The sequence below is a fragment of the Pipistrellus hanaki genome (genome assembly GCF_964339955.1).
Source record: "Pipistrellus hanaki genome assembly, chromosome: 2".
NCBI lineage: Eukaryota > Metazoa > Chordata > Mammalia > Chiroptera > Vespertilionidae > Pipistrellus > Pipistrellus hanaki.
This window is the reverse complement of record NC_140504.1, coordinates 71789035-71933213: the sequence shown is the minus strand read 5'-3', so window position 1 is coordinate 71933213 and position 144179 is coordinate 71789035. Positions and strand designations below refer to the sequence as shown.

Genomic DNA, 144179 nt, shown 5'->3' with positions numbered 1-144179 from the left:
ATTTTCTAGGCTACCCAGTTTTCTAAACATTTCACTAACCACCCAGAATACTCTCTTAAAGATCTTGACCCTTTTTCTTTTGAAATTTTAATACTTGGGTCTTTTCAGTCCAAAGACTTTGTTTCTCATTCTTCCTAGAAGACTAAACTGTTCTTTTTTAAATCCTGAAGAAGAAGAAGAAGGAAATCAACATATATTGAATGTTTAATCCTTGCTAAGTACTGTGTGTTTATTAAGTGTCTATTATTTGCCAGGTACTTTGCATATATTTATGTTATTTTATTCCACAATAATACTATAAGAAATTTATTTTCATACCAATTTACAGATGAGGCCTAGAAAAATAAACATGCTCACTCTTAACTGCACCTAAATAGAAGCACAAAACGTTTTTGTTTAATTCCAAAGAATGCATGTTTTCTTTGGTTTCTTACTCACTATGAAGATGTAGGTGCTTGCACACTCCTTATAGATAAAATACTGAATCACCTAATAATTTATCTAGCCCAACATCACTAAAGCAAAAACATCCACTATGAAAGATTTTTTTTCTACTCTTCTTTCCAGATATAAAACGCTGCACTTTTAATTCCATTCAGGAAAATTCTCAGTTCAGCCCTCACTGGTGTGGCTCAGTGAATAGAGCGTTGGTCTGTGGATTCAAGGTTCCCGGGTTAAATTCTGGTTAAGGGCATGTACCTTGGTTGCAGACACATCCCCAGTGGTGGTGTGCAGGAGGCAGCTAATCAATGTTTCTCTCTCATCAATGTTTCTAGCTCTCGTCTCTCTTCCTTCCTCTGTAAAAAATCAATAAAATATATTTAAAAAAATTTTTTTAAATCTCAGTACAAACTAAGAAAGCAATATACTCAGACACAGATGTGAGCACTATTCCCACTTTAGTAGCACATGAGAACACATTTTTGAAGCTCACCCGAAAAATATTTGAACTCAGTTGTCCTGATCTATAAGTTAATTGTGCTAAGAGTTAATTGCAAAATCAAGTTCTTATGTCTTATCATTGACCTTACCTCTAATCTATAGTCCCAATGCTTAATTACATCTATTTCTAATTATCACCAAAAACTTCCCACTTCATGTTGCTTGTGAGTCTACTGGAATTTCTGCGGAAAGAATGAGTAAAGTATATGGTAATAATTTACAGGTATGCACTCAAGTTTGAATAACATAGGTCACTGGAAGACAAGTATCAGAAGACTCTAAAAAATTAAGATGTAATTACTTTTCTTCCATATTTACATCTTTTAAAATCAAGTATTTTAGCTTACTTTATTTATTAAATTGTTGACACTATGACAGATGTCCCCCATTTCCTCCTCTTTGTCTACCTCCACCCAGCCCCTCTTCCTCCCTGCATCCCTACAATCTAATTTTCATCACATTGTTTCTGTGTACATGGGCTATGCATATTTTCATATGTGTTCTTTGGTTAATCTCTTCCATATTTCATATTCCCATGACTATTCTGTAACTATCAATTTGTATTTCTAAATCCCTTCACCCTTTTCACCCATTTCCCCAACTCCCCTTCCATCTTGCTTATTGCCATTTTGTTTATTTTATTTTTTAATATATTTTTATTGATTTTAGAGAGGAAGGAAGAGAGAGAGAGAGAGAAATCAATGATAAGAGGGCATCATTGTTTGGCTGCCTCCTGCATGCCCCATTCTGGGGATCAAGCCCAGAATTTAGGAATGTGCCCTGACTAGGAATCAAACTGTGACACTGAACTATTGAGCCATGCCAGCTGGATTATTGCCATTTTATTGTTCACATTTTTAAAATATATTTTTGTCTTTTCTTCTAATTTTTATTTATTTATTTATTTATTTTTACTTTTTTAAATTTTTTTATTAAATTATTATCTTTGTACATATACCATTTCCCTCCCTTCCATACATGCCCTCCCTCCCCAGAGTTTTGTGTCCATTGGTTGTACTTATATGCATATATACAAGTCCTTCAGTTGATCTCTTATCTCCCCCAGATCTCCCTACCCTCCCCGCTGTAATTTGACAGTCTGCTTGTTGCTTTACTGTCTCTATATCTATCTTTTGGTTCATCAGTTTATAATGTTCTTTATCATCCATAAATGAGTGAGGTCATGTGGTATTTCTCTTTCATTGACTGGCTTATTTCACTCAGCATGATGTTCTCCAATTCCATCCAGGGTATTGCAAATGATGAGAATTCCTTCTTTTTTATGGCAGCATAGTATCCATTGTGTAGATGTACCATTGTTTTTGGATCCAATCATCTGCTGATGGGTATCTAGGCTGTTTCCAAATCCTAGCTATTGTAAATTGTGCTGCTATGAACATAGGAGTGCATATATTCTTTCTGATTGGTGTTTCTAGCTTCTTGGGATATATTTCTAGGAGTAGGAATACTGAGTCAAATGGGAGTTCCATTTTCAGTTTTTTGAGGAAACTCCATACTGTTCTCCACAGTGGGTGCACCAGTCTGCATTCCCACCAGCAGTGCACGAGGGTTCCTTTTTCTCCGCAACCTCGCCAACACTTGTCGTTTGTTGATTTGTTGATGTTGGCCATTCTGATAGGTAGGAGATGGTAGCACATTGTTATTTTGACTTGCATCTCTAGGATAATTAGTGACTTTGAGCATGTTTTCATGTGCCTTCCTTCAGTCTTCTTTTGAGAAGATTCTATTTAGATCCATTGCCCATTTTTGAATTGGATCATTTTTAAGTTGTATAAGCTGTGTGTAGATGTTGGAGATTAAACCTTTAACAGTGGTAACATTTGCAAATATGTTCTCCCATACAGTGGGCTTTCTTGTTGTTTTGTTGATGGTTTCTTTTGCTGTAAAAGAAGCTTTTTATTGTGATATAGTCCCATTTGTTTATTTTCTCTTTAGCTTCCATTGCCCAAGGGGCAGTATCCGTGAAGAAGTTCTTTTGGCATATGTCTGAGATTTTGCTGCTTGTGGATACCTCTAGTATTTTTATGGTTTCCCATCTTATGTTTAAGTACTGAATCCATTTTGAGTTTATTTTTGTGTATGGTGTAAGTTGGTAATCTAGTTTCATTCTTTTGCATATATCTGTCCAATTTTCCCAGCACCATTTATTGAAGAGACTGTCTTGACTCCATTGTATTGTATGTTCGTGCCTCCTTTGCCAAATATTAATTGAGCATAGTGATTTGGGTTGATATCTGGGTTCTCGATTCTATTCCATTGATCTATATGTCTGTTCTTGTGCCAGTACCAGGCTGTTTTGAGAACAGTGGCTTTGTAATATAGCTTGAAATCTTTACTCTTCTTTCTCAGGATTGCTATGGCTATTCGTGGTCTTTTATTGTTCCAAATGAACTTTTGGAGAGTTCTTTCTAGGTCAGGGAAATATGCCATTAGTATTTTAATGGGGAGTGCATTGAACCTATAAATTGCTTTGGGAAGTATGGACATTTTAATTATGTTGATTCTACCAATCCATGAACATGGTATGTTCTTCCATCTGTTTATATCTTCCTCTATCTCTTTTTTCAGTGTCGTGTAGTTTTCCGCGTATAGGTCTTTTACCTCCTTAGTTAAGTTTATTCTTAGGTATCTTAATTTTTTTGGTGCAATGGTAAATGGGATTGCCGTTTTAGTCTCTGTTTCTGCAAGTTCACTATTGGTGTATAGAAATTCCATAGATTTCTTGGCATTAATTTTGTATCCTGCTACATTGCCAAATTCATTTATTAAGTTTATTAGTTTTTTGATGGAGTCTTTTGGTTTTTTTTTATGTATAATATGTCATCTGCAAATAAGTATAACTTTACTTCTTCTTTTCCAATTTGGATGCCTTTTATTTCCTCTTCTTGTCTAATTGCAATGGCTAGTACTTCCAGTACTATGTAAAACAGGAGTGGTGAGAGTGGGCATCCCTGTCTTGTTCCTTTTCTTAGAGAAAATGGTTTTAGTTTTTGCCCATTGAGTATGATGTTGGCTCTGGGTTTATCATATATACCTTTTATTATGTTGAGGTATGATCCTTGTACTCCCACCTTGTTGAGAGTTTTTATCAGGAAAGGGTGTTGGATTTTATCAAATGCTTTTTCTGCATCAATTGATATGACTATGATTTTTATCTTTCAATTTGTTTATGTGATGTATCATGTTTATTGATTTGTGGATATTGTACCATCCTTGCATTCCTGGAATAAATTTTACTTGGTCGTTGTGTATGATCTTTTTGATGTTCTGCTGGAGCCCATTTGCTAGAATTTTGTTGAGGATTTTGGCATTTAAGTTCATGAGGGATATTGGCCTGTAATTCTCTTTCATTGAGTTGTCTTTATCTCATTTTGGTATTAGCGTGATGCTGGCTTTATAGGAGTTTGGAAGTGTTCCTTCCTCTTGAATTTTTTGGAATAGTCTGAAGACGATAGGCTTTAGTTCTTCCTTGAATGTTTGGTAAAACTCTCCTGTGAAGCCATCTGGCCCTGGGCTTTTGTTTGCTGGAAATTTTTTGATGACTCTTTCAATTTCTTCCCAAGTCACTGGTCTATTAAGGTTTTTAGATTCTTCCTGATTGAGTTTTGGAAGGTTGTATTTTTCTATGAATCTGTCCATTTCCTCCAGGTTGTCCAGTTTGTTGGATTAGAGTTGTTCATAGTATTTTATTACAATCCTTTGTATTTTGGCGGGGTTTGTTGTTATTTCACCTCTTTGGTTTCTGATTTTATTTATTTGGGTCCTCTCTCTTTGTTTCTTGGTTAGCCTGGCTAGAGGTTCATCAATCTTGTTTATCCTTTCAAAGAACCAGCTCTTGGTTTTGTTGATCTTATGTATTGTTTCTTTGGTCTCTATGTCGTTTATCTCTGCTCTGATTTTTATTATTTCCTTCCTTATGCTTACACTGGGCTTTTCTTGTTGCTCTTTTTCTATCTTTCAGTTGTAGAGTTAGATAATTTGTTACCATTTTTTCTTGTTTTTTGCAATAGGCTTGTAGAGATATGAACTTCCCTCTCAAAATTGCTTTTGCTGTGTCCCATAGATTTTGGATTGTTGTGTTTTCATTGTCATTTGTTGCCAGGATGTTTTTAATTTCTTCCTTGATTTCTCTGGTAACACAGTCCTTGTTTAATAGTATGCTGTTTAATCTCCATGTGATTGATTTCTTTGGATTATTTTTATTGTAGTTAATTTCCAGTTTTATGCCACTATGATCTGAGAAGATGCTTGATATGATTTCTATCTTCTTGAATTTGAAGAGACTTTGCCTATGTCCCAACATGTGGTCTATCTTTGAGAATGACCCATGTGCACTTGAGAAGAATGTAAATTCTGTGGCTTTGGGGTGGAATGTTCTGAAGATGTTGATTAATTCCATCTGGTCTAGTGAGTCATTTAGGATTGATATTTCTTTGCTGATTTTTTGTTTGGATGATTTGTCGAAGGGTGACAGTGGGGTATTAAAATCTCCTACTATGATTGTATTGCTATTAATCTCTCCCTTAGTGTCCTCCAGCAGTTTTTTTTGTTTTGTTTTGTTTTGTTTTTTTATTTTTTTTAATATATTTATGTGCTCCTTTTTGGGTGCATATATGTTTACCAGGGTTATTTCTTCTTGTTGGATTGCTCCCTTTAGTATTATGAAGTGGCCTTCATTATCTCTTGTTATGTCCTTCACTTTGAGGTCTAATTTGTCAGATATAAGTATTGCTACCCCAGCTTTTTTTTCATTTCCATTCACCTGGATAACCTTTTTCCATCCCTTCACCCTCAGTTTGTTTGCATCTTTTTTTCTGAAGTGGATTTCTTGTAGACAACACATATATGGGTCTTGTTTTCTTATCCAATCTGTTACCCTATGTCTTTTGATTGGAGCATTTAATCCATTTACATTTACAGTTATTATTGATAGGTATTTATTTGACGCCATTTTTATTCTATACCCCTGTGTTCCTTCTTTGCTTTCTATTTCTTTATTTTTACAGTAGACCCTTTAGCATTTCTTGCATTGCTGGTTTGGTGGAGATAAATTCATTTAGTCTTTTTTTTTGTCTGTGAAGCTCTTGGTTTCACCTTCAATTTTGATTGATAGCCTTGCTGGGTACAGTATTCTTGGATTCAGACCCTTCCTTTGCATGACTTTGTATATTTCATCCCGTTCCCTTCTGGCCTGATGAGTTTCTGTGGAGAAATCAGTTGCTAGTCTGATGGGGGTTCCTTTATATGTAACTTTCTGTCTCTCTCTGGCTGCTTTTAAGATTCTTATTTTGTCGTTGGTGTTTGCCAGTTTCATTATAATGTGCCTTGGCGTTGGTCTTCTGGGGTTCATTTTGCTTGGGACTCTGTGAGCATCTTGGATTTGTGTGGGGTTTTTTCTTCTCTATTTCAGGAAAGTTTTCTGTCATTATTTCTTGAAATACATTTTCCATGCCTTCCTCAATTTCCTTTCCTTCTGGAACCCCTATTATTCTAATATTGTTTTGTTTTGTATTATCCCAAAGTTCCCTTAGGCTCTCCTCTTGCTTTAAAAAAATTTTTTTTTCTAGAAGCTGCTCTAATTGGATATTTTTTTCCATCTTGTCTTCTAGCTCACTGATGTGGTCCTCTGCTTTTTCTAGTCTGCTCTTGATACTTTATTGAGTTCTTCATAGTAGCGATGTAATTTTTCATTTCTTCTTGAGTCATCTTCATTTCCTCTTGGTTCTTCTTCATTTCCTCTTGGGTCTTACTGATATTGTCAAATTTGTCTTCCATTCTTTTTATCCATCTTATGATCATTATTCTGAATTCTTGCTCTGGTAGGTTGCTTGCCTCTAACTCGTTAACTTCCTTTTCTAGTGATGCCTGCTTTTCTTTCATTTGTGGGCTGTTTCTTTGTCTCCCCATGGTCTCTCTTTTCAGGATGTCTGGTTATGTAGATCTCTCTCCCTACTTGAAAGCTTGCGGGTATGGCTCAACGATAATATGAAAACAGGTACTATATTTTTACTCCACTACATACACTAAATTCTTCCATCTATCCTCCTTTTCATTCATGCAGTGAATACTGAGATATTAATTATGTTCTGGACATAGTAGCCATATGCTCGCCCCTTATCCGGTGTTCCAGTTTCAGACTGTGACACCTGATAAGTGCATGTCATAGTCCAAGGTGACCTTGAAAGCCACTTTATAGTAGTCATTTTTATAGTTTTCTTTACAGAGTATAACACTTTTCTTGTTAAATTTATTTCCAGGAGCTCTATATGTTTTACTGCTTTTATGAATATAGTATCTGATATTTTTATAAAATAATTAATTTTCTTCTAGAACTTATAAACTACATCTCAAAGAAAACTCCAAATAGAGTTTTCCAAATATTTTGGGACAAATATTTAACCTCCTATGTTCCTTGAAAGGAAAACAAAAATACATTTACCACAATAATAACAGTTGAAATAAATAATAACTTACTCTTTAAAAAAACATTTTCATAATTTTATAGCCATAACTTTTGAAACTTATAAAACAAGAGATGTTAAATGAAAAGGCATTAGAAGAACTGGGTTTGTTTAGTCAGTGGGGGAGAATTATGAGTTGTTATTCTCCATCTTCACTAAGCTAAAAAAAAAAAAGATTTAGTAAATTTATATTATTAAACACATACCTGCATGGAACCTACATATTATTAATATATATAATCTCAAAGGATTCACTGGAGTATATTTGCTGAAAATGAACTACGAGAATGTTAAAGAGATGTCTTTTCTTTTTCCAAAGTGGAGATTTTGTCCTGAATAAAGTGGCCTTACTTTCTTTACAGTCCAAACCATCAAATAATAGATATTCCTAATTTCACTGAATGAATTCAGTATAATTAAGCTAAGAAGTAGTTAGCTTTGGGAATTGTTTTCCTTAAGACTAATATGAAAGAAATATTAGGTTAAAGTAAAGGAAATGGTACTAACTATATATTATATATTACATATTTATAAATAAGGATTATGTTATTGAATTTAGCCTTTATTCTCATGGTAAAAGTTATGTATTATAGATAGCCACTAAACTCAAAGGCTAGGATTATATCTATTCTTCAAAATTACAAATAAAGTAGATACAAGCTGCATAGCTGTCTCAATTCTAAACTATCTACATTAAAATAAAATAAAAATGTAAAGCTGTTAAATCATTCTTTTTTCATTGCATAAAGTTTTACATGTGTAAAACTTTTTCCCAATCATTCTTATTGTGATTAATTTTTTCCATTTATTTAATTCTTCTATCTAAGTTTATTATTCATGAAATTCTGTGATAAATGTCTCATTTAAAGTATGCCAGGCTCCTCCCATCTGTCTAGATTTTGGTGGCTGGCTGAGGAAAAAATCTCAATGCCTTACTGGAATTTTAACTTCTTACATAAAAACCTTACACAGATATTTTATTACACCTAAAAACAAATTGCAAGACTCTTGAGTCATAGAAAATGTAGAAATCACTGCACTCTTTGCCAGTTCCTGAAAAACACTGGAAAATTGGAAGTGATAGTTTTTCTGAATTAGCATTACTGGCACACTTAAATTCATCACTCTACAATGAATGGAGATAATATCTATTTCCGAACCTGCTCTATAAAAACAAAGGTATAGGAAAGAAAGATATTCCCTCTACACTTCCAAAGAATTCCCTGTAGGATAAAGTCAAATTTGTTCGACTGGGGCTTGTGGGAAGCCTTAACATGGCCCGCGTGATTCAGGACCTACTCAGGGTCCGGTTTCTGGAGGAGGCTGCACACTAAAATGAAGAGAGAGACTGGGAAAGAGTTAATTTGGGAAAATGGGGGGCCAGACGGGAGTCAACCTCTAGTGGGAAGATCTAATTGAGACAATGATTGGTTTCCAGCATGGACTTTGTGAGTTAGTCATGATTCACCTCCATAACTAGCTGTAACAATTACAATAAAAACTATATGATTCACAGGGATTATTGTGGGAATATCTACAGAACATCCATAAACAAGTTTAGGAAATATTTCCTTTCTCTTGTGTGTTTTTTTAAATGATGTCATCAATCAAATACCTACTTTACATATTCCTTTGGAAGTTTCAAAGTAACCTTAGAGTCACCATATCCAAATTTAAAGTTAGGATCTTCAGTTGTCCTCTGGGACAGGATAGTAAGAAACTAGGAAAATTCCTGGGCAAGTGGAAGGAGAAACTGAGACAAGAAAATTAAACAAGGCCAAAGAGTTTGGGCAGCTTGCAGCTAACTTGTAAATTTCAAGATCTTATCTTCCCCCACAAAAAGAACAATCCAAAGGAGATAGTAACTATCCTTTCTAACCAGAGAATACATCATTTTAATCACCATGGCCTGGGAAAATTGAGAACAAAGACCCTAGCTAAACCCAAAGGTAAATATCATTTTGGGGATGCCAAGACAGGAAAGGGGAGAAAGAATAGGAGTTTTATTTCACTCACTAAACAAAGAAGTCAGCAGTCTTGGAACTTGCCAAGGTAAAAATTGCCAGATGTTTTCATAAATTCTGAAGAGTCCCAACAAAGTGAAAAGGGGGACGTTGAAATCCAATCTATTGCCCAAGATATCTGGCAGAGGAACCTTGAAACCTGTAGACAGAAAAGTATAAAATCTCTAGACCTCCACCATGCAGTGCACTCAAACTAGCTGGGTGCCCACTTGTGCTATGTGCCAAGTGTATTTTTAATATATATTTGCTTGCCTTCTAATAAATTCACATGCTTTGCCATAACACTGTCACTCATCTGAAATCTTTCTTATGAGGTTGACAAGCACCAAGGAGACCCTCCCTCTCTGACTCAGGGCAGTAACACTACCCCCAGACCTTCCAATGTTCTCTATCTTGAGAAATGATAACACTAAACAGTTTTTCAAGCCATAAAACAAGGAGATGGCCTTGACACTGAATGCTCCCTCGGATTCCATAGCTCAACCATTGCCAAGTTGTAAGATTTACCTCCTAAACTAAAGTCCTCATATCTGTCTATTTCTCACACTCTCTCTAGGCACAACCAAATTCTAGCTACACTCACCTCTTGCCTGGACTGCTAAAATAACCTTCTAACTCATCTATTTGAACCTATTAATACTCCAGTCTATTTCATTCTCCACATTACCCTCAAAAACAATATTATAAAATATAAAACTTGTTATGTCATTACCCAAACTCCACTCTTACCCATTGTTAAGAGCTGAATTCTGTGCCTCCAAAATTCCTGTGTAAAAAGCCCTAACCTCCAGTAAGTCAGAATGTGGCCGAATTTGTAGACAGGGCTTTTAAAGAAGTAAGTTAAAATAAGGCTGTTAGGGTGGTTCCTAATTCATCTGACTCATGTCTTTATAAGAAGAGGAAATTAAAGATACAAGAGACACTAGCTATGCCCACATGGAGGAACTATCATATGAGGACATACTGAGAAGGCAAGCCAAAGAAAGAGAGATTTTAGGGGGGGGGGGGGTGGGAATCTCTACTGGTACCTTGATCTTGGACTTTCAGCCTCCAAAATTAATTTCTATTGTTTAAACCATTCAGCCTGTGTTATTAGCTATGGCATCCCTTATAATCTAATACTCTACCCATCCCATCTCCACTTAAAACTTGTAATTTTTTTCCAAGGCATATAAGTCAAGAACCAAAATCCTTAAGCTTAGTTTTCCATAATCCATATTACAAAACAGATTCAATATTTAACTACCTACACTGTTTTTCCTTTTGCATTGAGTAGATGTATTAGTTACAACAACCTTAGCTGCTTTAAGAAATAGACTTCAATATCTTAGTGAGTTAAAAGCAAGTTTCTTTCTTTCTCAAATAAGACATAAACACATTTCTTAGTTGACTCTATTCAAATTGGATGGACCCTTTCATCTTGTCTCTCTGCCACTCCAATGTATGACTTCCATGTTTGCTGTGCTCATCTCATCTAGATCAATGATATTTAAAATTTTAACTTGTTGAAGAGAATGAGCCAGAATATCCTGCTGTATAGATCTGTCTTGTAAATAATGAGACATATTGGATTTCTTTTTTTTTTAATTTATTGTTGACAGTATTAGGGGTGTTCTTCATTTCCCCCTCATTTGCCTCCCTTCATCCAGCTCTTGCCCCATGCCAGATCTTTTCCACACTATTGTCTGTGTCCAAGGGCTGTGCCTATATGCATATATGTTCTTTGGTTAATCTTTTCCATCCCCTCCACATCCCTCCCCCTCTGAGATCTATCATTCTATTCCATGCATCCAAGTCTCTGGACCTTGTTTTGTCTGTCAGTTTTTGTTCATTAGATTCCATATACAAGTAAAGTCATATGATATTTACCTTTCTCTAACTGGCTTATTTTTCTTAGCATCATAATTTCCAGGTCCTTTCATGCTGTCACAAAAGGTAAGAGACCTTTTTTAAAAGCTACATAGTATTCCATTGTGTAAATGTATCAGAACTTTAAAAAACAAGCAAACATTTTTATTGATTTCAGAGAGGAAGGGAGAGGAGAGAGAAATAGGAATATCAATGATGAGAGAGAACCATTGATTGGCTTCCTCACACTGGGATGGAGCCCGCAACCCAGGCATGTACCCTGACCAAGAATTGAACCAGTGACCTCTCGGTTCCTGGGTTGACACTCAGCCTCTGAGCCACACCAGCTGGGCTTGTACCAGAACTTTTTTATCCACTCACCTACTGATGGTCACTTTGGCTGTTTCCAGATCTTCACTATTATAAATAGTGCTGCTACAAACAGGGGTGCATGTATTCTCTCTGACTGGTGTTTCAGAATTCTTAGGATATTATCCTAGAAGTGGGATCACTGGGTCAAATGGAAGTCCCATTTTTTATTTTTTGAAGAAACTTTATAATGTTTTCCATAGTGGTTGCAACAATCTGCATTCCCACCAGCAGATACTAGGGTTTCCTTCTCTCTACATCCTCACCAGCACTGGTTTGTTGATTTATCCATGATAGCCATTCTGACAGGTATGAGGTGATACCTCCTTGTAGTTTTAATTTGCATCTCTGATGATTAGTGACCTTGGGCATTTTTTTACATGTCCATTGGCCATCTCTATGTCCTCTTTGGAGAAGTGTCTATTCAAGTCCATTTCCTATTTTTTAATTGGATTGTTTGTTTCCTGGTGTTGAGTTGTATGGGTTCTTTGTATATTTTGGAAATTAACCCCTTATTAGATGTATCATTGGTAAGAATATGTTCTTCTATACAGGGGGGTTCCCTTTTCATTTTGTTGCTGGTGGGTTTTTTGTTTTTTGTTTTGGTTGTTTTGTTTTTGTTTTGTTTTGTTTTGTTTTGCTGTGCAGAAGATTTTTTGTTTGATGTAGTCACATTTGTTTATTTTTTCTTTTGTTTCTCCTGTCTAAGAGATGTATTGGATAAAATCCTGCAATGGATGATATCTGAAATTATACTGCCTATGTTTTCTTCTGGGATTTTTATGATTTTACAACTTACATTTCAGTCTTTTATCCATTTTGAGTTTGTTCTTGTATATGATGTAGGTTGGTGGTCTAGTTTCATTTTTTTTTTTGCATATCCCTGACCAATTTTTCCAACACTATATATTGAAGATTCTATCTTGACTCTATTGTATGCTCTTGCCTCCTTTGTCAAATATTAATTGGCCATAAAGACATGGGTTGATTTCTGGGCTCTCTGTTCTGTTTCATTTCTCTGCCTGTTCTTATCCATATTTTCTTACCTGAGGAACATGCCCATTGATTGTAGAGAGGAAGGGATAGAGAAACATCTATGTGATGTTTTTATTGGTAGTTAATCTAAAATTTTTATTGGTAGTTCATCTCATGGTAAAATTGCATAGCATGCAATAAACCTAAAGCAGTCATATTTTAGTGCAAAAAATTAAAATTTAAAAGCTATCAAAACTACATTATAAAATTTCCCAAAAGCCTCCTAAGATTTAAATAAAAAAGGGGGAGTAGTAGAAGAATATCATGTAAGAAAAAATATCCTTTAAATAAATTACATCTATAAAATTTTTACTTTAGAAAACTAACTTTCATTTGTAATGCTAACAACAAGACACCCATGAAAAACACACATGGTGTCAAAACAAGCCAGAGGAAAATTGTTCGGGCAAAAATGAAAAAGGATCCCAAGTCAAATTTATAGAAAATATTCCTTTATTAACTTTTTGTCTAGAATATGTTTGTATATTTTCAGAAAACAAGACCATGTGGATTCCTGCAACAGAGAGGAATTGACAGTTCTGCTCCAGCCATGAAGACAGAAGAGAAACAGTCCAGAGATGGAAGACGCTGATGATGCCTTGCCATACTGGCAGTCAGCAACTGTGAGTCACTGCAGGTTACCCAGGACCAAACCAGAAAGGGTCGGACCTGCATTACCACCATTTGTCCACCATCCAGAACTGAAATATCATTGCTGACATGTACACATAAGGAACTGTTTGACATTGAAATTGGGACTCAAAAGAACTGTTGGTCCAGAAAGAAACTCACTACAGACTGATTCATTTGACTCTCAGCATAACCATTATTGCTTGTCTCATTTTTGGTTCTTATATGTGTATTTCTTATATCACATTATCTCAGTCATCTAGGGGGAATAATGAACAGTATAAACTGATGAACAAAAACAGCCCTGGAGACAGGGAAGCATTGATCAGACTGTCAAACCTCAGAGGGAAAGTAGGGGAAGGTGGGGGGAAGAGGGAAAGATCAACAAAAGGACTTGTATGCATTAATATAAGCCTATATTGGTCACAGACAACAAGGAGGTGGGGTCACAGACAACAAGGAGGTGGGGACATGCATGGGGATGGGTTTGTCCTCATCCCCCTATACCTGGAATAGGGGGATGAGGACAAATATATGATACTTTAATCAATAAAGAAATTAAAAATAAAAAATAAAAAAATCTATGTGAGAAAGAAACATTGATTAGCTGCCTCCAATTCACACCCCAATATGAGATTGAACCCACAAACCAGGTATGTGCCCTGATGGGGAATTGAACCTGTGAACTTTCAGTGTATGGGATGATGCTCCAACCAATTGAGCCACAGTGGCCAGGGCACATTCCATATTTTTTGTAAGGTATGTGATTGTCTAATCAATATGCTGTACACCTGAAACTAATACAAAATAATATTAAATAGAAATCATAATTGAAAATTTTACTAAATTAAAAAACAGTCCAGTAAATTCTTATAAAGTTTCCATAAAGTAATTGTTATGAAGTAATCTTATAAATAATTTTAGCACTATACTTATTCCAATCAAACATTTTATTCAGTTTATGAAAGGAGGAAAGGAATGCAAAAAGAATGCATAAATAATTTCCCAGACTTCATTAAATAGTCATTTCATTTATGCCATTTTTTCACTCTACTAATAATATTGCCAATACTAATAATTATAGTTAGAGCAACAAAGTACCTTGATGATTGGAAGTATGCATACTCATGCCATAAATAATTTAGAATAAATCTTTAAGTCTATTTCCTTTTAAAATATATATTTTATTGATTTTTTACAGAGAGGAAGAGAGAGGGAAAGAGAGCTAGAAATATCGATGAGAGAGAAACATTGATCAGCTGCCTCCTGCACACCTCCTACTGGGGATGTGCCCACAACCAAGGTACATGCTCTTGACCAGAATCGAACCTAGGACCCTTTAGTCCACAAGCTGATGCTCTTATCCACCAAGCCAAACCAGTCAGGGCAAGTTTATTTCTTTTTAGAGTTCTGGGATTTATACTTTCTGGGGAGAGAGCTTACTATGCTGGGTGTTAATAGAACCTAAAAAAAAAAAAAATTACTGAGGATTTCAAGACTAATAATCCCCTTCTTTGTATTTATTGGAGCCAGAGGTACTGGGCAGTGCTATATGTCTTATGCCTGGCATAGTTCAATATAGATGTCTATTGGGACTGAAAAAATAACTCTGAACCCTGGAACAGATTGGGTTCCAATGGTTCTATTCAAGAAAAAGAAACTGAAAGAAAAAGGTCCTGATTTCTAAATGAAATGTTTCACTATACAGCTGTTTAGAATAAAGGTCTTTTCGAAGCCATCTGCACAATTGGTCACTTAACTGGGAATATGTCCCCTCCAAATGCATTAAATCATCTTGGTGTATTGCATTGGTGTTTACACTGATTAAAAAGTATTTGAAATTTGAAATAGGATAAGTAACTTGTATAGAACAATATTTATCTCGAATGGAAAAGGTTTTAAAAAATGCTGGAGACTAAAATTTTACAAAAGAAAAAAAGAAGAAGAAGAAGAAAAGAAGAAGAAGAAGAAGAAGAAGAAGAAGAAGAAGAAGAAGAAGAAGAAGAAGAAGAAGAAGAAGAAGAAGAAGAAGGAATAAATGGAAAGTACAGCCGAAACTGGTTTGTCTCAGTGGATAGAGTATCAGCCTGCAGACTGAAAGGTCCCAGGTTCGATTCTGGTCAAGGGCATGTGCATTGGTTGCGGGCAAATCCCCAGTGGGAGGTGTGCAGAAGGCAGCTGGTTGATGTTTCTCTCTCATCGATGTTTCTAGCTCTCTGTCCCTCTCTGTAAAAAATCAATAAAATATATATTTTTAAAAAGAAAGTACACTGCATCGGCATGGCCAGTGGTAATTTGAGGAGGGTCAGAGAAGGATTAAAGAAAACAGACAAGAGAATGTAGCTGTAACTAGGTGGAACATGGAGAAATAATGCCACAGCCTGCAAGCCATGTCTTTATTTTACAGTCACATCTCACAAGGCAAAGCAAGGGCATGGTCAAAATGTTTACAATGTTCTCACAAGTTTCAAATCTACTTAAGTACATGCACTTGAGAACTCTATCAAGCTTTGTTTTGGCAGCACTTGCTGTACCTCCCACAGCCTACATCACTCAGCCACCTGAGACCACAGGTTCAGACCATAAGGTCAAGCTTACAACCATAATCTTTGGCTATAATTGTGACCTGCACGTGGCTTTGCCATGAGAGGACCGTGCCCTCTCATTAGTTTGAGGCTTGAACCTGTCCAAACACTGTAGCTGCTCTCCACAGAAAGCAAGAAATATAGATTAGAGCAGTGTTTCCCAACCTTCTCTCATGATGAGAATCACCTGGTGGAGTTGTTAAAACACAGATTCCTGAATCCCAACTAAGAAGTGCTAAACTAGAATTTTTGAGAACATATAGGTAAAATTGCATACCTAACTTAGTGCTCTGTATATTAAATCTGTCTTAGAGCACTAGTTAAGTATACAATTTTACCTATATGTTCCCAAAAATTCTAGTTTAGCACTTCTTAGTTGGGATTCAGGAATCTGTGTTTTAACAACTCCACCAGGTGATTCTCATCATGAGAGAAGGTTGGGAAACACTGGATTAGAGAATGAAAGGATTAAGACAGCAAAATTTATATAGAATGGTAAGAAGCCACTAGAAGATAATAAGGAAAATTTTATGGCAGAATAAATTAGACAAACATCTCTGGAGGCAGGAGGATGGCTGTAGGTGTTTTATAAAGGAAATAAGATAACTAGTTGCCTAAAATGGAGGTGAGAAGGTTTGGGCACATCCCCGGTAGGGGGTGTACAAGAGGCAGCTGGTCTATCTCATCGATGTTTCTAACTCTCTCTCCCTCTCCCTTCCTCTCTGTAAAAAATTAATAAAATATTAAAAAAAAAAGAAAGTTGCAAAAGTTAAGATAAATACATTATAATAATTTCTCTTTGAGTTCGACAGACCAAAGTATAGCTATATCCATTTTAAGCCTAGTTTTGCTTTCTTGTTTTCCAGAGTTACCTTCCAAAGAGGTTCATTTTTGGAATTTTAGAGGAAATCACACTGGTGATCTAAAGCAGTGTTTCCCAACCTTCTCTTATGATGAGAATCACCTGGTGGAGTTGTTAAAACACAGATTCCTGAATCCCAACTAAGAAGTGCCAAACTAGGATTTTTGGGAACATATAGGTAAAATTGTATACTTAACTAGTGCTCTAAGACAGATGTTATATACAGAGCACTAAGTTAGGTATGCAATTTTACCTATATGTATACTTAACTAGTGCTCTAAGACAGATGTTATATACAGAGCACTAAGTTAGGTATGCAATTTTACCTATATGTTCTCAAAAATTCTAGTTTGGCACTTCTTAGTTGGGATTCAGGAATCTGTGTTTTAACAACTCCACCAGGTGATTCTCATCATGAGAGAAGGTTGGGAAACACTGATCTAAAGGATGAAGAAAGTTTCTGAAGTCAACAATAAGAATTTAATAGCATGTGCATTGTACAGATTGAGAACTGATCATTTCCAAATACATTTTAAGAGTCAGTCAACTGCCGAAACCGGTTTGGCTCAGTGGATAGAGTGTCGGCCTGCGGACTGAAAGGTCCCAGGTTCGATTCCGGTCAAGGGCATGTACATTGGTTGTGGGTACATCCCTGGTAGGAGGTGTGCAAGAGGCAGCTGGTCGATGTTTCTCTCTCATTGACATTTCTAGCTCTCTATCTCTCTCCCTTCCTCCTCTCTATTAAATATCAATAAAATATATTTTTAAAAAAAAGAGTCACTTCCATCAAGTTATACTACAATTGAATTGTAAAGAGCCAGAAATCCTGACAATGATAGTCCTTAGGAAGGAAGAAATAAATGAGAATCCCCAGCTGACAAGGACTTGATTTTAAATCAGAATTAATAAGGGTTGCAATTAAGACGGGTTTTATTAATCAATACCCTATCTAATTTGAATCTCATCTTCAAGTTTCTCATTATCAACCCAGCACTCAGTTAGAGATGTTTTGGGGACTGATGGAAATGTCTACTAATAATGCTCATATGAGAATTGGAAAATTATTTAGTGAACTTATCTACTTAGCTACTTTTCTGTTACCAAACTTTTATAAATTTCCCTTGGGTAGCTTCTCATTATCTCAAATGATTATCTTTCTCATGACACCTTGTTAAGTTTTTGGTTTGCTTTTTTCTCCACAAGAGCAAAGATGATGACTCTCAAGGCTGGTATAACAACAGGGCTGGAATACAGTCTAATTCAGTCATTATAGTTGGCTTCCTCCTTGGTCTTCTAAAAGTTCTAAATGAATTAAGATTGAAAAAGAAAAAAAAGCACTCCTCTGTGCCAGTATCTCTCCAAGTCAGGAACCAAGTGACTTTTTTTTTTCTAGCCAGTCTCTTCCCACTAATTACTCACCTGGTTATTAACATAATAAGGCTGCCTCTTCCGTAGGACCTAAGTATCACAAAAGTCTTGTGACATTTCAGATAGTTAAAAATATGTTTAAAAATCCAGCAGGTAGTTCACCGAACTAGGACACAGAAAGTTTTTACCTTTTTTTAATCTCCCCAATTTATTCTGACTCCCTTTATTGGGCACATGATAGTTTACTGTACAGTCTTCAATGCTTGACTAATTCATTAATAAAGATAAGAGTACGTGCCCTGGCCAGTTGGCTCAGTTGATTGGAGCTTCATCCTGTGCACCTTTGGCAGGTTTGATTCCCAATCAGGGCACGTATCTAGGTTTCGGGTTTGATCCCCAATTAAGGTGCATATAGGAAGCAACCGATTGATATTTCTCTCTCTCTCTCTCTCTCTCCCTCTCTCTCTCTCTCTCTCAACTGATTGATATTTCTCTCTCTCTCTCTCTCTCTCTCTCTCTCTCTCTCTCTCTCTCTCTCTCTCCTTCTCTCTCTCTACAAATCAGTTTTTAAAAAACCAACATATCCTTGGGTAAAGATAGAGGGAGGGGGGGGGAAAGAGTACGTATAGTATTGATCACTAAACAATAACTATGAAATCTGTAGTAATTTGTCCTAAGGAAATATTTACTTTTGCAAAACTTCAAATATTTTATTTGTCCTCCCTGCCTTTATTTAACACCCTCTTCAGGTTATCCTATATAGCAGTGTTTCCCAACCTTCTCTCATGATGAGAATCACCTGGTGGAGTTGTTAAAACACAGATTCCTGAATCCCAACTAAGAAGTGCTAAACTAGAATTTTTGGGAACATATAGGTAAAATTGCATACCTAACTTAGTGCTCTGTATATTAAATCTGTCTTAGAGCACTAGTTAAGTATACAATTTTACCTATATGTTCCCAAAAATTCTAGTTTAGCACTTCTTAGTTGGGATTCAGGAATCTGTGTTTTAACAACTCCACCAGGTGATTCTCATCATGAGAGAAGGTTGGGAAACATATAGCACTGGTTCTCAACCTTTCTAATGCCATGACCCTTTAATACAGTTCCTCAACACACAGGTTGAGAACCGCTAGCAGCGTCGCCTAAGACCATCAGAAAACACAGGTATTTACATTATGATTCATAACAGTAGCAAAATTGCAGTTATGAAGTAGCAAGGAAAATAATGTTATGGTTGGGGGTCACCACAACATGAGGAACAAACACCACAACATTAGAAAGGTCACGGCATTAGAAAGGTTGAGAGCCATTGGTATATAGGAACATTATTTTTTTATATTGACCAGTCTTCCAGTTGCAAAGTGATAACCAACAAAAACATGTTTGCAGGCTAGTGCTATCCCTATATGTTATTAACTTTCATATATACTACTAATAAAAGCCTAATATGCTAAGTCATCTGGTCAACCAATCAAAGTGTAATATTAATGATAGGCTAAGGCTGCTCACCCGCTTGCTATGATGTGCACTCTCCACCAGGAGGAAGACACTTGGACTAATAGGTCAGTTTGCTGCTGGAGTCCGGCCGATCGGAACTAAGCAAGATGGGCCAGACTCACCCTAGAGCCCTTCCACAGTCCCTCCATGGCTGGCCAACTTCCCATGTCCCTTCTAATTATCTATCTTGGGATATTTTTCCATTGATTTTTAGAGAGCATGGAAGAGAGAGGGAAAGACAAAGAGAAACATCAATGTGAGAGGGACACATCGATTGATTGCCTCCTGCATGAGCCCTGACTTGGGCCCACAGCACAGTAGCCCCTGTGGCCACTGCCAGTCTGGCCCTGCCTCACCCCCTGGACCCCACAGCCTGCTGGTCCGGCCCTGCCTCGCTCCCCGGGCCATAAAAGCAGCAGCCATGGCCACTGCTGGTCCAGCCCTGCCTCCTTCTCCTGCTCTTGAAGCAGCTGCAGCCCCTGCTGATCAAGCCCTCCCCCAGTGCAGGCGCAGGGAAGCTCATGCCACCCGCCCCAGAAGCTGCACATGTAACCTCCTCCTGTTCTGTGGACCTGTTATGGCATCCCAGCCTAATGTGCATATTATCTCTTCTTATATAGATATATATAGATTGTTATATGTTTTCAGTTTGTGGTTATCATCAGCTTCATGTATAGCAATCTATGTTTCTAGCAGTTTAAGTTGATGGTTACTTAAGTTTGATTGCACTCTAAAAGCACTGCAGTTTTACTCACCCCTTCCTCATGTTTTATGTTTTTGACACATTTTACAACTTTGGGTGAGGGGAGAGAGAGAGAGAGAGAGAGAGAGAGAGAGAGAGAGAGAGAGAGAGAGGGAATTTTAAACACACATGATTGTACTAAGAACAAGATCTCCCTTGGAAATCCCACGCCACTGGGGGCAGTTGACAACTCCCGCTCCCCGACCTCCAGGATGCCACTCACATGCCCACTTGGGCCTGAGTTCCAAGATGTTTCTTGGTGTTCCCCCAGTGATTGTCCGCCTGTGGCTGTCAGTTGAAATGAGTGGAAGAGTGAAATACCTGGTCGAGGAAAATTATTTAATACTCACCCTCATTCGTCCCATCACCAAAGTGTCCACCAATAACACAACCTCAGAAGGTGCAGGGAATGAAAAGAGTAGCTTCACAAATGCCCCACCACCTCCAAGCACCCTTGGTCTGCCCTGTTCCTGGCTCCCAGGTGGTACCTGATCTGAAGACCTTTGGTCTGGAACCAACTTTCATCTGATGTCTTGCAGGTATATCATCTAGGGCAGTGGCCGGCAAACTCATTAGTTAACAGAGTCAAATATCAAAAGTACAACGATTGAAATTTCTTTTGAGAGCCAAATTTTTTAAACTTAAACTTCTTCTAATGCTACTTCTTCAAAATAGACTCTCCCAGGCTGAGGTATTTTGTGGAAGAGCCACATTCAAGGGGCCAAAGAGCCACATGTGGCTCGCGAGCCGCAGTTTGCCAACCACAGATCTAGGACAGTGGTTCTCAACCCTTGTAATGCTGTGACCCTTTAATACAGTTCCTCATGTTGTGGTGACCCCCAACCATAAAAATTATTTTCGTTGCTACTTCATAACTGTAATTTTGCTACTGTTATGAATCATAATGTAAATACCTGTGTTTTCCGATGGTCTTAGGCGACCCTGCTAGCGATTCTCAACCTGTGGGCTCTTGCAGGGCCGTGGTGATGTCCCCGTGCACACCCACCCAGACAGACTAGAAGGGAGTTGGGATGGAATATGAGTCACCTCCTGAGGTGGAGGTGATGTGAGCTTCATGATGTATAGGACTTTTAAATAAATAATGGTGTTAGAATGCCAAAGAAGTGTGCCTGCGTGGGTGTGCTGTACGAGTCATTGCACTCTCCAGCTGGTTGGGTCTCCACAGGGCCACGGACTAATTTGACCCTCAGAACAGTGCTGTGAGGTGGGCAGGGGTCTCCAAGGCTGTGAGAAAGTGGTGGTGAACTACATAGAGCTGACACTAAGCACCACCTGCTCATCCCCCAGAAACACTTTTCAGACACCATGGCCTCACCATGCTGACAATTTCTCCCTCATCCCTAAAAGCACACAGTGCTCCTCACAGGCACTATTCAATGGGAAGCGAACACCAAGTCCTGACAGGTCTGAGTCCTGTGGCCCAGCATCTTTGTTCCCTGCTATTGACCAAACCTCAGCATGTGGAATGCAGGAACCCCTGGGCAGGCTCTGGGTCAGCTGGGCTTCCCTCTCTGTGGTTGATATCATCATATCCTCTTTTTAGCTCCAGTACACCCTCAACCCTTGGAATGCCTAGACCCCACATGATTCACTCTATAGGCCTGGACAGCCTGTACCCACGGCAAACCCCGGCACTTACTGGTCTTGGCTTAGCCATAACAGGGACTGGCTGGAGCACTGAAATGGTGCAGGGCCTAGGGCAATCAGTTATTGTACCTGGATCCAGGATGGGGGGATCAAGCTGCAGGTGGAAGGCAGAGTGGTGCTGCCAGCTTCGGAGAGAGGGCAGGGAGAGGCAGAGGCTGGCATCAGTAGACTGTGGACCCCTGATTCTTTAAGACCTGCCCTAGAGAGTGAGGAGGCCCCAGGAAGTGGGCCCACCTGGGAGCTGAGGCTCTAAGTCCCAAGTATGTGCTCTACTTTATACTACTGAAGTACATTATACTTCACTTACAAAATACAAATTCAAAGGTACAATTATTAAGACTTTCAAGACAGCGACTGCAGAGTATTAAACCTCAAGCATGGGGAGCTCCTGAGAGCATGGCCCTGTGTGAAGACACTGGTTGCACATCTAACTCTGCCTATAGATGAAAAGAAATTCAAGTGGCTCCTCAACCAATGATGATGTGTGGATCTTATTTGAGGCACGATTTGAACAAACCAGCTGGACAGGCAATGAAGTAATTTCAAAACAGACTGGACTTTTGACAATATTAACATGTATTCTTAATCCTTTAGGTGTTATAATTGAACTTTCATTATGTTTAATTTTTAATAGTTTACCTTACCAGATACATACAAAACAGATGAAAAAGCAGTGTGGCTGGGATTTATCTTAAAATCATATGAGGGATGGTTCAGTAGGTAAGGGCCTGGATGAAAAGAGATTGACCAGCAGCAGATAATGGTTGAAGCTGGATGTTGGGTGGGGGAATAGTCTCCATATTGTGATATATACTCTTAATTACTTTTCCATGGTCAAAAGTTTCAAACACTGACAATCTGCTTTGGGTGAAAGATTTAAGTCCACAACTTATTCCTGAAATATAGGAAAAGTAAGCATCACCTGTAGAATTTTGTAATTTAAAAGATTAAAACAAAAGAAAACTCCATACAGGAATGTATATAGCACCTTTATTCATAATACACACAGGACACAGTCTAGGTGCCCCATCAATAGGTGGTTAGAAAAGCAAACTGCAATATTTATACTTATACTATGGACTACTACTCAGAAATAAAATGGAATAAAGTATCAATTTTACATATCAACATGAGTTCCAAAACCATTATGCTAAGTGAAAGAAGTCTTTTAAAGTAAGTATTGTATCACTTTGTATATATGAAGTGCTATGCGATGCAAAACTAATCTGTAGTGAGAAAGGAAAATCAGAACTTTGGTTGCTTCTGGGAAAGGGAGGAAGAATTGAATGGGGAGGGGTACACTGGAACTTTCTGTGTTAATGGTAATGTTCTGTATTTTTATGGGTATAGGATTAACTTCACAATATGTAAAAATTCATAAAATGTTCATATAAGATTTGATTATTTCACTGTTTGTATATTTTACTTTAAAAGAAAAGAAAGTGTGGTGATAGACAGAGATTTGACTCACGTGAGATGGTGAACACACAATACAGTGTACAGATGATGTGTTATAGAATTGTGCACCTGAAACCTGTATAATGTTGTTAACCAGTGTCACCCCAATAAATAAATAAATGGAAATTGTAAGTAAATATTGAATACTAGTTAATGAAATATTTGCCAAGTATATAGGGGGAGGGGTACTAATATATCAGAAAGCAAGATGGGTAGAAGATTAGATTGATAGATAAGAGATAAAACAAGCATAAAAATGTTGATAAGAGAATCTAAGAGTTTGGGGTGTTTACTCTAATATTTCAAATTTTCTGTATGTTAGAAATTTCATAACAAAATTTTGGGAAAATAAAGGGAGCCATCTTCTGGAAGAAATTGGTATTACTGATGGTTCAAAAGGTAAGCAGAAGGAAACATGTTTATATGATTTGGTGTTGATAACTATTTTTCACATATTCTATTGGTTGTCATTCAGATGTCCAAGGTGTCTTCTTTGGCTGGAATATTTCTTCCCTTCCACTGACTCGCTTCCCACTCTGATTTTACTTCCTCCAGAAGAGAGGTCTGCAAATAGTATCAATACATATTTTAAGCTTTGTGGGCTAAGAAGCAAAAATTGATTATATAGGTATTTATAATGCAAGACAGAAAATGAATTTCCAAATTTTCAGTGGATGAAATTTAAAACATAATAATATTGTGTACAAATTTTTGTAGAACAGGTTTACTAAAGAGAATGAAATTCGTTTTTGGAAAGGTGGATAACATTTCTCTTAATTAGAGTTCAAAGTTATTTCCTATCATCAAAATCAATTGCAAATGTTCATCTGATAATGCTGATCTGTAATGTGATTTTAAACATTTAATCTTTTACCCCAATTTAGTCTTTTTATCTAAATAAACACTGTCCAATACTGAGATCAATCAACGGGCATGTGACTTAAGTTGAGCATATTAATCTCTTGGAAGGCAGTTATAGAGTTATATTAGATTATTATCTGGACATTTTTCTTTTAGTGTGTGAGATGCAATCATTTCTCATTTAAAGTTAAGTGAAAGCTGCTCAATGGCACAAGTAAATGGGTCTTAAAATATAAAAATTTCCTTTGCATTGAGGTCTCTATACTATACTGCTAAAACTGTAGTTTGAGAATGAAAAGTAAAACTTAAAATCTGTGTGGGAATGGAGATCTTGCTTTTATTGTCAAAATGCCTTTACCACAGAGTAAGTTATGCATGTCAGGGCTTTGTTGTCTTACAAGGTTAGTTGAATTCATTAAGAAATATCATTGAGCCGAAACTGGTTTGGCTCAGTGGTAGAGCGTCGGTCTGTGGACTGAAAGGTCCCGGGTTCGATTCCGATCAAGGGCATGTACCTTGGTTGCGGGCACATCTCCAGTAGGGGGTGTGCAAGAGGCAGCCAATCGATGTTCATCTCTCATCGATGTTTCTAACTCTCTATCCCTCTCTCTTCCTCTCTGTAAAAAGTCAATAAAATATATTTTTAAAAAAGAAATATCATTGAATGATCACAATAAGCAAAAAATGAATTCTAAAGCCAGTGTTCCATAATATAGGTGAAAGGAGGTTCCTCTCACTTAGAAAAAATTTCAATCCTGGCCCTGAGCTAAAAAACAAAACTCACAAGACAATGTTACCACTGGCAAGCCATCAAATGCTGTGTGTTAGAGCAAGTCAGGGTATTTAGCTGCTGATTGTGACAAAATATATGGAATGACAACAGTTAAGTCCATGAGAGCAAATGAAGTTTATTGTTGAAACTACTGGTTCAGTGATCCATGGAAAATTAAAACGTTTTCCATAAAATACATGTTGATTGATAATGTGGTACAATGATGTTATAACCATAGGATTTAAACTCCTTACATTTTCACAAGTGGAAATCTGTCAAAATAAGCCTATTTCTGCTTACATAAACTGTAACACATCATAGCTGACTTCACCTTAGGTGTATTAATTAGTTTTCTCAATTTTTAAAAAAAATATTTTCGCTGGTTGCAGGCAGCTGATTCACAGAGGCTAATTATTTAGTCACTCCAATCATTGATTCATTGAATAAACAAGCACAAATGAGCATTATCAGTAACACCTATCAACTTATTAAGAGCCCAGAAAACCATTCAAAATAACTTGCCTTCACTAAATAATTTAAATTAACTATTGATGTTGTTCCCAGTGGCCTCAACACTTTAAGCAGCTGTTCTCAACCAAAGGTTAATGGTCTTAATAAGGTTTATTTTTTCTGATTACTGTACATTTCTTCAGCTGCTACAATGAATTACCATTTAATCCATGTGCCATATGTAAATACCAATACTGCATGGCTAACAAGCCAGTTGGAAACTTACTATGGCTGCAGCCTCATTTATTTATTTCCTTCCTTCCTACCATCCTTCCTTTCTTTTTCTTCTTTTTGATGAAGAAATTTCACTATGATGAGATATTCCAGTTAATTTTTATAAATTTTCTGACCGTTTTCTTTGATTTGGGGATACTTGAAAACTTCTTGGTCTGGTAATGTCGACATATGTTGTATTCTTGTAGCACAGATATAGGTCCATTGCCTTTAAAAAAAATTGCTTTGGCATTGGATTTGATAGCATTTAAATAAACCACACTTCATTGTACTTACTTCTTTCAAATATAAGTTCTCATCCCAATTAGAAAACTTCCTTTGTTTTATGGAGAAAAGTTTAGCTATCCACAAATACTGTTTCCTTTCAACCTAGTCTCTTAACTTTGTGTTATCTACTCTTGTATATAATACTCTCCTAAAACTGCTCTGTTAAAGGTTACCATCCACTATACAATAGTCTCCTTCCTGCCACTATTCTACTTTTCAATTCATCCTTGTTATCCGAGCAGCTTAACCTTTCTAAAGCATGTTTCATTTTTCAATCCCTAACTCAGAAACACTAAGGAGAAACTACTGGAATGAATGGAGGCCAGATTCTGGTGGCCCTTGAAAGCTCAATTTCAAGAGAGAAGTTTTTGAGAAGGGGATTAACACAATAAAAAGTGTTGTTTTACTTAGATCCTGCCAGTAGTAGTGGGCAGATGAGAGATGGGGAAGATGAGTCTGAGTGATCAACTGCCACATAGATCAGGTATACTGTGCAAATGGGAAGGACAGACTGTTTTGTGGGCTTGGGCCTGCCAAAAATGCTTGTTGAGTTAACAGTATTGGTTAGAAGCAGCTTGCAAACTAATGTGAGCTTGTGTAACATATATACAAGATGAGGCAATTCAGTTAAAGATTAGCGATTTGATTTTAGATGCAAAAGCCGTAGTATATTATTTCACTTGGGCATGTAGGACTATGCCCAGGAACATCCAGCGATTCTATTTCTCTCTCTCTCTCTCTCTCTCTCTCTCTCTCTCTCTCTCTCTCTCTCTCTCTCTCTCTCCCTCTCTTAATATATTTTATTGATATTTTACAGAGAGGAGGAAGGGAGAGAGATAGAGAGCTAGAAACGTCGATGAGAAAGAAACATCGACCAGCTGCCTCTTGCACACTCCCTACCAGGGATGTGCCCGCAACCAATGTACATGTCCTTGACCAGGATCGAACCTGGGACCTTTCAGTCCGCAGACCGACGCTCCACCAGAGCCAAACCGGTTTCGGCCAGCGATTCTCTTTTTAAGAACCATGACTATACTTAGCTAACCTCACAAAATAAACCCTTTGTCCCTTTTCTCAGGATTCCAGATCAGATGAACCAGACAAAATAATCTGGTTCTGCTATTGCTGTACACTTGTAGGAACCTGTGCTCCTCAAGTACCCTCCGGGCTTCCAGGATCCCTCTCCCAGGTCATTCATTACCCTGCTACCTTGGAGAAAAGTTTCTATCCCAGCACGCTTTCACTAAATGTATCAGATGAAATGTATCCATTTTGATGGTCTCAACAAGACTGCCCAACTCATACCCAGAGCAGAGTTGGAAACTTTCAATTTATACACAATTGTCCAAAGAACGGAGAGCCAATAAAAGACTCCTAGCAAATGAGCTCTCAAATTCGGTCTTCATTAAGTAGCGATCATTTTCTAATCAGCCCGACAGTAAAAGTGTCAAATTTCGCAAATACTTACAAAAGGGAGTAAAAGGATCACCTAAGGATAAAGTTTGCTCACCTGAATAAGGTAATTGACCAGCGTTCCTAAACTCTCTGCAGCTCGGATTCTAATCCGGGGTTTTCAGCATCAGGTGTAGGCAGCCAATTGCGTCGTCTGAGCGCCGTGCATCCTGGGAGCTGTAGTTTCCCGCCCCTCAGCCCTACTACAAGTGGAGCCGCCGGTGGACGGTTGCTTGGGGTTATTAGCAAGCGGGAAGTATGGCGGTAGTGCGTGAGGACGCGGCTTTGCCTCCTGGAGAAGGTAAGGCGGTCCTCACCCCTGAATCCTAAGCCTTCCTCTATGGAACTGAAGTAAATAATTACCTGGTGGAGAAAAGAAGCCTGGATTTAAGGGGGTCCAGTTCTGGACCAGTCCTTTTGATGGGAGCCTGTGGTCCTCGCGGAGGCGCGCTGCCCTCTGGGAGTTGTAGTCCCCGTGCTCTGCCTCGCTCTGCAGCGTGGTGGCTAGGCCCGGGCGGGGGAACTACAGCCCCCAAGGCTCTTTGCGCGCCGGCATCCCGGATCCCGCGCTCCTTAGTCTACTTGAGTGGTGGGTTTCGGACGGTGGTGACCTTTCTAGGGTGTTTACTTTGAGTTCTGGGTACCCGAGTGGAAACTGCAGGATCTCCCGCTCTTACTTTACTGCCCCCCTTTCCCTCGGTTCCTGGGACATTCGGGACACCCTCTAGCAAGCGCAGCTCCCTAGCCTGACGCCGAACCCTTTCTTGGAAGTGTCCGGTGGCTCTGATAAAATCTGGGGGTGACCCAGAGCCTGCAGTCCGGCTCCCCTGCTCCTGCAGCGGGGTCCGCGGGCCGGTTTGGTCGCCGCCCCGCGGGGCGCGGGGCGCGGGGTGCGGGTGCGTCTGTGACCCGGAGCCGCGGGAACCGAGCGCCTTTGTTTTGGTTACAGCTCTGCCAGCTCCGAGGCGCGGCTGCGCCGTCAGTTTGAGGGCCCGGCCGTGGAGTGGAGCCTTCTCCACGGCTTAGAACTGGGGTTCAGTGTATTTGGGGGACACTGGGCAATCTGTGGTTCTAAGACGAAGCCTGTCGACTCCTTGGAATGGTGTGCAAACGCTGTGCGTTTTCCTGGGACACAGTACACAGCTTGCACCAAATCCTCAAAATCCCGTGACTCCCTCCAGCCCCCGACCCCAAATGCTAGAAGCCATGAAATAATGGGAAAATGTCGAATCTCTTAAGGAGAGCATTCTCGAATAACTATTATATTTCCCTCAGTAGTCTTAGTTTGGGTATGACTGTGACATTGGCCGTTTCTCAGGGCCCCGCCTCCTCCCACTGATAGCTGCTGCTCACAAACTCCACTTCCCCAGCCCTCCAAGGGCAACTTAGAGGAGGAACAATTATTATAACATTCATAGAGCACATTTTATAGGAGCTAGAGGACGTTTCAAGTGCTTTTATTTTAAATTTTACATCATTTCATTTTCTCTGTATTCACCAAGGCAGGTATTATTATCAAATCTGCCTTACAGATTAGAAAAGTGAGCCCCAAAGAGATCAGTAACTTGCCCAAGACACCACAATGGTGAACTAGTGGAGCCAGAATCTAAACGCCTTTTGTGCTGAATTACTTTAGTGGGTGCTGTGTGCTAGGGATGGGGCTCAGTGCTCTCTTTTCACCACCTCCCCCTATCAATTTAATGAATTAGGTGCATTATTCCCATTTTGTGGATAAATTAAATGTATATATTTTGATTTGGGGCACTATAGGATATACTAGTAGTTAGACTGTATGCAGGTTAATCTCTAGCAAAAGATGAATTCCACTTAAAAAACACTATCATTACTTAGCCACAGAATGTGAAAATACTAGTTTATATTTAAATGTGAAGAATTCATAAGTATTTCATTATAGAACTTGAGTAGAATATCACACATCTTGGTATAATTTGATATTTCTGAGGACAAGTGAATAATTGCAATCTGTGGTCCTTTAAAACTTGATTGCTTTCATTTTAAAATCTTGATAATTATTGTGCTACAGTGTTTTGTAATTCTGAATGGGATTTTATTAGTATAACTAGAGGCCTGGTGCACAAACTCATGCACAGGTGGGGTCTGTAGGCCTGGCTGGTGATGGGGGCAATAGGGGTGGGGGGGCGGACCCTGGGGGGAGGGGAGAGACCACAGGAGGTTGGCTGTGAGAGCGCACAGACCACCAGGGGCCAGCTCCTGTGTTGAGCATCATAACAACCAATGGACTGATTGTTCAATCACTTAAGCTTTTTTTTTTTTTTATTTTTTATTTTATTGAGTTTTTACAGAGAGGAAGAGAGAGGGATAGAAAGCTAGAAACATCGATGAGAGAGAAACATCGACCAGCTGCCTCTTGCACACTCCCTACTGGGGATGTGCCCACAACCAATGTACATGCCCCTGACCGGAATCGAACCTGGGACCTTTCAGTCCGAAGGCCGATGCTCTATCCGCTGAGCCTAACCAGTTTCGGCTTAAGCTTTTATTTATATAGATTTCATCCCTGTGTAGTATTTGTGTTTTCTAATAATTTCCTTTCTCTTTTCTAGGATTAGTGGTGAATTGGTCAGGGAAGGGGCTACAGAAATTAAGTCCAAACTTACCCTGTGAAGCTGACATTCATACTTTGATTTTGGATAAAAATCAGATTATCAAATTGGAAAATCTTGAGAAATGCAGACGATTAATACAGGTAAGTATTACATATCTGGGGAAATAGTTATATTAGAACCAGTTTATTATATCTAATAAAATAAACCAAGCAAAAAGTAACTACGCAGGCCTGGAAAGTAGTAAATGCTGCCTTAAATCTTTACATGACAGTTTCTCCTGAAGATGAACACATATGTGCTGCATTTAGAGTGGACTAGAAAAAGAGGCATTCGTTTTTAAAAAAACAACATTTTATGTTAGCAAAATATTGTGTTACGATAGCCTTTTATCCCATGATAGGGGTAAACAGTTCATTCATTCAACAAATGTAATTGGGTGCTCCATATATGTCTGGCACTGTTCTAGACTTTGACCGAGATAGTTAAGGACTGCATTCTGTGGAGCTTATATTCTCAGGTAGTTGCTGTGTTAACAATGTTTTCCCTTTAGTAACTGGAGGAGATCTTATTACTGAGGGTAATATGTATTTTCCATTGTTTATGAGTAGTAGCAGCAGCACCAACAAACTACTAGTTATTCTAGAACAGTGGTCGGCAAACTCATTAGTCAACAGAGCCAAATATCAACAGTACAATGATTGAAATTTCTTTTGAGAGCCAAATATTTTGAACTTAAACTTCTTCTAACGCCACTTCTAAATAGACTCACCTAGGCCGTGGTATTCTGTGGAAGAGCCACACTCAAGGGGCCAAAGAGCCGCATGTGGCTCGCGAGCCAGTTTGCCGACCACTGCTCTAGAATATATACCTAAACAACATATGTGAAAAGTACAGATTGGGTTTATATATTTGGACATGTTTGTCCATATAAACAAATCTTTTTAAGCACCCTAATGTGAAAATAATCTATATATTTTATTCCAAAGAGTAATGATATATTTCCTTTCCACAGTTGTCAGTGGCTAATAATCGGCTGGTGCGGATGATGGGTGTGGCCAAACTGACCCAACTCCGGGTGTTAAATTTGCCTCATAATAGCATTGGCTATGTGGAAGGGCTAAAGGAACTCATACATTTGGAATGGCTGAATTTGGCAGGAAATAATCTCAAGGTGAACTGGGTGTTTTTTGTTTTTTTTTTTGTGGGGGAATTTTTTAATAGTTATGTTTGGGGTTTTTTTCAATTTATAAAAGTATTCACTGTAAAAAATAAATTTAAGCAGTTTAGAAATTAATAGAGTAAAAAAATAAAAAATGAAAGTACCCACTCACACTGTGCAGGGATAATTTCAGTTAACATAAACTAAGAAAATCTCATTTTGAAACGCATAACACAGTATATTATTTTTTTAAATGTGAACAAAGAACCTATTTTGCACTTAGAAAAATGGGTCAAACAGAATGAAATGTTAGGAGAAAGACTAAATCATGCTTCATTAAGCTTTAAGTAAATGTTTAATGGTAAAGTGGAGAATATACTATTTTAAAAGTGGGGGGTTCTGGATTCTAGTCTTGTTTCCACCACTTAGGAGCTCTATAATTTTGGGCAAGTTAATAAATATCTCTGTGTCTTTTCGATATGCTAGATGAGGGGACTGGATTAAATGATATTATTGACAGCTGACTTTCATTGAACAATTAATTTAGCCTAGGTACTATTCTAAGCAGCTTAATTGTATTAACTCAATCTCATGACCGCCTATGAGGTAGGTAGTGTCATTATGCCCATTATATAGATGAGGAAACCAAAGAGGAGAGAAGTGAAGTAACTTGCCTGAGGTCACACAGCCAGGATCACAGAGTCAGGATTTGAATCCAGGCAGTTTGGCTCCCCTCTTAACTTGTGACGTCCTTGCCCTCCCAGCTGTCATGTGACATCACTATGGTTTCTTCAAGTTCTGAATATCTGGGATGATATGATCCTCTACTCCAGTGTTTCCCAAAGTGTGGTATGTGTACCCCCAGGGGTACGGGAAGAATTTGGTGGGGGTACGCGTTGCACCAGAGTTTGGTGGGGATATTCACTGCACCGTGCTTAGCTGCGCCTAATTCTACGTTCTCATGAGTACGAGGGGTGCTCAGCGTTACGAAAATTATAGAAGGGGTACACATATGTCAAAAGTTTGGGAAACACTGCAGTCTACTCTGAGAGCAATAATGCAGGTGGAAGCTTGCTCCATAACGTTTTCCCAAATTCCATTAGCATTGCTTTCTCTTTTTCTTGTTAAGTACCACTCCTCTGCTTCCAGTAATAATCAGAGGAGCCCTAGCTGGTTTGGCTCAGTGGATAAAACATTGGCCTGCAAACTGGAGGGTCCCAGGTTCAATTCTGGTCAAGGGCATATGCCTTGGTTGTGGGCTTGATTCCCAAGAGGGAGCATGCAGGAGGCAGCTGATTGATGATTCCCTCTTATCATTGATGTTTCTATCTCTCCTTCTCCCTTCCTCTCTGAAATCAATAAAATCATATTTTAAAAAATAAATAAATAAGCAGAGGAAGCAGGAGATTCAGCTATGAGAAACTAGGGAAGACTTTCTTTATTTTTATTTTGTTTGCATGAACTGACATAATAATTTTCTTGTGCTAGGCCATGGAGCAAATCAATAGCTGCACAGCTCTACAGCACCTCGATTTATCAGATAATAACTTATCCCAGATAGGTGATATATCTAAATTGGTATCACTGAAGGTAAGTGTATGTTCTGACTATGTCATTTCTGAAATTTTATACTAAAATACCAATAGAATGTTATCTGATCGACTTTAAAGCAGCCTGCTATATATGAAGAACAGATTGTGTTCATTACAATAAAAAATTTTATTACAGTGTGAAACTTTTTGTTTTTAGTGTCTATAACTGATGTAATTAAAACTGGTAATTGTAATTCAGGTTAATTCTTATTTACCATCCTTGAAACATGAAATTCCCTTCATGTCCAACCAGCCTTCTAGCAGCTTTGCAGTAAGTACATAGCATGTTGGCGAGGTTGAGCATCATTATTCCTGAACATGAACCTGTGTTCCTGACACTTAAGATTGCTGTGGGGTTTTTTCTAGTAACAGGCATTATTAAGTTATCAAAATTAATTTCACTTTAATTTAAAAAATAAACTTGTATCATATAACACATTCTATGGAGGAAAATGTATCATGCAGTCAAATAAGTAACAGTTGAACTCACAGCTTCAAAAGACTTATGTAGGCATTTTCCATATTTTTGCTTCATTGGATATTAATATCAGATGAACTCATTAAGCTTTAGAAGTGCTATTAGCTTAACTTTCCCCACATTCAATGGTTATTTTAAACAATTGGATTTAGACAAATACTAAGAGAATTCAAATGAACTAAAGATGACTAAACTTTTTGTTTTTTCTGGAATGGAGGCATGATTATCTTATTAGAATCTGGGTGTTCAGAGTTTTTGGTTCCTCATTGTTGCTGACCTTGAGTCAGCTTCATCTGTGAGTAGCACATGCTAGCTTGACCAAGTTTTTAGTTTCTAAGAGAATACAGAGACTGTGGGAAAATGCATGCAGAATTCCAGTTTGGAGCTGGTTGGTCCTCCCCTTTTCCTACCTGTGAAGCAGTAGGAATGAGGACTCCCTCATCTCTAGATCATGGATGGTTTTTGCACCTTAGAGTTGGGAATCCCTGCCTGATGGGGTCTTTTGGATGCTGGCACATGATCAGGAGAATTAGAGCAAATTATGGATTGTGGGTTTCCTTCCTCCCTCCCTTTCACCCTTCCTCTTTCTCTTTTGGAAAATTTTCTTTATACATGGTTGTTTTAATGAGTATTTTCTTTCTGTTTCCTCACCCTCTAAATTGATGTTTTTAAAAGCAATGAACTGTTTGATGGAAATTGCTCAAGTTTTAATAAACTAAATCTCACAAAATGCCAGTTGCTACACCTAGCATGTGTTCATGGACAAGTCTTAAAACTTCCTTAGGCTTAGAATGTGGACAAGGAAAGAGAGTGGACCAGAAGATGACCCATGACTCTTCTAGCATTAAGTCTCTGATTTGTGTGCTATGAGATGTATAATAAAATAGGTCCCCTGCTTTCATACATACCATTTTGGTTTTTGTCAAAATAGATCCATTCATTTATAATTTTTTCATTTGTAAGTCCTGTTGTTTTTACTTTTAAGACCCTGCTTTTACATGGAAACATCATCACCTCTCTTAGAATGGTTCCAGCTTATCTACCAAGAAGTCTCGCTATCCTTTCTTTGGCAGAAAATGGAATTCGGGACTTAAATGAGGTAAAATTTGAGAATGTTCTTTGGGAACCAGAAAGCTGCAAAATTGTGGGAAAGGAGGAGAAACACAGGAGGAAGTTGTGAGCTCACTGTTGGACTGTGAGCCTCTTGGAAGAAACTGCATCAAGATGAAACACTGGCTCTAGCTGATCATTATTTTTCTTTCCAGTTTTTTCTTAATGTCAGTGGATCATTAAGGCATAATTTCATATGTAATGTGCAGTTGTTCCATTTGTAAATGATTGGAGGTAAAGGGACATCTACACCAAAGAGATTAAGGCACACTGTGCACCTTCCTCTGGCTGCTGTTAGGTTTTCAATTGTCTTTGCTGGGAAGCAGTGCTGATGTTCTCTAAGCGACATTATGCAGCAAGGAGAGATGGCCGTATCGTTGGAATTTTGGAAGTCGGTGGATAACATGAGTGTTATGTGTCGCTTTTCAGAACAAGAGAGGAACTGTTACATTCTCAAATTGCCAAAGATGTGTAATCACGAAAGCTTTGTGCTTGACGCTGAATAGTCCAGTTTGTTCAACAGACATATCCTTTGTTCCAGATCTCTTTCTTGGCATCCTTAACTGAATTGGAACAGTTGTCGATCATGAGCAATCCTTGTGTGATGGCAACACCTTCCATTCCAGGGTTCGACTACCGACCATACATCGTCAGCTGGTGCTTACACCTCAGAGTCCTGGATGGATATGTGATATCTCAGAAAGAAAGGTGAACATGACTTTTTTACCATCACATTTACTGTGCAAGTTACTAGACCATTTCTAGCTTTTGACAGATGAATAAGCTGAATATTTCTGTAAATGTGCTTTTAAAATGAATCTCCTTAGTGCAGTCATATAGCAGACTTTATGCTGCTCGCTTAGGATTTTCTATCCTTTCTACAAAAGAATTTCAGTTCCAGAGGTTGGGTCTCAGATCAGTCCCACAAAAGCTTATAATTCACTTTTGTAAGGCAGTATTAAGAATAACTTAGGACCCAACTACCCTTTATGACAGAGACTGTGGGAAAATGCATGCAGAGTTCCAGTTTGGAGCTGGTAGCAGTCATGTTGATTGGTCCTACTGTGAAGCAGTAGGAATGAGGACTCCCTCATCTCTAGATCATGGATGGTTTTTGCACCTTGGAGTTGGGACCCTGCCTGGTGGGGTCTTTTGGACGCTGGCACTTGATCAGTGCAATTAGAGCCTTAGGAGAGGTAAGGAACTAGGATGTGGACAAAGGAGTTAGAGGGGATTGTGAGGACTGAAATGAGTTTATTCTCCTCGCTGTGCCTCATTTCACTTCCTCCTCTCAATGCATATGTATATGCATTCATGGACGCAGCACATACATTCTTCCTCACCCTTTTTTGCTCTTCTTTCCTGGAGTCTGGCAGCAGTCCCTTAAGGGGTTTCCTAATGAGGGAATGAGTGGTAGATCACAAGGTTTTCCTTCTCTTCTCCCTGCAGTTTTGTCTAGTTGCTGAATCGGTCGTGGGGCAGTGAGGAATGGCAACCAGGAGCTACACAGTGGTGGTGCTGGTGTGGGGTGGGGGACATATGCCAAGTCTAGTTTGCCTACCAAAAAGTGTGGCTTTTTCCTTTATCCTTCAGTAAGTGTTGCCATGTACTCATGAACCTTTTTTGTTTCAAACTGGTTAGTTCTAAAGCTGGAATATGGATTTCCTTGGGTTATCTTCTTCAGATCTTTCTTTAAGTGAAAGAAGTTGTTGGATTTTTCTGAGGTAGTAGGCAACATTTTCACATGAGGGAGGAGCATGGAGAGATGGTTAGAATTGAGAGTCTGGCATAAAGAGAAACCTGGGAGGGAAGGTGAAAAGAGACAAGAGAAGGCTTCACTCATATTTTTCCCTGATGCCCATTAGCTGTGTGGCCTGGGCAAGGCCCTGGCTTCTCCAAACCTTAGTCCCTCATCTTCAGATGTGGGGAATACTACCTCACTTTCAAAGTAATGAGGATAAAGGATATAAATAGCATAATACTGGTCATACACTAGGGGCTTAATAAATGATAACTGTCATTACTTTTGGATAGGGAATAGGTATTGAAGTGGTTTGAAGAAAGTAAAGCAAGTGTTAAACAAAATATTTGTTGAGTCTGAATAATAATACAAAGGCTATGTTTCTACACTGAAAGTGGTTTTTTACAAGTGACTTTCAGTTAATTTGTACTTCTTTGAACTTCCTATGAAATGTTTTACAAATGTTTAATTTCAGAGACTCCAAGAGGTAGGAAACAGTGCATTCACTTGTGTAGCTTCCCTTCGTGTGAGTGTCTTGCACCAAAGTCTGGAGGGAGGCAGAGGAAGAGGGCAGCACAATAACAACTCTTTCTCAGATGAATTCTTCTTCCCCCCGGATTTAAAAAAAAAAAAAAAAAAAAGTGAAGTTTTATAATTCAGGTATAATCTTAAAAATGATATCTACAGCCAGGACCGGTTTGGCTCAATGGATAGAGCGTCGGCTTGGGGACTGAAGGGTCCCGGGTTCAATTCCGGTCAAGGGCATGTACCTTGGTTGCGGGCATATCCCCGGTAGGGGGTGTGCAAGAGGCAGCTGATTGATGACTCTCTCATCGATGTTTCTAACTCTCTATCTTTCTCCCTTCCTCTCTGTATAAAATCAATAAAATATATTTAAAAAAAAATGATATCTACAAATATCCATATAATCCCCACTGAGAATAAGAATGGGGCATAGCCAGTGATCCTCCAGAGGTCTCCTTTGCCCCACTCCCATCATAAAACTCCCTCCATACTAGAGATAACCATTCTATTGACTTTTGTTGTTGTTGTTAATCCTCACCCAAAGATATTTTTCTATTGATTTTTTTTTTTTTAGAGAAAAAGGAAAATGTCTTTAGAGAGACAGAGAGAAACATTGATTGGTTGCCTCCTGCATGCACACACTCTGACTGGGGCCAGAGATTGAACCTGCAACCGAAATACATGCACTTGACCAGAATCAAACCTGTGACCCTTTAGTCTACAGGCCAACACTTAATCACTGAGCCTAACCAACTAGAGCTATTTTGACTTTTTGATAATTCAGAAAGATTATTATTTTTCCTGGTTATTATGGAGTCTTTAAATCACCAGAGTAGCTGAAATTAAAAGGATGGACAATATTCACAAATAAGTGTTGGTGAGTATGTGGAGCAGTTGGAACTCTCATACACTGTCTAGGAATGTAAGTGGTTCAATCACTTTGAAAAACTGGCAGTATTTACTGAAGCTAAACACACAATACATTCCCTGTAGCCCAACAATTTGACCTCTGGTCTCTACCCTACAAAAAAGGGTGCTCTGTCTACCAAAAGATACATACAAGAGTGTTCATAGCAGCCGATTCATAATAGCTTCAAACATTGGGAGCTATTTGGAACATTTGGGAAATGACCCAACTGTCAGTCCACAGAAGAATGGGTAAATAGAAATATTCAGAGTAAAGAACCTAGATTGTTATTGATGCCACACTAGTGAGAAAAATGCTGTTGCAGGTGATGTCTGAGACAACCCTGGAGTCTACTCTACTGCCAGGTTTTAGAGTATCTCCGGAAATATGCTATTCGGGGAGGAGGAATTATGCTAAGGGAGAGCTATTGTCTTAAAACTCGCTCAGTAGCCTGTGCAGTGTTCAAAACATCCTCCTGGTTAACCTTGGGATTGTCCTGAGGATAGGAAGGACTTTCCAGCTTTCATATGTATTCAGCCTAACTGTTATTTCCTAAAAACTTCCAGGTTACATTTTTCTCCCTCGTGTAAAGTATCCTAGGTACCTGATGGCTTCAGGTAGCCACATCTTAAGTGTGTGTGTCACAGAAAGAGTCACTTGAGCAGCCACCCACCCTGTGGAGCTTTGGCTGTTGCTTTCTGTGGGAGAAGAGCCCCTGAGGGAAGACCGGCACCTTGGTATATAGCACATGAGAATTTGGATTTCTTTCTGAGTTTGTTTCCATCTGTTTTGCCATTTACAGTACATACTGCGCCTCTATTGCTTAGAGATCAGAACTTAGGAAGCAGAACTTTGGAGATGTTTCTTTTTTTTTTCTTTTTCTTTTTTTTTTTTTTTTAATATATTTTATTGATTTTGTACAGAGAGGAAGGGAGAGAGACAGAGAGTTAGGAACATCGATGAGAGAGAGTCATCGATCAGCTGCCTCTTGCACACCCCCCACTGGGGACATGCCCGCAACCAAGGTACATGCCCTTGACGGGAATCGAACCCGGGACCTTTCAGTCCCCAAGCCGATGCTCCATCCATTGAGCCAAACCAGTCCCGGCTCTTTTTCTTTTTTTTTAAAGAATATTCAAATACAGAGAAATAGAGAAAGTAACTAACATAGGGACACCTCAGTACTCACCATACAGCCTCCAGATTGATCAGTATTTTGCTGATCCTGTTTCATCTATCCCCCCACTTTTTTTGTTGGAGTATTTTAAAAGTAAATACCAGTATCATTTTATTCTATACTCTTTTTTGGTGGGGAGGGGTGGAAATAGAGCAGGTTTTCAATTTTCTTTCTTAATAGTTGTTAATTCTGTTATATTATGTAAATCATTCCTTTCATCTCAAGAGAAATATCATATTCCAATGATTTGAAAGTAATGTTATAGCTGAATGAATGTTAGTTTTGTTGGCAATGGTATCTTAATTTTCAGGGAGTTTTTTTACCCAGGAGAAAATTTTATGGATTAATACATTTGTATAGTGTATGTTTTTATTTTATTTTATATTTTATATTTTTTTAATAAATCTTTATTGTTCATATTATTACAAATGTTCCTCATTTTTTTCCCCTCCATTGCACCCCTTCACCAGGTTCCCACCCCACCCTCTACCCTTTCCCCACCCCCCATTGTCCTCATCCATAGGTGCACAGTTTTTGTTCAGGCTCTTCCTGCACCCCCCCATTCCCCCTTTCCCCGAGAATCATCAGTCCACCCCCCTTCCATACCTCTGATTCTATTATATTCACCAGTTAATATTGTTCATCAGGTTTTTTAATTCCCTTGGCTTTTAGTTTCACTTGTTGATAGTTACATATTTGTTGATCATAATTTTTATCTATATCTTCTTCCTCTTCCTAAAGAACCCCTTTCAACAATTCATATAATTCTGGTTTGGTGATGATGAACTCCTTTAGCTTTTTTTTATTAGTGAAGCTCTTTATCTGGCCTTCAATTCTGAGTGATAGCTTTGCTGGGTAGAGTATTTTTGGCTGTAGGTTCTTGCCATTCATCACCTTGACTATTTCTTGCCATTCCCGTCTGGCCTGCATGGTTTCTGTTGAGAAATCAGCTGACAATCGTATGGGTGTTCCTTTATAGGTAACTACCTGCTTTGCTCTTGCTGCTTTTAATATTCTCTCTTTGTCTTTTGCTCTTGGAATTTTAATTATGATGTGTCTTGGTGTGTCCTCTTTGGATTCCTTTTGTTTGGGGTTCTGTGTGCTTCCTGGACTTGTAAGTCTATTTCTTTCCCCAGGTGGGAGAAGTTTTCTGTCACTATTTCTTTCAGTATTCTTTCGGTATCTTGCTCTCTCTCTTCTTCTGGGACCCCCATAATTCTGATGTTGGTTCGTTTGAAATTGTCCCAGAGGTTTCTTACACTATCTTCAACTTTCTGGATTCTCTTATTTTCTTGCTTCTGTGGAGGAGTGTCTTCTGGCTCTTTGTGTTCCAAATCTTTGACTTGATTCTTGTGATCTTCCATTCTGTTTTTAGGACTCTGTATAATATTTTTTATTTCACACAATGTATTCTTTATTTCTAGTTGATCCCTTTTCATATCCTCATGTCTTGTTTATTTTATCGGCCTTTTCTAGGAAATTCTTGAAAAAACCTTATAAGCGTGGTTTTGAACTCTATTCAGTCGCTTCTTTTCCTCCATTTCTTTTGTTTGTGATCTGTTTCCTTGTCTCGGCATTTTCACAGCTTCCCTGAGTTGGTAGGGTGCCTTTGTGTGCTAAGGTGTCCTATATGGTTCAGTGAGTCAGCCTCCCACTTACCTGAGGTGGACAGTCTTGGTGTAGCCCTTTGTGGGCTATGTGTGCAGTCTTGTTGTTAAGCCTTGCTTGTTGTTGGTATCACTAGGAAGCGTTGATCTCCAAGCCACTTGGCTATGAGGATTACTAGTGTATGTTTTTGATGAATGGAAAGCAAAGGCAAGAAGAACATTTACATTCGCTGTTGCTCCACAGTTTATGGTTTTTCTTGCACTCATACTGTGGAGCATTGGAGCCTGAGCCTTCTTTGTCTTTTTATTTTGTTGCTCCTTCTTCCCAAACTACATGCCATCTATAACCTGGAAATGTTGCTTGCTGGTTATGTTCACGTTGACAGTTGCCATTTGCTGTGGACCTTTTTGTGGGGAGAGCTTTTCAAAAAGTGATTTGCTTGGAGAACTTATGGGAACTTAGAGCATATTTCATGAAGATTCTGAATGATCTTTATTTTTAACTGTTTTTATGAAATAAAATAAACTTTTTATTAGACTGAAAATAGGTTATCTGACTTAAGTTAATCTACTTGGCATACTCACTGAAGGAAAGCAGTCTCCTTTCTTATGACCCTGGAAGATCACTAACTAAACTTATATTGTATTGCACCATGATCCTTTTGTATGATTTAATCAGTTATCAAGAGGACAGTTTCTCTTAAGTCTATAATAGGGTGGCTTGACTGTTTTGGACAGTACAGTTTGTATGATGTGGATACCTTGGTATGAAAGTCCAAGAAAATAGTCGTGAATTGGAAGTGATTTTCAAACTATCTGCAGTGCTTAGTTAATTGTATAAAAACAGAGAAACAACGTATATCAAAATGATCTAACCTCAACTTCAAGTTGAGGGCCAAGTTTTAAGAATGGCAAAATTGAGGCAATGGCATGTTAAACAAAAATAAATAAATAAACCAATTCAAACATGTATCTAACTATATAAAAAAAACCTAAGCAACCCTTACAACTTGTTGACTGAACAACCTCTCAATGGGTCGCTATGACACACTTACCACCAGGGGGTAGAAGCTCAATGCAGGAGCTGCCCCCTGGTGGTCAGTGTGCTCCCACAGACAACCACCTGTGTGGTTAGCCAATCTCCCACAGCCGGCCAACCTCTCTCGGTCCCTCCCCCTGGCTGGCCAGACCCAATTGGCCCTGACCACTGGCCAGGTGGAGGGACCCCCACCCATGTACGAATTTGTTCACTGAGCCTCTAGTGGGAAAATAGACAGTAATAGAATGACCTTCCATGAATCCAATATCTAACTTCATTGGTTTCCAACTCATGGCCAACCTTGTTCATTTATACCTTCAACTACTTTCTGTTCTCATGTGTTATTTTTAAGATCTCAGATTACATGTAATTTCATCTGTGAATATTTCAGTATATATCTCTAAAAGATAAGGGCTCTTCAAGAAATAACTATAATACTGTTATCACATCTCATCTGTAATAAATTTGGGTACTTCTGTTTAACAGTGAATGGAAGGAATATGTATTGCTTCTTTGAAAATAATTTTGAAATATTTGGAACCATTAGTACAAATCTGTGAAAATGTCCCTAAACAAACAAACAAAAAAAAAAGGTTTAAGTCATGTTAAGAGTAAGGAGAGTAAACCAGAAGGATCGATTAAAAGTTGAGTGAGTTTTATTTATGAAAAACATCTATCAGTGCTATAAAGGTAATTAAGATGGGAGATCATGGTGCTTAAAATTGCATACTAGTACTGTCTGCCTGGTGTCACCTTCTCTTTATATTCCCCAATTCCAGTTTGAAAGCTGAATGGCTCTATAGTCAAGGCAAGGGGAGAGCATATCGGCCTGGCCAGCATGTCCAGCTTGTCCAGTATCTAGCTCTGGTCTGTCCTCTCACTTCTACACTGGGTCTTCAAACAGCAGAGGATGCCAAGCTAGAGAAGATTCTGAGCAAGCAGAGGTGAGCCTACTTATTTATAGCAGCTGATGAATTCACAGTGAAAATATCTCTGAGTCTTTGCTGCGGGGTCAGTAGGACTGAGGCAAGTGCCGCGGCCCACATTTCTGAGCGTATGGCCCCTTGTCACTGCAGCAGTCGGGCAGGGAACTGAGCCACACAGTGCAGTACAGTTTGCTCCACAGCAGCCGCATTGCTAATCATGCCTGGGGAGAGCCAAGCAGTATGGGAGAATGGACTTTTTAAAAAAATGGATCTTCTCTTATAATGTAGTCGCTCCTTTGGGGTTTTTAAATACTCACATTAAGAAGTATAGCTAACAACAAGTGTTAATGAGGATGTGGAGAAAAGGGAGTGTTTGTGCACTGTTGGTGGGAATGCAGACTGGTGCAGCCCCTGTGGAAGCAGTATAGAATTACCTCAAAAAACTAAAAACGGAACGGCATTATGACCCAGGGATTCCACTTGTGGGAATTTATCCAAAGAAACCCAAAACACCAATTCGAAAGAATATATGTACCTATGTTCATTGCAGCGTTATTTACAATAGCCAAGATTTAAAGCAGCCTAAGTGTCCATCAGTTAACGAGTAGATGAAAAAACTATGGTACAGTTACACAATGTAATACTACTCTGCCATAAAAAGGAAGAACATTTTATCCTTTGCAACAGCATGGATGGTCCTAGAGAACATTATGCTAAGTGAAATAAGCCAGTCAGAGAAAGACAAGTATCATATGATTTCGCTCATATGTAGAATTTAATGTATTAACTGAACTACCAAGCAAAGAAAGCAGGCAGACAGCTCTCGAGGGGGGAGGGAAATTGAACAAAAAAGAAGAAAAGAAGTATAGCTGGAAGCATTTAGTGGTCACTTTTATTTTTTAAACCAGAGATCCTGCCTTAAATGTTTGTACAAGTGTATGCATATGAGTTGTCTGTCTATGCAATTTAAAAATAAGGTCCTTAACCCTTTCTATCCAGTGCTTTCAAATGAGACTTTGTAATTTGGTTGTGATTAGAGGTATCTACTTTGAAGATTTTAAACTTCTACCTTTCTAATAGGAAGCAGAGAAGAGCTTGCTTTTCTGGGTGTGTGTTAAATCACATCCATTGTTATTGGAAGGCAGCTATGCTCACCACTATACCACCAACGCCTTCACATCCAATGTTATTGACTTGTAGGTTTCATCAGAGGCAGTTAATGAACCAAAGCCAAAATGAAGAATTGTCCTGTCTTCCTCCCGCTGAAGCAAAGGCACCAGAGCATTCGAGCCCCCTTCAAGATGGCCAGACAGTCCAGGAGTGTGGTAAGAAAGTAATTACTCTGTTTTCTTCAAGTTGTTGGATCTGTTAAGCATCATAAAACAGAAAAGGTGCATATTTTCATAGATTTATTAGTTTTTTTACTTAAGTGGTCATTTGGATCTTATATTTCATACATATGTGTATACATACTCATACATATATACACGCTCATACATATATATTTTATACATATGTGTATACACATACACATATATTTTTTAAATATTTGTAATTTTTAAAAACTTAGAGCACTGCTACTTTTTGTATTGATCTGCTACTTTGATTATTGAAATAATTTGTTTTCTTAAAAATATTTGGTTTGATGTTTTAGGCTTATTGGAGGAATCAATGAAGGCATTTTATTGCATTTTGCTCTATTTCAGGGATTAGATTTTCTTAAAAAGATATAACTGAAAAATACGTCTTAACTCACACAAATAAGTAAATATGTGAGGTAATTGATATTTTAATTAACCAGATGTCAGGAATCTTTCACAATATATACATATATTAAATCACCACAATATATACTTATAATATCTTATAATTTTGTATGTTAATTACACCTTGAAGAAGCTGAAATTTTAAAAAACTTTACATATGTAGTTGTTTAAATGATACTCTGTTGATTCTTTTAGAACCTGTCATCCAAGTAAATTCTTGGGTTGGGATAAGCAGTAATGATGATCAATCATATGCCGTTAGGAGTAACTTTCCAGCTTCTATACATACTACAAAGTATTCTCGAAATGACCTGCACCTGGAAGACATACAGACAGATGAGGACAAGTTGAACTGTAGTCTTCTCTCTTCAGAGTCTACTTTTATGCCAGTTGCATCAGGACTCTCCCCAGTATCACCTACAGTTGAGCTGCGACTACAAGGCATTGACTTGGGCCTAGAAGATGGTACAAATGACTCTGTGAAAGGGCAGGAAGACCAGGAATTGGATAAAGAAGAGGAAAAAGCTTTGTGGGCTACAAGTGAGAATTCTGCTCAAGTGATAAAAAGTGCAGTTGGTGCAGAGGTCAATGAGAAAGATGGGCAGGTACCTTGCCCTGAGCTAGCAGTAGCCAATGCTCTCTCGAAAGGTGACACGAACAGCCTTCCATCTTATCCTGAGCCAGTGGAACACAGTGTCTTACCTACAAAACCAGACAGAAAAGAAACCACGTTTGAAACTGCTTCAGAAGAACTTCCTTGTGAGGCTTTTCCCCAGAGCTCTGTTGCTTTGGTACAAGATGAAGTTGCCCTTCAGAAACTGAATGAGGCAGCCACCACACTGCAGGCTTGTTGGCGGGGCTTTTATGCCAGGAACTATAGCCCTCAGGCCAAAGGCGTGCGCTATGAGATCCGGCTGCGCAGAATGCAGGAGCACATTGTCTGCCTCACCGATGAAGTAAGGAGGTGAGGCAAAAGTTCTGTCAGGTGCTGTTTTGTTGGTTTGCGTCATTCTTAGAGTTGACTCGGAACACTGCATCAATGCTGTGATGCTCAGGACACATTCATACCACATTGCCACACGTGGCTAACTTGTCTCCTACAATAAATACACTGAAAGCATCTCGAGGGCAGACACCATCCCATGCATCTCCATGTCGGTACATAGATGCAGCTTAGCAATAATGTTGAGTGAATACACGCCTTATAAGGCATCTATAAACCTAAACACACAAAGGTACAGAAAATGTAGAAAAACTGGATAAGTAGAGAAGATGAGAAAGACTACATAGAACTAACTAGGTGACCTGAGAATTAAAGAAAAGAGCAGGAACTTAAAAGGGGTTAAAATACTGGGCAATGGTAGGAATTATGCCTTCATTCTGTGGCTCACTTGTTTTACTGACTGCTGACTCAGAAAAATTAGGATTTCAAAATTTATTTTGAGTATTAATATTCCAGCCACCGATTATCTATTAATAGTATCAAGTGGGAGAGGAGGAGGCAGTAAAAGAGACTGAGAAGGAACAGCCAGAGTGGTAAGAAAACCACTGGAGTGTGTCCCAACTCCAACAGGGAAATGTTTCGGGAGAGAAGAGAGGTGCTGTAGGGAGGATAGAGAAGTGTACATTAGATTGAGAAGCTGGGGTTATTGGTGGCTGTATTGGGGCTTCAAAGCAATTTTCAGGTTTGATGATTTGCTGAAAGAACTCAGAAAAGCTATTCTGTTCATGATTGTGGTTTATTGAAATGAAAGGAGGATAGGAGACACTTTAAAGTCAGCATAGGAGAAAGATGGATGGGGCAGAGCCCAGGAGAAACCTGGCACAAGCTTCTCGGTGTCCTCTCCTGGTGGGTTGTACAGGCAGAGCTTGATTCTCCCAGCAATGATATGTGACAATACCCGGGAAGCATTGCCAACCGGGGAAGTCACTCAAGTCTGACACCCAGGGTTTTTATTAGGGGTCAGTCACATAGACAGTGACTAACCTTCATACAGGGCCCCAGGTGAACAAAAACACTTATTCACCAGCCCTGGCCAGGTAGTTCAGTTGGCTAGAGTGTTGTCCCAGGTTGTGAGTTCAGTCTCCAGACAGGACACATAAAAGAATCAACCAATGAATGCATAAGTAAGTGGAACAACAAACTGATGTTTCTTCTTTCTCTCTCTCTCTCTAAACCCATTAAGTAAAAATTAAAAAACAAAACACTTATTCACTAGAAAGCACAGCATTAGCATAAACTATCTGGTTTAGTTCAAAGTCTTACCAGATGGGATATTCCAAGGGCTTAGGTTCCCAGGGCTTACAGGCTACCTCCTGGGAGCCAATTAAGGGCACTTCTGTCTTTAGAATACATAGAGTTTGAACACCCCAGGCCTGCTGGAATTAACCTTTTCGGTCCCGTGAGTTTCTGAAAAACAGCTTCAGTGGCATTGTGGGTTGGTGGCAGTTTGGAATAGGTTGAGAGTGAATGAGAGGTAGGAAATGAGTGTAGCTAATTCTTTTGGGACGTGTTGCTCTGAGGATGAGAAGAGCTGGAGAATCTGGACTTAAAGAAAAAAAAATTAAAGACAGGCAATAAAGAGCATGTTTATGTATTGATGGAAATGATTCAATAAAGAGGGAAGAACTGATGGTGCAGAGGAAAGAAAGACATGCAGGCTTGAAGTTTTTGAAAAGATTCGAGAAGAAGGTATCCAGTGTGCAAGTATCTTGAGTGGGCTGAGGCAGGAGCAGATATAAGGTGATGGGTTTGATGCTGAGGGGTGGGCAAGTCCTGTGTGATGGATGCCTCTCCTTTTTCCATATGTATAAGATGTGGTCAACATTTGAAAATGAAAAGAGGAGTGTGTGGGAGGTTTATGGAGAGATGTGTGAGTTGCGAGGTGTCCGGTATTCGTTTTAAAAGTGAACTTATAAGGGGAATGGAGGAGGATTGCTGGACAGTGTGAGGAAAACTTAAAGCAGTAGATCAGGTTGTATGGTTTTCATCAGTTCTCGGCTGTTCTATTCTGATGGGGGTGGTTAATTTGGTTCATTCAGGAATGATTTTTCCCAGGTGTGTATGGTGGATCTTGAAATTTAACCGAGGTAAGAGCCCGGCCGGCATGGTTCGGTGGTTGAGCATCGACCTATGAACCAGGTCTACGTCAAGATTAGATGTCTGGATTGTCTCGGTGGGGTGGAAGTGCAGGTGAGCTGGGAAGATGGGAGGTAGTGTCTGTGTGGGCACTTTAGACCATTTTTTAAAAATTGTGTAGTCAAAATAAATGACTGGGACTCCAGTGAGACAATGAGGAGTGACGTGGGTGTATTAATTATTCTTAGATAGAGCATCCATGGGAATGTTGAGGTCTCCAGAAATGGCAGGTATGGGGCAGTGAATGGAGACAGATAATGGGAAAGCAACATTTGAAAAGAGTTTGGGGAGATTTAGTTCCTCAAGAAAGAAGGTAAAGAATATTTGTACACAACAGTGAGAAGTAGACTCCTGACCCTAATGGTTAAGTGAAAAAGGTATCTTCCACTTGAGAGGGCTACAATGCCCTCAAAAGTGTGTCTGATTGGGTTAAGGAAAAGTTCACCTAAGAGGTTGACTATATAGGGTGAGAAAAAGTAGGCTTACAATTGTGAAAATGCAAAAATGTAGAATTTATTATTGTACTAGAGGCCCAGTGCATGAAATTTGTGCACAGAGGTGGAGGGTTCCCTCAGCCCAGCTAAACCACTCCAATCGGGACCCCTCGGCCATTGGATACCCCTCTCACAATCTGGGACCACTAGCTCCTAACCACTCACCTGCCTGCCTGCCTGCCTACCTGCTCCTAACTCCTCTGCCTACCTGTCTGATCACCCCTAACCTCTCTGCCTACCTGCCTGATTGCCCCTAACTGCCCTCCCCTGCTGGCCTGATTGAGCCCCAACTGCTCTCCCCTGCTGGCCTGATCTCACCCCCAACTGCCTCTGCCTCCCTGTCACCCCTAACTGCCCTCCCTTGCTGGCCTGATCTTGCCCTCAACTGCCCTCCTCTGACAGCCTGGTTTCTCCCATCTGCCCTCCCCTGCCAGCCTGATCTTCCCTGCCAGCCTGATTTCCCCTGACTGCCTCTGCCTGCCTGATCAACCCTAACTGCCCTCCCCTGCCAGTCTGATCTCACCCCTAATTGCCTTCCTCTGCTGGCCAATTTGATTTTGATTGGTCAATTTCTATGCCAGTCAGCGTCAAAAGCTCCGCCTCCTAGGCAGCCACTGGCTCCTTACATTCACCCAGATTTGGTTTTGATTGGTCAGTTTCAATGCCAGTCAGCGTCTCTGGGCCTACCAACAGGACCTGATAAGAAAGGCAGGGCTGCCGGGACCGGTTTGGCTCAATGGATAGAGCTTCAGCTTGGGGACTGAAAGGTCCCAGGTTCGATCCCGGTCAAGGGCATGTACCTTGGTTGCGGGCACATCCCCAGTAGGGGGTGTGCAAGAGGCAGCTGATCGATGACTCTCTCTCATCGATGTTTCTAACTCTCTCTCTCTCCCACTTCCTCTCTGTATAAAAATCAATAAAATATATATTTAAAAAAAAAGAAAAAAAAAGAAAGAAAGGCAGGGCTGATCAGCAGCCCCCATGGAGGCCTAGAGAGAAAGGGAGGCATGACTGTTGGCCAGGCTGGGAGATAGAGGCAAGTTCTGATCAACAGCTGCCACAGAGGCTACAGATCAGACCCTGTCTCTCTCTCTGCTGGCCTCTCTCTGGGCCTGATCCACAGCCCCATAGGTAGTCAGTGCTGGGTCAGGGCACCAGCAGCTGCCCCAGTCAATGCTGGGTCGCCATGGCAACCCAGTACTGACTTCAGGTCTGGTTGAGCCTTCGGACATAATGGTCGTTATGACCCTGGCTCTTTATTATATAGATTATTATTGATAATTATTCTATTTTCCACATGAACAACTGTAAGCCTATACTCTGTTTAAGGGACCTGGCTAATTACAATTCAGGAATCTCAGAAGGCACAGAAGAAGAGCTTGTGGGGCTAGAGAATGTGAGGAATTGGGTCAGAGATTCAGAACAAGGTGGTGGTGACAGTCTGGGAGATAATGGACAACTAGGGAGCCTTACATGTGTGATAGGCATAAGTACAGAGGGTGACAGTGAGCCCTTGAAGAGTAAGGGGAAGTGCTGGGATGTGGTGGAGGTGGCTAATTGGTGGGAGGAAGAAGCTCATGAGGAACTGGGGCAAACTGAGGTTTGATGGGGTTAGTCCTGCTAGTCTAGAGGTGTTTCTCACTATTCTTTAACTTTTTGCACCGGATGCCTCTAATGTGTTTGGTGGAAATTGAGGCCAAAAAAAGAGCCATTAAAATTGTATTTTTCATCACTGGCAATACTTTGTGGAACCAATATAATCTAGATTTCAGTCCTATCTCATTTGACTTCTTTGTTTGAAACTTGTTCCAGCTTAGGTATTTTAATAATGGAAAGGTCTGTTATTTGGTTTTTAATGTCTATAATGCATGTGCTTATTAGTTGTTACAAGAAGTGCAAGTCAAAGCACCCTTCCTTATGTCAATAATGGGTTTTGAATTATTATAGATTAAGAAAAGAAAGAGATGAAGAACGAATTAAAAATTTTGTACAAGAAGAGGCTGTCAGATTCCTTTGGAACCAGGTAAACGCCTTCCTGCTGATTTACCTAATGTGTAAACAAAGAAAAATCCTAGATTTATTTAGCTAATCATAGAGTAGTTAGGCATACTAATCACCCTTCATCAAGGTCAAGGATGTAATTTGTGCTCTTTGTCACTAACTTGAAACTAGGAAGAGATCTTTGTCACATTTTACTTAATCTGAAAAAAAATATTATTATTTTGAACAGGAAGATGAAGTATAAAGATGAAGGCAAGTGACTAAATTGAGGGTTGTTGTTATAACTTTTCAATATATAGATATAAAAACCCAATTTGAAGTTTTATGTAATTATTTTGTCTTATCCTTTGGTAATATTTGAATGAAAAGTGACTAAAATGATTTTTGATAGTTACAATATGCATGTCCTAAGTACATGACTTCTTGGGAGATAGAGTTTGAATCTTATAATAGCACACTTTAGGGACAGTTCAGACAGTTGATTTTACTAAAATTATATTTCATTAAATATTTTTTTAAATAATTCCTTGTAAATATTTTATATAAGAATTTCTTGTAATAGGGTCTTAATACTGTAAAATTCAAAAAAACCTTTTTAGCCCTAGTAGTTTTGCTTAGTTGATAGAGCATCGGCCTCTGGACTGAGGCGTCCCAGGTTCAATTCTAGTCAAGAGCACATACCCAGTGTGCTTGATCCCTAATGTGGGGCATGCAGGAGGCAGCCTATCAATGATTCTCTCTCATCATTGATGTTTCTTTTCTTTTCTTTTTTTAATATATATATTTTATTGATTTTGTACAGAGAGGAAGAGAGAGGGATAGAGAGTTAGAAACATCGATGAGAGAGAGTCATCGATCAGCTGCCTCTTGCACACCCCCTACTGGGGATATGCCCGCAACCAAGGTACATGCCCTTGACCGGAATCGAACCCGGGACCTTTCAGTCCCCAAGCCGACGCTCTATCCATTGAGCCAAACCGGTTTCGGCTCATCACTGATGTTTCTATCTCTCCCTCTCCCTTCCTCTCTACAATCAATAAAAATATATTTTAAAATAATTTTTAAAAACACCTTTTTAAGGTTTTATAATTACTGTTACTAAGGATATGCTTAAATAAATTTTATAAATAACAATACTGTTGGATGCTATAGAATAGTTAAAAAGAAGAACTGGACTGACATGGAAAGATCTCCAAGATAACACTGTCCAGTGAAAAACAGCAAATTGCAGAACCTGATGCTCCACTTCATTTTAAAAACTCACTTTGTATTTGGAAATATATAGTAAAAAGTCTGGAAGGATAAATATCAAACTGCTATCAATGATTACCTTGAAGGATAATCAAAGGGAAACTAAAAATTTCTATATATTGCTTTTTTGTTATAGATGTTATAGTAAAATTTTGACTTCTTCATTGTACTTGAAAAATGTAAAGGACATATTACCAAGAACAGGGTGTTTGGGTATATTTTAGTTGTATATATGATATTGTTAGATAATATTAAACTCTTATTCCAAATGGATATCTAAAATGAAATTCTACTTATATTAGAGAACCTACTTATATTAGTAGATTATAATCTGTCTAATTATATGGACCTCAGTGTATATTGAGTACCTTATTGACCCCTTAATCAGCTAGACAAGTGCTGTTGTACTTCTGATTGTTTTTCCAGTAGAAGCAAGAGAATTGCTTTGGGCCAAGGACGTGTACCATTGTGCCAGCCTGGTTTAGACGAAAGGTGCTTTGGAAAGGGTAAGGGAAGTCAGGGTGCTTCTAACTCCAGTTTTGCTGCCTCCCTTTACCAACTTAATGTGTGTTGGGAATAAAACTCAAAGGACAATTATAAAACAGGCATGACTTTTATAATAAAATTACATCCTTTGGTTCATAGGTAAGATCTCTGCAAGCTTGGCAGCAGACTGTGGACCAGCGGCTAAGTTCCTGGCGAACCGATGTTCCTCCTATTTCAAGTACTCTGGTGCCATCTGAACATCCATTATTCCCCCAAAGCCAGGAGCCCTCTTCTGATAAAAATTTGGATTGGTTCGTTGCTCCTGATGAAGCTCCTCAAAAGAAATCCTTGCCGGAATTTCCAGACTCTGGGTTTCATTCCTCCCTAACAGAAGAAGTTCACTGTTTGCAGGATTCTTTGGATTTTGAAAAAAGTTCCGGAGAAAGCACTGAAAGTTCGATAATGGGGAACTCCACTGACACAGTCAGGCATCGCAAAAAGTCAGGTGTAGTGGATGTTAGCGAAGAACATGGTGAGTGGAGTAAGGAAAGCTCAAACAGTGAGCAGGACAATAATCTGCTTGAACAGTACTTAACTTCAGTTCAACAGCTGGAAGATTCAGAGGAGAGGACACATTTTGCTGAAGGGGCAGGAGATAGTATGCTTCACCTAGATCATTCCCCTGAAAAGTTAGATGCCTTGTCTGACAATGCTTCTGTAGATGGTACTCATGTCACATCTCCTGCTTTGCAAGATGCAATCAGCCAGACGCCAGAGGATTGTAAATTAAATGCAGAAATTGAAGGGCAGCAGTCAGAGTGTGATTCTGCATTTCAGGAATTGCATGTTGGTATTGCTGTGTAGCATGTCTGGGTGCTTCAGAAGCAGAATCCACTTAATTTTTCCAGTTGCTTTTTTTTTTAAGGGGAATTTGAATAGACCCCCAATTTTGTTATTATTTATATAGAATGTGTATTCTTATCTCATATTTTCCATTTTCTAGATACTGAAGTCAATCTTCATGTTGATTGGGTTAGCCTTTTTTACTTAGCTGTAATTTATCAAGCAATATTTATATTGGAAGCTATAGGCACTTTATTTCTTAACTGGATTGCATCAGTAGTGTTTCTGCTTTTGTATGTATTCATTTGCTTTCAAAAATAAATTAAAATATCTTAAATAAGATAGAAAAAAATAGCTTAAAGATATAAATAAGAGAAATGACTCCTCTGTGTAAGGAAATTGTTTGGTTAACAATTAATTAAAATAAAAGTAAACAACATAAATGAGGATTGTGAAGTATTAAAATTTGCCAGCCTCCTTCAGGGAAGACCTTGTGTTTTTAAGCCTTTTTCCTCCCTTATGAGTCAAGGAAAACTTTTTCTTATTAGCAAATAGGGAGAGAAGGTAAGATTATAGAATTTTTCAGTAGGGATGATAAACTGTCTCTTGGAAAACTTCAGTTTATATCATGTATTAGTTTTAACATATGAATCCAAATGTTCCATCCATAATTAAAATCAAGCTTATTTAAAGAGGCAATATAAGAATATTTCTCTCAGATATGAAAAAAGTAAATACACTAGGCTCTATTCATTTGGATAATGTCATGACAAACATTTGTTACCTTTCACTTAGTCCTTTTTTTACCTCACAGATAAGTATGCATGTGCCAATATATTGCCAGAAATTCTTGTATATTCATCTTGTATACTGCTTTATATTTGCATATGTATTTCAGCAGAAGATCTGTGTCATTTAGTTCACTTTTGATCTCTGTGTCTTAATGAAGAACATTTAAAATGATACTAGTGGTAGAATATGGTGACTTGGTTTTTTTTTAAGAACAATTTTCTATCTAAATCTCTGAAAAAGGTGCCACATTTGCAAGACAGTTTAACAGTGAATGAGAAGAAATAAGCCTCACTTTTATTTTTACTTGTTAAAAAAGAATATATAACTCTGGGAAGAAATGAAAATATTGTGTTTGACTATTACAGGTACCTGTATATGCAAATCAAGGATAATTTTTTGGAATGTTCTAATACAGTTAAATAATTCATATCTGATTTTCCTCAATCTGTGGACATACAACTATTTGAAATGAAGGCAATACTTATTCTCCAAATTTAGGTGCTAAATATCTATTTATTCTGTGACAGTCAGTAGATACCCTTCTTTAAAGTTATATACAATAAAAACTTCTGATTCTTAAGAATAAGGTCAGGGATCACATGTTATTCTTTTCTAATAGTTAGAAACATTTCTCCAGTATGGGTAAGATGTATTTTCTTGGTTTATAAATATGTAGCACTCAGGTTAAGAAGACTTGAACTTCATTCTCAGAAATCAAAAATCTCTTGAAAAGGAATTATTTTTTGTCTCTTATAAACTGAACAACTGTCCTGTGTTCAAAAGTATTTTTCCTAATGAAGCTTGTGTAATGTTGAAAGCATGTTAAATAAAAATAGAATTTTTTGCTTTTTGAATAATGCTAATTATCTTTTACGAATGATTTTTAATTTCTTCTTAAATAGTCCCTATTTTTCTATTCTACAGTTAAGTGCCTCATTGCTGCCCATTGTTAGACAAAGAAAAATCAACTTGCACTGCACTAATTACAAAAATGCTGCTTCATGGTTCATTAATTTCTCATTACAGCTCCTGAAATGTCCTGGTTCAGTATTGCTTAAGTAGGTTACTGCCGAAATCTTGTCCCTCTTCTCTTTTTTTAAGAAATGGCAAAACGCAACTACATTCATTTGAACATGGGCACTTGTCAGTAAGATTTCCTTTTTATCTTTCCTTTGTATTTCTAGTGTATAAATAGTGTTCAGTGTACTTTTATTTTAAAATTGACAGAATAGCCCAGTCAGTGTTCTCGGTGGTTGAGCATGGAACTATGAACCAAGAGGTCACTGTTCGATTCCCAGTAAGGACACATGCCTGGGTTGCAGGCTCGATCCCTAGAAGGGGATATGCAGGAGGCAGCAATCAAATGTTTCTCTCTCATCATTGATGTTTCTATCTCTCTCCCTCTCCCTTCTTCTCTGAAATCAATAAAAATATACTTAAGATTGACAGAATATGTTATTAATATCCTGCTCTTCATTCTATTTAACTCTTCATTCTATTTAACCACGGGGGCAATTCAAGAATGAGTTATTAACAGTGATTTTTGTTTGCATTTTTTATGGTTCTAGGTGCCTCATATATATATTGTGACATATTTATGCATTTCAATTCTCTATTATGTGTTGAAACTTTGCTATTTTTTCATATCACTTCATATTATATTTTTAAAATATTTCTTAGTGATTTCCTCCTCAGTACTTAAACTGTCCTTTTGTTCTATTGTTTTTCTCTTTCATGAAAACCATGTTCTTTAGAAGCTTGTTTAGACCAAGTTAATGGCCTTTTAGGCTTCCTCCACGTGAATGGGAGTTCAATTTTTGAATAATAAGAATTATGTGTCACGGGGGGCATCAGGATTTTAGAGATGCTTGGGTGGGGCATGGGCAAAAAAAAGTTGGGAACCACTGATTTAACTTTACTAGGGTTTTGAAGTGCAAGAATATTAAGTAGCCCCCTACATTAACTTTACAGATTATCTTGAATGTAGATAGAATGAAAAAAAAATGTAAATTAGAATGCAGGAAAACTGGCATAGAGTTAATATATTTTAAATATTTAATAGGCTTACAATGTAATTTAAAATTATTTATTTAACTAAAGTATTTGGTTTTTAATTCTATGTGCTGTTCATTGGTCTGACTAGAGAGTGAATGAGTCTAATAGAGTTTGGAAAGTTGACCTTTAATACGGTCTTTGTGTTTTTTCTTATAGGAGAAATTTAATTCAGCTGTGTTACTTTAGTTCATATTAGTTCTCTTGATTTATGGAAAAGTCAACAATGTGTTAAGTAGATACTTCTGCAGAAGCACAAAATCATACCATGTGAGAATTGGAAGAACCTTAAGAGATTATTCATACTAATGTTGTAGCTAGTTAGTAGTAAATAAACTGAAAACTTACAAGTTATTGTGTCCCAAAGTTATTATACACTATTAATCTTTATATTTAGTGAGTCAGTAAGAAAATCTCTATGTTTTCCATTCTCTTTGAAAGAGAACAAACATTTCTGAGAGCTAGAACTCTACCCCTCAAGGCAAAGTTTTTTAAAAACAAAAAACAATTCATTCGGAACCATGAGTGAATTTTCTCTAAGAACTTTAATTTGATTAAAATGGTTTTTAAAGAGCAATAGTAGAAACAAAACATTTTAAAGAATAGCTGAATCTTGGAGTTCATTTATTTGATGGCAAGTATAACAGGTTTCTGAGAGATATAAAATTTTCTAGTGAAATGCTGAATTTAATTATATTTCATCTTCAGTTTTACAGAACAACAGATGCTAAAAGTTTTAACTCCTGGTGTACAGAAAGCTCCAATTATAATAGTTGATCCATATCTTCTATAATAATAAAAGCATAATATGCTAATTAGACCAAACATCCTTCTGGATGAAGCCAAGGCTGCAAGGGAAACCCGGGTCCCGAGTGCCAGAGGGAAGCCTGTGCCAGGAGCCAGGGGACGGAAGGCCTGCTCTTGCACGAATTTTGTGCATCGGGCCTCTAGTATAATACAGCTTGGTTTTATAAGTTTAAGGCTCAGATGTTCATGTTTTAGGAAAACCTTATAATTATTTGTATAATTGCAAATAATTATATTTTTGAATGATGAGGATTCCTTTGTATGTATATTTTTCTTTTGTTTTGGATTATTTTAAATATACAAACACCATAATAGTGTATTTTTCAGTTTTCTCCTCAAGACAAGTTTAGTTCCACTTTTATAAATATATTCAAAAACAATATGGATGTAAAAATTATACTATCTCCCTTGTTGCCTTTTTTGATGCAAATTTAGAATTGGATTTATAAAAATAATATGCAATCTTTTTTTTCTGGAGAATTAAGACCTAATAAAAAGGGAAGACATAAAATGTGTCTGATCAATTTTCTATTCATAAATGAAATAAGAGATTTTATTGTTTAATGTATATTTTTATTTTGCCATGCACATTATTAAGAGGTACCTATTATATTGTAATGTTTTAACTTTTAAATATAATATATGACCCCTCTCATTCATGAAATAAAGCAGAAAAAGTCTAAGAAACATTGTAAACATTTTTAATGATACGTTGCTTTTGCTGATCAAATCTATTGTGCCATATTAAAATTAAAAGACAAATAAACAGCCCAGCCGGTGTGGTTCACTGGTTGAGCATCGACCTCTGAACCAGATCACAGTTTTGGACAGGGCACATGCTCTTCTCTACCCAGACCATTTCTTGATCCCGAGTGTAGGGCATGCAGGAAGTAGCCAATCAATGATTCTCATCATTAATGTTTCTATCTCTCACTCTTCCTCTCTGAAATCAATAAAAAGATAGATAGATAGATAGATAAATTTTTAAGTCAAGTAAAGAAGACCTCACAGTCTAGAGAGAAACAAATAATTGTCTTTTTTTTTTTTTAATGAGGTGCTTTTATTTGTGAATATAAATCATACTAAATTTTAATTTAATTCATTTTATCAATAGTGAATAGCAGGAGTATCTCTGCAGTAGCTGTGTTCATTTTCTAATTAAATTTCTTTGAGTGTTTTGTAATAATTTTAATGTTGAAAATAACTTTAAAATACAATACTTTGATTTTGGACACTGGGTTTTAATTTTGTTGTAGAAATAGTAGATGATTTGAAGGGGTTTGGTCTGTTTTTATGAAGGCTTCATATATTGTACTTATTTAATTTGTATTTGAGTAATTCTAAATAAAAAGTTTGTACATTTGTTTGAGTGATTATCTGTTTATTATAATTAGTAGTAAGGATTTTTATTCATGGTGCTTATAATTAATGGTCAATTAAAAATCAGAACAAACTACAAACAGAAGTCTACCAAAGAAAGTTCTGAGTAATGTTATCGTGTAAGTGAATTTACATTAAAATAGTCCTACCTTTAAAAAATTGGATAATGAATATGAAATGGAAAGAATGCTCATTTACTTTCATTTGGTATAGATTTAATTACTTTCAGGATAGTTACTGAATTGGTCTGTGTAGAGAAAAGCAGATGTGGTCCCTCCAAGAGCACAGGTGACACTGTAGAATGCTGTTGAAACAGTAGATGCTGAAAGTATTAGGGGTAAGTGAATAAATTGGGTAAAAGCCCTCTTATTTTACACAGTTAGAATCTATAGTTTGTTCCTGTTATGGACTGATTGTATTCCCTGCCAAATTCATATGTTGAAGGTCTAACCCCAATGTAACTATTTGGAGAGAAGGGCTTGAGGACGTAATTAAGGTTAAAAGAGGTCATAAGGGTGGGACCCTAATCCAATATTTCTGGTGTTCCTATAAGAAGAGGAAGAGATACAAGATATTTTTTTCTCCATGCACATCCAGAGGAAAGAAAGGCCATTAGAGGATACAGTGGGAAAAAAACCCATTCATCTGCAGACCCATGAAGAGTTCTCACCAGAAACCAACCTTGCTGGTACCTTGCTTGATCTTGGACTTGCAGCTTCCAGAAATATGAGAAAATACATTTCTGTTTTTAGCCACTCAATTGTGAGGCCACAGCCCGCGAGGCCTGGGTTCAAAGGACTGGAGGAAGGGCTGACGCACAAATTAATATACAAGACAAGAAATATAAATTTGGAAATTATGGGGGAGGACAGGTTAGTCTAAGCTCCACTGAATCTCTGCACCCATCTTCTTGGAATACACAATTGTCTCTTAGGAATGCAAACAGGCATATCAAAGGTAATGTTTAGTAAACAGTAAAAGGATTATCAGGTTGGGGGGGTGGGGGATGCCTTCAGTCATTGAGTCAACAGCAGGTAATAACAATGCAGACATTCAGCTTTCTGAATATCAAAACCCTATTCAGCCTTCTGCCCTGGACTTCTGGCATTTGTATTAATTACTGTTGATCTTGGCTTCCAGCACTCAATTAGTGGTATTTTGTTATGGCAGCCTGAACAGACTAATATAGTTGGTTGATCAAAGAATTGGTTAGAGTAGGAAATCACACAAAAAATGACATATCTAAACTTGAATTTTAACAAAAATTTTTAATGAAATATAATTGATCTATTGAGAACTGAACTTACTTAAAGTTGACAATTTAGCCTACCCAGCATGGCTCAGTGGTTGAGTGTTGACCTTTTAACCAGGAGGTCACATGCCCGGGTTGTGAGCTTAATCCCCAGTGTAGGGCATGCAGGAGGCAGCCAATCAATAATTCTCATCATTGATATTTCTCCCTCTCCCTTCCTCTCTGAAATCAATAAAAATATTTTTTAAAAATGAAGTGGACAGTTTGATAAAGTCTGACACATATACAATCATCTGCTGCATAATGACATTTTGGTCAACAGTGAACTGCATGCATATACAACAGGGGACCCATTCTATATAATAAAAGGGTAATATGAAAATTGGGTAGAATGACTGGGGAAGACCAGTTGCTATGATGTGCACTGATCACCAGGGGCAGATGCTCAACTCAGGAGTTGCCCCCTGGTGGTCAGTGTGCTTTCACAGGGGGAGCACTGCTCAGCCAGAAGCACTTAGACCCGCTTCCCCCTGAGGGCTCCTTGGCTACCAGAGGGATGTCTGGCTGCCAGTGTAGGCCCAGTTCCCCAGGGTACAGGCCTAAGCCATCAGTCAGGCATCCCAAAAGGGGTTCTGTGCACTGGGCCTCTAGTAAGATTATAATGGAGATGAAAAATTACTATTGCGCCGAAACTGGTCTGGCTCAGTGGAGAGAGCATCGGCCTGCAGACTGAAAGGTCCCAGGTTCGATTCCGGTCAAGGGCAAGTACCTTGATTGCGGGCACATCCCCAGTAGGGAGTGTGCAAGAGGCAGCTGATCAATGCTTCTCATCAATGTTTCTGGCTATCTGTCCCTCTCCCTTCTTCTCGGTAAAAAATCAATAAAATATCTAAAAAAAACCCAAAAGAACTTTTAAGACTTACTTGCAACTTTCAAGGTGTTTTATAGTTTCAGGTTTTATGTTTAAGTCTCTAATCCATTTTGAGTTAATTTTTGTGAGTAGTGCCCCCCTCCCAACTGCTCTCCCTTGCAGGCCTGGTCCCCCAAGCTGTCCTGCCCTGCTGACCATCTTGTGGCAGCCATCTTGTGTCCACATGGGGGTGGCCATCTTTGATCACATGGGGCAGCCATCTTGTGTGTTGGAGTGATGGTCAATTTGCATATTACCCTTTTATTACCCTGTTTTCCCGAAAATAAGACAGTGTCTTATATTAATTTTTGCTCCCAAAGATGCGCTAGGTCTTATTTTCAGGGGATGTCTTATTTTTCCATGAGGAAGAATACAGTACACATTTATTGTTAAATGAAAATAAAGGAAATTTATTATCTGAATATGGTACGGTAGTACGGTAGTTGTCAACACAAACCAGACAAACTGTGAATCCTACAGTATCAAGAATTTACTCATTTATTCAATGACAATGATGTCATCATCTTCTGGAACATCATCATAACAATCCAATTCCTGAATTTCCTGGTGAATTTCTTGTGACTCCATTTCTTTCAGAATCAGTGGACTAAATCTCTCATGTTTAGCCTAGGGGGGGCCTTATTTTCAGGGGATGCCTTATATTTCACTCAGAAGGAAACCTGTAAGTAGGTCTTATTTTTAGAGGATGTCTTATTTTCGGGGAAACACGGTAGATAGGATAAGATAGGATAATTAATACTACATGATGTACAAATCTACAAGTTTAAGTGACTTTTTGGACAATTAAAAATCTACAAAGCTGCATATATATTTTAAATTAGAATATTTAAATTAAAATAGAATATTTAAGAAAAAAATAAAATATAATGTTTTATGCTAAGTGCCAAATGCATTTGCCAGGTGTGCAGTTAATTAATTTAAGACTTAGAATATATATATATATATATATATATATATATATATACACACACACACACACACACACACACACACACACATATATCAATTACAAAATCTGAAAAATGTAGTTTGGTGAAGATCTGATTTGAGTCAAAGATGCATCTCTTAAGTACATTTCTATCATTGCTGCTAAAAGAGAATCCAAACATTCTGTGGCTGTGAAGAAGCTCCATTTCTTGGTGTGTTACAGCAAATCTTATGTTCTTTACACTTGGGGAAATCGCCCATGCAGGAGCTGACCGCTGTATACAGCTTATGGAGGAGGAAGAGTCCAGCCTAGGGAGGTATCCACTGGTCTCAGGTGGAAGCCCAGGTGGGCGGCACAGCTGGCAGCTGGAGAGGCCATGTGGAGATGAGGGAACAGCGCTGCTTTAAGACTCGGGTGCACTCCTGAGGAGGGGACCATCCGGGCTTGGCTCCTGGCATCTGGCAGGTTTGGAAAGTAGCTTTGATGTGGAGATTTTCAAAACCTCTTCTAGGGACCTCAGCATCTTTAGCATTTCTGCCACCTCCTTCTCTTACCTGGAGCATTTGGATCTCTCATCCTTCAGTTCATGAGACAGGGATGTAATTCCCTGCTTCTGCTCCCTGTAGGTCGTGATGACCTCTCTGCAAGCATCGGCAAGGCTGGGTATACTGAATGCCTGTTTCTCACTCCTGCCATCCTCTAAGAATGACTGGTTCTCCATGCACTCCTCGTTAGCTGCGCCCAACTGGTCAATGAGCTGGCATATCTCCTCAACCTGTGCGGCCGGTGCTTTTGCCAGTTGCACTTCACGTCTTACATAAAGTCGACTCCGAACAGACAGAACAAGTCTAACTATAAATACCAGATCCACCAAGAAGCAATGATAGGTGAAAAGGCCAATATCTCCCACTGGAGGACATGGACCGGGAAACGTGGACTCAAGCCATGGGGCAGTAGCTGCACCACCTCCTCACCCAGCTTCCCAAGGATGGGCCCAAAGCCCGGCTCTGCAAGGACCACAGTGCCTCCCTGGACCATCCGCACAGGGACTGCTCGGTCACCGTGGAGCCCTTGGCCATAACAGACCCCATGACACACCTTCCACCTGGAACGAGCCAGCAATGACAACCCTGATTGGTCATCAGTGACATGGTTGTGAGGGGGGAAAGATTTTTAAATAAAATGTTGTTATCTCCATGACTACTGAATGATTCTCCATCCCTGCCTGTATGCTTTTGCATCATTATAAATTAAAATGTAGTGAAAAGAGCAATCGTAAGTGTGCAAGTTGACCAATTTTTCAAATCACCTCCCTGTGGTATGTAGACAGACATACCTCAAAGACAGTGTGTGTTCAGTTCCAGGCGACCTCAGTAAAGCCAGTACCATGATCAAATGTCAGTGACTTTGTATAGTAAAAGTTTACTTTTTATTATTGGGCCCCGTGGATTTAACCCAAATGATGATTTTGAGGTCCAGATTCCTTTCATGCCACCTTAACAGGTGGCTTGGTTCCCTATCTCAAGAGGTTTTTCCACTTGGGATGTTCTATTCAATAAGAGATGTGGCTGCCATATAGTCTTACTTGCAAAGAAAAGGGGAGACAAGGGATTCCCATCCAAAGCCTCTGTCTCTGCCAAGGGAGGCTTAGCCATTGCCTATATAAACTATTCTATTAATTACATGTTGATTTCTTTTATTTATTTGTTTACTTATTTTGCTACACTTATCTGGTTGGGTTCCCAAAAAGCACATGTTTTTTACAGCTCTGTCAACCAAATACTGTGATACATTTTAACCTGCAGCAAGAATAGCATTTTGTAAGAACAGCCCAGTGAGACCCTTGTTCTACCCAATAGCTTTAAGATTCCCTTGGCATCCTGCTAACAAATAGAGAGGAGAGATATTAAGGAGAACCATACAAGATATTTAAGTACTGGAAATGGCACACATTTGTCTCCATAATGCCAGTTCCATTGCTCTGAACTTAGTCACAAGGCCCTACCTAACTGCAGAGGAGGCAGAAAAATATAGTTGAACTGTGTACCCGGGATGACAATAAAAGAAATAGGTAATCACATTGAATCTTGGTTAGCACAGCCCATTAACTTGTGCAGCCCACTCTCTGGACTATTACCCTACTCATGGAATCCTTCAGGTGAAAATTCTAGGAGCACATGTTGGCAAGAATACAGCACATTCTTCCTTCTAGCCACAGATCATCAGACTACATACACAGAGATTCCTACTGTTAAAGTCCCAAGACCCACATTGAGTCTACAATGGTCCTCTGATAATCCTATGCAAATTGACCTTCACTTTGAGATAAAGATGGTGGTGTCCACAGCCAATAAGGAGGGATTATGCAAATTGATACAACAAAGATGGTAGCAGCTGGAGCAAAGTGGGTGGGGGTTGTGGGGAGCTTGGCTTCCTTGGTCGCAGGGACAGCCACCTTGGGGGGCCAGATTGACGTCCTCCTGGCCTCGCCATAGGGGTTTGTGGGTCTGCACAGCTGCAGGCTCCAGTGCACGTATCCTCTCCTCCCTCCATGGCATGCGAACATCCCCTCACATGCTGTCACCCACACATGCCTGTGACAGTCCCGGACGATGGCATGTGCAAGTTCCCCCACCCCTCCGCCGCACTTCCATCAACCCCAGCATGCCCATGTCCCCCGCAGGACGGCACCCGTCCCCTCCAGCACGCTCACGTCCTTTGGAGAGTGTCTGGGTGTTCTGGGCACTGGGGGTGGGCACCTGTGAGATGACAGTGAGAGGGCGGAGTGGTGATGCCCTGTTCCCGCGGAGGCCAGTGCAGCGATGAGATCACCTCGATGGGGCTCATGCAGGTGCTGGGGCGGAAGCAGGTGCAGACAGACACACCTGGTGGGTGCGGGCGGGCCCTCGCTGAGGTGCCTTCTGTCAGTCAGCCTTCAAGACCGGGAACCCAGAGGAGGCAAGGAGGTCTGTCCTCTCAGTGAAATGGTGGGATAGTCGGGGCGACTGCAGAGGAGGAATGTGCACTTTGGGTGCCGGCACCCAGAAATGAAGGCTGCTCTGACTGAGCATCGCTGGCTTGGGGCCTACCGCACTCCTGCCAGGCAGAGGGTGACAGGACGTGCTTTTCCGAGTTAATGAGAGAAAACATTGATTCTCCCGCTGCCCGCGAAGGTGGAAAGTGGAGTGGGAAGACATGCAGGTTCCCCACAGATCACCTTCTGATCACTGGCCAGGCCTAGGGACCCTACCCATGCCCGAATTTCATGCACTGGGCCTCTAGTAGTTCTATAAAGTCTTGTTTGTTGAAATTTTTTAGATGCTTATTTGGTAGTGTATTTTTACAGGGAATATACACAATTTGAGGTAATTTAAATGAATCGCCTATTTTGTTAGAATTTCTAATTCCTATTTAACATTAGTCCTCATCTTTCCCTCTGGGCACTTCAACGTAATTATCATGAACCTTTTAAATCGCACACATCAAAGCCAACCTTATCTTTTCTCACCTAACCTAACTTCTTCATAACTTTTAATATTTTTCAGTGACAAAATCATCAGCTCTTTGGACCAGAGGCTAGTTAACTTTGACTTTTCTTCTTTGGATATATATTTTTGTTTCCCTACATTTCGCTTTTATTTACTAAGCTATACTTCTAGTTCTGATCATTATATCAGTGGAAAATATCACCTACCTCGATGCCTTGCAAATACATTTTTTAAAAATATATTTCTATTTATTTCAGAGAGGAAAGGAGAGGAAGAGAGAGAGATAGAAACATTGATGATGAGAGAATCATTCATTGGCTGCCTCCTGCATGCCCCCTACTGGGGATCGAGCCTGCAACCTGGGCATGTGCCCTTGAGTGGAATCAAACCAGGGACCTTTCAGTCCATAGGCCAACACTCTATAGCCTGAGCCAAAGCAGCTAGGGGTTACAAATCCATTTTACATGACACTAGATCTGACTCTAGCAACATCACTCTCAATTACAAATGTGTTAATTTACTATCCAGTGCTCACCTAAAAAAAACCCATAATAGCTTAAAATTAAGAATTCATCATAAAAAATTTTGACCTATCATTACTATTTTCTTCTTTTCTCTTAAATTGTTTCTATATTCCCTATAAATTGGTATAGGCTTTTGTTAATAGGCATCCTCTTTTAAGCATAAATTATGTATTACCTACTAAAAGGTGATTCTTTCGTTTAACGCTAGCCCAATTTAACATATTGATCCTTTGAAATATTTTAATTTATTTTTGCTTTTACAAAAGCATTTGTGTATATTTATGTACAGAGGTATTTGTGTACATACATAATTTTACTTTCATTTTGACTGGTGCATTAAAAACAGCAATTGCTAAAAATATCAGTTATTACTTTAAATATGTTGAGTGAATGACTGTAATTACTCTGGTGATGAAAGAAATTATTTCAGAAAGAAAAAAGGTATATAATTTTCAATAAATGTTTGCTTGGAACACAGAATTCTCAACTAGATTAATTTCCTCTCAGAATGACATAATTTCTTTCTTCTTGACATATACACATATAACATCTTAACATCTATCATTTATTTCCAACACTTTTAATTATCTCAACCTTTAAACTTTTTTCTTTACATTGAAAATTATGCTAAAATAACCTTAATTATAATTTATATATTAGAAATAATACAGTGTATTATGTCAAATATAAAAATTAGATAAAAAGGGAAATGAGGCATAGTAATACTCCAGGATCCGCCAAAGCCTGTTTGGCTCAGTGGTAGAGCGTCGATCTGTGGACTGAAAGGTCCCAGGTTCGATTCCGGTCAAGGGCATGCACATTGGTTGCTGGCACATCCCCGGTAGGGGGTGTGCAAGAGGCAGCTGGTCGATGTTTCTCTCTCATCGATGTTTCTAGCTCTCTATCTCTCCCTTCCTCTCTGTAAAAAAATCAATAAAATATGTTTTTAAAAAAACACACAAAACAACAACAACAAAAAAAAAACTCCAGGATCCTCAATACCTACATCACTTAAAACAAAACAAACAAAACAAACAAAAAAAATCTCCACCAAAATCACTTTTTCTAGTTATGTTCTCTTTCTTTATACTAGAGGCACAATGCACGAAATTTGTGCACTGGAGGAGAGGTCATTTCCCTCAGCCCGGCCTGCGCCCTCTCACAGTCCAGGGGCCCTCGGAGGATGGCCATCAGCTGGACATGCTGGAGAGCTGCTGTGGAGGAGGGAGAAGCTCCTGCCACCCCTGTGGGAGTGCACTGACCACCAGGGGTCAGCTCCTGCCTTGAGTAGGATCAGGCTGAAACCGGATCTCTGACATCCCCAGAGGGATCCCAGATTGCAAGAGGGCGGCCTAGGGACCCCACTGGTGCACAATCGGGGCTGGGGAGGAACCGTGGGAGGGCCCTGGGGAGTGTCTGGCCTGTCTCACTCAGTCCAATTGGCCAGACCCCAGCAGTTCCATTTTTTATTTTATTTTATTTTATTTTATTTTATTTTATTTTATTTTATTTTATTTTATTTTATTTTATATATTTTTTTATTTTAAGAAACTCCATACTGTTTTCCACAGTGGCTGTACCAATCTGCACTCCTACCTGCAGTGTTCTAGGGTTCCTTTTTCTCCACATTCTCACCAGCACTTGTTTGTTGATTTATTGATTGTAGCCATTCTGGCATGTGTAAGGTGATACCTGATTATTTTAATTTGCATTTAATATTATTGGTAATGTTGAGCATTTTTTCATATGTCTAATAGCAATCTGTATATCCTCGTTGGAATAAAAGTGGTGAAAGCTCTAAAGAGAAAGGCTTTTAGTTTTTGACCATTGACTATGATGTTGACTGCAGGTTTGTTATATATGGCTTTTATTATTAGGTCTAGTAATAATTAATGTCGTTTTCTAATACTTTTTTTAAATCGAATTTATTTAAACAATACAACAAAATTTAATCAACAATATAGTTGCCGTTGTTTTCTACTACTTGTGCCCAACGCTCAGGAAGCATTTTAATCCCTCTGTTGTAAAATTCTTGTGGTTTTGATGCAAAAAATTTGGTCAATGCATTTTTGAGGCATTCTTCATTATTAAATTTTTTTCCAAGAAGAAAGTTTTGCAAAGAACGAAACAAATGGTAATCGGAAGGGGCAATATCAGGAGAATATGCAGGTTGAGGGAGAACTTCCCATTCCAACTGGTGCAGTTTTTCAGCAGTGATTCTTGCAGTATGCGGTCGTGCGTTATCATGGTGAAGAATTACGCCCTTCCGATTAATCAGCGCGGGTTCTTTTTCTCTTAAAGCTTGGGCTAACCTTTCCAATTGGGCACTATACACTGCACTTGAAATGGTTTGGTTAGATGGTAAAAGTTCATAATGAAGAATTCCTTTAAAATTCCACCAAACACACAACATCACTTTTTTCGCATGCAAGTCAGGTTTTGGCGTGGGCTGTGGAGCCTCATTTTTGTCCAACCATTGAGGCCGCCTTTTCAAATTAACATACAGCACCCATTCTTCATCTCCGGTAACAATTTGCTCTAAAAACGGCAAACGGTTTTGACGAGAGAGGAGCGAACTGCAAATTGTGACTCTTTGATTACGGTTGTTGTCGGTCAACTCATGAGGAACCCATTTTCCAAACTTTTGGACTTTGCCAAGTGCACGCAATTGATTGGAAATTGTTTTTTGTGAACAATTTAAAGTTGTCGCAAGCTCTTGTTGGGTAATTTGAGGATTTTGCACCAAAAGAGCTTGAAGAGCTTCTTGATCAAAATTGGACACACGGCCTCGACCACTCTTGTCATCTAACGAAAAATTTCCCTCGCGAAATTTCTCAAACCAACGCTGGCATTTTCTGGCGCTAACTGCATCTTGACCAAGAGCACTACAGATGTTTTTTGCAGCCTCACTTGCTTTTCTTCCTAATTGGAACTCGTAAAGCATGCAGTGCCGAATATGCTCTTCATCCGCCATCTTCTTAGCCCTAGTTTTGCAACAAAAACCAAACCAAACACAAACTTTTTCAAGCAAAACTTGTTAATTGCACTTCACACATTCTGTAGATACCATGTGTTTGAAGGTTATGTCAATACAAGTCAACGCCAAGCAAAATTTTAAACGAATGTTTAAAAACGACATTAATTATTACTAGACCCGATAAGTTGATATATGTTCTCTCTAATCCCACTTTGCTGAGAGCTTTAATAAAAAATGGGTGCTGGATTTGTCAAATGCTTTTTCTGCATCTATTGATACGATCATGTGAGTTTTATCATTCATTTTGTTTATGTGACATAGCAAATTTATTGATTTGCATTTATTGTGCCAGCCTTGCATCCATGGAATAAATCCCACTTGCTCATGCATTGTTGGATCTGATATTTTAAAAAATATATATTTTATTGATTTTTTACAGAAGGAAAGGGAGAGGGATAGAGAGCTAGAAACATCAATGAGAGAGAAACATCAACCAGCTGCCTCCTGCATACCCCCTACCAAGGATGTGCCCACAACCATGGTACATGCTCTTGACTGGAATTGAACCTGGGACCTTTCAGTCCACAGGGCCACGCTCTATCCACTGAGCCAAACCGGTTTTGGCTGGATCTGATATTTGGCTGGATCTGATACTTAACATCTATGTTCATCAGAGATATTGGCCTATAATTTTCTTTCTTTGTAGTGTCTTTATCTGGTTTGGAAATTAGGGTAATGTTGATCTTGTAAAAAGAGCTAGATTTTTAAAAAAATGTTTGAAGAGAATAGGTGTTAATTCTGCTTTGAATGTTTGGTAAAACTTGGTGTGAAGTCATCTGGTCCAGGACCGTTTTTTGCTAAGAGTTTTTTTGTTTTTTTTTTAATATATTTTATTGATTTTTTTACAGAGAGGAAGAGAGAGGGATAAAGAGTTAGAAACATCGATGAGAGAGAATCATGGATCAGCTGCCTCTTGCACACCCCCTTCTGGGGATGTGCCCATACCAAGGTACTTGCCCTTGACCGGAATCAAACCTAGGACCTTTCAGTCCGCAGGCCTCTCTATCCACTGAGCCAAACCGGTTTTGGCTGCTAAGAGTTTTGTTTTATTACTGCTTCAATTTCATTAGTTGTTATCAGCCAATTCAAGTTTTCTGGCTAAATGATCATCAATCTTGTTTTCATTTTCAAAGAATAAGCTCTTGGTTTTATTGATGCTTTGTATTGTTGTTGTTGTTGTTGTTTTTTTTAGTCTCTATGACATTTATTTCTGCTCTGATCTTTATTTCACTTCCTTATTCAAAAGGAAGAAACAAAGGAACCAGATCAGGAACTGAATGAACTCGGTTCTACAAGATTTGCCATCAGATAGGTAGCCAGATTTGCTGGTGAATAGCCTCCAAGCTAGCTGCATCAGAAACAGGTTTAATTTGCTTTTGCTTATCTAATCTTAGGAACTATGCTATGCTTTACTTAAAGAAATAAAGTTTGGTAACATTACCATTTAAACTATTTTTTTTCAGACAAGTCAGAAATGACCAGTTTTTTGTTTTGTTTTATAGCATAGCATACATATATTTATGTATGCTCTCATTTTTTTTTTTATCTCTCTTAATTAGGTTATCATATATGCAACATTTAGAAATTTGTTATGCTGTGTCATAATCTGAGATAGGGAATTCAAGAGGAAGAGATTTGGGACGCCCTGCTGGACCCTTTTCGTTAGTCATCTCATTTATTTCTAAGTACAGATAGTGCAGCCCCTAATTAGTAAATCGTGTTTCCTTGACACACGGAACTATAAAACATTCGGCCACAAATAGGGGCCTTAGGTCTGGTCTTCTCGCAGACAAGAAAAGACTTGAAACGGATCCTTCAGGGGAAACCCTGACTGTCCGGAGGCAGCGAGGAGCTGGGCCCCAGAAGGCCAAGAGGTCAGGCCCCGGGGCAGTAGCCGCCGGACAGGCCGGCGGAGATAACAGCTTCGGGGCTGGGCTCCCGGCTCCCTTCGCGCCCCGCCCCCGCTTGGCGCTGCGGCGGCCTGTGAAGTCCTGGGCCCGCCCCTCCCGGAGCGCGGCCAATCGCAGCCCGGGGCGCGGTGAGACGTAGCGGGTCACGAAGCGGGGCCCAGCGGCCGCATCCCGGTGCGGAGCGCAGCCTCAGTCAGCGCCCCGCGGGGAGCCTGCAGGTGAGTGCGGGCTGCGGGCTGCGTGCGGGCGCCCGGCTGCCTCTGCTGCCCGTTGCCGGCTCCTCGCGTTCGGCTTCCAAGGTCCCCTCTCCGCACGCACCGCCTCTGAGTCCCGGTCCCCCGCCTGCAGCCGAGGTTGTGCAGCTGCAGGAGGCGGGGCTGGGGGCGTGGGCGCCGGAGACGGGAGGCTCCGGCCGGCGGCGGGGGCAGGGGTGGAGTCCCGGGCCGCCCTTGTCCCAGGCTGGGACCGGAGTAGTTGGAGCCGTGGCTGGGAAAGCATCTCCATCCTCCCCGTCCCCGACTCGCTGCACCGCGGGCCCGTGCGGTGCAGCCGCAGCGCGGCGGAGCCGGAGCTGGGGACCGGCGCTGGGCACCCCGCCCCCGCCCTGCAGCTCCATCTCCGGTCTCAGCGCTGCCCTGGGCCCCCGCGGGGACTGTACTGGCCTTGCTGACAGCTGATTCAGGTCGTAGTGGGTAAAACGAGTTTGACTTGACGTGGAGACCGCGTGGCCTGTTGCCCATCTCCGCTCCATCAAAGGCCCGTACGGTGGGAAGAGGGATTCTCAGACGGGGGTTATTGTGGTTTCCATTGTGTGTACTTGCCTGTTTGTAAACTTTTTTATTGCTTTTCATTATTTACGCTAAAGAAAGACCGCTGTCACATTTCCTCAAGATGAGGGAGGAGTCACACTGCTCTGATGAGCCTCCCCTATCCACACTGTAGTTAATTATCTGGAACATTAGAGTGTGCTTGGACGCTGGCAGGATTCCCCGACCCTGATACTTTGTCTGATTCGGTGGCGGAGGTGGTAGCAACACTGTTTTTTCCATAGTGTCGGGTTCTGCTTCTCTTTGATTGTTGAGTATCTTCTCTCCACGTCTTGTTATCTTCACACTCTCTGGGCCTGATAAAGTGCTGTTGTTTGTTACTGAGAATGGAAACAAAGGGGTAGATCTCTAACGTGGCTGTCTGTCCCCTGTGCCTCAGAATTGGGGTGCCCTGAGGATACAATGTAAGCTTCAATTCTAACATTTCAGAAAGGTCATCCCTGACCAAGCGTTCCAAATAACATTCTCTGGCCACCCCGTACTAGTGGTTCTGCTACCGCCCTGCCCATTATAATCATCTCCAGACCTTTATTAAAAGCTGCTTATTGGACCATATTCCCACAGATTGTGTCTTGCTGCTGTGCCCCAAGGTTCAGGATCTGAAGGAGGGGCCGAAGCATAAATGAAAATGCTGCACAAGAAATATGAATTTAGAAGGCTTTGAGGGCCAGGGAGAGCCACTTTCCTAAAGAGAAACACCAACTTCTGGGTCCCATTTGCTTTTTATTCACTTGAAAACGCATTTTTCCTTTAGCAGTGCATACAGGCAGATCAAAGGTAAAGTTTGGTATTCAGTGTAAAGATTATCAGGTTGAAATCGCCTTGAGCCCTTTGTAATCACAGTAGGATTCAGCCCTGCTGAATATCAAAGTCCATTGGCCTTCCAATTTTTTTTTTTATTGATTAAAGTATTACATATGTGTTCTTATCCCCCCACTGTACCCCTCCCATTCATGCTCTCACTCCCCTGGTGTCTGTGTCCATTGGTTATGCTTATATGCATGCATACAAGTCTTGGTTGATCCCTCCCCCTTACTCCTACCCTTCCCTACCTTCCCTTGGAGGTTTGAGCATCTGATCGATGCTTCTCTGTCCTGGGATCTGTTTTTGTTCATCAGTTTACGTAGTTCATTATGTTTCACAAATGAGTGAGATCATGTAATATTTATCTTTCTCAAACTAGAAACACCAATCAGAAAGGCCTTCCAATTTTAACTGTTGTTTGCTTTAGCCCCTGGCAGTGTCTGATACATTTGGTCCTGCATCCTCCAGGCATGGGTATTTTTAAAAGCTTCCAAGATGATATTAATGTGCATTCAAGGTTGAAGATCATTATCTATCAACATGTCCTGTTTTTTCTTAAATCAGTCACTACTCTGTGACTTATTTAACTGATTTGATTACTTCTCTCCTCCCCCACTCCCCACCAATGAAAGCCTGTGAGGTGGGGGTGTGTGAAGGAGAAATTGGATCTGGTAAAACAAGCCCTGCAGGCTTCTGTCCCTGTTTCATCTTTGTCCCAGGATTGGCCCTATTTGGTTGACCCATCAATGTCATGGTCTTGGATGTATTTCTGTTTCTTTAGACCCTGACCTGTTAAGTTTCAAGGTCTTACTCAGTACTTTATGAAAAATACAACTGCTCTTTGAAAAGTCGAGATATAAACATTTAAGTTTTGGTTATTCCATGTAAATCTGTGTTTTTACCTTTTGTGTAGGGGGTCCATGTATTCCAAATTAAAATTGCAATTGCAGTCAGTTGCTCTGACAAGTACAGTTAGTTACAGGTCATAGTATTTAGGATGGGAACTGTTCCAGAAACTGGACATACGGTTGATATTCTTTGTGGAGTGGTTGTCTAAGAACATTAGCTCCCTTGAGGATGAGGTTGCTGCCTAGTTTTCTGTCTAGTACTGAACTCAAGTATCTCATTTTTGTTATTGTCAATTGTAATTCCAAGTGATGTAGCAATCACTTTTTAATTAACTTATGAGATAACTATTTGGTGCACGAATTCATGCATATTGAAAGAAATTAATTATAAGAAATATTTTAATATTGCTATTTGCTCTTTCTCTATAATAGAAGTGTCAACCAAATTCACGATTGACAATGACAGGTTGAAACACATGTGTGCGATTGGCACTAGTGACAGCTTTATATGTATTGTGCATGCTTGAGTTAACTTGGCCTTTTATATATATAGAATAAACTTGTGTAATTAGACCTGCTTTCTGATTTAGCTAAACTTTTTCCAGCCTAGTGAAGTACCCCAATTTCTCTTTCAGGTAATTGTCAGCAACACAGCAGTAAATATCAATACGAAGCAGATAGTTATTGTAGATCACGCAGGAAGAACAAAGGGTAAAATATTTAACTGCAGCAGTGTTTGACTATATTCTGCACAGTGAGGAAACCTGAAGTCATTTTCAAAGTCTACCATTTCTTACTTTTCAGTTGGGTCAAGTTTCTAAGTTTTCTAAATCTCTGTCTTCTGGCTAATGAAAAAAAAAGAAAAAAAAAAAAAAAAAGGATTCTACTGAGTCTCCTATCTACCTACTCCAGGATTTCTGTGAGGATCAAATGAGATGAGGCATGGGAAAACACTTCACAGACATTTGGTTATAAAGCAAGTTGTGCTCCTAGGCTGAAGAAACTGCAAGGAGGCTAGTGGCTGCTAGGGAGAGGAAGCCAGGCATTGCTACGTGATGTCATTACCTGGACGGAATACTTAGCATATTAGCCTTTTAAATATATAAACTAAAAGCCCGGTGCATGAAATTTGTGCACGGGTAGGGTCCCAAGGCCTAGCTGGCGATCAGGGTCAATCAGGGACTTCTGGCTGCCATATGGGGCCTTCCTTCCTTGGCTGTCAGCTATCCCCTGGTGGTCAGCACACGTCATGGGGAGTGATAGAACTCCTGGTCTCCTGGTCGAACTCCTGTGGGGACACTTTGCATATTAGTCTTTTATATATATAACTAGACGCCCGGTGCATGAAATTCCTACAGCCTGTTCCTCTCTCCAATCTGGGACTCCTCAGGGGATGTCTGACTATGGTGGGACATCTCTCTCACAATCTGGGACTGCTGGCTCCCAACCACTCACCTATCTGCCTGCCAGCCTGATCACCCCCTAACCACTCCCATGGCAGCCTGATCGATGCCTAACTGCTCCCTTGCTGGTCCAATCACCCCCAACTCCCCTCCCCTGATGGCCTGGTTGCCCATAACTGCCCTCCCTTGCAGGCCAGTTGCCCCCAACTGCCCTTTCCTGAAGGACTGGTTGCCCCTAACTGCCCTCCCCTGCAGGCCTGTCTCTCCCACCCCCCGCAACTTCCCGCCCTCCTCTGCAGGCCCGGTCACCCCTAACTGCTCTCCCCTGCTGGCTTGATCGCTCACAACTGCCCTCCCCTACCAGCCATCTTGTGATCATCTTATAACAACATGAGGGCGGCCATCTGTGTAAGGGTGTGAAAGTCAATTTGCACATTACTTCTTTATTATATAGGATTAGGAAGACAGGTACCTAATGGCTGTCTAGGGTTGTCACCATAGGCCATAAAGAAGTTAGATTGGCTGGTAAATAGTCTATCAAAATTTGGCAAAGCAGACCAAGTAAACTTTTTGTTTGTCTTTAGAATATAGGTAAATATGAAACATGAATAAGTTTGGATTGACACTTCAGAAACATTTGAGAGCAGGACTGGTCGATTTTAGATTCCTTATGGAGTGATCATAATTTTTAGGTCTGTCTAGATGCCTCTTTTTTTCTGTAGTGGTAGGGTGAACATTTACATGATTATTCTACACCTAAAAAAAAGTCATTATTGTTGAGAGTATCATAGATGTACCTCTTTTTTCTCCCCATTGTCCCTCTTCACCTGGCCCAACCCCACCCCAGGCCTTCACCACTCTTATCATCTGGGTCCATAGGTAATACATATATGCATATAAATTCTTTTGTTATCTCTTCCCTACCCCCTTTGGGATTTGTCAGTGTGTTCCATGTTTCTATGCCTCTGATTCTATTTTATTCATCAGTTTATTTTTGTTCATTAGATTCCTTGTTCATTTCTTTTGATTTTTAGATTTAATTGTTGATAACTATTTATTGCTATTTTATTGTTAATATTTTTTTATTTTCTTCAAGAATACCCTTCAGCATTTCCATGTAATCCTAATTTGGTGGTGGTGAACTCCTTTAGTTTTTTCTTGTCTGTGAAAAAGCTCTTTATCTACCTTCATTTCTAAATGATAGCTTTGCTGAGTAATCTTGGTTGTAGGTCCATGCTGTTCATCACTTTAAATATTTCTTGCCACTCCCTTTTGGCATCCAAATTTCTGTTGAGAAATTAGCTGACCATCATATGGGCATTCCCTTGTAGGTAACTAACTACTGTTCTCTTGTTGGTTTTAAGATTCTCTCGCTGTCTTTAACCTTTGGCATTTTAATTATGATGTGTCTTGGTGTGGGCCACTTTGGATTCCTCTTGTTTGGGACACTTTGTGCTTCCTGGACTTGTAAGTTCATTTCTTTCACCAGACAGGGGAAGTTTTCTGTCATTTTTTTCTTCAAATAGATTTTTAATATCCCACCCTCCTCTGCAGAGCCTCTCTCTTCCCCTTGTGGCATCCCCATAATGCAAGTGTTGGTATACATGAAGTCCCAGAGGCTCCTTACATATCTTCTTTTTTCTCTCTCTTTTGATTGGGTATTTTTTGCTTCCTCTTAATCCAAATCATTGATTTGATTCTCAGAATGCTCTACTTTTGAATCCCTGTAAATTATTATTTATTTCAGCTTAATTTGTGACTGGTCCTTTTTCATGTCTTTGAAATTTCCACTAAGTTCCTTGAAATTCTCACTAAGTCCGTCCAAGCTCTCATTAAAATCCTTAAACATCCTTATAACCATTGTTTTGAACTCTATATCCAGTAGTTTGCTTGCTCCCATTTCATTTAGTTGTTTTTCTGGATATTTCTTCTGTTCTTTCATTTGTTACATGTTCCTTTGTCTCCACATTTTTGCTTCTTTCCTGTGTTTGCTTCTATTTATTAAGTAGAGTTGCTTTGTCTCCTGGAATTGGTAAAGTGGCCATGTGTAGTAGGTGTTCTGTAGGGCCCAGCGATTCAGCTTCCCTAGTCACCTGAGCTGGGCACTCTAGGTGCACCCCTGTGGGGCTGTGTGCACAGTCTTTTTGTAGTTGAGCCTTGATTGCTGTTTGTATCATGCGAGGAGTTGACCTCCAGGTCTCTTGGCTGTGAGGACCAGCTGCGACTACAGTGGAAGAGCTGCTGTGCAGGAGACACCCCTAGAGAGTAGGACTTGCTTTAGTAAGCTTTGGTGCTGACCAAGTCTGCCTCTTGAGTGTGCCACTTGTGGATGTGTAGAGTTGTAATCTGGTGTGGTCTGAAGTTGTCCACGGGGTGCACTGGATCTGGGGACTCCCTGGAGGTACAAAGTCTGTCATTGCCTGGGGCTACCTTGCAGGAGCTACAGAGCAATCTGCTGATGACTGCTACTTGTGTTGGGCTTAGAATTCCCAGGTGAGGTGTGCTGTGAAGCAAGGCAGGCAGGTGCTACTGCTGGATCTTGGGCCTCTTATTAAGAGGATGGGGCATGCTGATGCCAGCTGCCACTTGAGAGAATTTAGAAAGGCTGAAGCCTGAGCCAAGACAGGCCATTCATGTAGAAAAACCACTGCAAATAGTGTGGGTGGGATTGCAAATTGAATGGCGTGTGGTCTCAGGGAGTCACCAGGCTGAGTGAACAGTGTGAATCAGGCTAATGGAAACTCAGATATGGCTGCCGGTCAGCTCTGTGATGGGGGAGGTATCAACATAGGAACAGTGACCCCCTGTGAGTACCCCTGTCTTGGAGAAAGCTGCCCCCAAGTTCTTGCTCCAATGATAATCTGGTTCTCCCCCTTATGTCTCTGAATCCCCCCGACCTATTGCCTCAGAGAGAGTGAATCCAAGTAGGTCCTTGTGTTGGCCCTTTAAGTGGAACTGCCTGGGTCTCCATCAGCCTCTGTGTCACTTAGACACAACTCCTTCTAGTTTTTACAGCCTGATGTTACAGGGACTACTCTTCCATGTTCTGGAACCTAGGGCTGGGGGTCTGGTGTGGGGCTGAGACCTCTTGTTCCTCACGGGAGGCCTCTGCAGTCTAAATATCCCTCCTGATTTAAAAAATGCCACATGTGGTTGTTGGACCAGGCAGTTTTACTCCTCCAATCCTCCTACCAGTCTCAATGTGCTTTCTTCTTTACTTCTCTAGTTGTAGGACTTCATTCTCTAGTTATAGGACTTAATTTCAGGTGGTTCTGGATGGTGATTGTTCTGTATTTTAGTTGTAATTTTGATGTGTTTGTGGGAGGCGGTGCATAATAGTGTTCACCTACACCACCATCTTGGTTCTCCTTCGATCATTCTACACTTTAAGAAAAATGACACATGAAGTTTTTACCTTTGGTTTACATTTAGATTTTTTCATTTATATTGCTATTTGTAAAGTTTTCACCTTCAGCTAAATTCTGCGGGTGATTTGCCATATTTATGTATATAAATAGCCAGTTACTGTTTTTTATTGGTGGGAATGGAAATGTTCCTATCTCCACTCCTCTCACTATCTTGTCCTGAAGTCTGTGTACATGTCTGCTATAAAATTGTACTCTTGATTTCAAATATGTTTTTCTTGACTTCATTTCAATACCTTTAACCTCTACATCATGTGCTTATCTCTGTTGCAGCAAGAAAAATGGTATAAAAATGAAAAAAAAAAACCAACAGCATATGGCAAGATAAGGGCTGCTGTTATGATTGCTTGAGATCAGGACTTTACATTGGAAATAAATTTAGATGTCAATTTTAATTTTTAGTTCTAATAAGCATCTTTTCTTGGGAACTGGAAATTTCAAAAAAAAAGGTAAGATATGTTTATTATATGTTTTTATTTTTTTGGGTGATCTAGGAAACATCATTCTAGAGTCATTCCCATCTAGCATTCTTGTTCTTAATTCTAAGGCAATTTGAGATACTAAAGGATATTCTTCTGCTCTCTTTGCAAATAGCTTTTTGTTATAATGCCTACTTTTAACATTTGTAAGAAAATCACAGAAACCTGTGACATATTTTTTTTTCACTTTGAAACCTTTTCATTATTTATTAACTTAAATTTTATTTTCAATTATAGTTTACATTCATAATTATTTTATATTAGTTTCAGGTGCACAGCATAGTGGTTAAACAGTCATATACTTTACAAAGAGTTTCCCCTGATATTTATAGTAGCCGCTAAGCACTATACAGTCATTGTAATATTATTGTCTATATTTCCTATGCAGTACTCCACATGGCTGTGATTATTTTGTAACTACCAGTTCATACTTCTTAATCTCTCCACTTTTTTCACTCACTCCCCCCAGTCCCCTCTGGCAACCATCAGTTTGTTTTTTCATATCTATGAATCTGTTTCTATTTTGTTTTTTGTTTATTTTGTCCTTTAGATTCCATATATAAATGAAATTATATGGTATTTGTCTTTCTCTTACTGACTTATTTCTCTGAGCATAATACCTTCTTCGTCCGTTGACAGTGTTGCAAATGGTAAGATTTCTTTTTTTTTTCTTTTTTATGGTCAAGTGATAGTCTATTGTATATATGTACCAGAGCTTTTTTTTTTTTTAATCTTCTTTGTAAGGTTTGAGGCACAGGAAACTGATCACCAAGATATATATTTTTTTAAATATATTTTATTGATTTTGTACAGAAAGGAAGGGAGAGAGATAGAGAGTTAGAAACATCGATGAGAGGTAGACATCCATCAGCTGCCTCTTGCACACCCCCTACTGGGGATATGCCCGCAACCAAGGTACATGCCCTTGACCGGAATCGAACCCGGGACCTTTCAGTCCCCAAGCTGACGCTCTATCCATTGAGCCAAACCGATCTTGGCCCACCAAGATATTTTAAAGTAAAGTTTATTTCCCAGTAATGAACGGGATTCATTAAGGAGGTAGAAAAATCAGAATTGAAGGAGTGGGGAGAGGGATGGACCCAGCCAGGCTGCCACCTGGAAATGGAGGATTAGCAGCATGTGGCTGGTCTGAGGGTCTTTTTCAGGGGAGGAACAGGAGAGGGTTGGACCCAGGGCAGAACAGGAAGGGGTGGGCTCCAGAACACTTTGGCATGCACTGATTGGTGGCTCAATGTCTTGGGGATGTCTCTGTGACAGATGCCAGTAATGTCATAACTCCGCCCACCAGTTGGGAGGAGGGAGAACCTTATATTCTTGTCTATTGATAGGTGCTTGGGTTGCTTCCATATCTTGATCTTTGTAAATAATGCTGCAATGAACATAAGGATGCATATATTCTTTCAAGTTAGTATTTTGATTTTTTGCAGATATATACTCAGAAATGGCTTTGCTGGATCATAAAGCAGTTCCAGTTTAAATTTTATGATGACATTTCTGACTTTTGTTCATAATGGCTGCACCAGTTTGTATTTCTGCCAACAGTGTAGGAGGGTTCCATTTTCTCTACATCCTCATCAACACTTGTTTGTTAAGATATTGATGATAGCCATTCTGACAGGTGTGAGGTGATATCTCATTGTGGTTTTAATTTGCATTTCTCTGGTGATTAAAACAGTGAGCCTCTTTTCAGATGTCTGTTGGCCATCTGTATGTCTTCTTTGGAGAAGTATCTTTTTAGGTTCTTGTCCATTTTTTAATTATATTGTTATTTTGTATTTAGTTGTTCTTTATAAATTTTGGATGTTAACCCCTTATCATATGTATCATTGGTGAATATCTTCTTCCATTCAGTAGATTGTCTTTTCTTTTTGTTGATAGTTTTCTTTGCTGTCTAAAAACTTTTTAGTTTGATGTCCTATTTGTTTATTTATTTTTTTGTTTCCCTTGCCTGAGGAGATATGTCAAAAAACTGATTGCTAAGAGAAATGTTCAAAATGCTATTGCTTATGTTTTCTTCTAGGAGTTTTATGGCTTTGAGTCTTTAATTCACTTTGGTTTTATTTTTGTATATAGTGTAAGAGGGTGGTCTAGTTTCATTTTTTTTTTTTTTCATCTATCTGTCCAGTTTCCCCATTATCATTTATTGAATAGACTGTCTTTTTTTTTTTTTTTTTAAATATATTTTATTGATTTTTTACAGAGAGGAAGGGAGAGAGATAGAGAGCTAGAAACGTTGATGAGAGAGAAACATCGGCCAGCTGCCTCCTGCACACACCCACTGGGGATGTGCCCGCAACCAAGGTACATGCTTGACCGGAATCGAACCTGGGACCTTTCAGTCCGCAAGCCGATGCTCTACCACTGAGCCAAACTGGTTTCGGCATTGAATAGACTGTCTTTTTCCCATTGTATGTTTTTGCCTCCTTTGTCATTTATTAATTGACCATAAAGTCATGGGTTTATTTCTTGGCTCTCTGTTCTGTTCCATTGATTTATGTTTTTGTTTTTATGCCAGTATCATGCTGTTTCTTTTTTTTTAATTTATCTTTATTGTTCAAAGTATTACAGATGTCCTCTTTTTCCCCCCACTGACCAATTCTACCCTCCCCCTGTACTCCCCCTTCCCCCAGATTTCATCATACTATTGTCTATGTCCATGGGTTATGCATGTATGCATTTAAGTTATTTGGTTAATCGCCCCCCCCCCCGCCCACTTTCCATCTGACAACCAACATAAAATTCTTGATCTATGATTCTGTTCCTTGTTCATTTTGTTTGTAGTTCAATTGTTGATAGATATATATTTATTGCCATTGTATTATTCACATTTTTTATCTTCTTCAAGAGGACCCTTCAACATTTCATGTAATACTGGTTTGGTGGTGATAAACTCCTTTAGCTTTTTCTTGTCTGGGGAGCCCTTTATATGACTATCAATTCTAAATGATAGCTTTGCAGGATAATCTTGGTTGTAGGACCTTGCTTTTTATCTCTTTGAATATTTCTTGCCACTCCCTTCTGGCCTGCAATGTTTCTGATGAGAAATAAGAGACCTCCCTGGTAGGTAACTTAAACTATCGATATTTTTCTCTTGCTGCTATTAAGATTCTCTCTTTGTCCTTAACTTTTTGCATTTTAATTATGATTTGTCTTGGTGTGGGCCTCTTGGGGTTCATCTTTTTTTTCTTTTTTTCTTTTTTCTTTTGCAGTATAACAATTTTATAAGAAATTAGTGTTTGTTTCCATCACCTATGCAAAACAACAAAGAATTGTGGTTGTATGATACAGAATAAGTTCCCTCATGCCAAGACCTGTGCCATCCATTAGGCAGACTCTGGTCAGATAATAAACTGAATAAAACCTAATACTCATTCATGTCCTTAAGAGCAGGCTTCCAGTCTTTGGAGAAACTGATGAGAAAGTTTGACCTTCACCCACCCACACTTTTTGTTTACTTATTCCCCTGGGCTGCTTAGAGTTGAAAAAATTCATACAACCAAGAGTGCTTTTTGAATGGAGCTAGGACAGTGGTCGGCAAACTCATTAGTCAACAGAGCCAAATAGCAACAGTACAACGGTTGAAATTTCTTTTGAGAGCCAAATTTTTTAAGCTTAAACTTCTTCTAACACCATTTCTTCAAAATAGATTCGCCCAGGCCATGGTATTTTGTGGAAGAGCCACACTCAAGGGGCCAAAGTGCTGCATGTGGCTCAAGAGCCATGGTTTGCCGACTACTGGGAATGCAAAATTCTCTAAGTCCTTACACTGCAAAGTCTGATTTAAAAAAAGTAGGATTACTTCATTGAGCTCAAGGTTAGTATTTTTCTTAAGAATAAGGAAATATTTTCAATCAGGAAAAAGGTGTCTAGCGTGCCAGGAAGAAAGACTAGTCAGATAATTTGACATAATTTGAATGTCAAAGCAGTAAAGAGGCTATAGGAGCTGTGAAGGTCAAAGGACAATCATTAAAATACTTCAGTGGGGAGCTGGGGCTATGAGTATTAAAGGACTTAGGGAGGACAGTTGAGGAAGTAGGCCAGTGGCTTATTATTTTTCCAGGCTCTGTGAGAAAGGCACCAAGCCAAAGCCAGAATCTGGCCAAAGAAATGGATTTCTCTTCATCTTACTACTTCACTGAGGGTTGGAAGAACTATTTAAAGCTGATCATGAGGGTGCCTCACCTGAAAGTCTTTATACATTCAAGACTTACAAGAGTAAAATACCTGATTAGAGTCACATTTCCCTGCCCCATCCTGTCATTTCGACCTTTGTTGCGGTCTGTTAACCCTGGCCTGGCATTTGCCCATAGGCTCTGTGGAATCAGCCATGAACAGCCACTTAAGGGCTTATTGTAAGAGTAGTTGAGAGTTGAACTTGATAGCCGGGATGTCTCTTGACTGGGTGGGTGCTAAGTAGCTACTTTGTTTTTTGTTAGGCTGGCTGAACATTCCCTTCCTGAGGGCATTCCTTTGGAAAAGAACTCAATAAGCAGCCTCCCAAGGGCAGAGCCAAACAGAGTGAAAACCAAAGCCCTGAAAAGGAACTCACATTCTTGCCCAAGAACTGGTGCTAAGTTACCCATCAAGAAAGAAATGAAGAAACCTTTCAAGGGACTTAGGCTACTCACAATATCTTGTGTTTAGAGACTCACCTTGGGAAGAACCCCCATTCCCAGCCAGGACACAAAACCAATAGCATGGGTGGGGGAGAAGGGATGTATGGCCAAGCACATGCCATCCATCTCTGTACAGGGCTGCATAGAATGGCTTCCACAGCCTTCCTGCTGTGGCTCATGCTCCTTGCCCCTAAAATGGCTTTGGCTCTATAGTAAGGACATCATTCCTTGGAGCTGACAGCAAGAGAATAAAAAAGAGCAATCATAGTAAATCCTCGGTGTCAGTTATGTGACTCCAAGATGGGGTAAAGTGTCCTTTTTCATTTTATTAGGACCACAGGTCCCATCTTACACAGCCTTTCTCAGTGCTCTCTGGGTAGGCTGCTTGCCCAGCCTGGCAAAGTGAAAACTGGTCAGTGTTTATTGCTGCTTCTACCTCCTCACTCAGATTGATTCTGCAGGAAAAGGGGATTAGGGTCAGAAAAATACAACATAGGTCAGGAAAGAGTATAAAATCTTTAGGGTTCATCTTGTTTGAGACTCCTCTGTGCTTCCTGGACTTTTATGTCTATTTCCTTCACCAAGTTAGGGAAGTTTTCAGTCATTAGTTTTCAAATACGTTTTTAATTTCTCACTCTGTCTCTTTTTCTTCCAGCTCTTCACATTCCATGATGCAAATGTGGGTACACTTGAAGTTGTCCCAGAGGTTCCTTACACTATTCTCATTTTCTTAGATTCTTGCTGTTGTTAATCCTCACCTGAGGTTATTTTCCCATTGATTTTTAGAAAGAGGGGGAGAGACAAAGAGAAACATTGATATGAGAGAGAAACATCAATTGGTTGCCTCCTGGTTGCCAGGAATTGAGTTTGCAACTGAGGCACATGCCCTTTACCAGAATTGAACCCGGGACCCTTCAGTCCACAGACCGATGCTCTATCCAGTGAGCCAAACCTGTTAGGGCTCTTTTTTCTTTTTGCTGTTCTGATTGGGTGCTTTTGCTTCCTTATATTCCAAATTGATGGTTTGATTCTCAGCTACATTTGCTTTACTGTTGGTTCCCTTTAAATTTTCTTTATTTCATTTAGTGCATCTTTTATTTCTGATTGGTTCTTTTTTTAGGCTCTTGTGGTCCTCACTAAGTTCCTCGAGAATCTTTATAACTAGTGTTTTGAACTCTGCATCTGGTGGATTGTCTCCATTTTGTTCTTTTTCTGGAGTTTTGTCCTGTCCTTTCATTTGAGACATGTTTCTTTGTTTCCTCATTTTGACTGCCTCCCTGTGTTTGTTTCTGTGTATTAAGCTGCTATGCCTCCTAGGCTTCATATTGTGTCCTGATATAGTAGATGTCCTGTAGCTCCAGTGGTATATATAGCCTTCCTAACCACCCCAGTGGGCACTTGAGGTATACACCCCTCTTACGTTGTATATCCCTTTGTTGTAATTGAGTCTAGATTGCTGTTGGCATGTTAATGGGAGGGATTTACTCAGGCTGATCAGCTGCAAGGACTGGCTGTGACCACTGACCCCTGACCTTTAATCCACCTTGGTGGATCAGCTGTGCAGGGGTTTATCACACAGAGCAGGACTTAATTCAGCAGTGCTCTGGTACCCACTGAGTCCACCCTTTGAGTGTGTCACTTGTACAGGTGATTGGTTGGTGGTGCTTTGATGTGGTCTGAAGCTGTCCACTGGGTGTGCTGGCTCTGAGACCTCCCGGGAGGTGCAAGCTAAGGTCAGCCATCACCTGTGTTACAAAGGCATAACTTACAAAGAGATCTTCAGATGGCTGCTTCTTGTGCTGGGATTGGAGGTGCCCAGGTAAGGCCATGCTGTAAGGCTGGCTGCTGCTAGTGCCTAGCCTGGGGCCACTTAGAGATAGGTATGGGGCTCATTAAGACAAGATGGCTGCTTGTTTGAGATATTTTTAGGAAAATCTGAAGCCTGAGCCAAGATAGGCCATTCCTATGGTAAAGCCACTGAAAACAACTAGAATGGACTCAAAAGCTGGGTGGGACAGCATCTCCAGTAATCACCAGGGGGCAGCAAACAGTGGGAGCTAGATGGATGGGCTCTCAAATGTCTATGGCGCCCAAATGCTGGCTCTGCTGGGAAAGGGCTCATCAAAGGAAAAATGGCTTTTGCCAGCATTTCCGTCTCGGAGAAAGCTGTCCCTCCAGCTCTCGCCCCGATGTCACATAATTCAGTTCCTCTGGGTATGTCTCTGGTACTTCTCAAGTTGCTGCCCCTGCGCTGGAGCTTAGAGGGGGTAAGTCTGAGCAAGTCCATGCACAAGCCCTTTTAAGAGGACCTACCTGGGGTTCCAGCAGCCTCAGCCTCCCTCCTCAATCCACACTGGTTTTTAACGCCAGAAGTTATGGGGGCCACTGAAACCTTGAGCTGGGGGACCTGATGTGGGACTGGGACCCCATGCTCCTCAGGGGGGAATATACACAGTTGACATATCTTCCCTGATTTTTATCCACCACATATGGGTGTGGGACCAGCTCTTCCATGTCTCTGCCCCTCCTACCTGATGTGATGTGGCTTCTTTAATTTTGTGCTTGTGGAACTTCCATTCTGCTTGATTTTAAGTGGTTCTGAATGATGGTTATTCTGTAGTTTAGTTGTAGTTTTGATGTGGTTGTGGGAAGAGGTAAATGCTGCGTTTACCTACAATTTTGTTCTCTGATACCTCCAACTTTGTTCTTTTTTCTCAAGATTGCTATGGTTATTCTTGATCTTTTGTGGTTTCATGTAAATTTTTAGGTTATTTATTCTAGTTCTATGAAAAATGCCATTGGCAGTTTGATGGGAATTGTGTTGAATCTGTAGATTGCTTTGGGTGGTATGGGGCATTTTAATTATGTTAATATTTTTATCCATGAACACAGTATTTGCTTCCATTTATTTGTAACTTCTTCAAGGTCTTATAATTTTTTTAGTATAGGTCTTTTTTCCTACTTGGTTAAATTTATTCTTAGTTGTGTTGTTTTATTTTTTATGCAGTTGTAATTGGGAATTTTTTAAAGTTTCTCTTTCTAATAGTTCATTATCTATATAATAAAAGCCCAGTGACCACTATGGTGGAATGACCCGTTGCTATGATGCTGGCTGCAGGGGCCACCACCAGCGTTGCTGAGCCCGAGGGCCCCAGGGCCAGTTGTGCAGCTGCCACCAAGGCACAGGTGGCCAGTGTGAGTGTGCAGCTTGAGATGAAGGCTCTGTGGAATGAATTCAATCAGCTGGGCACTGATATGACTGTCACCAAGGCTGGCAGGTCAGGGTGCCCCTCTTCTCCCCACGACCCTCCCCACGTGGTGCCAGTCTCGGGCAGCGGGCTTTGGATCTGTCCACATGAGCGAGACTGAGTAGCAGGTGGAGGGCGTGGCCTGGCCACCTACAGGTCCCTCTCGGCGTGGGCCAGCTCCTTCGCTCTCTGAGTTCTGGCTCTAGTGACAGCCGCCTGGCACACCGGGCTGGAGGGTACTGCTCGGGCCAGGAAAATGGCAGAGAGAAATACTGTGGACCTTCCCGTCCCTCCCCCATCCCCTCACAACAGGACCAGCAGCCCAGGACCGGCACTGTCAGAAACAGATTGGATCAGAACACACTGAGCTTGGGAGGGAAGGCAGCTGCCTATGAGGGGCCTTGCCACCAGCTGGCTCCCATTGGATCCCACCTCAAAGGAAATTCAGTCTTTCGTTCCCTAGTTCAGTCTATTGCTGCTAAAGAGGAGCAGCTGGGCACATTTTAGGGGAGAATTAAGACTAAAACAGTGTGTTCTGTTCTGTGGAGATTGCTACCCAGTTGCCTTAGGCCTAAATTCCGGGTGATTGTGAGGCCTGGCTCTGCCACTGGGACCTGTGTCTCCCACTTGGCCTGTATTTGTTGTAAGGGCCCAAAGAGAAGAAGGGAACAAGTTTTCGATGCAATGGATTTGAGCAACAGACAAAGGCGAGTGCTGAGCTGTGTCTAAGGTACACACACAGGCACCAGCTCTGAGTCCGCCTGGCCAAAGGGAGCTCAGGGCCTGTTTGCAGAGCCTTCTGGTGGTTTCTGTTTCCTGCTGAGGCTGTCCTCCCTGAGAAGCCTGGGCCCATGCTCAGCCCCAGCTTCTCCAGTTTCCTCTCCTTGCCGGCCCCTCTCCAACCCTGATTAGCCCCCTCACTCCATCAGGGGAGGGGCCTGCTGACCAACTTCCTATGGTCCCTCCCCCCTGCTGGCTAGACCCAATTGGCCCTGATCAGGGTGGGCTGGCTGGACCCCACCTGTGCACGAATTTATGCACTGGGCCTCTAGTTGGTGTATAAAAATGCAACTGATTTCTGAAATATTTATTTTTGTATCCTGTTACTTTACAGAATTCACTTATCAGTTCCGGTTGTATTTTGGTGGGGTATTTATAGTTTTCTATTTACAGTATTATGAGTCATTTGCATATAATGACAGTTTTATTTCTTTCTTTCCAATATGGATGCCTTTTATTTCTTCTTCTTGTCTGATTGCTATGGCTAGGTCTTCCAGTACTATGTTGAATAAGAGTGGTGAAAGTGGACATTACTGTTTTATTCCTGATCTTAAGGGTAACACTTCTAGTTTTCCCCATTGAGTATAATGTCAGATTTTTTTAATATATGGCTTTTATTATATTGAGGTATATTCCCTCCAGTCCTACTTTGCTGAGAGTTTTTATCATAAATGAGATCTGCACTTTTAAAAGTGCTTTTTCTGCATTTTTAGGTTGATAGGATCATATAATTTTTAGTCTTCATTTTGTTTATGTGCTGTTTCACATTACTTTATTTTCAGATTTTGTACAAACATTGAATCCCAGGAATAAATCCAAATTGGAGTGAGGCAATGTACTATGAAATGGTTAAGTGCAAGCCTTTCACAGTATTTGGCCTCCCTCTGGAAGTGGCTATGAGTGCTGATTTATTCCTCTTTATTTTAGGAGGGGAACTACCTCTTGCCTCATATGAGTATAAGCTTTTCCAGGGGAATTTCTGGTACTTAGCACAATGTGCAATACAGAGTAGGCCTCCAGAATTATTTGTTGTGTGGAATGTTGAATCAACTTATATCATGGAAAGAGCTACTAGTAAGTACTGTGAGAGAGTCAAAGAATATGATATACTGTTATCATTAAGTTTTTTTTTTTAAAGTATATATAGTTTTTAATATAACCATAAATGGTATAGTCTAATTGGGGAGACAAGAAATACATAAAAATAGGAAGATCAGCTCAGAAGTGAAAATAGTAAGTGCTATGGTAATTTTGAGGCTGGAGAGTAAGTTGCCATAGCTTAGCCTTGTCTCCTTCATGAAGCTGGGGTGAGGAAGGGTTGATATGGTCCTTGGGTATGGGAATGAGTTACACAGGGTGAGTAGGTGAGTGAGGAAATAGGGGGCTTACCAGTTCCAACACAAAGCTGCGGGCAGTGATGGTGCAGCTGCGGTATTCTGAGCTGCGGTATGGTTCGCCTTTTTCTTCTTTACCTCTCCACCCTGCCCTCCATGGAAAGCCTCACTGGGAATAAAATGCTAACACTTTATCTGCTTACTTATATCAAAATAGCAGCTGGGGAGAGCATTTTGCATTCATTACATGGACATACAGGAGTGGCAGACTCTGAAGTGCTCTGCCTCTAACCGATGAAGATTTGGTGAAGGAGGATTTGGATGTCCTGTCTCTCTGCAAGCTTAGCTTTCCTCTCCTGTGTCTTCAGGGCCGGTGTCTTTACTTCTGTCGCTTGTTTCTCAGCTGAAGGAACATAGGGACCACATATGTGTTGGGGGAGCTGGAGACCCAAAGCGTGTTTCCTGATTTCTCCCATACAGAGGGGCAGCACTCTTGTTTTTTAGAGTATGTCAGGGGGCTTGCACAGTATTCCAGAATTCCACAAAAAGTCATAAATGTTTCCTCTTAATGCTTTTTAAATATAATTACTCCAATAATATTATATGACTTGCACTTTAATGGAATTGAAGTGATTTTTTTTTTTTTACTTAGACTTCTGTAGAAATTTAACAGTTACTTTAACTTTGCAATTTCTAAGAGTTTAAAGACATTCATGTTTGCTCTCTTACAAGTTAAAACCTAAATAGGTAGTAGGACCAATATCATTGTATTTACACAGAAGACTGGGGTTGGGTTTCAGTAAATTGTCTGGATATGGAATAGATGTTACTGTCCCTGGCTGGTTTCTTTCCCCACATGACTTTGGGCTTTCTCAAGGTTAAAGAAATGTGGTATCTTTCCTCTTACCCTGTTTTCTGATCTTCCCTGCTTGCAGGAATCCTCTGAAGAAAAATGTGCTGCTTACCTGAATCCCAGCTTCTCCTTTATACTCAGAACTCTGAAGGATGCTAGCAGAGAAGAAGCAAATGAATCTGAAAGCTCACCTGCAGCTCAGGAAAATAAAGACATGGAGTTTTGAGAAGTGAAGGTAGCATGGTGTTAGCCATGGGTGATCAAGACACAGCCAGATAATGTGGATCAGTTTTTATAGACCCCGGCTTTTCTGCTGTCTGCTTGCAGTGTTGACGGTGGTGGTGCTGGTCATCAATGTTACTCAGGTAGAGGTGAGTACTCAGTATACTCTTATAACTAAGGGGAACCAAATCGGGGGATTTGAGGGCTAACTACCTTGGGAATTGTTGATCATCAGGAAACTTATCCTGGTCATGGTTCTTATTTTCAGTAAGTATTTGAGAGCCCACAATAGTTATGAACTGCGCTAGTCACCAAGGGTATAGTGGTAAAGACAACAGACATGATTTCTTCACTGTGGAACTCATGTTCTAAATACGCATGTGAGAAAATAATAGTACTAAGTAATTATAATCATAATAAAAATAAATGATAATTTGAAATTGTGAAAAATGCTATAAAGAAAGGAAAACAGGCTACTATAGAGTAGGGGTTAGTGTAATGGAGGAAAGCCTTTGCAAGGAGGGACCTTTTAGTTGAAGATGCAGACTCTGACCTTCAGTTGTACCAGTTCCAGGAGCTCTGCTGACCTTGAGCCATAGAACTAGGATGATGTAGGACAAGGATGATGAAGATCAGGATGTCACACATTAGACCATCACTTGACCAGATTTGAGGCCCTTATTGGGATGGACTGTGCTGGCCTGCACATAGAGAACTTTTCAATCCCCTCTCCTTGGTTTATTTGCTCTGCTTTGTCTTTCCTTCCTTATAAAACCCTCTGCCTGCATTGAGATGTTGAGATGGGTTTTGTGACAAGAGTCCCATCTCCTCAGGTGACTGGCACTTGAATAAAATCACTTCCTTTTTCAGCAGCATCTGTCTCATGGGTTTGGTTTTTGTGGTGGCAGGCAGCCAAACTTGGGTTCCCATTACAATTACACACAGGTCCTTAAGAACTCTGCTGAGTACTTGCGTGGGACTCTCTGGAGATCTCTTGAGTTCCCTCTCTGTGCAGCTGTCCTATGGATTCTGATCAGGTTGGTCTTTGAAGACTCTCAGCTCCATTGTCTCAAGTGAAGTACCAGTAGCTTACCAGGCTGCACCTGGGTTCCCTACTTTGTGCTGCAGCTTAGAAACTCTCTCAAGGCTGTAAGCAAACGCCCGTTACAATGCTCACCTCCTTCATTTCCTTTCAGGCATCATTGTCTTTTGTTGTCTGATGTCTAATGTGTGGAAAACGATTGTTTTGTACATATTCTTTTAAAAAACATTTGTCTCAGATGGAGAGGCAAATCTCACTGTTTCTCTATCTTGACTAGAGGTAGAAGTCTGAGGGACTTAATTTTGAGGGGAAGAAGATAATAGAGAAACTGGAGAGGGGAAGGTTAATAGACCCAGGGGAAGAGGAGGGGATGGGATGTAGAGCACAAATGGATCATACAACTCTCTGTGGGATGAGGGGAATGGTGCATTGTGTGTGTTGTTATTATCATCGGTTTTGCAAGTGTGTGTTTTATTCTACCACATTCAATAGCCTGAGTATAAGAGTAGAGAAATGAGAGAGTTGTGTAGATCTAGGGTAGGTAAAGGGAGAAAGAAAAATTTGAGAGGATAGGCCAATGTTTCACATCATTAGTGTTAGAGTCAAAAAGGAATGTTATCAAATTTCCCTAATGGTCCTACAATAGTCCTTGGAAACTTCTGGACCTCATGTCAGCTAATATTATATTATCAGCACAAACTGAACAGTAATGGAGAAGGAGGCAGCTGTAGTAAATTAGGACAATTCTGACACCAAAAATAATAAGTAGTTCATTTAGTGGAATGAGGTAAAATATTTCCCTTGCCTAAGAAGTCATCTTGTCCAGGTTGAGAATATTGCCATGAGTTTTGAACTGTTCAATATATTACTATGATTATAATTGACTAGAGGCCCGTTGCACCAGGATTCATGCAATAGACCTTCCTTCCCCTGGCTGTTGGCACTGGTTTCCCTTCGGCACCCAGAACCCAGCCCTTTGCTCCAGCCAGTCTTCTGTCTTCACTGTGGCTGAAGCCTTCAGTGTTCACTCTGGCCAGAGCCTTTAGTCTTCTCTGCTCTGGCCTGAGTGCCACTCCTGTAGCTCCCTCTGTTGCCTGCCCTCCCCCTCATAGCAGGTGTCTGGCCCTGTCCTGCAGCTCTGCGCCTGTGTATGCAAATTAACCCACCAGCTTTTTTTGGGTTAATTTGCATATTAACTCCTGATTGGCTGGTGGGCATTGCAGAGGTACAGCCAATTTGCATATTTCTCTTTTATTAGTGTGTGTTTGTGTGTGTGTGTGTGTGTGTGTGTGTGTGTGTGGATATATATATATATATATATATATATATATATATATTTTTTTTTTTTTTTTTTGTTTAATTTTTAAAAAATAAATCTTTAGCTGAAACCAGTTTGGCTCAGTGGATAGAGCGTCAGCCTGTGGACTGAAAGGTCCCAGGTTTGATTCCATTCAAGGGCATATACCTTGGTTGCAGGCACATCCCCAGGAGGGGGTGTACAAGAGGCAGCTGATCGATGATTCTCTCTCATCAATGTTTCTAACTCTCTATCCCTCTCTCTTCCTCTCTGTAAAAAAATCAATAAAATATATATAAGAAAATAAAAATAAATAAATCTTTATTGTTCAGATTATTACAATTGTTTCTCTCTCTCTCCCCCTGCCCCCCCATAGCTCCCCTCCACCTGGTCCTCACTCCATCCTCTGCCCTTACTGCTCTCCCCCCCGCCCCCCGCTGTCCTCATCCATAGGTACATGATTTTTGTCCAGTCTCTTCCCATACCCCCCACACAGACACCCCTTTCTCCCTGAGAATTATCAATCCCCTCCCATTCTATGCCCCTGATTCTATTATATTCACCAGTTTATTCTGTTCCTCATATTTTTAATTCACTTGACCTTTAGATTCACTTGTTGATAGATATGTATTTGTTCATAATTTTTTCTTTACTCTTTTCTTCTTTTTCCTCTTTTTAAGGAACACCTTTTAGCATTTCATATAATATTGGTTTGGTGGTGATGTACTCCATTAGCTTTTTCTGATCTGTGAAGCTTTTTATCTGCCCTTCAATTCTGAATGATAACTTTGCTGGGTAGAGTAATCTTGGTTGTAGGTTCTTGCTGTTCCTCACTTTGAATATTTCTTGCCACTTCTGTCTGGCCTTAATAGTTTCTGTTGAGAAGTCAGCTGATAATCGTATGGGTACTCCTTGTAGGTAACTAACTATTTTTCTCTTGCTGCTTGTAAGATTCTCTCTTTGTCTTTTGCTCTTGGCATTTTAATTATGATGTGTCTTGGTGTGGTCCTCTTTGGATTCCTTTTGTTTGGGGTTCTGTGTGCTTCCTGGATTTGTAAGTCTATTTCTTTCACCAGGTGGGGGAAGTTTTCTTCAAATATGTTTTCTTCAAATATGTTTTCATTATTTCTTCAAATATGTTTTCATTGTCTTGCTCTCTCTCTTCTTCTGGCACTCCCATAATTCTGATGTTGGTATGCTTGAAGTTGTCCCAGAGGCTTCTTACACTATCTTCAACTTCCTGGATTCTCTTCTCTTCTTGCTTCTCCAGAAGAGTGTCCTTTGCCTCTTTGTATTAAAAATCTTTGACTTGATTCTTGCATTCTTCTAGTCTGCTGTTGGGTCTCTGTACAATATTTTTTATTTCAGTCAGTGTATGTTTAATTTCTAGTTGGTTTAATTTCTTTTTCATATCCTTGAGGGTCTTGTTAAATTTCTTAGCCTTTTCTAGGAAATTCTTGAAAAACCTTATAACCGTGGTTTTGAACTCTATATCCAGTTTTTTGTTCTCCTCCATTTCTTTTGTTTGAGATCTCCTTCCTTTTCTCAGCATTTTCGCTGCTTATGCAAAAGCAGCTGTGTGGAGCCTGGGTGGGTTTGTAGAATGTGCAGGGTGGGGCCTCAGAGCGGGGTAGGGTCTCAGGATGTCACTAGGCTAGGGTATGGCAAACAGCGATGACTACCATCAGCTGCCTCTGCCTTTCAGTGTTTCCAAGTCCCCGAGCTCCAGTGCAGTAAACAATGATAGCTGTGCTCACCTCTGCAAAAATGTCAATCTCACTTTCAGACCTGTTGGCCAACAGACCAGCTTCTCCTCGTAAGCATCTGGGTCCCCTGCATGACCCCAGAAACTGGATTTCAAAGTGATCAGGAGCTTGTTTCCCTTCTGATTGAAAAAAAAAAAAAAGCCGCGTGCTCAGTTGCCCACCAACAGCCCAATTCCAGTGCCTCCGTATCTAGGTTTTTCAGCTTTTCAGCACTTGTGCTCTTTTTTCTTTCAGCCAGCTTTCCCATGGTTCTGGGTAATAGACGTTTTGTCTTTTAGTTGTAGTACTGAAATTGTTGTGCCAGGCGGCAGGTTGGTTCCTCACCTACCCCGCCAACTTGTTTTTTTCAGTGTAGATTTTTTATAAAGTAGCTTGATGGAAGGGAGAGGGAAAGGCTCTGAAATTTAGCAGTCTCTTCTCCCTTAAGCCCCTTTCCATTCTATGTCTCTGATCCTTATTCTTCTTGTCTTAGCATGTCTTAGCATTTCATAAAAAGCACAGACTCAATTTTAAAATATATTTTTATTGATTTCAGAGAGGAAGGGAGAGGGAGAGATAGATAGAAACATTAATGATGTGAGAAACTCATTGATTAGCTGTCTGCTGCACACCCCACACTGGGAATTGAGCCCACAATCCAGGCATATACCCTTAACTGGAATCAAAACCAGGACCCTTCAGTCTATAGCCAAGGGTCTATCCACTGGGCTAAACTGGCTAGGGCCACAGACTCAATTTTAATTAAAAATATCACATAATATGAGGAGGAGGTTACGTACCAATCCAGCAAAAAGTTATAGGGAGAATTGTCTGGTATTTCAGGGATAAGCTCTCATTGAGCATGGCTTGTATTTTATTTGTGTTTTTCCCTTTTACTCATTGATATTTTAAAAATATATATATTTATGATTATAGAAACAGTAGTAGTATAATATTAAGAAATGTTACTCATTGAATGGAAGTCAGGAGGTAGATTGGGCATAGCTGGGCGTAATTTAGGCTGTTTCTCTATAAGTTTCTCAGCTGTGCCCGCCTTTGTTAGTTTTTATCTGTGGCTTTTATCTCTCTTGTGGTTGGATTGTAGGATGTAGCTATAACAAGACATGGCTGTTTTTTTGTATATCTCCATTTAAAAAAAACAATTTATTCCCTCAAAACACTTAAGAGATTACTTACATCTTTTCATTTGCAGAGCACTGGTGGTGTCTGGATTAGACTGCATACATTCATGAGAAACCTTGAACAACAAGTTTTGTCATGCCCATTCCTGAAACAGTCATTTGGGATTATCCTTTGATCAGTCAGAGCTACATGTCAGCAAACAGCAGTGCTGTTTTTTAGTAGGCAAGGAGTGAAACAGATGTGGGACAGGCAGCCCAGTTCACAGCTTAAGTGGCTCCAGGAGGGACCATTGGTGTTTACTCGTGGCTCTGCTTCTAAAAAGATCTCAGACCCTGAAGTTGCCCTTATCACTGGTGTAGGATAGAGTTGTCTTTTAGGAAAATTAAGCAAATTGACCTTTTTGAATTCCTTTTCATTGTGATTAAAATTCAGGTGGCTTAGCACCAAGTGTCTGGAGATTCTGGGATGACTGCATGGGTCAGTGGAGATACCGAAGGAATAAGAGTGAGAGTTAAGAGTGAGAGTGGGAAAGGAAGAGAGAAAAAGGGTAAGAAGGAGAAGGGTTATGTTGTGAATACATTGTATACTATTTGGGCCTTAATAGTTTACATCAATGATTATATCCTCACAACAACTAAAAACAAAAGGGAGGCTGGAATATTTCCTAGGTAGTAGTAGGTAAGGCAAAATTTACTTTTCTTTTTTTAAATTGAGATATAATAGACATATAAATGTGTAAGTTTAAGGTGTACAGTGTGTTGATTTGATATATTGATATATTACAGTATGATTACTACCATAATGTTAGCTAACACATCTGTCATATCACAAAATTATTTCTTTCCTGTAGTATAAACAATTAAGATCTTGTCTGTAAATATTTCTCTCTTTTCCACTTCTACTGTGGCTAGAGAGTGGTCCGGCTCCTGCTGGGGATTGAGAAAATGAAAGAGACAGACACAGAGATGTAAGGAAAAAGCTGGGGCCTTGTGGGATCACTGTCCTCTGATGGAGAAACAGGGACCCAGAGCCAATACAACATGCTTATTTTATATAGCAAAACCCAGCAAGTTTTACTAAAGGTTAATTCAAAGGAAATTATGTGCATTCTTTGGTGGGCCTGAGTCATATTCATTGCAGTGCTTGGTTGGATTTAGATAACAAACCCCACCCCCTGGCTTCTGGGCTAAAGGTCAAGCTGACAACACTCCTGCCTCTGGCAGGGTGTGTTTCCAGGATGTGGCTCTGCCAATGCTACTGAATTCAGCTGACAATTAAAGAAATGCTCATGTGCTTTCCCAGGCGCTCTTTACATTTGTCTCTTAGTAGTTATAACACAGTACTGTTGACTGTAATCACTATGCATTAGATCCCCAGGACTTACTGATCTACTAGTTGATCAGCATCTCCCAAATCCCCCCACCCTCTAGCTCGTTTTTACTAGTTTATCCTTTTTAGATTCCAAATATAAGTGATGTCAATCATTATTTGTCTTTCTCTGTCTGATTCATCTCACTTAGCATAGTGTACTCAAGATCCAGGTTCATCCATGTTGTCACAAACTGCAGGATTTCCTTCTCTCTTATGACCCAATAATATACACCATCTCACACACACACACACACACACACACACACACACACACACACACACACACGTGCGCGCACACACATGCAAATTTTCTTTATTCATTGGTAGACACTATGTTGTTTCCATATCTTGGATGTTGTGAGTAATGCTACAATAAATGTAGGAATACATCAACAAAGAGCCTTAATATCTGTAACACATTGTTTAATGACAGGGAAATCGTGTTCAAAGATCAAAGAACCAAGTTGGATACTGGTTACATTTATATTTTAGTGCCAATGAGTTGGTGATCTTGAAAGAAGTTTGGTTAAGCATTTAAATAGGAAGTGCTGATGTCATCAAAGAGGAGGGGCCATGTGGACAGGCTCAAGATATCTTTTTGATACATTTTCATTTCTTTTGGATATATACCCAGAAGTGGGATTGCTGGATCATATGGTAGTAGTTCTATTTTAATTTCTTGTGGGATCTCTATACTGTTTTCCATAGGAGCTCATTTACATTCCCATCAACTGTGTACAAGGATTCCCTTTTCTCCACATCCTTGTCAATACATCTATCTTCTTGAGTTAGCTGTTCTAACAAGTGTGAGGTGTTATTTCATTGTGGTAATTGATTTGCATTTCTCTGAGGATTAGTTATGTTGAGCATCTTTTCATGTACCTATTGGCCATTTGGATGTCTTCTTTGGAAAAATGTCTATTTACTTCATTTTTCCATTTTTTTTTTTTTATTGTCAATTCCTCCCACCAAGTGGATGTCAATTCCTCTCACCAAGTGGATATGTCTAGATTTTTAAATCTGGACACACACACACACACACACACACACAAAATTTTCTTTAATATGGTTCTGAATTTGTTGGCAAAGAACCCTTATTCCTATTTCCTCCAAGATTGTTTTCAGTATGGGTCCTTGTGTGCTAAGGCTTTGTATGCATACACAAATATCTACTTTGCTGTCTCACTTGAACAGCAACTTAGACATATGTTCAAGGTTCAAGCTTATTTTCCTTTACTACTATAAACCATTATTTATTTTATTTTTGAAACTATCAATTCTGCTGAAAGTCTAATATTAATCTGATTGTTACTCTTTATAGGCAAACTGTTCTTTCTTTCTGTGAGCTTCTTTGCACACTTCTTTGTCTCATTATAATGAGCCTTGGTATGGAGTTTTTCTTAGCATTCCTGTTTGGTACTTTTTCAACCCTTTATTCTGATGTCTTTCATATTTCTGTAATATTGGATGTGGCGGTGAGGTATGGTGTAGCTCCCAGGACCCACAGGTTCCCTGCTATTATATTCTCATTGTTTCTCCAGCATCAGCTTACCTTGGTCACTTGAAGGAAGATACCCCTTATTGCTAGTTTTGGCTGGTGGGGTTGGCCTGGCTCTTGGTCAAAGATCCTGCCATTCCTCAGGACCTTCTTACTCTAGGCTCTACCTTCACCCACTCTGGCACAGATACTCTCTGAGCAGCCCCATTGTCTTAGCCTATTTGATCATGCTTACCTTGAGTTAAGCTTCCCTAAATCTACTGTTGGATTCCTGGAGTTATTTGGTGTTTCACAGAAAATAGCCCATTCTCTTTTCTGCCATAGTATATCCAGTGGGGGGTCCAGACAGGCCGAGGAAAATGGGGTTGGTGACACAGTGGCATTGACTAGTGGAGGAACAACTTATGGAGGTTGGCGGATGGCAGGGCAGACCTTGATCGAGATGGAAGGGGGTGAAGAGGCCTCCAGAGCTTCTGGGTGCCATTGAGGTTGGTCTGGTAGGAGGGTAGGGGGGTAAGTAGAAGCCTTTCTTACTGAACCAGAATGGTCGGTCTCATCCTCAAAAAAGCACTGCGGGGAAGCAGTGCATGCAAAAAGTGATTACAGGTCTGTCTGAGCAGGAAGCAGAGAGCCACTGGGTCCCCTGACATGAGACAAAGAAGTAAATCCACAGACTCAGGAGAGATGATGTCTGCAGTTGTGAACACTTACTGGGAGTGTTGAGGAAGTTTCCCTGGATCCCTTACGTCCTCAGTTGCTCATTAAATCCTCAGTTGCCCAAGTTTAGACTGTTAAGTGAGATACTATCTGAGATTTCTGTGCAGCAGTGAATATAAATTTGACCCAAAAGGATACTTATAATGCAAGGAGTGCTGATCGTGCCAAAATTTTCAAAGAATGGTCCTGTAAGAACATGGCCACCCTTGAGCAGTATGGCTCCTGAGGAAGGTGCCTTCCTTGGGTAGACTTCAGGGTTTGGGATGGATGGGGACATAGCTAACTATCTTTAACAGGTAAGCTGGGATCCAAATATGAGCCTCTCCCATCAGCACCTGCATCCGGATGAAATCCTTGGGAAGCTCCCTCCTCCGCATGCTCCTCCCTTTGCCATGAGGCCTATAAAATCGTTTCTTCCCATCTCTGCCCCCATTCCCAACTGCTGGGTTTTGCACAGATAATTTCCAATTTCCTTTTCAGATATTTTTAGGCATTTTTGGCAGCATGTCTATATATGTTCTTTAAGGTTGCTATGGAACATTCATGTCACCAGCAGGCTGTACAGCACGGCTGCGAGTCCGATGCCAAGTTTTTGTTCTGCAGCCTCCACTTACCAGCTGGGTGCCTGCGTCTGGGCGTTCATCTTCTGAGCTCCTGCTTTCCTCGCTTCGGAAATGGAGACTGTGATAGCACCTTCCCCATTAGTAGTTGGAAATGAAGAAAATTGATATAAGATGGACATTATGCTCTGAGAGGAGGGATAGTATTGGTTTAAATTGAGATTATGCTCTGCCTTCCTCATGGGTGATTAGGAAGGTGAAATCAGTCCACTGAAAATAGAGAATTTGACCATCTGTTTCCCACAGATTATTACGAGAGGGAATTGAATTGATGGAAAGTGAGAAGATTACATGGGGGACCTGGACAGTAAATTGAGTTGATGGCACATTGTGCTTGCATATGCTTCAGTGGAGGAAGTGGTTGAGGTATAAATGAGACGTTAGTATACCTGCCCTGTGTGTGGTTGGCAGGTAGAATTAGATTGTGGTATAATGAAGTTATGATTTGCTGTCCCTTGATGAAAAATGGAGATTACTATATAACTCTCGGAGAGCTGTTGGGAGGAAGATGAGGGTTGAGAGAATATTTCACAGTGACTTCTTTCTGATTGGTTTGAAGGGAGAAATGGGTTGATAAAAAATGGAAAACCTGACAAACTCTTCCCAATGGGGAGTTGGGAGGGTAAAAGGGTTGATGGAAAGTGTAGGTTATGGCAATGTCACCACATGGAAGTTTGGTGGACAGTGGAGATGATGACCACGCCCTCATAAAGCCAGTGAGTGGCAGTAGTGGAGGGAGTGTGTGACTTGGCCCTGCCAGGCCCAGCTGACTGACATGCTTGGGAGAGCAGAGAGGAGGGCTACTTGCACAGGGCCTTGAAAGATCAGCAGGATGCCGAAACCGGTTTGACTCAGTGAATAGATTGTCGGCCGGTGGACTGAGGGGTCCCAGGTTCGATTCCGGTCAGGGGCATGTACCTTGGTTGCGGGCACATCTCCAGTGGGGGGTGCGCAGGGGGCAGCTGATCAGTGTTTCTCTCTCATCCATGTTTCTGGCTCTCTGGCTCTCTCCCTTTCTCTCTGTAAAAAAAAAAAAAAAAAAAAAAGATCAGCAGGAGTTTTTACTGGGCCAAGCATAAGAAGGCCCATGATTCCCCCACCCATGCCTCTTCTGCCTTTTGGGCAGTCCCAATTGAACCCTAAGGCTTTCACCTCAACCCTTCTCGTGCTGCCCAGTGTTCCCCAAACTCTCTGCTAGGATCCACCTCATCAGTGGCACCTACAGACCACTCACCAATCCCTGATGTCTCCCTTACCCACTGTCTAGCTGTGGTCAAGCCAACTGGGGCAGAGCTCAGACCCCTCCTGGTATTCCTAGGTCTGCATCTCTTCAGACTGTGCCTACAGTTTGTCTCATTCAGGAACTTCTTCCTTTATAGGCTGTCCTCCCCACTGGCCCTCAGGCTCTTGGCATCTACCCTGATCACCCCTAGTAACTTCACTTGCCCCAGAGATCCAGCCCCATGGGATCTATCCTGTGTCTTCTTAAAGTCAAGAAGGTGGGATGCAGTTGCTGTGTATTTCCCTGTTTCCTGCTGGACACTGTACTGGCTTGTGGATTGTCCTAGAACCTCTTTCAGCAGCCACCTCCATGAATGGAAAGTGGAAGAATATCCTCAAGCTAGCAAGGACCTGGGCAAAGGGAACCTGAAGTACTTGTGTATCTGGTTAGGGGCTGTGATGGGTGAGGAGGCAGGGAGCCAAGCATTTTATGTGTTCTTCATGGGGTTCTCCCCATAGCCCCAGGAGCTGGCTCTCTCATCATGCCCAGTTTCTGGGGTGCAGTGGTCATCTGTTAGAAATTACTGCTATAGTGAGAAAAGGCCTGGGTGGAAAATCTATGCAAGGACCTTGTGACTGAGGCCTTGACCCCACAGAAGCAGAACGTGAAGACTTGTGAGCCCACACCTCTGCAGGTCTGAGCACCTTCTGTGTGCTGGGACTGTGCTGAGACCAGGGTGGGGGAGACGTACTGAGGGGAATCTAATCAGGGCTGCTTGCTTTCAGGTGGCTCAGTGTCATGAGGAAAGAAGCCATGGATCAGACTGTCCCACACATACATTTATGATCACAATTGTGATGGGACAGTGAGTAAGTCAGGAGGTGTCTGAGCTAGTGGGGGCTCAGGAGGACACCCCAAAGGAAATGACTGAGAGTGCAATGATGGGTAGGACTAGCCAGGTGGCCAACACTCCAGGATGAGGAAGAGCATATGCTGAGGCCCAGTGGAGAGAAGGAGGTGGAACAGTTGGGGAATGAAAAAGTTGCTGTCGCCTTTACAAGTTGTGACTCTGGACAGTGAGGAACCCCATGCCTGGCACTGCGGAAGCTGATGGGGAGATGCAGGTCCAGTAGATCCCTTTCTGGGGGGGGGGGGGTGTTATGGAATGGAGAAGCAGCCTTGAGTCATTGTGTCTGCATAGCACAGAACGCCAATGTAGCAATGACTGGGCAGTTCTCTCTCATGTAAAGAAGTCTTGGGTCATCTGTGATTAGGGAGGGCCCTGTTGCCATCTTTCTGCTCCATCGCCCTCCTGTGGCTTCCAATCTCCAGGCGACACCTGAGGGCGTGTGGCCATCACATGCACATTTGTGGATGTGAAAGCCATTGAAAATGATGACAGGGATGTAGTGGTGCCAGCAGCGATTGGGACTAAAATCTTCAATGATGACCATAGTGATGGGGAGGAGGCAGACAGCTGCCTGAGAGGGCAGATGGGGTGCTGTCTAGTTACAGCACTTCCATCTTCTCAGATGAGCAGCCCACTCTCTGGACCTTCAATATGTTGACCTTTCCTTTGGGGATCTCCTCCTTGACCTAGGCCACCTGCAACCTGTCCATGCTGAAATGGAGAAGCAAAGGGAGCAGCTGTAGCACCAGATCCGGGGAGCCTATAGTATCACCATGGAAACCCCTGGACTAAGGGTCCACACCACATAACCAAGAGCCTGTCCCTTGCTTGCTCTGGGACCCTCCTACCCCATGCTCCACTTGTGATGTAGACTACATTGAGAAAGAGGGATTCAGATGCTGCAGCGGGCAAAGCTTGGCACTGGTACCTGTGAAAGCTGCCTGGCACCTGGGCATGGGGGCGTGAGGGGATGTGGAGCAGGCCCCAATTCAGGGTGTCATGGCTATAAAAACCCCAGGTAGCGGCCCAAGGCCATAACGAACAGAGAGATGGAGTGCCCACTGCAGGTCCTCCTGCTGGTCGCCTCGATTTCCCCTTGTCATTTGCCTCCCTGATGGCATACCACTTGCTCACTCCCTGTGCTACACCTTCGTGTTGGCACCCACCTTCCTGCTCCTCTCTGGTTCAAGTCTGAGCTTCATCCCATTCTGCAGCCAGCCTGGCGAGGCTATTTACCCTGGCACTCCCATTAGGCCGGGGAGTGGAGGTACAGGGGTGCCGGTGGACCCTTGCCAAACAGGAGAGCAGAGTACCTCTGACACCCTGCAGACTGTGAGACTTCTAACCCATTGCCAGCCCCTCACACCACACTCAGCAGAGGGTAGCTTGGCACTACACTTGCTTCCAGGCCCCAAATCCGAGATCTCCTCCTTGGACTTCCATTTCCACCAAGGGCAGCCGCTGACCAATAATGAGAGTGTCCTGGATCCCTGCCCACCTCCAGGGACTCAGTGTACTCAACCCAGACCAGGGCAACCACAGAACTGCAGGCAAAGCTTCATGTGCCAGGTTCACCTGGGACCCTTCACACCAAGGGCTGCCCCTTGGATTCCTCCCTGGTGTTTTGTTCCACAGAGGGCAGCCACTTACAAGGAGAGTGCCCTGGACCTCGGCTCACTTCCACATGAACTCTTGATAGACTCAGCACCCAGATGAGGGCACCTGCAGAACAGCACTCACAGGGTCCTTCCTGTGACCTGGTGCACTTAAGAACCTTAGGAGCAAGATGTCCCACTTGGACGCTCCTCTCCACCGAGGGCTGTCAATGACTCCTGCTGCCCAACTTCCTGGGACCAACGTGAGCCTAATGTCCTAGTGGCATACCACCTGGGGGGCCTTTGATAAGGACCAGGCCTCCCTGGACATGCCACTGGATGAGGCTGGGGACTGGGAGCAAGATCTGAAGGAAACCCAGGCCCTGAGCACAGGGGGTCCCTGGCTGAGCTCCTCCAGGCCAAGGAGCAGGAAGGGGAGACATTACAAAGCAGGCTAGCAGTGGTGTGGACCGCAGGCCGAGGTCCATGCTCTGGTGCAGTGGTCGCTAACCGGTGGTCCGAAAGGTTGGCAACCGCTGCTCTGTATGGGCAGGTGCAGGGGCTCCTGGGAGATTTTGGAAGGCCTAAATGGGCAGGGTTGACATCCCTGGGCACTCCCACCCTAGAACAACACAGAAAGGGAGCTGCATGGAATGTGGGGTACCTCCTGGGGTGGAGATAGTGTGAACTAGCAAGATACCATATTCACACATTTTTATTATTTTTAATAAAAATTATTGTTCACTTATAATTTTCTTCCACCACAAATTAAAGTTTGAAGTTACATTGTTAGGGGGTTAACTACTTTTTCTGTTGTATCTACAGCATTGGGAATGTTTTAAGGTAGCATTTTAGTATTTGTGCAACAACCATAATATTAATTCCATTTTTAAGCAATGCCATATGTCAGCTATGGACCCCAGGGTCAAGCTGAGGGCATGGGTGGGAGAAGCCCAGGTCCCCTCTCTGTAAGAAGTGCCTCTCCCACACCCAGAGCCACCCTGCCTCCCGGAGACCCCAGGCCGGCCACACCCATATTGCTTCTCAGTGGACTCTGGGAGCAATGCCTCAACATGCTCCTGTCCTCCACTTGGTCCCACGTCTTCCATCTGCCTGCAGGCCTATTCTCTCCTCTGTGCCCAGCCTTTCTGGAAGCTGTGTCATTTCCCATAGTATGCTGTGGATTCTCCGTCCCCAGCCAGCTCGGCAGGCACTGCAGCCCAGCCTGGCCTGCTGGGCTCCAGCCAAACACCCACTGTCAGAAGAGTTCACTACACTACAGAGGCAGTTGTACCATCATATAAGTGGATCAAGTCAATATGTCTACACCTTAAACTCACGCTATATTGTATGTCAAATATTTTTCAGTTTTTAAAAACGTGGCTGGCTCTGTGAACCAAGAGAAAAGACTTGATGTTTGCCTGAATGCTCAAGTTATAGATTCTGATTGGGGAAAGTACCTTAAATTCTGGATTTATTTTTATTGGCCACTTAGAACAAAGCATTTCATTTGTAAACTGCTGAAATCTGAAAACACAACAACCCAGGGTTAAATAAGATAGTCTCCCAAAGTTGTGTGTACTCTTTTCAAGCTCAGGTTTTCTGCTTGATGTACAGAAACAATTTTCTAATTGTTTTTGGAAGGAACACGACTGATCTGTAGTCTGATGAACTGTTCACCCTCGGTTACATCTCTTGTTATTTTCTCGGTAAGGGTTTACAGAAATTGTGGAATAGCTGCCTTTTTCTAGGCTCACACCAACATTCTGGTTCTAGATGTCTCCTGAAAGGCACTTACCATATATGGACTCCACCCTCACCCTTCTCACTTTCACTCACTTCTGAAATTGGTGTGGACATGAGCACCGTGCTGTGTCTTCATCATCAGGAAGAAGGCTGAAGTGCTGCTGCTGACCTTGATGAACTCACCCATGCTGACAGGATGGGGCACAAGGAACTTGGTTTGTCCAGGACAGGAAGCTGCTTCTCCCTGTGTGATCCTGTTATTTCCGCATTGTGCTATGACGCTGGATGGCCTGGGAGGCTGGGTGGAGGTGGGCAGCCAAGGGCTGTGTGATGGTGGGGAAAGGTGTGATGGCCACCATAAGGAGAAGGTATCTTAAGACCTTCTAACGAAGCAGACAAATCCATATATTATAACAGGATTATGATAGGGTCATTTATATTAGGTTGGAGCACAATAAATGACTCAGCAGTCTGTGCAGATATTCTCTGCTAGCAGACCGCTGTTACAGTACTTAAACAAATAGTATTAACTTGGGTACTAATGATTGGCAAGACAAAGAATGCTGTAGCACAGGGGATGTACCCCCTGGTGGTCTTGTGATAGATGATTGTTTTATAATCGATGTTGTTACTGGCTTGGTATTTATCTCGATTGTCATGGCATTCAATTTTTAACCAATGCCAAATGTCAACTGTGGACCCTAGGTATTACTAACAAAAATATTTATGGCTACATTTTAAAGAACTGGGATAATCAGAATAATCATCAATAAGGAAGCTTGCTAAGGACGGTGAGGTTGGTCAAAGGACTCAAAAAGAAACTCAAAAAATGAAATGAAATGCGGGACACAGAGATGGAGTTAGTTTTGTTCACATTGACACCAATCATTCCACCTCTGACATCTTTGTGGCCCACACAATCTTAACTGCCTGTCTTCCTCTGAGCCCCGAGGGCCAGGCATCAGGAGGTGGTCTACATGCTTAAAGCACAGTATTAATATAAGCAGCAATAGGAGCAGAGTAAGCCTACAAGGCATAACATGATTCTCAAAGTAGCCAAATCCCATTTCCCAGGGAGAGACTAAATGAGTCGAAAAGGAAATCTGATCAGCCTTATTGATAGCAGGTTTCATATGGGATAAGAGGTCAGTAATGTTAGATTCATAAGAAAATATATAGGTACATTCTTGTTTAATGAGCACACAGATCCTGCCTTGTGCAGCAGTGAGAATATGTAAAGCCATTCTATTTTGCAAAATCTCATTTTTCCTTTGCCCTGTTTCTTGGTTGGTTCAGCAAGAAAATGCTCTGTCTAGAATCATTTCAGACAGTTGCTGTGAACTTACGTAAGGCTTAAATTTCTAGCTCAGTACTAACACTGGTATACTTGAGTGAGATAATAGAAACAGGCTACTCCTTCTGAGATAGACTGTGAGTGCCCTTGGACTTTAAAGCAGGTACGTTTTGGGGGATTTCCGGTAAAGTCTCCTAAAGTAGGGAAGCTTAATGTGCATTGACCAGTCTATCCATAAGGGAGATAAGGCCATATATGCGTGCCACATATCCAGATACCTTCTTTGGGAGTCAAAGGGGCACTTGCCTTTAAAGATTTGTTTTCTTCTTCTGTCCACTTAGTATCTAAAATCTTGTGTGTTATTTGACAAGTAATGGATGGGAGCCACTACATGTGCCTATGTGTAGGATGGTTCATCCAATGGAGCAAACACAGCCAGGCCATTGTAGTCATACACCACGTCTATGCTCAGATTCCAGCAGAATCAGTGGGGACCATGTTCCTGACTGAGTGGCAAGAAATAACTGTATCCAACCTGGGGGGAGTTGCCAGCGAACCCACATTCAAGTGTCCCCTCCCTTGGTTCAATGTCTCAAGGAGCTCCCAATTGTAGTGGACGTGGCCCCTTTTCAGCTCTGCTGTTAAGGCATCAGGCCGTAGCTTTCTAACTGATGTGATCAGTGGAATGTCTCATGTAACAGTTCCCAAGCATTGGTAGGGATAGAACCCCATGCTGGCATCGGCCAAATTTATTTTCCTAACTGCCTTGGCAATGACGGTTGCCCACTTGTGCAAAGTGGAAGATTGCAAAAGGGCATGTAGCTATGCTTTTAAAATTCCATGCTTTTTTTGGGCATGGGGACAATACCTTCTTTCATTCATGGGGGCATCTCTTGTGGGGGCTCCACAGTAGGGGCTGAAGTGGTCTTGTAATACATTGATCCTAGAATGGCATGTAACTCATTGCCCAAGGAACTTGTGGGAGAGAGCTCTGTGCTGTTGCAAACATGCATGCCATTTCTGCAGGGTATAGGCTGGGACAAGAGCTGAAGTAGGTCTTGTAAATAATTTTTCTCTCCATCTCTTAATTGGGAGTGATGTTCTTAAAGCAAATGGATGCTTTCTGGAGGTGCATCTGATCTCTGCCTCATAGTAGAGTTGGGACCAAAATCCAAGGGACATTTGCTCCTTTTGCTGTTTGTGTCAGAATGCCCAGACCATGCCTTCTGGGGTTAACATCTAATTCAGATGGTAACCCCTCCTGTGAGATTCCCAAGAGCTTTAATCTGTTTGACCAGCTCTTAGTTTCAGTGATCTTTTGTATTTTTTTTAGACTATTTTGTTTATTTCTGCTCTAATCTTTATTATTTCCTTCTGTTCACTTTGGGCCTTGTTTGTTGTTCTTTTTCTCATTCCTTTTGATGTAAGGTTAGGTTATTATTTGAAAATTTTCTTGTTTTTTGAGGCAGGCTTGAATTGCTATAAACTTTTCTTTTAGGATTGCTTAGCTGTGTCCCATAGATTTTGGATTGTTGTGTTTTTATTTTCACTTGTCTCAATGTATCTTTTGATTTTTCCCCCTTGATCTTATTGTTAACTCACTTATTGTTCAGTAAAATGTTATTTAGTCTCCATGTCTTTGTGTATTTTTCAGTTTTCTTCTTGTAATTGATTTCTAGTTTTATACCATTGTGGTTGGGAAAATGCTTGATATGATTTCAGTCTTCTGAAACTTATTGAGGTTTGTTTTGTGGCCTCATATGTAGTCTATCCTGGAAAATGTTTCCTCTGCACTTGAAAAAAAATGTATATTCTGGTGCTTTGGGGTAAAAAGCCCTAAAAGTAACAATTAATTTCATCTAGTCAAATGTGTAAATTAAAGACACTGATTCTTTGTTTATTTTCTGTCTGAAGATCTATCTATTGATGGCAATGGGGTGTTAAAGTTCCCTACTACAACTGTATTATTGCCCATCAATTTTTAATTTATATATTATGTGCTCCTATGTTGGGTACATAAATGTTTATAAGGGTTATATCCTCTTGTTGGGTTGATCTCTTTATCACTATAAAATGTCCTTTGTCTCTTATAACCTTTGTTTAAAAATCTATTTTGTTTGATGTAATAGTTCCCAAGCATTAGTAGGGAGAGACCCTACTAATGTAGTATTGGTACTCCAGTTTTTTTGTTTGTTTCATTCCTATTTGCATGAAATAGTGAAATCCTCCCACTTGAAAATATCTGCATGTAAGTATAAAATCTGCCCCATGACCTGTTTTGGTATAGCCCAAGAGGAAAGAATCTATATATATAAAAGCCTAAGTAACCATTATGACAGAACAACTAGAACAACTGGTTGACCAGCTGCTATTATGTGCACTGACCACCCAGGGGCAGACACTCAATGAAGGAATGCCCCCTGATGGTCAATGTGCTCCCACAGACAATCTCCCTTCCCCCAGCCAGCCTGCTGCCCCTATCGCCCAGATCAGAACCTCCAGTGGCCCCATTTCCTGGCTGGCCAACCTCTTGTAGCCCCTACCCCTGGCTGCTCAACCACCCTTAGTCCCTCCCCTGGCTGGCCAACCTCCTGAGGCCCCTCTCCCCAGCCAGCCAACCTTCAGCAGCCTCTCCCTCTGGTGGACCAACCTCCCATGGCTCCTATCCCTATAGTCAGCCAGCCCTAATGGGCTCTGATCTCAGCCATGCTGAGGGACCCCACTCATACATGAATTTGTGCACTAGGCTTCTAGTGATTTATAAAGACAAACATTTGCAATAGAAAGGGAGCATTAACTTTGAAGTATTGCCCCACAAAGAATTCCATTCTGTATTAAAAATTGTGTTCAGTTATTATTATATTTTGAATTTCATAAGTAAAAGTTTTGTGGAAGAAAATGAGAGTTAAGATAATAAGAGTCCAAGAAGATCATTAAAACTTCTCTTGTGTTTTGGGAGTAATTTTAGCTTGTGTGGGATTATTTTTATATTGTAAAGTATTTTGAAATGGTTTGGCATGGATGGGGAGCCCGAGCCTTATTTAAGTGATAACAGGTAATATTAGCTGTTGAAGAGAGTAATTTTTGCTTTGTTGTTACTGTTCTGTTTTTGTTTGTTTGTTTTTGTTTTTTGTCTTTTTTTTCCCCCCTCTTGCAATTTAACTCAGCTGTTGCATGGGTTAAGTACTAAAAAAAGTTATGCAACAATTTGCAATGTATATGTGTGGGAGATTTGTTCTTCAGCTTTTGAATATTGTGTTCCCATTTTTCATTCTTTTTTCCTCTTTGCTTTTTAGTTTTAGAAGTTTCTGTGGACATAGCCTCAAGCTCAGAGATTCTTTCCGCAGATGAGCCCTTTATAGTGTTTCTGAGCTCTGGCATTTCTTTTAAATTTAAAATTTTTATTTTAAAGACATTATATCCTAGAGAAGTTTTATGCTTGCAATGAAATAGAGAGGAAGTGTTTTGTGCCAGTCTCAGTTTTTGATAACCAGTGTTGTGGCTGGGCTGGCCTTGTGGCTCTTATGATTTCAGGACACAGCAATAACCATCATGAAACTTGGAAAAAAAGAACAAGGTTTATTATTCATAAGTCACAGAGGACAGGGGTATATTGTATGTCTGGCCCCATACAGTGAGGTTGTGGGTAGAGAAAGAGAGGGACTATGGACCTGGGGTTCTACTTTTATTGGTGTCAAGGGTGGGCTGCGAGGGTCTAGCACTTTTTATTGGTGAATTCAAAACATAAGAGTGAGAATTTAAAGTGTGGAAAGAGGAAAGAAGTGACCCAAATAGTTATCTAAATCAAAGATCGGAGGCTGGGGAGAAGCAAGGCTGTGTGTGTGTGTGTGTGTGTGTGTGTGTGTGTGTGTGTGTGTTTAGATAGCCATCTTTGAAGTGGATGCCTCTTTAAAATGCCTGGTCAATTAAATTTGAAGTCAGGCTCTTATATTACAAAAAAAGTAAAGGAAAAACCAACTGGCAGGGTTTACCCAACAGAAAGATTACAGGTATTTCCCATATGCTCCCTGCCCCCATACATGCATAGCCTTCTCCATTATTATCATTTTTTAAATTATTTATTTATTATTATTATTATTATTATTATTTATTTTATTATTTATTTATTTATTTATTTTTTACCAAGAATGAACCTCCATTGATACATTATAATCATCCAAAGTCTATTGTTTACCTTAGAGTTCACTCCTGGTATTATACATTCTGAGGGTTTGGACAACTGATAATGACATGCGTCAATCATTATAATAACATACGTACGGAGTATTTTGTCTGCCCTAAAAATCCTCTCTGCTCTGTCTAGTATTTCTTTTTGATTCTTTCTTGGAATTTCCATTTTTGTTTTTACATTGCCCATCTGTTTTCGCATTCTGTCTGCTTTTTCCATTAGAGCCCTTAGCACAAGCATGTCAAACTCAAAAGCTAACACGGGCCAAATAAACAAGACATGCGGCCAATGGGCTGTGAGTTTGACATGCTTGCCTTAACATATGAATCATAGTTGATTTAAGTAACTGATCTGATTATTCCAACATCCCTTCTGTACCTGAATCTGTTTCTCATGCTTGATATGTCTGTGTCTTTTTTGCCTTTTAGTATAAGCTCATAATTTTTTTATTGAAAGCTGGACATGATGTACTGGGGAAACTCCTACAAATAGGCTTTTAGTGGAGTGGTGGTAAGGTGCGGAGGAGGTGAAGCATTTTAGAATCCTGCGATTAAATCTCAGTCAGTCAGTGAGCCTGTGCCTCTGGGCTGTGAACTTAACAGTGCTTCTCAGCCCTCCCCACACTCCTTAAGTTGGACAGAATGGTTAGAATGGTCTGGAGTTGGGCATGTCCCTTATCCAGGTTTGGTTAGGCTCTGAGAAAACCCCAGTGGGTTAGCCTCTAGTATAATAAAATAGTTTCTCTTGAGGTCAGGCCTTGATAAGAACACAGTGCTCTGGTTGGTACATTTCAGAATGATACCTTTTCACTTCTTTTGGAAGCACAGAGGGGGTTTTTCTCCAGTATTTACTTTTGAACCCGATTGAGCTCCTGGAGGTAAACCTCACAGAAGTGTGGGGATCCCTCCATGACTGTTCCTCATTTTGATTTCATTATGTTACAGTAACATAGCCCTGTGCAACTAGTGAGCTTTGCTTTTTGAAACAGTGTCATCCCACGTAGTTATATTAAAATTTAAACTGAAGTAGAGATTTATTTGGTTCAATATAACGACATTTATTGTAGCGATGGTTTCTGAGTTTGTGCTTTTCTTTCCAGTATTTGGACCGTGAGACTGTCTCAGCCACATTCATCGACAGCAGTGGACAGTTTGTTTCCTCTCAGGTGGTAGGAACTAGCCGGAACCCTTACTGCGACTATGAACACCAGGCTCTGTCCAGCCAGGAGCGCGTGGAGGAGGACTCCCTGCTGACCGCCTTACAGTGGCAGATACCTGACGTGGGCCCTGTCCCCTTTTTGAAGAGCAGCGACCCTTCTTCCAGCTACTTTGTCATCTTGAACTCTGCGGACTTCTTCAAGGTGGGAAGCCAGCTAGAGGTGCTGGTTCATGTGCAGGATTTTCAAAGACAGCCCAAGAAATATGGTGGAGACTACCTGCAGGCCAGAATCCACTCCCCTAAGCTGCAGGCAGGGGCTGTGGGCAGAGTGGTGGACTACCAGAATGGGTTTTACAAGGTCTTTTTCACTTTGCTCTGGCCGGGCAGAGTTAAAGTGTCCGTATCTCTGGTCCACCCCAGCGAAGGGATCAGAGTCCTTCAGCACCTCCAGGAAGAGAAGCCAGACAGGGTCTATTTCAAGAGTCTCTTTCGTTCGGGAAGAATTTCTGAAACCACCGAGTGCAACGTGTGTCTTCCTCGGATCCTGCCCCTGTGTAACTTTACAGATCTGTACACCGGAGAGCCCTGGTTCTGCTTCAAGCCAAAGAAGCTCCCTTGCAGCAGCAGAATTAACCATTTCAAAGGTGGCTACCAGAAGGGCCTCCTGACCGCTGCAGAGAGTGCTTTTTTCCAGAGGTACAAGCTTCCTGTCCGGGGGGTGACCTAAGAGTCCCTTTTCGCTGTCTTTGTCCCCCTTAGGACACATTGTCACACTGGGGAGGAGTTCTTGTTTTGATTATGTGCTACTTACATCCTCTGAACTTGGCCCAATTCAGGAGCGGTGGTGAATAAGAAAGTAAACATAGATTTATGCTTTGTGATTGGTTTTTTAAAAGTGAAGCTTAGCGTTTATTTCAGTTCAAATTAAAGACTGTTGACCCTTGATTTTTCATTTTTTACCCTCATATTTATGATTCATTTCAGAACTGGGTAGCACATCTATAGCTCTATAAGCAAGATCATTAATAGGACATATACAAATCATCCAAGAACAGGGCTGATAAGAGGACTTATAGTCAGGCCAGTGTTTTAGCTTCATGTCTAGTAAACTAAAATAACATTTTAAAGCTTTTTAAAATTCATCTCCCAAGGATATGTGTTCTTTATAAATGGATTTTTAGAGAGAGGAAGGGGGAGAGAGAGAGAAAAAGAGAGAAACATCAATTGAGAGGGAAACATTGATCAGTTGCCTCTCATAGGCTTCCCTACCTGGATTGAACCTGCAACTTAGATATGTGTCCTGACCAGGAATCGAACCTGCACCCTTTCAGTGTATGAGATGATGCTCCAACCAACTGAGCCACTGGCCAGGGTTAAACTAAAATAATTTGAAGTGACATATCAGTTGTTAAAATCATATAAACATTTATTAATAGGAAGAAGACTATGAATATAGCCACATTACTGGGTTAATTTAATGATGAACATGGGAAGTCAGGAAATACCACAGCAAACTATATATTTTAAGTTAACAGTTTTATATTTTTGAGCGTAAATATAAAACTTTTTTAAAAAAATATTTTATTGATTTTTTACAGAGAGGAAGGGAGAGAGACAGAGAGCTAGAAACGTCGATGAGAGAGAAACATCGACCTGCTGCCTCCTGCACACCCCCCACCGGGGATGTGCCCGCAACCAAGGTACATGCCCTTGACTGAAATCGAACCTGGGACCTTTCAGTCCGCAGACCGACGCTCTATCCACTGAGCCAAACCGGTTTCGGCAAATATAAAACTTTTTTAGCATAATGATTAATATATGTACTAATGTGTAGAATGGAATGCATTATTCATAATAATTAGTATGAATTAAAATTTATATTTTCTTCAACATTCTATGTAGTGCTGAAATAAAACAATATTTCTAAGATATAAAAAGTTATAAAAGCTAATGATCAAAATTATAATTATTTGAAAGAATAAATTTTTTTAAATATTAATGAAACATATACTTTTTAAACATTTTTTGGTAAAGAGATATTTTTGTTGATTAGATTGAACACCCTGAAACATTTTATATTTTATGTCCAGTCATTACTTGATGTGGTAAAATTTCCTACCAAAAGGTATGTGGTCTATAAGAGTTTCTTCTGGAGTCTGCTCTGCTCCTAAGTTTGCTCACACATTTGATGGACTCATGCTATGCTTTTAGAAGGCCAGTAGAGGGAGCACTACTCAATGTATTTATTATGCTGGCTTTAAGAAGTGCAAAAAAACTTTAGCTTTAGTTTTAATCCCGTGTTCTATCTCAGACATGCTATTTATTGATAACTATAAACAAATTATTTTATTTCTGTGCACTTTTTGTCTGTGAATGAAAACTGCTCATTTATGAGTTATCTTGTCAATCTATTTAGTGGCCTAACAGAGGAGAAAGCACAGTTTATAATTTATTCGGATTCCAGATGAGAGAAAGGTTAGAGAATGAAATTAGTGTCAAATTTAAAATATGTCTAACATAAATATTACCAGTAAAACAAACAAACAAACAAACAATACATCTGTGAATCTAGAAGGATAAAATAATATTTGTCCCTGCCCTTTCTTGCAAATTTAGGGTGAGGCTGGCTGATGGCATTTTGCAGTAGAATCATTAAGAAATTCTACTTGCCCTAGCCTGTTTGGCTCAGTGGATAGAAGCATCAGCCTTCAGACAGAAAGGTTCAGGGTTTGATTCCAATCAAGGGTATATGCCTGGGTTGGGGGCTCAATCCCCAATAGGGGGGTGTGCCGGAGACAGCTGATCAGTGATTCTTTCTCATCATTGATGTTCCTATTTCTCTCCCTCTTCCTTACTCTCTGAAATCAATAAAAATATATTTTAAAAAAAGAAATTCTACTTACCTGGGATTTTGCTGGAAAAATTATTTAAGATGGCGTGCCAAATATTTGACAGAGTCCTGATACGAATTTTATTTTTTGCATTGTTTACCCTGTTAAAATTCTGAAACTTTGTACCAGACTAACTGAAAGAGAAAGATTGAAATTGATCACTTGAAAGATCTTTGTGTATACTGTTTTGAACTTATGGCCTGAATATGGTAAGCTGATAGCCATATTTTACTTCTCTTCTTGGTGGCTCATAATGTTGCTTAATTCAGAAAGGATTAAGAAACTTAATCTTGGTCTTAGGGTTCCTAAACGATGGATAAATAAGGTGAGCTAATGCTTGTTTTTTACTGTTAAGGAAAAAATAGTATTGGTTTTGGAAAAACAGCAACAATACTTTGCTTGGAAGATCCTATTAATACAAGGGAAAATCTTTTGAAAAAATGAAATTATCACATACAAAGCTTCCCTTTATTATAGCATGATTTGTAATTCTTTTTTTTTTTACTTTGTATTAAAAAGGCTTCAAATCTTTAGAAACTGCAAGAATAACAATGAGCATCCTTATATCTTTAACTTAGATTTATCACTGTTAATGCTTTACCACAAATGTTATCTCTCTCTTTCCCTCTGTATGTGTGTTTATATGTGTATATCTATGTATAATTTTTCCACCCAGACCATTTGAGAGTAAGCTCAAAACATCATGGCACTGAATTCCATGAATATGCATCTCTTAGGAACATGGGCTTTCTCCAACATATAACCATAACACAGTTATCATACTTTGGACATTTGTCATTGATATGATACTATTATTTAATATGTAGCCCATATCCAAGTTTCTGCAGTTATCCCAATAATATGCTTCATAGCTATCTTTTTTATTTTAACTAATTGACTCAATGTTTACGTACAATGTGTTTAGTTGTCTCTTTAATCTCCTTTAATCCAGAAGAGGTCTGCAGTTTGTTTTTTTACAGTGCTAAGAATTTTGATGTCACTCTTTTGTAGAAAGTCCCTTAATTTGGATTTGCTGCTTTATTGTTTCTTTTAAAAAAAATATATATATATTATTGATTTTTTTACAGAGAAGAAAGAAGAGGGATAGAGAGTTAGAAACATCGATGAGAGAGAAACATCGATCAGCTGCCTCCTGCACACCTCCCACCGGGGATGTGCCCGCAACCCAGGTACATGCCCTTGACTAGTATCGAACCTGGGACCTTTCAGTCCGCAGGCCAACGCTCTATCCACTGAGCCAAACTGGTTTCGGCTGCTGCTTTATTGTTTTTGCATGACTAGAGTGAGTTAAGCATTTTTACAGGGAAATTGCAGAGGTAAAGTTATCTTTGTTTCCTTCCCTTAAAGTTCTAAATTCATGAACTTGATGTGTGCCCTTTTAAAAGTTGTATGCTCTCTTAAGTGTCACTTATTTAAGCTATGAAATTTTTTAAAAATATATATATTTTATTGATTTTCCACAGAGAGGAAGGGAGAGAGACAGAGAGCCAGAAACATCCATGAGAGTCATCGATCAGCTGCCTCTTGCACACCCCCTACTGAGGATGTGCCCGCAACCACGGTACATGCCCCTGATCAGAATCGAACCCGGGACCCTTCAGTCCCCAAGCTGACGCTTCATCCACTGAGCCAAACTGGTTTTGGCTTGAGCTATGAAATTTTGTTATCCTCTAATGTAACCCCCTATACATCTTTCATTGTTATTTTGTCTATCTCCCCCATTAAATGCCATTTCCATAAAGGAGGAGATGCTGTGGTGCTTGTTTACTATTATATCCCTGGCATCTAGGAGTGCCTGGCATATAGTAAAGTTTTAGAATTATTTAAAAACAAATCTCTGTTGAATTGACTTTTGATGAAACAAAAAATCATGACTGCAAGTTCCCATATCAAGAGTTTGTAAAGTTAGCCTTTTATTTTTTTAATTTGCTTTTGGTGTAAGTGTAAAAGACCTAATTATTGTGACCCAGTTTCTGGAAGAGTTCACCTGGTTTTCAATATTTTTCTCTTGGGCTCCATTCTCTCCCACTTTTCACACAGCCCTCCATCAAATGTGTTCTAAGCACAGACTCTAGACCAGGGCCTGTGCGCGTAGGTACTGAAAGAAAAAGGTGAAGGAGACACAATCTGTGTCTTCAAGGAGTTCATGTTTTAGTAAGGGGAGCAGACCCTAAAGAGCCATAGTAATGATGAACAGATACTGCATGAGCACATGTCTGGGGCCAAGAGCCTTCAGTAGGACTCCCCTCAGCTCTGGGCAAGGCCTTAGGAATCTGGCCTGTGACTTACTGCTGCACAGGCTTGCAGCCTGAGAACTAGGAACTAGGTAGTGACAACAGATATTATCAGTGTGAGCCTTCTCTGAATCTAAGCAGTGAAAAATTAATCAATTTAATTCCTATCCAGATTATAAGACCTGTTTATTTCTGGAGACCTAGTTATTAATTATTAATTGTGTTGATTAATATTTATGAGAATATTTAATCTTAATGAGCCTCTATGAAATCATACCCATTTTTTATTTGTAAATACACATATTGGAAAATAACTATTCCTGAATCTAAGTCTGTACTCTTTTTATTCCTCTTTAAGTGGTGTCAATATCAAAATGCCAATCAACTCCAGCGGACCTGATTGGGTGACTGTAGTTCCCAGGAGAAAAAAAGGTAAAAAGGAATGAGCTCTATGATTTGCTGCTTTTCTTGCTAAATGGGTTGAGGCGCTGTAGTTTCACTGATGTTACAAAACCCTTACTATCCTTTAATGTGACATGGTTTCTTCTGAGCACAATAGAAAATACTGAAAGAGCTGTTAGATTAAATTAAGTCAGTTAGACCTAATGTGCATAATCTTGACTTTTGCCACTTATACTCATGTAAATGTTGTCTTCCTCCCCACTCCTCTCTTCTTTGGCTCCTCAAGAGCCTTTAGAACTGTTCTGTCCATTATGGTAGGTATTAGCCATATGTGGCTATTTAAATGTAAATTAATTATAATTAAATAAAATTTAAAAATTAATTCTTTTTAAATTTAATTTTTTACTTAATTTTATTTCTTTCCATGTATCCCCTCTATGCCCTCTTCTACCTTTCCCCACACACACTTACCACACTTGTCCATGTCCACGAGTTCTTTAAAAAAAAGTTAGTATTTGAGTCACACATGCACAGTAGCCACATGTGGCTAGTGGCTTCCATTTTAGATAGCACTTTGTAAAGAATGTATCCATCCTTGCAGAAAATTTTGTTGGATACCACTGCTCTTGGATAGCACTGCTCCAGATATATTCAAGAAATGTGTATGCAGTTGTCATGGAAATTTCTTAAATAAAAAACATTGGGTTACTGAAAGGAAGTTGTTCTCAGCGTGTAGTCTCTGAACTGGCAGCATCAGCATTACCAGGGGACTTGCTAGAACTGCACATTCTCTGGCCCTATTTCAGAAATTGGGGGTAGGCACAGCAATCTATATTTTAACAAACCTTCCAGGTAATTCTGATCCATTGGTACAGGATAGTATTAACATTAAAAGAATGATTTTCAGAAGAGTAAGTGTATGTGTTATATTTTTACAGAGTAGATATAATTAGTTATAGTGACTTTTAGTAGAAAGAAAGGATGAACATTATTATGGAAGCTTATGCAGATGGCAGACAATTGTTTCTTGGCCTTTTGGTTATCATCAAGTGCAGACTGAAGCAATATCCTTTTAGCTGTTGAAAGCTTATATATATACTAGAAACCCGGTGCACAACATCCCAGTCGGGGAGCCCTCGGGGGATGTCTGACTGGCAGCTTAGGCCTGCCTCCCATGGGGATTGGGCAGTCGGACACCTTAGTGCTACTGTGGAGATGGGAGAGGCTCCCACCACCGCTGCTGCTCTTGCCAACTGTGAGTTCAGCTCAGGGCTTCTGGCTGAGCTGCACTCCCCGTGTGGGAGCGCACTGACCATCAGGGGGCAGCTCCTGTGTTGAGTGTCTGCCCCCTAGTGGTCAAGTGCATGTCCTAGCCACTAGTCGTTCTGCCATTTGGTTGATTTGCATATTACCCTTTCATTATGTCAGACATATATATGTACATATATGTGTATGTATATATACATGCACACACACACACACACACACACACACACACACTGCATTCCTCACACTTCCTCATCTTTGATACCTCAGGAGGCCCTGTCCCACTACCGCATCTATTCTTATTTCTGTTGTCTGGCTTGCCCTCCTTGTGATGTCTCTAGGTGTCCAGTGGGATGGTCAGTAGGAGGAGCTTTGGGTGGTATACTTCCATCTGGCAGGTCTTGAGTTTCTTCCAGCAAGTGGTTGTGGAGAGAAGGCAGGTTCAGTAGCTAGTGAGGCTTTTGAGAGATTTTTAGAGGAAGGAAGTAACCATGAATCAGTAGGAGCAGAAGAGCCTGGCTTTAAGAAAACCATTTTGGAGCATGTGCTGAACAGAAAAATGGCAGTTGCTGTTTTTCCAATGGTCTTAGGCTCTATAGCAGCGGTTCTCAACCTGTTGGTCAGGACCCACAGGTTGAGAACCACTAGCAGGGTCGCCTGAGACCATCGGAAAACAGATACTTACATTACGATTCATAACAGTAGCAAAATTAGTTATGAAGTAGCAACAAAAATAATTTTATGGTTGTGGGTCACCACAGCATGAGAAACTGTACTAAAGGGTCACAGCATTAGAAAGGTTGAGAACCACTGCCCTAAACAAAGCACTCATATCCTCCCTTTAACCCTCCCTCCCTTTGTTTCTTTATTCTGTTTTTAGATAATTTTAGACTCAAGAGTTGCAGAAATAGTCGAGTTCTCATATAACCTTTACCCAGCTTTACTTATGCTGACAACTTAAGTAACCACAGAACACTTACCAAAACTAAGAAGTTAACACCAGTACAATATTATTAACTAAGCTATAGAATTTATTTGGATTTCATCAGTTTTTCTATTAATGTCCTATTTCTGTTCCAGAATCCAGTGCAGGATCCCGCATTTCATTAAGTTGCCCTCTCTCAGTGATAGTTCCGAAGTCTTTCGTATCTTCTGGGACCTTGACCCTTTCAAAGAGCATTGGTTAGATATTTTTTAGAATATCTCTAGCTTTGGGTTTTTCTGTTGTTTCTGTATGATTCGAATGAGGTTATACATTTTTGGAAAGAGTAGCACAGAAATGATGTGGTATTCCTTTTAAGGGGTTACATGTCAATATGCATTACTAACAGCCTTAACCTTTTTTGAGGGGATACATAATACTGATATGTATCGCTAATGATGTTAACCTTAATCAGTTGGTTGAAGTGGTGTCTGCCAGGAGTCTTCACTGTAAATTTATTATTTTTATTTACTTATTTTTAAAAGTTGTTATTTGTATCTTTGTATTTATTTGGGACATACTTTGATACTCTGGTCAGCTGAATACTGACCATCCCCCCCATATCCAAATCCAAATCCTTCAGATTTTCGAATGTTAATTTATATGGCAAAATAAACTTTGCATATGTGATTAAGTTAAGATTTTGAGATCAGAAGAGATTACCTGGATTATCTGAGTGGGCTCTAAATGCAATCCCAAGTGTCCTTTTAAGAGGGAGATTTCCTACAGAAGACAAGGCAGTGTGAAGGGGGAAGCAGAGAGAGATTTGAAGGTGCCATGTTGCTGGCTTTAAGAATGGAGAAAGGAAGGGGCCATGAGCTAAAAAACACAGCTCCAGATAAGGCAAGGCCACCAATTCTTCCCTACATCTTCCTGAGAGAGCATGACTCTGCTGACACCTTGGTTTTGGCCTTGCGGTAACTGACTTTGAACTTCTGGCCTCCAAAACCGAAAGAGAATAACTTTATGTTGTTTTAAGCCACTGAATTTGTAATAATTCATTACAGCAGCCACAGGAAACTAATGCAGAGACTACATAAACGTTCCGTTTCTGCTTACACTTTCACCCAATGATTTTAGTATTCATCAGTAGATCTTGCATGTGGGAGTTATTTCTGTGGTGTTCTATTGATAACTTGCTACATATCTCATTCTTGAGACATTTGTTAATTGGTATTTTTTCCTTCTTTCCCATTCATTTGTCAAAATAAACTCATGACTATTTATTTCACTCTTTGGGTTATAATTCAGTTCAATATCTTTTTAAAATATTTTGGCAATTAGGAACTTTTTTGGTTTGTCTTCTGTGTCCTTTTGACCTGCTCTTGTCATTTTCTTGTTTGTTTACTGATGACTTTCTTCCTGGCACAACAAGTTATTTCAGGCCCATCTTGTATTTTTTTTTTTTTGTCCTGGCCTTAGAAGAGTTCACAGTCTTTCTCCTTTTATTATTTCACCTACGAACCTTATATTTTGGAGGGGTTCTTTTCCCCTATGAAATTTTGTTAAATATGTATTAGTTCAATGATTTGCCTACAAGGCAAAATTATTCTAAGGTGCATATTTAGAGTTTGGTGGACTATTTGAGATGCCAGTGCTAGCTCTGTGCATGGGTGTAACTCCAGTCAAAAGCAAAGCAACACACCTTTTAATTAGACTAGACAAACTCATTAGTCAACAGAGCCAAATATCAACAGTACGATTGAAATTCTTTTGAGAGCCAAATATTTTTTTTAACTTAAAACTTCTTCTAACGCCACTTCTTCAAAATAGACTCGCCCAGGCCGTGGTATTTTGTGGAAGAGCCACACTCAAGGGGCCAAAGAGCCACAGTTTGACGACCATGGAACTAGACTACCTTATCAAGGGCAAGCATCTAGTTTCTGACAGGCTTTCCCAGTGTCCCAATTACTGTTGAATTTTTGTAAGCAGCACTTGAGATCCCCAGACTATCATAGGCTCATAACTTAGGAATCTTGATGGCTTCTAACTTTACCAACAACTAAACTTGAACTCATAGTTTTTGAGCAGTTTACTTACAGTTTAGGATAGGACTAGGTCTAATATTAGCAGAATAAATGTTAACATCTTTATAGCTCTTTAATGTTTTTCTTTATCTATTGAAATATTTCTTATACATAATAGAGCACACATCATATAGTTTTGCATTTGTATATATCTTTGTAACCTGGCTAGGCCAAATTCTGAAGTGACTCCCAGTGATCCATGCCCTTATTAATCCCTTTTATATTTGGAATATTAACCCTTTATCAGATATATCTTGCCAGATATGTTCTCCCATTCAGTGGGGCTCCCTTTTCATTTTATTGATGATTTCTTTTGCTGTGCAGAAGCTTTTTATTTTTATGTAATCCGATTTGTTTATTTTTGCCTTAGTTTCCTTTGCCCTAGGACTGTGGCCAGCAGATTGAGGTTCTCGAGTGGTGGTTGGCCGCTCTGTTGACGAATGAGTTTGCTGACCCTGACATAGACTCTTGATTCCAATAATTACAGGCTGTTGTGATTAAGCCCTTATCCCAGTGGTCGGCAAACTCGTTCGTCAACAGAGCGGCAATCCGCGCCCCATGAGCCGCATGTGGCTTGCAAGCCTCAGTTTGCCAACTACTATTATCGCTTCTCGGCCTTTTGGCTAAGATCAAGTGTAGTTTGCCAACTACTGCCCTAGGAGATGTATCCCCAAGCATATTGTTACTAGAGGTGTCTGAGATTTTGCTGCCTATGGTTTCTTCTAGGATTTTAATGTTTTCATGACTTACATTTAAGTCTTTTATCCATTTTTAGTTTACCCTTGTGTAGGGTATAAGTTGGTAATCTAACTTCATTTTTTTTGCGTGTATCTGTCCAATTTTCTCAACACAATTTATTGAAGAGACTGTCTTTACTTCATTGTATGTTCTTGCCTCCTTTGTCAAATATTAATTGAGTGTAATATCTTTGGTCAATTTTTGGGTTCTCTGTTCGGTTCCATTAACCTATATGCCTGTTCTTGTGCCAGTACCAGGCTATTTTGATTGCAGTGGCTTTGTAGTATAACTTGCTATCTGGTATTGAGATCCCTCCAACTTTGTTCTTCTTTCTCAAGATTGCTACAGCTATTCAGGAACTTTTATGGTTCCATGTACATTTTGTAGTGTTTGTTGTAGTTCTTGAAATATCCCATTGGTATTTTAATAGGGATTTCATTGAATCTATAGATTGCCTTTGGGTAGAATGTACATTTTAATTTTACCAATCCATGAACCAGGGCTTTTGTTTTCTGGGATGGGATTTTTTTTTTTTTTAATTACTACTTCAATTTCACCACTTGTTATTGGTCTATTCTGGTTTTCTGATTCATCCTGATTCAGTTTTGGGAGATTGTAATTTTCTAGGAATTTGTCCATTTCATCCACATTTTCCAGCTTGTTGGCATATAGTTGTTCATAGTATTTTCTTACAATCCTTTGTATTTCTGTGGTGTCAGTAGTTAACTTCCTCACTTTCATTTCTGATTTTATTTGTTTGAGTCCTCTCTCTTCGTTTCTTGATGAGTCTGGCTAAGGGTTCATCAATCTTGTTTATCTTTTCAAAGAACCAGCACTTGGTTTCATTGTATTTTGTATTGTTTTTTTCAGTCTCCATGCCATTTACTTCTGCTTGAATCTTTATTATTTTCTCCCTCCTACTTATTCTGGGTTTCTCTTGGTGTTCTCCTTCCAATTATTTAAGTTGTAGGGTTAAATAATTCATTATTAATTTTCCTTGTTTTTTAAGATAGGCCTGTAGTGCTATTATCTTCCCTCTTAGGGCTGCCTTTGCTGTATCCCAGAAATTTTGTGTTGTGTGTTCATTTTCATTTGTTTCCAGGAAGTTTTTTATTTCTTTATCTCATTGGTAACTTATTCATTGTTTAATAACATGCTATTTAGCCTCCATGTGTTTTAATATTTTTGAGTGTTTTTACTATAGTTGATTTCTAATTTAATTCCCTTGTGATCTGAGATGTTTGATATTGATTTCATTCTTATTGAACTTGTAGAGACTTTTTTGGTGTCCTAACATGTGGCCTGTCTTTGATAATGACCTATATGCACTTGAGAAGAATGTATTTTCTGCAGCTTTGGGGTGAAATGTTCTATAAACGTCAATTACATCCATCTGATACAGTGTGTCATTTAGAGTCACTGTTTCCTTGTTAAGTTTTATCTGTAAGATCTCTCCATTGAAGTCAGTAGGGTATTAAATTTCCCCACCTGGACTGTATTGTTCCCGATCTCTACCTTAAAGTCCTCTAGAAGTTCTTTTATATTTTAGGTGCTCCTATATTGGATGTATATGTGTTTACCTGGGTTATATGCTATTATTGGATCATTCCCTTTAGTGTTATACTAGAGGCCTGGTGCACGACATTCCTGCACTCAGTGGGGGTGGGGGAAAGAGGAGGTCCATCAGCCTGGCCTGTGCCCTTTCACATTTTGGGAGCCCTTGGAGGATGTCCAACTGACAGCTTAGGTCTGCTCCCCACCCTATTGGATGGAAGGGTCTGTAGTATGAGGGAATGACTAAGCACAGGAAACTGAAGTGTCTGCCTTCAACCCTTGCTTCTGCTCACACCTCTGTAGTTTACCCTCTCTCTTTCTAAGCTCAAGGTCAGTGGCTGTACTCGAAATTTTGTGGATTGGCCTTTGATAAGGGTCAATCAGCAGCCTCTCCCTGGCAGATAGCAACACTGCTGCTTTTCACAGCCAGATGTTGTATGGGCACCTTTCTCAGTTCTGGTGCTCTGGATTGTGGGGCCAAACTTGGGGTTTAGACCCCAGTGTTCTCATTGGAATCCCCACAGGTGAGATATCCCTGTGGAACTTCAGCTATTGTCTGTGGGAGCCTGGCCAGCCCTTTCACGCCTCTGACCTCTCTATCAGTCTCTGTGTGGTGTCTGCCTTCCGTCCTTTGCTTTTTTTTTTTTTTTTTTACCTTTAAGAGATATTTGGACTAATGATTCTCTGAGGTCTTTCAACATTCCCTGTATTTGCAGGTGTTTCTTCCTATATAGTATTTTTAGCTTTCCTCCATAAGATGCTTATTAGTCTTTAGGGGACTAAAATATAAAGAACCTCCCCACACACACAAATTCCCAAAGTTTTATAGGGGGATTCAAGGGTAAATTCAAATTCAACCTATTATAACTACTTTGTACCTAGGACCTTCTCATATCCCCTGCACTTGACTGTTTGTACCTAAATAGTTTGACACACAGGCCTCATTCCTTACCTCCCTGAGATGGCACCCAAGCAATCCCATGCTCACTGTGTTCCCTGGTCAAGGAGTTACCGGGCATTTGACTCTGTTTCTTCTTTTATCTTGGCTTTCTTTCCTGTTATGAACCATGCATTCCACGGTGGCATGCCTTTACTGTTCTTTCTTCTAGAGATAATTCCAGGCCAGAAAATTAAGGATGTATATACACATGTACACATAAATATATCCCACCTTTAATTTGCACTGTGTCTCTCTCTGACTCTTTCTAGATAACTTAGGGAAATTTATCTCTCTGCTTTTCTGTCTCTTCTTTTGTCCCATTTGTGGCCCACATGTTCCTCGTTATGGCTAATGAATGATATGGGATGACACCCTTTGAAGAAAATTTAAGTCGTGGTCTATAGAGAGAAGCCAAGGCATTTAGAGAAGCAGGGACCTTGCCTGTGAATAATCAAAACCATCCCTTCTGTTTTGCATAAAGATATTTATATCTGCCCTTACAACAACCTCTGTGTAAACTCAGTTTTATCTTTTAAATTATTTTTATCCCACATGTGTAGTACACCAAGGTTTATATTATTTATTTATTTATTTATTTATTTATTTATTTATTTTTAATATATTTTATTGATTTTTTTATTTTTGCCCCCCACCCTCCCTCCCACACATCCCCTCCCTCCCCAGAGTTTTGTGTCCATTGGTTATACTTATATGCATGTATAAAAGTCCTTCGGTTGATCTATTATCTCCCCCAGATCTTCCTCCCCTCCCCGCTGTAATTTGACAGTCTACTTGTTGATTTACTGTCTCTATATCTATCTTTTGGTTCATCAGTTTATAATGCTCTTTGTTATCCACAAATGAGTGAGGTCATGTGGTGTTTCTCTTTCATTGATTGGCTTATTTCACTCAGCATGATGTTCTCCAGTTCCATCCAGTTTGCTGCAAATGATGAGAATTCCTTATTTTTTATGGCCGCATAGTATTCCATTGTGTAGATGTACCAAAGTTTTTGGATCCAATCATCTGCTGACGGACACTTAGGCTGTTTCCAAATTCTGGCTATTGTAGATTGTGCTGCTATGAACATAGGGGTGCATATATCCTTTCTGATTGGTGTTTCTAGTTTCTTGGGATATATTCCTAGAAGTGGGATTACTGGGTCAAATGGGAGTTCCATTTTCAGTTTTTTGAGGAAACTCCACACTGTTCTCCACAGTGGTTGCACCAGTCTACATTCCCACCAGCAGTGCACGAGGGTTCCTTTTTCTCCGCAACCTCGCCAACACTTGTCGTTTGTTGATTTGTTGATGTTGGCCATTCTGACAGGTGTGAGATGGTACCGCATTGTTGTTTTGATTTGCATCTCTCAGACAATTAGTGACTTTGAGCATGTTTTCATGTGCCTTTTGGCCTTCCTTCTGTCTTCTTTTGAAAATGTTCTATTTAGGTCCATTGCCCATTTTTTAATTGGATTATTTATCTTCCTTTTATTTAGTTGTATAAGCTGTTTGTAGATGTTGGAGATTAAACCTTTATCAGTGGTATCATTTGCAAATATGTTCTCCCACACTGTGGGCTTTCTTGTTGTTTTGTTGATGGTTTCTTTTGCTGTAAAAAAGCTTTTTATTTTGATGTAGTCCCATTTGTTTATTTTCTCTTTAGCTTCCATTGCCCTAGGGGTAGTATCAGTGAAGAAGTTCTTTTGGCATACGTCTGAGATTTTGCTGCCTGTGGATGCTTCTAGTATTTTTATGGTTTCCCGTCTGATGTTTAAGTCCTGTATCCATTTTGAGTTTATTTTTGTGAATGGTGTAAGTTGGTGATCTAGTTTCATTCTTTTGCATGTGTCTGTCCAATTTTCCCAACACCATTTATTGAAGAAACTGTCTTGACTCCATTGTATATTCGTGCCTCTTTTGTCAAATATTAGTTGAGCATAGTGATTTGGGTTGATATCTGGGTTCTCAATTCGATTCCATTGATCTATATGTCTGTTCTTGTGCCAGTACCAGGCTGTTTTGAGAACAGTGGCTTTGTAATATAGTTTGAAGTCTGGTATTGAGATCCCTCCTACTTTACTCTTCTTTCTCAGGATTGCTGTGGCTATTCGGGGTCTTTTATTGTTCCAAATGAACTTTTGGAGAGTTCTTTCTAGGTCGGTGAAATATGTCGTTGGTATTTTAATGGGGAGTGCATTGAACCTATAGATTGCTTTAGGAAGTATGGACATTTTGATGATGTTGATCCTACCAATCCATGAACATGGTATGTTCTTCCATCTCCTTACATCTTCCTCTATCTCTTTTTTCAGTGTCGTGTAGTTTTCCCCATATAGGTCCTTTACTTCCTTAGTTAAAGTTATTCCTAGGTATCTTAATTTTTTTGGTGCGATGGTAAATGGAATTGCTTTTTTAGTCTCTGTTTCTGCAGTTTCTCTGTTGGTGTATAGAAAAGCCATGGATTTCTTGGCATTAATTTTGTATCCTGCTACATTACCAAATTCATTTATTAAGTCAATTAGTTTTTTAATGGAGTCTTTTGGGTTTTTTATGTACAATATCATGTCATCGGCAAATAAGGATAACTTTACTTCTTCTTTTCCAATTTGGATGCCTTTTATTTCCTCCTCTTGTCTAATTGCAATGGCTAGTACTTCCAGTACTATGTCAAACAGGAGTGGCGAGAGTGGGCATCCCTGTCTTGTTCCTGTTCTTAGAGGGAATGGTTTTAGTTTTTGCCCATTGAGTATGATGTTGGCTGTGGGTTTATCATATATAGCTTTTATTATGTTGAGGTATGATCCTTGTACTCCCACCTTGTTAAGAGTTTTTATCAGAAAAGGGTGTTGGATTTTATCGAATGCTTTTTCTGCATCAATTGATATGACTATATGATTTTTATCTTTCAATTTGTTTATGTGATGTATCACGTTTATTGATTTGCGGATATTGTACCATCCTTGCATTCCTGGAATAAATCCTACTTGGTCGTGGTGTATGATCTTTGTGATGCTCTTCTGGAGTCGATTTGCTAGAATTTTGTTGAGGATTTTAGCATCTATGTTCATGAGGGATATTGGTCTGTAATTCTCTTTCATTGAGTTGTCTTTATCTGGTTTTGGTATTAGGGTGATGCTGGCTTCATAGAAGGAATTTGGAAGTGTTCCTTCCTCTTGGATTTTTTGGAATAGTCTGAGGAGGATAGTTTTTAGTTCTTCCTTGAATGTTTGGTAAAACTCTCCTGTGAAGCCATCTGGCCCTGGGCTTTTGTTTGCTGGAAGCTTTTTGATGACTGTTTCAATTTCTTCCCAAGTCACTGGTTTATTGAGATTTTTAGATTCTTCCTGATTGAGTTTTGGAAGATTATATTTTTCTAGGAATATGTCCATTTCCTCCAGGTTGTTCAGTTTGTTGGAGTAGAGTTGTTCATAGTATTTTGTAACAATCCGTTGTATTTCGGTGGGGTCTGTTGTTATTTCACCTCTTTCATTTCTGATTTTGTTTATTTGGGTCCTCTCTCTTTGTTTCTTGGTTAGTCTGGCTAGAGGTCCATCTATCTTGTTTATCCTTTCAAAGAACCAGCTCTTGGTTTTGTTGATCTTATGTATTGTTTCTTTGGTCTCTATGTCGTTTATCTGTGCTCTGATTTTTGTTATTTCCTTCCTTCTACTTACACTGGGCTTTTCTTGTTGCTCTTTTTCTAACTCTTTGAGTTGTAGAGTTAGATCATTTGTTACACTTTTTTCTAGTTTTTTGCAATAGGCTTGTAAGGATATGAACTTCCCTCTCAAAACTGCTTTTGCTGTGTCCCATAGATTTTGGATTGTTGTGTTTTCATTGTCATTTGTTTCCAGGATGTTTTTAATTTCTTCCTTGATTTCTCTGGTAACCCAGTCCTTGTTTAATAGCATGCTGTTTAGTCTCCATGTGTTTGATTTCTTTGGATTATTTTTATTGTAGTTAATTTCCAGTTTTATGCCATTATGGTCTGAGAAGATGCTTGATATGATTTCTATCTTCTTGAATTTGAAGAGACTTTGCCTATGTCCCAAAATGTGGTCTATCTTTGAGAATGTCCCATGTGCACTTGAGAAGAATGTAAATTCTGTGGCTTTGGGGTGGAATGTTCTGAAGATGTCAATTAATTCCATCTGGTCTAGTGAGTCATTTAGGATTGATATTTCTTTGCTGATTTTTTGTTTGGATGATTTGTCGAAGGGTGACAGTGGGGTATTAAAATCTCCTACTATGATTGTATTGCTGTTAATCTCTCCCTTAATGTCCTCCAGCAGTTTTTTTATGTATTTGGGTGCTCCCGTATTGGGTGCATATATATTTACCAGGGTTATTTCTTCTTGTTTGATTGCTCCCTTTAGTATTATGAAGTGGCCTTCATTGTCTCTTGTTATGTCCTTCACTCTGAGATCTAATTTGTCAGATATAAGTATTGCTACCCCAGCTTTCTTTTCATTTCCATTTGCCTGGAAAACCTTTTTCCATCCCTTCACCCTCAGTCTGTGTGCATCTCTTTTTCTGAGGTGGGTTTCTTGTAGACAGCAGATGTATGGGTCTTGTTTTCTTATCCAATCTGTTACCCTATGTCTTTTGATTGGAGCATTTAAACCATTTACATTTAATGTTATTAATGATAGGTACTCATTTGATGCCATTTTTATTCTATACCCCTGTGTCCCTTCTTCGCTTCCTATTTATTTATTTTTACAGTAGACCTTTGAGCATTTCTTGCATTGCTGGTTTGGTGGAGATAAATTCCTTTAGTCTTTTTTTGTCTGTGAAGCTCCTGATTTCCCCTTCAATTTTGATTGATAGTCTTGCTGGGTACAGTATTCTTGGATTCAGACCCTTTCTTTGCATGACTTTGTATATTTCATCCCATTCCCTTCTGGCCTGATAAGTTTCTGTTGAGAAATCAGTTGTTAGTCTGATGGGGGATCCTTTATATGTAACTTTCTGTCTCTCTCTGGCTGCTTTTAAGATTCTAACTTTGTCATTGGTGTTTGCCAATTTAATTATAATATGTCTTGGTGTCGGTCTTCTGGGATCCATTTTGCTTGGGACTCTGCGAGCATCTTGGATTTGTGTGGGTTTTTTCTTCTCTATCTCAGGAAAATTTTCTGTCATTATTTCTTGAAATACATTTTCCATGTCTACCTCGGTTTTCTTTCCTTCCGGAACCCCTATTATTCGAATATTGTTTTGTTTTGCATTGTCCCAAAGCTCCCGTAGGCTCTCCTCCTGCTTTTTAATTTTTTTTTCTAGAAGCTGCTCTAATTGGGTATTTTTTTTCCATCTTGTCTTCTAGCTCACTGATGCGATCCTCTGCTTCTTCTAGTCTGCTCTTGATGCTATCTATTGAGTTCTTTATAGTAGCGATGTCATTTTTCATTTCATCTTGAGTCATCTTCATTTCCTCTTGGGTTTTTTTCATTTCCTCTTGGGTCTTACTCAAATTGTCAAATTTGTCTTCCATTCTTTTTAGCCATCTTAAGATCGTTACTCTGAATTCTTGCTCTGGTAGGTTGCTTGCCTCTATATCGTTTACTTCCTTTTCTGGTGAAGCCTGCTTTTCTTTCATATGCGGGCTGTTTTTTGGTCTCCCCATGATCTATGATGTCTGGTTGTGTAGTTCTCTCTCTCCTGCTTTGATTTAAAGGCACAAAATACAACACAACCAGGTACAACACACAAGGCACTGAATCGAAATGTGTTTGCGATATTAATAACCACCAATAAGGGTGACTAGAACCCAGCTAACAAAAACATGCAATCAAACAAAAAGCATAGGCAAATCAATCTTATAAAAGAAAAGCATACAACTTCAGTAAAGTTAACATTCAACACACAACTTCAGAGTTAGAGAGTAAGACTGTTTTGTTTTTTTTGTTTTTGTTTTTGTTTTTAGGACAACTGCGAGGGAGGTGTGAATGGGTTTGGAGCAGGTAGTTGGAAATTAGATATATACAAGTAGGGTGAAATTTTAGGAGGGGGTAGACAGATGGAATGGGGGAAATCTAGAGCAGGAAAGGGTTAAGATAAACAGGGTATCAAAGGAAAAGATTGGAAAGAGGGTGAGGGCATAAAGGTAGGGTTGAGATAGAATAAAGCGTTGGAGAAAGAAGGATAGATAAAGACTGTAGAACAGTAATCCTGAAATTAAAAAAAAAAAATATATATATATATATATATATATATATATATATAATCAAATGGAATAAAAATAATAAAAATAAACAAAAGAAAATAAGATGAAAAAGGTAAATTAGTAGTAGTAATAATGTTGATTACATATACAATGTAATAATTATCAAGATAAAATCAAGTGAGGAAAAAGAAAAAAAATAGTTTCTTGAGTAAACGTTGCAAATAATGAAAACAAAAGTAAAAAACAAAAATTTAAAAATTAAAAAAAAATAATAATAAAATTTTAAAAATTTAATTAAAATTAGCAGTAATGAAGGTCATTCGCTTCCTCTATTGTTATGATCCAGTCCTGATTTTTAGGCAGGTTTTGCTTTGTTTTTATTACACTAGAGTCAATTTGTGAATTAGCCTCTGGGGGCAGTGTTTCTAGGTTGACTTCCCAGACTCTAAAGCCTCTCCAGCTTTTTTTTTTTTTCCGTCCTCTCTGAAGCTGGAACTATGGAGGGGGGGAGGGGGCAGGTCCGAGCAACTGCAATCTCCCGCAACTCTCCGATATCCCTCCGAGCCGGATCCAAATGTGTTGCTCTTTAGATATCTCCCCTGTTAGGAGCCCCGTCCACTTTCAAGGGTGACAACCGCCCAACAGCGGGGGCTTCTACTTGTAATCACCGCCCCTGTCCTCCAGCTTCCAGGAGCGCACTCTGTGCGCACAGGCTTTTTGTTTTCGCTGCGAGCGCTCTCCACCCTCTCCCCGCGAAATCTGACCTTTTCGCTGAGCAGTGGGGCAATCCTGTGAGGGCAGGTGTTCGCGCCGCCTGGGATCCGCGCTCTGGGGGTCACAGATGCTTGGTGGTCGCTGCGGCTGTGGATATTCAGGCCTCTGACACGATCCTATCTTCCTCTCAAGATGGCGAGGTTTCCCCGTCCAAGCCGGTAGGTAGCTCCGGGCAGGGACACAGCCCGCGTGGGTGCTTCCCTGTGAGGGGCACCTCTGTCAGCAGCCCCCCAGCAGTTTCTTCTGGTGTTTGCTGTCTCCCAGCTTGCCAATAAACACTCACAGCACAAGACCCTCAGTTGCTCTCTCTTTCTGCTTCGGGAGAGGGCTCAGAATCCGCCCATCTCTATATTATTTATTTAAAAGGCTTTCAGCTGGAAATCCAAGATGGCTGCTCGGGTAGGCAACTAGCCGCAGCCGCACACAACAATTTTAATAAAATACAACTAAAATATAAAATGGACATTACCCAGAACTACAGGAAAGTCGACTGACTGGAAATCCTACAACAAGAAGCAAGGAGAAAACCAGAAGGAAGCACGGAGGAGCTGTAAAAGCCTAAGGTACGGAGACACGCGGCGCACGCGAAGAGGACGGAGCCGGAGAGGAGGGAGGCCGAGTGCCTGGCGGGCGTTCCCTAGCGGAAAGGAGATAAAACTCCGACTGTGCTGGGCCCCTGACTGCTTTGAACCCCAGTTCTGGGCCAGACCCCGGGGACTCAGGCTCAGCCATAGGGAGCTGGGCTGTAAGTCGGAACCCCGGGGTAGCGGAGAAAGGAGGTCCCGGAGGCGCACACACTGCCCCCAGAGAAGGGACGGTCGGCTGTGCCGCGGGATTGCCCTGACGGGAAGGAGACTGGGGCTCCAGACTGCTGTGAACGCCACCTCCAACTCCACTTCCAACTGAACTGAACCCCAATACCGGGCTCATTGTGGGAGAGCATAGACTGTTTGGCAGCAGGCGAAAATCGAGGGCACCTTTCTCTCAGAGGCGCCGGCAGCGAGCACTGAAGGACCCGCATAGGGCGGGGCTGACGGAAGCCAAAGCTGCAGGCTCCACCCTGAAACCCCGTCCCATCTGTAACTGCGAAATGCGACAACAAAATAGATCACAAACGAAAGAAATGGAGGACAAAAAGCGTCTGGATATAGAGTTCAAATCTACGCTTATAAGGTTTTTCAAGAATTTCCTAGAAAAGATGGATAAGGCCTATGAGGATATGAAAAGAGATCAACTAGAATTAATAAGGAGTCAACAAGAAATGATAAGGGATCAACAAGAAATAAAGAATACATTGTCTGAAATAAAAAATATTCTACAGAGTCCTAAAAACAGAAGGGAAGATCGCAAGAATCAAGTCAAAGATTTGGAACATAAAGAGCCAGAAGACACTCCTCCACAGAAGCTAGAAGGCAAGAGAATCCAGAAAATTGAAGATAATGTAAGAAACCTCTGGGACAACTTCAAGCGAACCAACATCAGAATTATGGGGGTTCCAGAAGATGAGAGAGAGCAAGATATCGAAAACATACTGAAAGAAATAGTGACAGAAAACTTCCCCCACCTGGTGAAAGAATTTGACTTACAAGTCCAGGAAGCGCACAGAACTCCAAACAAAAGGAATCCAAAGAGGACCACACCGAGACACATCATTATTAAAATTCCAAGAGCAAAAGATAAAGAGAGAATATTAAAAGAAGCAAGAGCAAAGAAGGTAGTAACTTATAAAGGAGCACCTATACGATTGTCAGCTGACTTCTCAACAGAAACCATGCAGGCCAGAAGGGAATGGCAAGAAATATTCAAGGTGATGGATAGCAAGAACCTACAGCCAAAAATAAGCTACCCAGCAAAGCTATCACTCAGAATCGAAGGCCAGATAAAGAGCTTCACTAATAAAAAAAAGCTAAAGGAGTTCATCACCACCAAACCAGAATTATATGAATTGCTGAAGGGGGTTCTTTCAGAAGAGAAAGTAAACAAAGATAAAAATTATGAACAACAAATACGTAATTATCAACAAGTGAATCTAAAAACCAAGGAAATTAAAAAAATCTGATGAACAATATTAACTGTTGAATATAATAGAATCAGAGGTATGGAAGGGGAGTGAACTGACGATTCTTGGGGAAAAGGGGAGAGGGGGGCGTGGGAAGAGACTGAACATAAACTGTGCACCTATGGATGAGGACAATGGGGAGAGGGGAAAGGGCAGAGGGTGGGGTGGGAACCTGGTGGAGGAGAGCAATGGTGAGGGGGGGGGGGGAAGGAACATTTGTAATAATATGAAAAATAAAAACTTATTAAAAAATAAATAAATAAATAAAGGGAAGAAAAACATACAATGATACACATGCCACCAACATGAAGAGACCTTAGACAGTCCAAAATGCAAGGAATCTGCAACATGATTACAACTATCGGTCATTTAGCTTTCTCTATTTCTCATGTCATTCTAAAAAGGTAATTTGAAATAAAGGCATATTTAGTTAAAAAAAAAATAAATAAATAAAAGGCTTTCATATCTCAGTTATCTTAAGTGAAAATGCATTTTGAATTCCAAGAATTGCTGACTTTGTAAATAACATTTGTCTGCTTCTTAAAATCCTGTCAGGAAATATTTTTGTCCCAGCTGACCAGAAGAGGGCAATGTAGGTACATACATTTCACTAAAAATGCATTCTGTTATCTAGAGCTGCAAGTTGAAAGAATTAAGGTCAGGTTCAGTAATTGATTTGCTTTGCTTGTCTTAACTCTGGTCATAAATATAATAACATTTGAATAGAATATAATAACATTTGAATTGAATAGAAGTGTATATTTCTGTGTAATATACACTTTTCTTTATAAAAAGTATTTGACACAGAATAGCCGAATTTACTGAGTTTATCTTGATAAAAATTATAACTTCAAAATCACTTTATAAAAAATGTTTTTATTGATTTTAGAGGAAGGGAGAAGGATAGGAAGATAGAAACATTACTGGGGGAGAAAGGGAGGGAGGGAGGAGGAAAGAGAGATAAGAGAGAGAGATGAGAGAGAGAAAGAGAGAGAGAGAGAGAGAGAGAGAGAGAGAGAGAGATCAATTGACTGTCTTCTGTATGCCTAGAGAGAGAGAGACAGACAGACAGACATCACTTGACTGTCTTCTGTACGCCTTCTACTGGGAATTGAGCTTGAAACCTGAGCATGTACTCTGACTGGGAATTGAAGGACTGCCGTCTTTGTTTACCGGCTGGGCCAAAATCATTTTTAATTTCCATCCTCATAAATGTTTTCATGGGCCCCATATGTCTGCTCTGGTGCTCTCTGGCATGTGTAGCCTTGACCTGCTGATAAGGTGTGTTTTGAGTAAGGTGTGGTAACATGATAAAGCCACACATGATACATGTTGAGAAATTGTTTTTGAATAAGCCAAATATATATTTCAATGAAAAGGGCTTCTTCTTTAGCCATCAACTCGATTCATCTTTATCCCTTCCTTCTCCTCATTCATTCATCCATTCTCTCATTTATTTAATAAATATCTATGTACCTACCAAGGTCTGGCAATTGCTGTGCTTTATCATTCATTCAAAGTCCCACAGTTGGAAGAATCTTAGGGCAACAAATGGGTCAGGAAATTATAGATTCACTGTGTGAGCAGATCCATCTTGATGGAGCCCGGTCTATGCAGTGTCTAGTCACTCTCCCTTCTACCGTCTGTGTTGATATGGATCATATTGAGTGAGAACTCAGTTCTGATACATTATCTTCCATAGCACAGGACTCACAGACCTCTCCTGCATATTGGCAGTTTTGATCCCCTCAATTCTGATAACAAATAAATGGGAGGTAGAATATATTCTTTTGTTGTCATTTGGTTTTGATAATGACATTTGCCAAATAAAACTTTTAGGGAATCTTGCATGATACCACTACACCAGCGGCGCCTGTTCCAAATAAAACTTTTAAAAAAACTTATTTACTTTTTACTTAGGCACTGAACCTGCAAAAAATTAGCAGATGCAGCCCTAGAAGGTGTGGCTCAGTTGGTTGGAGCATCCTCCATACACCAAAAGGTTGTGGGTTTGATGCCCTAGTAGGACACCTATGGGAGGCAACTGATGTATGTTTCTCACAGTGATGTTTTTATTTCTCTAAAATTAATGGTAATGTGTTCTTAGGTGAAGATTAAAAAATTTAAAGTGCCCTGGTCAGTGTGGCTCAGTTGGTGGGTTATTGTCCTAAATACCAAGAGGTGGCAGGTTTGAGTCTTGGTCAGGGCACATACCCAGGTTGTGGTTCTTTCCCTGGTTGGAGGGTGTGCAGGAGGCAACCAATCAATGTCTCTCTCTCTCACATGTATGCTTCCCTATCTGTGTCTCTCTCCTTTCTTCTCTCAAAAAAATTAGTAGATGCCTTAGAAAAAAGATCCACTATCTGTCAAACAGGGCATCTTTCTTGAAGTGGATACAACCAAAATAATTTTTAGTAATATGAATAATAACAAGAAGTCAAATAAGGTGAAAATAGTCATAAGTAGGGAACTAAAATTTTTGAGTCATATAAGCATTTGGATTTTGAATTGTGGTTTAATAGGTGAGACTATAGAATTTTTATATTATGATCAATGTTTGAATCTTGGGGCATTTAAGGAAGTGATATAAAATGATTGGGGATTTTTTGAAGATTGTGGATTTGAATAAGTATTAGAAATGAATATGTGAACACCTTCAGGAAAAGGCCAAAAAGAAAATGGCTGACATCTACAAACATCTACTTTAAAAAAAAAAAAATCCTCACTGGAAAATAAATATGTTTAGAGAAAGAAAGGGAGGGAAAGAGAGAGGGAGAGATAGAGGGAAGGAAGGAGGGAAGGAAGGAGGGGGGGGGGGAAGAGAGAGAGAGAGAAACATTGATCAACATTGTCCAGTTGCCTCATACAGTGAATACATACCGTGACTGAGGATGGAACCTTCAACCTAGATATGTCTAGATATGTGCCCTGACCAGGAATTGAACCTGCAACCTCTTAGGATGGCATTCCAAACAGCTGAGCTACCCAGCCAGGGTTACAGACATCTAATTTTGTGATGTAGCACAGTAGTTACGAATATGGGCTTTGGGGCTCACCTGGCTTTACTACTTGCCTGCTCTGGCGCCTAGATCATGTTGCTTAACTGTTCTGAAAGGTTGCTTACTGTGAGCGTCTTGTGAGATAATACGTTTAGTTGCCTACAACAGTGTCTGGTGCAAAGTAAACTTGTAAGCAATATTAATAGTTCCTGTCTGTTTTGAAGCAAGGAAAACTTGTTGTTTCCACAGAGGCATTTTCCAAAGGAGATGTTAGGGCAGAAGGATGTTGACTCTTTCTCCGAAAGGTGTCTTGGCACTGTGTTATCATGTGTATCTGGGCTACAACCATAAACACTCACTGCTGGTGTACTTTTAATACTGTTCATTGTGCATAACGACCTCCTGAACCTTTCGTATTGTGGGGAATAATTGTTTAGATTGTATGTCATTGGCGTGGTTTCCCGGTGGTTCCCTGAATTAATACTTGATTGTAGGACCTGTGGGTCAAAACTTCCCTTTGAATGGACTGAGAAACAGTGGACTATTACTACGCGTGCATATATTGTGAATTTAAATTGTTACTTGCCTCACAGGCATTTGGATGAGAAGCTCTTCTCCTCTCCTGGGATATGCTGGACAATGCTTGTATCTACACATTTCCTTGTTTTTTTGCCTGCCTTTAGTTTTGGCTTTGATAAAAACATGCATAATCAGAGAAAATGCTCAAAAAAAAAAAAAAAGAAAGAAAAAAAGAAAAGAAAAATCCCCTTTCCCCTTCTGTACACCAATATCCTCACATCCATTTCAGACCTTCCTATTTCTGTACAAAGGAGAACAATTTGTAATAAGGGGAAGTTTGGGATTTCTTTGAGATATGATGGCAGGAAATGTTACCCCTATGGTATCAGGCTAACAAATATTGGGGCATAATTGTGTTGCTAGAACATTATGGTTTATTGGAGGAGAATCTCAGAATATCTATCTTATTTTCGTATTTTTCTTTTTCAGAATCTAACAACTCGAAACTATCTCAAGGCTCAGGAACTTTTCCTTCGGGGCATTATTACAAAGATCAGTGGAAGCCTAGAAACTTTAAGATCCGCCAGTTTAATGACCCTGACAACATTACTGAATGCTTACAAAGAAAAGTAGTGTATTTATTTGGTGACTCAACAATCAGGCAGTGGTTTGAATATCTAACTGCATTTGTTCCAGGTTGGTACTTTGCTTTCTGTTTCATAACATTTTAGACATGGATGAAGTCAGCTTTCATGCAGACGCACTTGGGTACCTGAAGAAAGACATCAAGTAAAAAAAAATTTTAAAAAATGTTATTTCTTGTCAGACTAAAGAGATATCCTAACCTTGGAAAGCTGTGTGATCATTTTCTTTTAAAATCAATATTGGGGTTGTGATGCATTGATGGAAGTACTGGGATCTTGTTGAAGTTTGTACCACTGATTAGCTGTGTGACCCTGGACAAAAAAGTTGCTTCTCAAAGAGGCTTCAGATTTAATTTTTAGAAGGAAAGGAGGAAGTACACGTGACCCCAAAGAGTGAAAAGTTAATTCCAGTTTTTGTTTTGCTTGTATTTTTTAAATTGAAACAGACATATTTGAGTTCTAGTCGATAAAGCATAAATTAAAAAACAAAAGAAAGGAAGTAATTTGTATGGCATGATAGTTTGATGTTGGCTGGGCAGGGCCTTCCATATGTTGCTTGATTCTTAGTTCTAATGATGAAGTGTGGTATTTCTTCTGTAGCAGTGATCACATTGTCTTGATCATTTTCTACCATACCCTTTGTAGAGATTTTCACCTCATAAAGCTTTGTAATGGTTCTTGATATTAATCTAAAGGAAGAATGGTAGATTGAGTTTTTATTCAATTTAAATGGGGTTAAATACTAAATAGTAGATCCAGAAGATCTCAGAGGAGCTGGACTTTGAAATACAACTTAGATCCAGGGGAGGAAGAGAAGGTAATTCTAACTTGTGTTGTAGTCTTTATTATTCTTATAACAGAGATAGAAGTTCCCTAAGATATTAACATGATTGTCCATCTGTAGAGTGGATTACCTTCTTTCTTTGGCCAATAGCAGTAAGAGGTATTTGGTTACACAATAACAAAAAAAGGTATTTGATTACTATTATGTGTTCTTTTTAAAAAAAAAAAAAAATATATATATATATATATATATATATATATATATATATATATATATGATACTGATTTTTTACAGAGAGGAAGGGAGAGAGATAGAGAGCCAGAAACATTGATGAGAGAGAAACAACCATCAGCTGCCTCCTGCACTGCGCCCCCCCCCCCCCCCCCCATGGGGATGTGCCCACAACCAAGGTACATGCCCTTAACCAGAATCAAACCTGGGACCCGTCAATCTGTAGGCCGACACTCTATCCATTGAGCCAAACCAGTTTTGGCACTAGTATGTGTTCTTTAAAAAGCAGGAATTATAGCCCTTGCTCTGGAAGAAATATTTATCTGTTAGAACAATAATGTGTAAATGTTAAGTTGATTTTTAGATATTCAACAATCAGTGCAAAGAGGTAGATTTCTTGACCTAATGGAGGTAAACTGATTATTTTGCTTTTGAGTGATAAAAATAGGCGTAGAATCTATCACTGATATTATTTGTAATATCCTGTTTATGGAGTGATTTAAATGGTATTAACTATGTTAGAATTAAGGTCCATTGAGGTAAAGAGGGCCAAAGTGCAGTGAACTAGTAGGCATTCCCTTTATATTTGTATTGCACCTTTTTGTTGTACTTTTACTTTAAAAACTGTTCTGAAGCCACCAAGTAAAGAATAATAAAAATTTATATGTGCGTGGTTTGAACATTTTTATGAATTTGAGTTTTCCTCCTTTCAGATTTAGTGGAGTTTAACTTGGGTAGTCCCAAGAACGTGGGTCCCTTCCTTGCGGTGGACCAAAAGCACAACATCCTGCTCAAGTACCGCTGCCACGGCCCACCCATCCGCTTCACCACTGTCTTCAGTAGTGAGCTCCACTATGTGGCCAATGAGCTCAATGGTATTGTGGGAGGGAAGAACACCGTGGTGGCCATAGCTGTGTGGTCTCATTTCAGCACCTTCCCCTGGGAAGTGTATATCCGGCGGCTCAGGAACATCCGTCGAGCAGTGGTCCAGCTCTTGGACCGAAGCCCTAAGACCGTGGTAGTTATCCGGACAGCCAACGTCCAAGAGCTGGGGCCTGAGGCGAGCCTTTTCAGCAGTGACTGGTACAGCTTTCAGCTGGACACCGTCCTTCGGAGGATGTTCTCAGGGATTGGAGTATATCTCGTTGATGCCTGGGAGATGACCCTAGCCCACTATCTACCCCATAAGCTACATCCGGATGAAGTTATTGTGAAGAACCAGCTAGACATGTTCTTGTCCTTTGTGTGCCCCTTGGAGACATAGCCTGCCCTGAGGAGGACTGGAGGAATTACTTTCAGTGACCTTTTCCATCACCTGCATTACAGAAAGTCTATGGATGTCCCTGTGGAGATAGGTCCATCACTGATGTGTAAAAAAATTTTTTTAAGAACTGGACTTTATATAATGACTTATGAAGAGCTTAGAAAACACAGGTGACATTATATCTATGTATAGGATATTTTTCAGTCTTGACTTAGTTACGGAGAACCATTAATAGCATCCACACACCATACTGCTCTTTTAACCAAAGATGCAAATTAGTGTGTTTTAACTAGATTCTCCTGGGAGAGGAGATTACTGTGCTAAAAAAAAAATGTGAAAAATGTTCTGATCTAAATGGAAGGGACAGTAGAGTATTTGTAGCTTATCTGGCAAAAGAGATTAAGCACACCAGCACGAACAGCACGGTTGTCCATCTTCAGCAGGGCGAACGAACCAGACTTATAATCAGTGGCTCCTGTAACACACTGAGGACTCATGTGTCTCAGAGTTTCTCTTGATAATCTACTTTTTCTGAATTTACTTGAAATGACCAGTGTCCTTGCTCAGAATTTTTAGTGAAATATTTACAATGTCCTGCTTTATTTAGAAAAGAATCGAAGGGGAGCTATGAAAACAGTATGCCTAAAATCTTTGTTGTTCAGTTGATATTTGCATGAAGTGATTGTTATTTATTTAATTCAGCTAAACTTTACATTATGAATACTTGTTTTAAAATAACTGCTTTTGGAACTGGAAAAGTGAAGTCTGTAAACAGAAACGAATTTTTATGTTCTGAAGTTTGATGGTTTTAAGAATTGACTTTTATGTATAGAGTGCTATTGTTTATTATAAAGTTGTGAAAAGTATTTCCATCTATTTCAAGTGGATTTGTTGTTGTTGTTGTTATTTTTATACCAGATGTTAGACTTTGGTCCTTGAATTTGGCTAAGGAAAAAAGTCAGACCCAAGGAACTCAAATACAACAGAAACTTATTTAGAAAGTTAAAGGGGTTGAATAAGTGAGTTATAGAAGAAGTGAACCAGCTGGATTATGTGAAATCAGTAAACAAGTTACAGAGACAAAAGAAAAGATGGGCCCTTGGAATTTAGGAGGAAAAAAAGGGCAAATAAAAAATGCCTGGGGGAAGGAGAGAGGGAAAGGCTCAGGTGTGCTCCCAAGAGAGCCCACCTGTGGAAAGAAGGGGGTAGGGAAAGGCACAGGAATGCTGTAGAGGGGGAGAGGAAAGGAGAGGGAACCTTTCTTCTGCCAAAGCACATTTGGGTATTTATAATATCACTAGAGGCCCGGTGCATGAAAATTCATGCACTGGAGGGGGGGTCCCTCAGCCCAGTCTGCCTGCCCCTCTCATAGTCCTCAGGGGCAGATGACCCGGCAATCTGAGGAAGGTGACACCCTGTCACACCTCTGCTGCTGCCACTGCTGGCAGCGCAAGCTTCGGCTGGCCCTGGTTACCTGAGCCTCAGGCAGCCCTGAGCAGCTGGGCGGCCACCATCTGAGGCTTGCCTGTGCCTTGAGCTGGCCCTGGGCAGCTGGGGGACTGAGGGGACTGGGCACTGACATCTTGTGGCTGTGGGTGCTGCCATCTTTAAGGGTGTGGCAGTCAATTAGCATCTTCCCTCCTTATTGGCTGTGGGTGCCACCATTTTGCAACTGCATGAGGGTCAATTAGCATATTCCCTCTTTATTAGATAGTATTTGAATCCTTTGTCTTAAGGGTTTTTATCTGGAGGTTTCAAGAGAGGATCTCAATAAAATATATATTAGCTTTCCAGATGTGTCCTTTCAAGTATAGTTGGCACCAGTGCAGGGGGTCATTAGTCATTGCAGCTGGTCTTAATGTCAACCATGGCATCACCCCTGCCTGGCTTTGCTGCTTTTCTGGGCCTGGAGCTGAAACTCAATTCCTACATGTTATCTCTAGTTTGACAGAAACTCTGTCTCTGTGGTCAACAAACCCAAGGCTTTGTTCCTAAGATTATTTGATGCAGGTCAAAACCTTATTGTCTTGAGGGCCTAATGCTTAAGGAAGTAAACATGCAAGGGTTTGTATGGGAGGCTTATGAGACTATTCTCTGGCCTTGCCCTGTACCCCCTCTAAAGTGTCTACCACATGACTAGCCACGGGCCAGGGAAGGAGAGATTGGGGAGGGTCTGAACCACATGACCGGAAATATGAAAGGTCAGGGGGTCTACATGCCATGACCAGCCATATGCCAGGGTAGGAAAGGTAACTCTGAGGACAGAATCCCACCCTGTAGTATTAGTCCTCCAAGTCTTGCCCATTGCTAGGTACCTGGGCTTTCTGCCCTGGTAACTTCTCTATCTGATCTGCTCTCTATCTGCTCTGCTCTGCTTATGCCTGTCTTAACTGCCTACTATATCATTTTCAATTGAATACCAAAATTAGAAATTAATATCTAATTAGAAATTAAGGTTAGATATTGAATCCTATGACAGGTTTTTCTTGATTTGGGCATAAGATACATATAATTTTCTTATAATTAGAAGTCAGAAGCTGCTATTTTTACTGGCTATCTTTAAGTAAATGTTAATTGACTAAATTTAAGTGAGTTTAAGTTAATTTGGGGCCATTTAGTAAGTACTCTTTTCTTTCTGAGCCACAACAGATTATAGTTCAGTTCTAATAATCCTAAGAGGACATGGGAAGAAACTGCAGATGCTTTAGAGCTGAAGACAGGTGCATAAAGTATGGGAAAAAGCACTCTTAGAAGATTGGGTCAAACAAATTTTTAACACTTAAAACAGAAAGTCTAAGATCTTCCTTTCCTATCTGTGAGGGCCACCTTCAAGTTTATAAAATACATATATATGGGAAAAGACCTTTAAAATTATTTTCTGAGTTCAAAGAAGACCACGTAATTAAACATATTAAAACTAGAGGCCCAGTGTGTGAAATTGTTTGAGACCCAGATCTGCCAAGCCTGTGGGACCCCAGATCTCACTGCATAGAGCCACAGTATAGGATAGCTTAATTTTTATGGTATTTAAGTTTTAGAATGCCTAAGGATCACATGGAATACTTGATAAAAATGTAGAATTAGAGGCTATGTCTCCTGGGAATTAAGGAATCGACCTTGGTGAAAGTGCCCAGTTATTCCGATGCAGTGGTGGTATGCTGCACTTTGAGAAACACTAAGGGAAGAGGGAAGATAGAACAAGGAAATAATGTTCCTTGTCTATTATTTAAGGGGCTTTACCCATAACAGTTCTGATCGTGATCTAATAGTGTGGGTGGTATTAACTTCATTTTGGAGATGAGGAACTGGAGTTTGGGATTTGAACTAAAGCATGTGAGAGTCCATAACCCTTTTCAACTACAACTTGTTGGACTTTGGTAAAGAGAAGTTTTCTTTTTCGCGAAAGAATTGAGCATTTTCTCAAGGATTGCTAGAGGTGGCTAAGTCATCATCTTCCTAGGAAAATTTCAAAGACAGAGAGGACACAGTCTGTCTAGGCTTTGGAGTGATGCTACTTGTGCAAATGATTTCTTGTGATCTTGTCCAGTTTCTGTTATTTTTTATTTAGTGACATGAGGTCCTACAGATTTGATGACAGTTTCTTGAAGTATTCTCAGTCCCTCTTCTAATTGTCTTTCTAGTCTCTGGTGTGGAAGTTTAAAAAAAATGTGTAAGTGTAGAATTTGAAATATCTAAATTTTCTTTACAATAATTACATATATTTTAATTTCTTCTGAAAGGCTCTTTTTAGGCCAGTACCACATAGTTGTGAATATTAACATGACAGCCAAATAATATAGTTGGTTTTAAATACATATTTTCCATTATAAAGGGAAACATCTTTTTTAAAAATAATTTTTTGTATAATGTTGACATACAATATTATGTTAGTTACAGGTATACAACATAGTGTTTAGACATTTATATAATTCACAAAGTGATCATTTCAATAAGTCTAGTACCCATCTGACACCACATATAGTTGTTACACTATTACTGGCTATATTCCCTATGTTGTACTTTACATCCCATGACTGTTTTCATCATAATTTTTAAAATCTAGAAGAAAATCTACTAGAACCCATAATTCTATGATCTGAATGCAAGGATCATTACCATTTTGGTATACTTTCTTTTTTGGGGAGGGTGAAATTTTTTTCTTTATTGATTAAGGTATTAAATATGTGTCCCTATCCCTCCATTGCATGCCCCCCCTCTCCCACATTCAGGTATATTTTCTTAGTTTTTTTTAACCACATAGCAGTAATCATAGAATATGTAATTTTTGTTTTATTTTTAACATACAATTATTTTTCTATGTTAAATAATCTTAATAACAATTATAAAAGTCTTAACAAAAGTTCATCTAATGATGTTATTATTTATACAAGTTGGCCATTATGATTGGACATTGAGGCTTCTAATAAAATATTAAAACACTGGTTTATTACAATTTAATTGAGTTAAAATATGGATTTTTATTTTGGAACTAGACAGCATGACTATCATTTAGTGGATCTCCTTATATTCTAGAATTCAAATGATTGACTTGGTGCTGCTTGTGAAAGGGAAAATCCATAAGACCCTTCTATGCAAATTATATTTTTGAGCTGTCATCCTTTTAAGATGTCTAACCTTTCTTTAGAAAATATAAAAAAAGACCTTTGGTGTTCCAGTATGATCCATTTTACCATTCTAAACAACCATCATCTTATTAAAAACCCATTGACTGACAGTTCCTGGCTTCAGGTACTGTATTAAAATTCAGATTGATACAGTTGGGTTCTTGACAAGAGTACCTACAGTGAGCCTTTACGTGTTCATATGTCATATGCCAGAGATTAGTCTGTTTCTGGGCCCTCTTGAAGGACATAGCTATTACTGAGAGAGGTCCAGGGAACTAAACATCCAAAGCAAACGATAAGAACAAGCTCCTCCCTTCCCCCAACACAAAGCACAGGTGCTCAGCGTTGTCTTTGTGGGTCTTGATAGATTCAGCTTTTTAACCTTAGTCACTTATGCCACTTTAACTACATTTATTCTCGTGTTAAGCATTATTCTCCAAGTGTTTATGACGGCAGTATCTTCTCAATACCCTCTCAGTGCTGTTAGAATGCCTGACCCTCAGTGTGCAATACGTAAGACCTCCAAGGTGCCCTTATCTCTTTGGAAATGAGACCACAGTCCCCGCGTGCCAGGGGCACCTAGGAATTCTGGGGCAGTGGGGCAGCAGGTGGAAGAAAAGATGGTTTTGAGGACAGAACTTTATAGGATACAGAAGGTAGAAGCACAAGATGCTCCTCACTCACTTCAGTCTCACCTTTTCTTCAAAGTCCACTTACATCTTAACTTTAAAAAAAGTGTGAGCTTAAGTGTATTCTATTTTGCTTTTAGGTGTGCTGCCTTAAATGAGAGAAAGTTAGGCTTCTTTTAAGAAGGACCAGGTATTCCCTGTCTATAAAGCTGGATTGTGCCACTTGGGGGTGGGGTGGGGGGGGGCGGGGGGGGGCAGGAGCTGGGGAGAAAGCTTCACAGAGATTACAGTAGGAAGTGTCCCAGGAGGAAAAGAAGCCACAGTGAAACCAAAAGTCATAGAAGAAATCCTTTCAGTATTGTGCAGGTGGTTCATTCTCTTTAAATTCACCCCCTCTGCTGTCCCCCTACCCCCAAAATAACGTGATTTTCATGTTACAGGACCACCGCTTTACTTGTGGCAGCTTCCTTGTTCTTTAATTTGT

General features: G+C 40.0%; 2 protein-coding genes and 1 long non-coding RNA gene across 10 annotated transcripts; 2 read left to right on the top strand and 1 right to left on the bottom strand.

Moving 5' to 3' along the window:
• Positions 1-23045: 23045 nt before the first annotated feature.
• On the bottom strand, positions 23046-28192 carry LOC311618192. 3 transcript variants are annotated; one of them, XR_014794261.1, is made up of 3 exons: positions 27974-28192; positions 25884-26099; positions 23046-24078 (listed from the first exon to the last, which is right to left on the bottom strand). It is a non-coding gene; the product is annotated as an uncharacterized lncRNA (long non-coding RNA). The 3 variants fall into 3 exon arrangements; XR_014794262.1 differs by lacking the exon at positions 27974-28192 and adding an exon at positions 27669-27749 and having other exon boundaries at positions 23048-24078; XR_014794263.1 differs by lacking the exon at positions 27974-28192 and adding an exon at positions 27627-27729 and having other exon boundaries at positions 23048-24078.
• CEP97 (centrosomal protein 97) lies at positions 27784-57450 on the top strand. Of its 2 annotated transcripts, XM_084875455.1 has the most exons (11): positions 27785-27911; positions 30196-30338; positions 31211-31369; positions 32846-32947; positions 34413-34526; positions 35079-35245; positions 42313-42477; positions 43660-43784; positions 44421-45189; positions 49806-49881; positions 51756-57450. In XM_084875455.1, exons 1-11 carry the CDS (start codon positions 27869-27871, stop codon positions 52458-52460), a joined length of 2568 nt encoding a protein of 855 aa, XP_084731581.1. In that variant the 5' UTR covers positions 27785-27868; the 3' UTR covers positions 52461-57450. The 2 variants fall into 2 exon arrangements, with proteins under 2 accessions (XP_084731582.1, XP_084731581.1); XM_084875456.1 differs by lacking the exon at positions 32846-32947 and having other exon boundaries at positions 27784-27911.
• Positions 57451-69658: 12208 nt separating this feature from the next.
• NXPE3 (neurexophilin and PC-esterase domain family member 3) lies at positions 69659-139326 on the top strand. 5 transcript variants are annotated; one of them, XM_084875469.1, is made up of 6 exons: positions 69659-69758; positions 88261-88549; positions 109889-110643; positions 115452-115525; positions 136008-136214; positions 137891-139326. In XM_084875469.1, exons 2-6 carry the CDS (start codon positions 88457-88459, stop codon positions 138439-138441), a joined length of 1680 nt encoding a protein of 559 aa, XP_084731595.1. In that variant the 5' UTR covers positions 69659-69758; positions 88261-88456; the 3' UTR covers positions 138442-139326. The 5 variants fall into 5 exon arrangements, with proteins under 5 accessions (XP_084731595.1, XP_084731596.1, XP_084731598.1 ...); XM_084875470.1 differs by lacking the exon at positions 69659-69758 and adding an exon at positions 69954-70222; XM_084875472.1 differs by lacking the exon at positions 69659-69758 and adding an exon at positions 69954-70296.
• The last annotated feature ends 4853 nt before the right edge of the window (positions 139327-144179 follow it).

Excerpts from the sequence above, each read along its gene's own strand:
- CEP97 (XM_084875455.1), top strand. The coding sequence starts at position 27,869 with ATGGCGGTAGTGCGTGAGGACGCGGCTTTGCCTCCTGGAGAAG. Across the intron at positions 27,912-30,195 it reads GGCTTTGCCTCCTGGAGAAG|GATTAGTGGTGAATTGGTCA; the intron begins GTAAGGCGGTCC and ends TCTCTTTTCTAG. Across the intron at positions 31,370-32,845 it reads TGGCAGGAAATAATCTCAAG|GCCATGGAGCAAATCAATAG; the intron begins GTGAACTGGGTG and ends TTCTTGTGCTAG.
- NXPE3 (XM_084875469.1), top strand. The coding sequence starts at position 88,457 with ATGTGGATCAGTTTTTATAGACCCCGGCTTTTCTGCTGTCTGCTTGCA. Across the intron at positions 110,644-115,451 it reads GAGAGTGCTTTTTTCCAGAG|TGGTGTCAATATCAAAATGC; the intron begins GTACAAGCTTCC and ends TTCCTCTTTAAG. Across the intron at positions 136,215-137,890 it reads TCTAACTGCATTTGTTCCAG|ATTTAGTGGAGTTTAACTTG; the intron begins GTTGGTACTTTG and ends TCCTCCTTTCAG.